Here is a 121,896-nt window from a genome sequence, read left to right on the forward strand (position 1 = left end):
AATGAAAACTGACAGGCGGCCCCTGGCCCCGGCATCATCATGTCCTGGAGAGTGACAGCTCTGCTCCCCTGCTGAGGGGGCAGCTGCACCCCAGCCCTGCTAGTGGAAAGCAGACATGCCAGAGCAACAAGATCCAAACTTCTGTTTTTCAAAAGAAACCAGAAATCTATATCTAAGTGTGAAGTTCCAATATTTCTTCATGTTGTATCCTACAAGCCAAATTTGACCATTTAGGCCCTCTTGTAAGGATCACCTGCACAGTTTTCGGGTACGCCCTCTGTGATTTCTCTTTGGAATTTCCGTAGGCATGTAAATCATTTACCGAAAGGCTACAGGTGAAGAAAAACAAATACAATAAAATAAAACAAAACCACCAGGTGAGTGGAGGTCCGGCTGGGCATGGGCGTGCAGGGGCCGCCCTCATGTGCACGTGTGTGTGCTCTCCTGGGTAAATGGGACCCTCCCTGAAGCACAGAAAGCAGCCTTCTGCAGGGAACACAAGCTAATTTCCCCATCACGCCAGGCTTTTTTCTCATTCCAGCAATGCTAAATTTCCTTAAAGCAGCTGGGGAGCGCCTGTCTGATTTATGGCTCAGCTACCATGGCTTCTGGAAACTTTGTTCTTCCTGACCCTAGTCCTGTGATTTATAAAACTCAGCTGTAACTTCTTGTTCTCTATCAGGGCAGCAAGATGCAGGGAAGAGTCTGGAAGCTGGTTTCTGCTTCCCCGGGCATCAGAAGTAGGCGCTCCTGGGTCAGAAGCTAACCTTCTGCATGCCTCCCTTCTTCTAGAAGAGACAGAATTCTCCAAAGACTGTCCTGATTTCCAACTTTTGACAGTTTGCCCCAGCCCACTCACGAAATTGGACAGAAAAAGTAAAGCCCTGAAAGGTGAAAGAGTCTCTGAATCAGTGAGATTAGAAGCTCAGGGGCTGGCTGCCAAGGCCAGAGCATGTGCATGAGCCTTTCTTGGCCCAGTGCTAAAACACCTCTGCCCTCACTAGAGTACGATCATTAGTCCTTCCTTGAAGACTAAGAAGCTGCTAATCTGGTTCTGGGTTTCTCTGGCGAGGCCTGTTTCCTCTGTGCCCCGGAAAGTCAGGGGAGAGAAGGATGAAATTAAAAATCACCCAATTCCATTTCCTATGGTATGGGCTGCTCTGCTGAGGAGTTTGGCTGGGTGGGAAATGAATAAAAGGGTTTTTTTTATGGTATGGGCTGCTCTGCTGAGGAGTTTGGCTGGGTGGGAAATGAATAAAAGGGTTTTTAAAAAATATATATGTTTAAATAAGAGTTTCCATTTTCCATAGAAAAACATGCTGGGATTGGAGTCAGAGGATCCGGGTCCCAGCCTCGGCTCTGCCCCTAATTGCACGTGTGATCTTGGGCTCATCATTTTAGCTCTTGGCATCAGTTTCCTCCTTCATAAACAGAGGCATTCACCGTCCCTTCCAGCTCCTGCCGTGTCCTTCTGTGACCCTCAGTACTGCTCTCTGCTATGCTCTGGTGCTCGTGGGAAGGGTTAGGTGAGAATACGCATTCTAGTTTGGTTGGAAACAAACTTTGTTGAAAAAATATTAGTAGCATATCCATCCTATTCTTCCAAGATGTATCCAGATTACATTTCTGTATAGTAAATCACACCTTAAGTGCAATTATTTAAAGAAATTCTGCTGTGAATCCTCTAGGCAAAGAGCCTCTGGTAAAATAGGTAGCTATCCTTACTTTCTGTGTCATATTACATTGAAATGTTTGTTTCAGGGAGCAAAGCTGCAGTATGCAGGGCCTCTGCCTTTCTTTGAGCATGAGGTGGTTCCAGCCCCACTCTCCAGTGGGCGCTCAGTGTCACTAAGGGCCCCTCTGCTGGCTGCTGACTGGTGGAGGGAAGAGCTGTGCTTTGCTGAGAGTTTCTTTCCTGCTAACCCTCTAAACAGCAGCTTCATCTGAGCCTCAGAACCGCCTTGTGTGGCAAGTGCTATTAGCTTCCTTATTTTGTAGATGACAAAGCTGTAGCTTGCGAGGTTAAATGAGGTACGGCTAATAAATGGGACTTCAGACCTAAGTTCTCTAGCTGCAAAAGCAAGAAAGCCAAGAAGCCTTGAGGCCTGACACAGGCCGTGGTGCCGCCTCTCCCTGGGCAGGCCCTTTGTGAGAAGCTGCAGTGGCTGTGGGAGAGCTGACAGGGAGTGGGGCAGGCTGGCTTGCCTCGGGACCCCTAGTCAGAGCTGGATTAGCTGCTCTTCTGTCACAGGGAAGGCAAACGGAGACCCACATGCATCAGGGGAGCCAGCCTCTTCCCCTTCACCTTAAGGTGGACAGGGAAGCTGGAACACACCCAAGTGATGTTAAAGGGTTCTCCCACCTGCAAAGTGGGGGAGGGGGGCACGGCGAGATAAGCAGGTGGCTGGGGATGGGATGGGTGCTAAGGATGAGGACCAGGGTGGTGGGAGTTTGCAAGCCACTGGAACAGGGCACAAAAATCTCTGGGCCAGGTCAGGCTCATGGGTGCTGTCCGTCAGGCTGACTGTAAGACCCTGTTTGTCCCAAGCAGGAAGACGCGAGGAAGTGTGTGAGGAAGGTTCTAGTGGGGAGCCAATCCTGAGAATGGTAAAATGTGAGGGAGGAGAACAGTGACAGTGTAGCCAAGGGCTCACAGAAAGATGCTCCCTATGCGTGTCACATATGAGACCTTCCTTGTGCTTTCAGAGCCCCTTAGGGGAAAAAAGCACAGGGCACCTGCTGCTTTTCCATCAGAGATGAACTGGCATGTAAATAAAGGGCTGCGTGCACACTGAGGAGCTGCAGCTTCATCCTCTGCTCATGCTCAGTGCCAGTAAGACCCTCACCCATTCCGTCCTGTTCCATCTCCCCCGAGGATGGTGCACCAAACATACTGTGCGACCTTGAACAGGTCACCAACCCTCTGAGCCTCAATTCTCTTACCTGCCAAATAGGAAAACAAAATGCCTAGCCTACCCACCTCATTTTTGCTGTCGTAGGATAACAATAACAGCCAACATTTACATAGTGCTTACTATTGTAAACATTGTACATACATTAACTCATTTACTCCTCACAACATCTGTATGAGATTGGTACTATTATCTCCCGTCTGACTGATGGAAAGGAAACTGAGGCGCAGAGCAGTTTTATAACTTGCCCAATGTCAGCAGCAGAGGAAGGACCTGAACACGACAATCTGGCCCCAGCATCCATGCACTTAACCTCTTTGTTACCTACATTGACATCCAAAAGCACTGCTCATGCTTGAAACTGCTTCGTTAAGTGAATGTGCTGCTCCTCTTCCTGTAGGACTGCTCCCCCGGGGGGCACGCAAAGCAGAGTCCGATTCCCGGGGCGAGGGTAAAGCCTCCAACCCTAGACCTGCAGCCCGCCGCCGGCCAGGTGCCGGGCTTCCCAGGGACGAGGGAAGGGATGGTGCATCCCCCACCCCTCCCCGCCGCAGGACTGTCTCATATTCTTTTGCAAAGCAGTGTCTCCGCTGCCAAGAGCGGGTTTGTCTGTCTCCTGGAGACAGCGGTTGTCAAGCCCTGAGAGAACAGCAAGCATGTCAAAAATAGCAGCGCCAGCAGACTGCGTGGCTGCAATTTCCTTTTGAGATGTCGGCTTTGCTCTCACCAAAGAGTCAGGGCCTGTCTGCGCTCCTCAGAGCCCACAGCAGAGGTTGCTCAAGGTTCCAGAATGTTGTCTAGGGGCAGGCGAAGCCTATATGCCAGGGCCCATGACCAACTAAGAAAAAATTCTCTTTGTAGTAACAATGGTGAGGTTGGAATTGTGTTTAAAAAAAAAAAAAAATTGTCATAAACTCCAGCAGGCCTAGGTGCCAAATAGGTCAAGTGACAGCCAAGGTTAGACCAGTGCTGGTGATCGCACTGTAGTGCAGGCCCCTTTTCCTCCTCTGTTTTGGGAACAGGGGAGCCACTATCCTGTTGAGATACCCTTCAAAAGTGGTTGCTGAGGGGTCTTCACTGCCCCTTTTGAGTTCCAAGTGAAGCAGGGGGATGAGGACCAAGAAGGGACGAAGAGGCAGGTAAGCTGCTTTCTCAAGTTCAGAGTAAAGGGGCATGAAAAGCTTGATGATCTCCAACCCCGCAGGGACCTCAAGTCCAGAACAGGAAAGTGGTTCATCGGGAGACCTGGCGACATGAGAACCCAGAATCCACCTGTCTTTATTCCCAGGGGCTTGTGTCTGGGAAGGTCTCTCTCCCACCAAACTGCCGAGCTCCAGACCTTATTCTGCCATGAGCTGTCTGTGCAACTGGAGGCAGCCTGGTATAAAGGGGGGTGGGGAGAGGAAATCCTACAGTTTAATAAATAGGTTTCTTTTCTCCCCTAAGTGACCATGACAAGCTAGAATTAGAGCACAGTTTCCTTCCCATGGCAATAACACATAGTCAAAACCAATCAGAGCCAGGCGGGCAGTGCCAGCCAGATTGTCCCAGGAGGACAATATTCTCTGGGAATCTATCTTGGCATTTATGCAGAGAGGCAGGGGGACAGAAATAGTGCCAAAAGCAAGGGCTCAGCCAGCAGAAAGAAGGAATGATAAACAGCAGGACTGGAAGGTGTCATGTGAGGAAAAGCACCAAGGCTGGAAGGCAGGGACCCAGCAAGCACGAGCAAGTAAGAGCAAGGGAGGAGCAGTCTGACCCTGATGGATAACAGGAAAGGGTGAGATACGGAGAGGCTCCCACATCTCCTGCTTACCCAAAGCACCCAGACTGCTGGGACCTCAACATAGGGCTCTTAAGGGTTAATGACTGCTGCAGGCGGAGTGTGGGGAGGGGTCGGGAGAGTAAAACCTTGGTTCCTCTGCAATTTCTTGAGGAATTATGAGTATACAGGTGCAGGGATTGGTGGAGGTTTTGGTTTGTTTGTGTGGGATTTAGGGAGATTTATTTTTTTGCCAGCAAAATGTTTGTTGGTCAAGCCTACTGCTTTGGTCCTATATAATAATGTCCAATATATTTATCATAGTTCAATAGATGCTAATTACACTCTGCACTTACCCAAATATGGCTTGAAATATCTTTAGAGCAAAAAAAAAAAAACGGCATGTTAATCGCACAATAATGTGATTGTCAACATTAAACACACACACAGCACACAAACCAATTCTTGGTTTATTGTATGCAAATAGCGAGAAGCAACTGCATGAAAGCTCTAAAGTGTCCCCATGTGGCAGAAGAAAACAACTGTCATTCCATTCCAGATAGTGAGTCTTGTCCGTCTTTAGAAACGCTAAACTTCTAGATTTATAAAGCCAAACAATTCTTCCAGCCCAGATACAAAGCCTCCAGATTATTAGATTCATGTTGATTGTTTTTTCACAATTCAGTGACTTCTTAGGCTAATTTTTAGAGCTGTACGACTATCACCACAATCCTATTTGAGAACATTTCCATCACCTCCCAAAAGTTCTGTGGGGCCAGCTTTGAGGGCACCATCTTCGACCCCGGGGGGCCGTCCTGATGCAGGTGGGACTTACTCTATGCTCTACGACCTCCAGCAAGGAGAGTACAGAAACTCTCCTACGAACTGGCTGGTGAATCTTAATCCACCTTGTCAAGGAGTGTCCCCTGCACCTTGCACCACTGGGATTTACGTCCTTTCCTTTTGTTCTGCCTGTAGTGCACAAGAGAGAGAGCCGGGTGCTAAGAAAACCTGCAAATGAATTAAGGGCAGTTATAAGGCCACCCCTGAGTGAAGGCTTTTTCCAGGCTAACTCCAATTTTATGCCTTCCTCCTAAGTCCTGTTTTCTTTGTTTATTTTACTATTTCTACTGTTCCTTTGTCTTTAACCTCTCTGCAAGCCTCTTTAAGGGTGGAGAGCCCTGAGGTGGACGTGTCCCAGTGCTATACTGCACCGTATTTATCTGAGATTTATCAGGTTCATTCTCTCTCTCTCTCTCTCTCTCTCTCTCTCTCTCTCTCTCTCTCTCTCGTGCCCCACCCCTCTTCTCTCTTTTATCCTTGCAGGTTCAGGAAATTTCTGGGAGACATTTTTCTAAGCCCTTTAGCAGTCTCATCTTGCTCTGTAAGTTCAGGACGTCTGCCACAGAGGTGGCCATGGTAGGAAAGGATGTTATACTGAGATGTCGCGAAAAAGGGAATACCTCCAGCTGGAGACTGACCTTCTTAGCAAATATTCTGGATCACAGCTTGCCCCCAAGTTCAACATGTGACCTTCACAGACACACTGTACGTGCTCCCAGCCACTAAAAAGGTGGAGGGAAGGAGAAAGATAGAAAGATACACACAGAAAGAAGAAGAGGTTAAAACAACAGAGGGGGGTAAAGAAGCAGAAGGCAGGAAACCAGAGAAGGAAAAAACGGCAGAGAAAGTGAGAAGGAAGAGAAAAAGGAAAGGGGAAAATGTGGGGGGAAAGACATGATAAGAGAGGAGAGAACATGGAGAGGACAGAACCGAGAAGAAAGGAAACCGAAGTCGACGGAGTCACAGAAAAAGTGCAAGGTGGCCATTGAGGAAGGGACCGAACCACCTTCTCCCCAGGGCACACGCTCCCACTCTCTCCCCCACCCTGAGTTCTCATTCTGCCTGAAGGACCAAGCCAGGAAGGAAATCCCCCTTCAGCAGAACCTACCTCAGATGCAAAGCCGCCAGCTGTCCCCACCTCTCCTCGGGGATGCTCAGGCAGGAGGCGTGGCCCACATCTCAGGCTGAGGCCGACAGTTCCAGGAAGTCCTTTGGGAGCGCCTGCCAGCTTGAATCAGGTGTAAGGATGGCTCGGACCCCACCTCTCCTGGCAGCTGTGAATGGCCACCCCAGCTGTCCAGGCAGCACAGAGTGCATATTCTCTTGGTGCTCAGGGCACAAAATCCAAACAGAGGCACAGGGTCAGAGAGGGATCACTTGACAAAATCCTTTGCAGAAACTAGGTCCAGCCACAGCCTCTCAGTTTTCCTTCAGCGTCTTAAGGAGAACAGCCTCTGCAATCCTCCCAAGAGCTGGACAGTTTCCTGGGAGGAAGGAGTTTCGTTTCTCTCTGTCTCTCTCAGAGCTGGGAAGAGCCTCCTCTGAGGAGATGAAAACTCTATGAGACCTAAGACCGTGATTACTCTCGGCAAGGCCCAGCCTGGCTGCCACTTGAGGAGCAAGTAATCCTTTCCAGGGGCTCCCCTTGTCATTTTGAAACACATAATGTTGCCATTGGTTTAACTGGGCAGTTGCTTAGCACTCAGATTTCTTAAGAATCAAGGTTAAGATGAGGCAGCTTCAGTGACAGGGTGGAGAAACCATGAAGAAAGGTCCAGAGAGAAAGTTCTGGGGACCTGCTTCCTCCACATTTTCCCGTCCTGTCCTGGCAGCGGCAGCCCCCAAACCAATGTGTGGAAGGGGTGCCCATCTCAGAAGCTGGGAATATGTAGTCTCTTGTTGTCTCTTGATACCCAAATCAGAAGATAGAACAGTCTGGAAGGTTGCTACGGCAACCAGAGTCCCTGGAGATCCCAGCTCACCACAAACCCTTTACTTCCAGGCGTGCTCTGATGTAAACAGGAAACGCTTCCTCGGGAAGGTGATGGGGGTGGTCACACAGTCGCAGAGAGAGAGACGTGCGTACACGTCCCCACACCTACCCTCGGCCGCCAGCATCCCTTCTGCCTCTGGAGTGGGCCCTTCTCTTTTCCCCAAATAACCAGGAGTAACTGAAAAGATTTGGAAAACTAACACTTTCTGGCCTCAGTGCAGATTTTTGAATATGAACACCTCTGTTTCCTCCTCTATTTCAGGTTTGGAGAAGCCAAGCTCCCAGTCAAGGTGACCTCTGGCCCTGGAAGAACCCCACTAAACCTATCTAAAGAGCATCCTCCTTTCTGAAGGGTAAGAAGAAAGACTAGGACCCAGTCCAAGAGGCCATGGAGGGATTTAGGAAACAAATGGCCCATAATGACCTATTACTGGGATTTGGATCTAGGGCAGGAGCTATGGGGGAAGGCCTATGCCTATGGGAGACGGGGAGACAGGAGAATGAACTAAAAATCAAATCTGTTACTAAAATTCACACATTTGCATAGCATAATCCCTAGCCTCCCAAACGAGTACACTGACATTCCCCATGAGGTAGGGAGGGGAAGACATTAATGTTCCCATTTAATGGGTGAGGAAACTGAGGCACAAAGAGGGACCGTGGTGCCAAAGTTACCCTGTAAAGCTGTGGCAAAATCCAGATTTAGATCTGGCACCCACAGGAGCCACACCGCCTCTCAAGCAAACCCTCAAAAGGCTGTCCCTCCTAAGTTGCTCTTCGAGAGGATAATTTAAAAAAAAAAAAAATCTCCTCAAAGAGTCTTAAAGCATAGATACAAAACTAAAAACATGTTAACAGTCCTTCCAGTTTCAGAACTGCACCCAGAAGAGCTCAGAACAATATATCACAGTTTATCAAAGGCAAGAAACAAACAGAAATGTTACTGGGAGACAAATGAGGGGAAGCGGGCTGGTGGGCTGGATGGCAGTAGTGTCCTAATGGAAGATGGCTTAGTCCAGGTGGGCACCCCACCACGTTACCTTACCAGTTAGAGCAGGTCGGATGCAGCTTTGAGGGGCAGAGCAGGCAAATGTTTGGCCGACTCAGCGAAAAAAAACCTCTAGAGGCTGTCAGCAAACGATAACGCTTGTTCCTTACTCTAAGCCACATATTTCATTGCCCATAAAATGGGAAGGAACCCATGCTGGCATCCAACGTGTGCTTTTACCTGTCTGCGCATTTAAGCCGGAGTTTGCTTTAGAAAGCCTTCAACTGCAATCCTAAATCAAATTCCCAGGAAGAAGAGTGGAGGGCTGGGCGGTGTAGGGGAATGAAGGAGAAAAATCTGCTGTCTGCAATAAGATCCCTCTGCCCCTCCAGGATGACAATATCTGTTTAAGTGGCACCTTGTTACAGATTTGTGATCAAGCCAGTTGCTTGATCCTATTCAGCCATTTCTCCTGGCTCTGTGATTACCTTTTTCCAATTCCTCTGCACAGGAAGGCACTTGCATAAAAAGAGTATTTGGCTCTGAGAAGGGACCCTCCTGGAAGCTAGACAGAGTCAGGGATCAGAGTGGGGAGGACTAAATGTAGACCACAGTCCAGTGTCTTCTGCTGGAACACACCTGGAAGAATCCATTGGCCCTTTTTGTCCAGGACTGACCCTTTTGTCCTCCAAATGGTCAAGTTTAATTGTATTTTCTCTAATTCCATCCAGGATTAGAAATAAACAGCATTTTGAGGCTATGCAACTAAAGGCTCCCCCAAGGGTCCTCTGCAAGATGACCAGCAGGTATTACGGGGACTGGAATAAAACAGCAAGTTGAGTGCTGTTTCTGTCCTCCAGCTTCTGCCAGTTACCAAGTATCCAGAAGCTACAGCAGGTGCATGCCCCAAAACAAAGGACACTAAGGAGAAAGATAGGACCCAGGTGTGGCTGGTTTCTATCCTGTTGACATTGCTGTGCCTAGAGATATTGCAAGTCCCAGACAAGAAAAATCAGAGTCTTAAGGGAAGATCAAACAGCAATGTATTTCTCATCCATGTGAGAGATGACGTTAATGACTGGGTGGCACCGTTGGAATTTCATAAATGTCCCTTAGATGGATAAACCTTGAATGCTGCAGGGATCAAGCAACAAGGTTGACAGTCTAGGTACTTGGTCCTGGATATCATGTAGTGGGTGTAGAGGAGGGAGTCAAGACGTCAGCTGGAGCTGGGTGAGAGGAGTAAGAAGGAGAAGGAAGCCTAAGATTGTCTGCTCAGTGCTCGCCTTCTCCTGCAGGCCCTGCCCGCATAGGTCAGACCTCGGTGAGCATCCTCTTTTCTGCATACGCCCGGTGGGGAGTGGGAAGGTAGCTGGGTCTCCGTTCCCGGGCGGCCTCGGAGAAGTCAGGCTTGCCCAGTCCATTGTCGGTTGCCTTCAGGTCTGGTGCAGGCTGCCCACAAGTAACGTGAGTATATTGGCCTTGCTCCTCCTGCTCCGTCTCCCGGTGGTAGAAGTAGTTGAAGTTGGAGACGATGACGGGCACGGGCAGGGCAATGGTGAGGACCCCAGCGATGGCACACAGCGAGCCCACGATCTTGCCCCCCACAGTCATGGGATACATGTCCCCGTAACCTACTGTGGTCATTGTAACCACTGCCCACCAGAAGGCATCCGGGATGCTGGGAAAGAGTGAATCATCATCATCAGCCTCCGCGAAGTAGACGGCGCTGGAGAAGAGGATGACTCCGATGAAGAGGAAGAAGATGAGCAGCCCCAGCTCCCGCATGGAGGCCTGCAAGGTCTTGCCCAGGATCTGCAGCCCCTTGGAGTGGCGGGAGAGCTTGAAGATGCGGAACACCCGGACCAGGCGGATCACTCTGAGGATGGCCAGGGACATGGCCTGCTGCCCGTTCTGGCCGCCCCCTCCACTTGCAGGCTGCTGCTCCTGTTGCTGCACCAGCTCGGTCCCCAGGGTGATGAAGTAGGGGAAGATGGCCACCAAGTCAATGATGTTCATGATGTTGCGGAAGAAAGCTGGCTTGCTGGGGCAGGCGGAGAAGCGCACCAGGAGCTCAAAAGTGAACCAGACGATGCACAGCGTCTCCACCAGAAAGAAGGGGTCTGTGAAGAAGGAGCCCCCAAGAGTACCGGGGGAGGCTGAGCCCCCCGCTCCCGTCCCCCCAGGGCTGAAGGCAGGATGAAAGGCGTAGGAATCGTCTCGATCCTCCTCCTGCTCCTGACCGCCCCTGGAGACCGGGGCGACCCGGCCCGCACCACCGCCGGTGCTTCCACCTCGACCGTCTGCACGGAACTGGGGCAGGGTCTCCAGGCAAAAGATGACGATGGAGACGAGGATGACCAGGACCGAGACGATGGCGATGCCCCGGGCGGGCCCCGAGCTCTCGGGGTACTCGAAGAGCAGCCACACCTGGCGCTGGAAGGGCTGGGGAGGCAGCGGCTTCTCGTCCTCACCGCCTTCGGGCAGGCAGCCCTCGTCCTCGCGGAAGGCCGCCAGGGCCTCGTCGCCCAGCTGGTAGAAGCGGATCTCGTCCAGGAACACGTCCAGGGGCACGCTGACCGGCCTGCGCAGGCGGCCCCCCGACTGGTAGTAGTAGAGGATGGCGTCGAAGCTGGGCCGGTGGCGGTCGAAGAAGTACTCGTTCCGCAGGGGGTCGAAGAAGCGGACGCGGCGGCCCGGGTCCCCCAGCAGCGTGTCGGGGAACAGCGCCAGGGTGCGCAGCTGCGTCTCGAAGCGCAGCCCGGAGATGTTGATCACCAGCCGCTCGCTGCTGCAGCAGCCCCCGCCTCCGCCGGCCTCCGGGAGGTCCCCCGCACCCTGCTGCTCCCCCTCCGGCCCACGGACGTCCCCCGCGGCCGCCAGACCAAGGGATTTCTCCGATCTCATGTCCTCTCTGCGGCGCGCTCCCCGCCACCAGGACGGCGCCCAAGGCACAGCCTCCGGAGCGCGGCCCCCGCTCCCGGCTCCCGGCTCCCGGCTCCCGGCTCCCGGCTGCGCCCTCTCTTTAGGGTGGGGCTCGCGGTCTGACCCGGCGGTCGGGTCGGTGAGCTCTGAAGCCCCGGTCCCCGCAAGGCTGCGTCTGGGGAGATGAGCGGGGCGCAGAGGGTTTGGCTGTGCGCTTGCAGCTACCCGCCCGCCCCTCGGTGCTGGAGCTTACGGGATGCCTGGAGCCGCAGACTGACGCGCGTGGGACCGGCTGTCCGAGAGGACCTGGGCTGCGCCTGCCGCCGGCCGAGGCTCGGCTCCCGGACGCAGGGGTCGCCCTCCAGACGGGCTAGCGCTTCTCCAACAGCTCAAGACCCCAGGCTGCCGCTGGCACCGGAGCGCCAGATGCGCCACCCTCCGGCTCGGCAAAGACTCCTGGCGGGGCTCGGCCTCCGCCCTACGTCCACCGCGGGGCTCTGTCTGGCCAAGGTCTCGGTTCCAGACGCCACCGCCGCCACCGCCTCCCGAGGAGCCGCGCCTCAGGCCTCGGAGAGGGCCCTGGGGCTGCCCCGGCGCCGCGGCGCGGGGACCCACCTCCCCGCGGCTCAAGCCCGGGCTGCGGCCGCCGCGGCTGCAGCGGCTCGGCTCTCGGCTCTGCCCTTCCTCCCAACGCACTCTCTCCAGTGACGTGGCAGGCCCCGCCCGCTGCCCCCTCCCACCCCCTCCCACGGCACGCCCCCCACCCAGCCAGGGGCCGCGGGCACGGGGCGCCGGGCAGACGCGCGCACTTGCCGCACCGGCGATCTTTCCCGCGCTCCCCGGGCACGCCGCTGGCTTCACACGTTCACATTCACAGCCCCCGAAGCGAGCGCCAGTCCCCTCGCGCCACCTCCTCCACCCCCGCGGTGGGCTTCCCTCCTTTCGGTTTATCCAGTTGACCTGCGCAGTGTATTTCATCAATAAGAAAACACGGCCCGCCCCCCCGCACAATGCAGAGCACCGTGATTTGATGAAGACATTAAATCATATTTTGTTCCTCTTTACTTACGGAGACCCATTTGCCAACCTCTCCAATATCTACTGGGAAAAAGAGAGAGAGAGAGAGAAAGTATTTTTCAGATGTCTTGAGAGCTGCCAATTTAAGTTTTATTCTAATGGAACTCCCTCAGAGAATCTTCCTGTGCAAACCCTGAAGGGTGAGGCTGCGACTCTCCGAGGATTGTAACGTGGCAGTAAAGAGGTGGAAGGTCTATCCGGGCCTTTACCTTCAGAAGTTTTCCAAGGGAGTCCTGGAAATGTTAGGCAGCAGCTCCAGTGAAGAAAGACCCAGAAGATGGTGGCTTTGCAGAGATATCGTAGCTCAGGGAAATTCACCCCGGGATTTCTCTGCCCTCAGCCTCCTGGGAATGCGTCTGGAATTTCTGCTTATTGGGCAGCCAAGAAAAGGGGGAGTGGAAAGAGAGTACGTAGGGGTGCTGGTAAAAAGCAAGAGCTGCATTTACTGAGCATCTAATGTGAGCCCGCCACATGTCAGGTGCTGTGCCGGAAAGATGGCCTCTACTCCTAAGCCACATTGTTACCATGAAGACCTATTTGGCAATATTGGGGTCGGGCACTGTTCGTTAGGGAGCCCTTGGCTCTTTCTCTAACTTTCCAGGAGGAAAGGGATAAGAACGGTTTTCCCCCCATTTCTGCCAGAGGTTATCAGCCTTTCTCCACCAGACCAGACAGGTTGGGATGTGGTGGGGGAGGCTTCCTCTGATCTTTTCGGACTGCCACTTCCAGGCAGGGTTGACATGTGCTTCTTTGCGCCCTCAGTTTCCCCCTATCTGGCTGGCGGTGGCCAAAACGAATTGGCTGGCCACGACAAGGTATTTTTGTCTAGCTTCTTGTGCAGTGGTTAGAGCTCACCGAGGAAGATGATGAGAGAGATAAACAAAGACACGCTCAAACCACAAGGTGCACGTAAGAATTGTTTGCATTGCACCACAGCGGCTCTCAGCAGCATTTGCTCTTAGAGGGCTGAGGGGAGGAGGGAACTCAGGCTCCCCGACGTGTGAGGAAGAAGTCAGGCGGTGCGTGGGTAAGAGACACGCTAGCACTAGAACTCGCGGCATCCTCATTCTCCAGCTGCCCTTCACCAGGTGCACCCGGCAGCACCCCTGCTTCGCTTCCGAGTTTGTGCTGTTGGTTTCCACCCCCTCCTATCACCTTGCATGTTTCAGGGAAGGGCAAGAAAGCAAGTATGCCGAGCTGCCCAGCTGATAGTTTTCCCACTTGCAGGCTATGTGATTAAGCAATTTAAACTTCACACAGAAGTTGCTCCATTCAAAAACAAAGTTAAAGTAAGTAAAAGGAAGCCAACAAACAAGTACGATAGGGAAGATACTCTTTTACCCTCCTCCAATTATCTGTAATTATTTTCTGGGTTGTAAATTGACTTACTCATCTTCGTCTTGAAAATTTGTAATGAATCTGTGTGTTTGTTATCATTGCCGTTTTTATTCATGAGGTTGTCATCTACGTCAGTAACTCTCCAAAACAAACCTTGGAGAAGCCTGGGAAGAAACCTGCATTCTGCCAGAAGGGTGCACAGCCTAACATGGTGGCGGGAGCCTTCATCTGAGTACTCCTCAGGTTAAGCCTGGCTGGCGCTGCCTAGCATATCATGGGCAGAGCGATGCTCCATGGTTACCTTCACATCAAGCATAAGTCTGTGCTCCCAGAGAGGTTTCACTGTGCACGGGGAGGTTCCCCTGGGAGGGAAAAGGCATTAGCAAATTCATGAATCAGAGTTCTGTTTTTAGTTTCCTTGTAAAATAGACTCATTTCTTAGCTTAAGAAAAATCCCATGCCTGGATCATTTCTCCCAAGCGTATATTAAGGATGCGTAATATCACACCTTCAGAAGTGCCAGTTCCAAGTGGAGGAAGACAGGGGGCACAACTCCATCCACAGACACAGCAGTGGCGCTTCCAGTGACAGGTGATCATTTCCCCAGCATTCACAAAGCACCAATATCACGTCAGCACAGATATTTTTCTTTTCTTGTTATATCTAGATTCGGATGTTGCAATGATCATAGGGTTCGTTTCATTTATTTAATAAGTATTTATTGAGCAGATACTGTGTGCCCAGCCTGATGCCATATGCTGAGGATTTCGTAGTGATCTAGACAGCATATCTACTCTTCTAAGCTTACATTTTCAGGCAATGAATACATTACATTCTAAATAGAAAATTTTAAGTATAAACAATAAAGAAGATATTTACATACTGTAGTAAGTACCTTGAAGAGAATACATAGGATGCAATGTCAGAAGTGAATGTGGGGATCCAAATTTGAAGAGAGTGCTTGGGAGAGTTCACTCTGAAGAGGTAATATTTCGACTGAGCTTTCAAAGATGAGAAAGGGCCAGCTGTGCTGAAAGTAGGAAAGAGCCTCTGGGCAGACAAGTACAGAAGCCCTGAACTCAAAAGGTTGTGAGTGTTCAAGGATCATAAGAAGGCCGTGTGTTGGGAGGAGACTGGGCAAGGGCAGGAGAAGTGTAAGATGAGGTTGAAGAAGAGGCAGTAGTAAGATCGTGCAGGGTTAGGTGTTCAGGTTTATCTTAAAGGAGATGTGAAGCCAGCGATGGTTCTCAACAGAAGAGAGAGAGGATGTGATTTACAGAGAGGAGAATGAATTGCAGAGGGGTGAAAGAAGAACTAAAGACCAGGAAGTCGCAGAGGTCTGGGGAAAAGACGGTGGTGACTTGAGCCAGGGTAAGGTAACGTGAGCAGGGAGAAAGTGGAGAGGAGGAGGGGTGCTAGGGAGGTCCCTGTAGGAGACGGACTCAGCAGGAACTGGCAATCAATAGGACACGAGAAATAAGCAATGAATGCCAAGTTTGGGGTTCAAGCAACAGGTGAGTTTGTGGTGCCATTTGTTGAAAAGAGAAGACGAGGCGTTAAATGAGTTGGGATCCATCAATACTTCATTTCTAGACACATTAAATTGGAGAGGAAAATTAGACATACAAATGAGGACATCGAGGAGGCAGTGGTTTATTCGGGTCTGGAATATGCAAGAGAAGTTTATGATTTATAAATTTAAAACATTTAGAAATGCTTAAATTCATGGCACTAAAATCTTCCAGAAAGATAGAATATGGACAATGAAGAGAAACATAACAGGAACCAAGTCCTTTGAGGCACTCTACAATTGGCCGTTCAAGTTGGGCAGGAAGAGGACCCTGCAAAAGGGATGGGGGTTGTCAGAGAGGTAGAAGGAAAGCCAGGAGAGGGGTCGTCCTGAAAACCAACAGCTGGGAGCAGACCCCAGGGGCTCCCGTCCTCCCAGCCCACAGTGGCCATCACCACACATGTCATCTATGTCAGATCACGAGCACTTGGTGGAAGAAAAGGGGTAAGCAGGGAGGAACCACGTGGAAATGGATGTGTGTGCCAAACATGATGAACACATATAAATAATGCAGCACATAATTTGATAACAAAGTTATATTCTTATCTCTGCCCCAGACCCTAAAACGTACTTATCCAAGTGTATAAATGATCATTCTAGTCTGTCTTCCAGGCTTCTTTGTATTACACTTCTTACTTTGCTCTGTGTGTGTGCGTGTGTGTGTGCATGTGTGTGCATGTGTGTGTGTGCGTGTGTGTGCATGTGTGAGTGTGCATGTGTGTGTGTGCATGTGTGTGTGCATGTGTGTGTGTGCGTGTGTGTGTGCATGTGTGTGCATGTGTGAGTGTGCATGTGTGTGTGTGCATGTGTGTGTGCGTGTGTGTGTGCATGTGTGTGTGTGCGTGTGTGTGTGCATGTGTGAGTGTGCATGTGTGTGTGTGCATGTGTGTGTGCATGCTTGTCATTACCCTCACAGTATGATCCCTGTAGATCTCCTCTGGGAGGGAGAACGGTGGTCATAGACTTAGCCTTGTTTCTCTGAGTAATCTCTGGGAACAGTTCTTTCACTGCTCTGTCACCCACAGGCCCCTGCTGTGAGGAAGGGGTGGTGAGTGAACACCTGTGCACATGCACACAGCCCCTCTCTGAGAGGATCTACCCACCCTTGAGCCGTGGAAACCAAACTCCTCAGAGACGGCTGGCGGGGAGGTGGTCATTCCGACACAGTGTCCCTCATCTCGCTGTCTCCCCTCTGGGCAAGGCTCACTGCCCTGATCCTCAGTCCTTTGAGATGTCCTTTGTGGAAGTTCTTGTGACCAAAGACAGTGTCCCACATGACCCAGCCTCCTTCTTCCCATTACCTCATTCACTTCTCTCCCAGAGCCTGAGTCCTTCTTATTTCTTCTCTTAACCTTCCCCACGTTCTCTGCTAGGGAGATGAGGGAGGGAAGCTTGGACTCCTGGGGCAGAACAATGGGTGATGGGGTGATTCTATACTTGGCAGCCAATTTTTGCTACTTTCCTTTTGTTCCCCTCCTTCTACACACAGAGGCATGCATGCACACACACATACCAAAAATTTGGTCATCCAAGAGTTGCATTTTTAGAAGTTCAGCTATCTTGAACTTCAAGAGTTAATTTCCTGCCAAGAGCACCCTCTGGTTCCACACACTAATTGAAGTTGCCTTCCCACACTTGGTAGCATAACTCTTAGACCTAAAGTACCCTCTATTAATCTGGTTTTTGGAAGCACTGTGACCATTTCCACCCTCCTGGGATTTCTCTGTGACCAAGTAGATGGGGAAGGACAAATACAAAGATATATCCTATATTTATAAACTATAATTAGCTGCTCAAAGTTTTCAATGGTGTTAATACAAAGTGGTGATGGTAATGGTGGTGCTCCGGAATCCACTAGAGAAAAACCTCATAGCTTCCACTGGAGTGTAGACTTCTGTGCCATGCAAATCCGCAGCCTTAGGAAATGACTACCCATGCCAAGAAATAAATCTAAAAGGAGCTAATTATCTTTCAAGAAGGATCCCAAGAGACCTTGTTAGTGTCACAAGTTTGCAGTCTACTTCATCTCATTCCCCAGCTGTGGTGGTCATTGGTGCTGTTTTCCAGATGTTCCCAGCTCCCTGCCTTTCAGGAACATGGGGAATTGTACTCTCTAGCTTGCTGTGGCGGGGTGGTGCCAGGCAAGTAGCTCTGGAAAACAAATTGTAAGTGCAAATGATGGTGTATGTTCTGCACCAACATATTCAATTACCAGCAGGAAGCCCCCAGCGCTCTCTTTCTCCAGCCACACTGACCAGCACTGCTCAAGATGGGACTGCTCTGTCAGAGTGAGGTGACAGGAAGCTGGCCCTCGCTGAATCACTAGCAGCATGAATAAGAAACAACCCTTTGTTGTTCTAATCCCCTGATAACCTGGGATTGATTTGTTACCACAGCACAATCGAGTCTATCGAAACTGATTCAGGCATTAGTACCCAGAAGTAAGAAGTTCTTGTAGCCCTAAATGTAATGTTTGTGACATTGGCTCAGGGGGCAAATGATGGGCCATGAAGAAGCTTTATTGGAGGCTTTTGTAGTCAATCCATGTTACCAGTGGCAAAATATGTGAAAAACTGTTGCCTGTGACAACTTAGACGGTAGATAATGTACCTAAAAACTTGCATATCTAGGAAGAGGTTTGAAAACCAGATTGTTAGTGTCATATGGTGGCTGCTATTGGCTGCATCCGACAATGTGGTTCAAGACATTGAAGACCTCAGAAAAGAAAGGTGGAGATTGTCAGGGTTGACAGAGACAACTACTTCTCCCCAAAAAGAATTAGACAAAACTTAAAAGACCTTAAATCAAGGCAGGTTGATTGGCACCCAGCTTGCTTCACAGAACAAGTGAAGTACAGGGCAGTCGGGTCTGCTGCCAACACCTCTGCATTGAATATAATGCTTTAGAGCAAAAGTTTAATTAAAGTTATGGCTTCAAAGAAGTCATTTGAATTGAACAAATTGGCTCAGGTAAAAAACACACAAAACTAAGGGAGGCAGAGAGAGACTAGAGTTGAAACCTCCCACAGAAGACTGGTAGACTCAAATTACCCATTTTTAGGTTCATCTCTAGAAAAACATTATGCATGTGGAGCCTCCTAATTCAGAGACTTAAAAATTAAAAAGACAATTTATCTGCCCCTCTTCCGCAACACAACATACAATGGTTCATATGGAATAGGATAACTGCAATAAACCATGGTGTGATTATTGGCTATTGGCACATAGATCTGCCTGGAACAGATAGGAAAAAGCCTAAGAAGATTTTAAGACAGTCATACTGCCAAAGGAAGCATGACCTAGACTAAACCACTCATGGCTGTTCAAGACTTAAAACAACCTTCAGAAAGAAACAACAATCACAACAATATGTTGAACTTTCAAAAGGAGAGAACAGAACTGTAGTTACTAGAGGTGGGAAAAGGGGAGGGAGGGGGGTTAGCAAGAAATTGGTTAAGGGTCACAAAGAACAATCATGTTTTGTAATGATGAATATACTCATTATCCCGATTTGATCATCACATATTGTACACAAGTATTGATAGTCAACTCTGTACCCCACAAATGTGTATAATCGATTATGTTTCAATTTAAAAACAAAGAAAACAAAAAACTTTTCAGCCCCTAAATGTTTATGGACAAGAAGCAGGCTGAGAAAGCTGCTCAATCTCCAAGGAGGACATCATCTCCAATGCCCATCTCAGATATGACCAAGGGGGACAACAGAAAAAAGGACCTCTAGAGGGGGAAGCCAAGGGCCAGAGGGCAGTGGGATGACAGCCCCTCACAGCAGCAAATGAGGGCCTCACTGTGTGCAGCAGGATTGCAGAACTGTTATGAACCAGTGGCTGCTGCACCTGCTCTGTCTTGCTCCTTCTGAGTGAGAATGTTTACTGCAGTCATCTTTCCAAATGAACCATTGTGTGGTGTGTTATAGGAGGGGGCAGAAAACTTGTCTTTTTGGTTCCTACGTCTCTGAATTAGGACGTACCACATCCATAACTGACATAGAGACTAGAACACGCCACTCCCTAACGTAAAGACTACCACACTCCACTAGAGATCCTAAAATTTCAGCTTGACACCAGGATTGGGCAGAACTTTGGTGTTGTCTCCCTAGAGATTAAATGTATTTTGCCTGTGGGAGATAAACATTTCATGAGAATGACAGATGAAGGTAATCATTGCTTCTACTTCCAAATATTTCCAGCTGTCCACCTCCTGGGCACATGGTAGGGCTGTGTCCTTCCTGCTCTTTATTTGGTTGGGTGGAGGTCACGTGACCAGTCCCAGCTAATAAATTGTGCAATGTGTCATATCCGGCCTGCCACACTCCTCTGCCACGATCATCCATAGTATTTGAGAAGGTGCCAGCTCCATCAGCCTATGACCCAGACTGAAAGACATAGAGCACATCCCCAAAAACATCAGTGATGAATATGTAGTCTGAGCAATAAATAGTCCTTTATTTTAACTCACTGAGATTTATTACAGCATAATCTTGTCTCTCCTGACCAATACGCCTACTTGCACTTCTGCTTGGAAGATACATACAACATATTGGTCATTAATGTTCTACTTTCTATGTCCATAAGAAGAGAATTGAACATGGAGCATGAAATTCATCACAGAAACTCAAGTTTGGCCAGTTTATTTGCTCTCATTGTTGCTTGCTTGCCCTCCTGCCATTCCATTCTGTAGAGACCTTCACACATATTTACCCTGAACTGGTCTGAGGCTTTGCTCTTCCTTGTCCATTTTCTGACCTACCCCTGTGACTGTTGTCTAAGTCTCATGTCCTATCTGACATCTCCAATGGCATCGTGGACAGTGACTGAGTCTTTATGATAAAATGTTGTAAGTTTCTTTTGTTTACTAACCTTTCAATAAATATTTACTAAAGATAGTAATAGCAAATTCCAAGCACTTTGCTAAGAGCAATGAGGTAGGAGCTTTTCTCATCCTGCTTTTAAATATGAGAAAACAAAAGTACAGAGAAGTTGAATAATTTTCCAGTTCATAGAGCTGGTGGGTACCAAGCAGGTTTCAGATGTAACCATCTTGAGTACGGAGCCCGTGTTGAAGGCACTCTTCTCTATATCTCCCAAGCTATATTCTACACTGTTTTAGTTTTGCATCATGTTAATAGATATTTACACACACTCATGCACCCACACTCCCCAAGTAAATGAGTTTTGGAATCTTACACTCAGAGAGGTTCAGAATAGACATTAGAACAGTAAAGGCTCTGACACATTTCTTAACATTATTTAACCGGATGTTCCCAATGGATTTAAACATGGAAGCCAATTTTTCACCAAACCTCACATTTTGAGAGACTTGTATACTGTAGAACATAATTCAGTGAGATCATAGAAACCAAGCACTAGGAGGAACAAAGAACATTATCTCACCCAACTGCATTATTTTGCTAATGCCTGAATAGGAGTTTAAAATGAGTAAATGACTTTTCCATGGTCTTATGACTACAAAGACTGCAATCCAGATCTCTTAATTCCCTGTTCAGTAGGATCACTCTATTTCATGGGCTGTAAATTAGCAGACCCTTCCAGGACAAAGAGAGAAGCACACATTTCTCATTGATTCCAAGCATTATGAGGACAAGGCTACTAATAGCCTGCTGTTAGGTAGACGACTTAACTGGTTAGGTATGTCATAGTTGCATTTTTCCAACATATTTATAAAATAAATATGTTTTCCAATATATTTATTGAAAAAAAAATCTGCTTATAAGTGGACCCATGCAGTTCAAATTCTTGTTCAAGGGTTTTCTGTAGTTGTAAAAGAGAAGAGTTAGAAAAGACTCTTGTTGAATAGGACAAGTCCCCCAAAAAGGGTGGGAAGGCAAGTTCTCAGTTACCTGTAAGGTACTTTTCCAGTTGGGATACAGAGGTTGGAGCAATGATGTCTGCTGTCCATTTTCAGGCTGTTTTCTAGTCTGGGCTCAAATTCCCTTCCAGTCCTGGAGAATGAAAGGGAACTGCTTTGGGAAAGGAGGAACAGGAGGTTGGGGAGGATCCTAACAGAAAGAGGAGGTTCCACTGGGGCCACTTGCTCAGCTTTCCCCTTTGATGCAAACAACCGGAAGCAGTACGGTGAGGCCAGGGCAGGCCAGTTGCCTGTTTCCATCCAAAGTATTTATGTCGCCCCTGAAAGCACACTCCAGGCAGAGAGCCACTGTTCCCTGCCCAGTGAGTCTGAGATGTATGTATCCAGGCCTCTTAAGATGCTGTTTCCTTTACTGAGGAGCAAAGGGTGTGATTTTAATGTTCTGGGTCTCCTGCTTTACTGATGTAATGAAATAGCTGGGGCTAAATAATGCAAGACTCTTGGTCTACTGATGGTAACTTCTCTCTTTTTTTAACTACACTCTCTAATTCACTCAAAAGAACAAATTATGTTTTATGGCCTCTTATAAAATATCCATTCCCTCCTCCCCCGGCACTCTCAGTGGTTCAGGAAGCCTGGAAATGGCCTGGTGGAAGGAGGATCATTTCCTTCCAGACACAATTTACAGAAGCCAACCAGGCTCCTGCCAGCAGAGAGGGGTGATGTTGCTGGGATGCTCTGGGAGCAAGGGCTCCAGCATTCTGCTCCTCACAGCCCTGGACTCTCGGGCACTTGCAGACTAGGCCAGGGAACATGTGAGGCAGAGTGAAGGGGCACCGTGCTGCACTTCTGGGAGCTTTCCATCTCATCCATTTCTCCTTACAGGTAAAAGCCCTTCCCAAGCACCTTCACAGTCCTGCTTCTCCTCTGCCTCCCCTTGTCGGATGTTTGCGTGTTGTTTCCAGACAAACCTGGGCAACAGCAAGGTGGCCAGAGTCCAGGGAAGGGGGGTCAGTGTGTGGAGGGTGGGCAGGAGGAGTTGCAGGGGGAGGAGGACGAGGTGATGGCTGTTCTAGAGAGAAGGGAGATTCTCAAATGTGCTCCCACACCCCTTTCATTTACAGTTCCCATCCAAGTGACCAAGGGACACATGAATGTAAAGACATGAATAAGGCCTTCCTCTTTAGGGTGCTTTACAATGTATAAAGGACATCTACATCTGGAGCCTCGAACGGTTGGAAGCCTGACTTCCAGGCTTGTGTCACCTCACTTCCCTGGGCCTCAGTCCCCTCTCTCACACAGTGAGGGGCTTGGACAAGAGGACTGAGGTCCAACGTGAGTTATAATCCTAGTGTTTATAAACCTCAAAGTCCGGGTGTGTGCTCCTAATCCTAGGCTTACACCATTTCAGAGGGTCTCTGGGCATCTGATCTCTGAATGGTAGAAAGAGCCACACTGTTCCTAAGAGCAAGAGCAGCGGCAACTCCCTGACGAGAGCGGTCCTCCCGCGGGTCCTGTCTGGCCTCAGACTGCAACACCAGACAGCACCTGCTGGTCCTTCCTGCCAGGTGAGGAGTGGGCTCTATGCAGCCCTCCCAGCAGAGCCCGGGGCATGATTCTCAGAGGGAGCACAGAGGAGGGCATGTGCCACCAGATGTCTCATAGACAGCACAGAGACATGGAGAGAAAGGACACTCGTCACCCTGCTGCTGTTTCCCCTCCTGTCCCTTGATGCTAAAGTATTTCTGTACAGTTCTATATTGGGAAGTGCCATTTCTGAGGATAAAATGAAGGATGGCAGATGCTAAAGGATCATATGCTAACAGCCAAAATAGGGAGAGGTGAAAATTACAGTAGAAGACATTTCCAACTGAATTGTCGCTTAAAAATCTCAGCGTGCTCTGTGTCACCCATTTATTCCCAGACCCTATTAATCAGAAAAGCCCAAACCAATTAGCACAGACATTTTATGTTATCCTAGCATAGGTAAGAATCTGTGAGCCCTGAGCTCCTCAGGCTTTATTAATGGCAAAATGCATAGAATTCTCCACCCGTTTCAGGGATGACTCAAGCAGTACTGAGGTGTGTGCGAAGAGCAAAGAACAGGAGGCCTCTGGGAGGCTGTCTGCCTTACCCGGGCTTTCTCCTGTTATCACTGCCTCCTGCCTTTTGCCTCTACATTCTGGAGACTTGAGAGCAATTCATAACTCATCATTCGACAAATATTTGCTGAGCATCTTCTGTGTGCCAGGCACTGTGTTAAGCACTGGGTGTAGAGCGGTGAACAAAATGGTCATGGTCCCTGCCCTGAAAACAGTCTATCTCATCACATATATGAGGGAGTTTCAAACAGTTCATGGGAAGATTTATATTATCTTTTAATTCTATCTTTCCAAGAACTTTTTGAAGTCCCCTTGTATATATACATACACACACACACATGCATACATATACATGCCCCCTCCGACACACACACACATAGAGAGAGTCTCCAGCCAGCACTCAGCTGTTCCAGTGTTCAGCCAGTCAAGTTACTCCAGCTGAAGCCTCACACATCAGGGAGCAGATACAGAGCATTCTTGTGTATATTCTTGAATCACAGAATTCAACTTGTCTTGAATCATCTGAATTCTTGAATCACAGAATTGGGAGATATAACAATAATAATTGTCATTTTAACCCACTAAGTGGTTGGATATCTTATTATGCAGCAATAGATAACTAGAACGCTCAGAGAGGTCAATAATTGCAGAAAGTCACTCAGCTAGTGGGTTGTGGAGTGAAGATTCTTTTTTCTTTTCTTTTCTTTTTCTTTCTTTTCTTGGTGGCTGGCCAGTGAGGGGATCCAAATCCTTGACCTTGGTGTTAGAAGGCAGCACTCTAACCAACTGAGCTAACCGGCCAGCCCTGGAGTAGAGATTCAAACCCAACTGAGCTGCTGTAATGAGCTGCCTCCTGGGTAGTGAGTAAGACTTGAGAGCTCCAAGGGGCCCAGCGTTCAGCCCATCCATCTGCTTTCCTGCATGCACGACTAACCCTCTGCAGCTTCCTTTTTTATGTAAACACGTACATGCACATGTACATACACACATATATTCACACAGACACACCTGGCCATTGCATTATGCTATCTCATCACCAGAAGGGAGTTTTTCCAGAAAAAAAGAATACACATGCAACCTCTCATGTAGGGAGAAAACATGAGCTTAGCTGATCAAAGAGTCAGCAGACCTCCGGAATGCGAAATCTGGCTGCTGTAGACCATGCTCCAGCCATGCTCTGTCGCCCAGAGAAACCAGACATAAGGTTCCAATTTGAATTCCATTTTCATGAAAAAAACTTCCAACCTAATCCTCTGGTCCTTCTCAAAGCCAGGAAGGGGCCCTGCTCTAGGTACATGCCACATATCCCCGTAAGACAAGTTCTTGCTCCTTCATCAAAAGCAGGAAGACTGAGAATGGAGAAGGGGGTGTGCATGTGGAGGGCTCACTCAAGGCTGTCCAGAAATCCTACAGTTGGCATCCCTGATCCTGTCAGTTCAGGAATTGTCAGACGAGGGAGCAAAGCCACATGTAGGGCACAGGAAAAGGAAGCTGCAATTTTTTGACCCCTTGTATGTGTCCAGATTCCATTTCCCCCAGCTGCTTAGAGAAGTGTCAAACCATGTGAGTATCCTGGGTTCTCGTAAAACCATGGATAGATTGGGAGTGAGCAAAGGGGACCTGTGCCCCAATTTGTAAAGGGGAACACAGAGAGGAGTACTGAGTAATTTACAAGATCAGAGACAATGTCTCGTGAGTTACTACAGCTCATTACCTAACTGGGATGCCTGGTAAATAATACACTCTCACTGTCTGTTGAATGAATGCACAAATGACCTCCATAAAACTGGGTCAAGTTCCTAAAAGATTTCGGAAAGTGGCCGGATTGCTCCCTATCCAGAAACATGCTGTATTAGTTCGTTTTGAGTTGCTGTAACAGAATACCTCAAACTGGGTAATTTATAAGGAAAAGAGGTTTGTTTGGCTCACGATTCTGGGACAGCTGCGTGTGGTGCGGGCCTGAGGCTTTTTCTACTCGTGACAGAAAACGACAGGCCAGCCAGTGGGTACAAGCAGATCACATCACAAGAGGAAGCAAGGGGAGGGGGGTGACAAGCTCCTTTTAAACAACCAGCTCTCTTGGGAACTACAGAGTGAGAACTCACTCATGACCCACCCCCCACCACCAGGGCAGGCATTAATCCATTCATGAGGGATCTGCCCCCATTACCCAAACCACTCCCAACATTGCCACATTGGAATCAGATTTCCACATGAGTTTTCGGGGAACAACACATCCAAACCCTATCATTCTGCCCCTGGCCTCCCAAAACTCATGTCACTCTCACATACAAAATACAATCATTCCATCCCAACAGTCCTGAAAGTCTCAGCTTGTTCTAGCACCAACTTAAATATCCAAAGTCCAAAGTCTCATATGAGACCAAAGGCAAAACTCCTTCCAGCTGTGAACCTGTCAAAATAAAAAACAAATTTATCTACTGCCAAGATACGATGGTGGAACAGACATCGAGTACACATTCCCATTCCAAAAGGGAAGAATAGGCCAGAAAAAAAAGGAGAAATATTTCCCAAACAAGTCCAAAATCCAGCAGGGCAGACATTGAATCTTAAAGCTCCAAAATAATCTTCTTTGACCCCAAGTCCTGCATCCTGGGTACAATGGAGTATCTGGGCCCCCAAAGCCTCGGACAGTCCTGCCCCCACAGCTCTGCTAGGTGCAGCCCACTGGGCTGTGTTGGTGCCTGCAGCTTTTCCAGGCCAGCGTTGAACATTGCCAGTGGCCCTACAGTTCTGGGGTCCTGGCAGCAGCACCACTGCCTTGGCTCTACTAGACATTTCCCTGATGAGGGCTCCCTGTGGTGGCTCTGACCCCATATTTCTGCTTGGCATTGCTCTAGTAGATGGCCTCTCTGTGGCATCTGCACCCCAACGTCAGGTCTCTGCCTGGGCCCCCAGGCCTTTCCATACATCCTCTGAAATCTGGACTCCTACCATGCCTCTGCTGCTTTCATGTTCTGCAGGCCTACAAATTTCCCACCATGTGGACACCACCAAGGTTTCCAGTTTGTGCTCTCCAGACTTACAGCTACTCGAAGCAGGGCTGCTCCAGCCAGAATGGCTGGAATTTAGGGAGCAGATTCCAGAGGGCAGCCACACCCCAGGTCTGTCCTCCAGAACAACTCTGTCCTCCTAGGTCTCTGGCCTGATGAGAGGGGTGCCATTCCAGATTTCTGAAGTGCCTTCAAGGACTTTCTCCCATTGTCTTGGCTATTAGCATTTGGCTGCCTCTTGAGCAACCAGCCCCTCTGCTGTACCACTGGATTTCTCCCTTAAAAATACCCTCTGTTTCTCTACCATATGGCCAAGCTGCAAATTTTCCAAATCTTTACTCTCTGCTTCTCTTTTAAATTCTGGCTTTACATCAAAATTTTCCACCATAACTCAGCATAGGCTGTTGCAAGTAGCCATGCAGCTTCCTTAATGCTTTGCTGTTTGGAAATTTCTTCTCCCAAACATTCTATTTCACCGTTCTTAAGTCCCACCTTCCACAAAGTTCTAGGGCAGGAACAGAATGCAGCCAAGTTCCTTGCCAGTTCATAGCAAGGGTGATCTTTGCCCTCGTTTCAAAAAACTCCTTCTTATTTCTACCTAAGACCTGCTTAGAATGGTCTTTACAGTCTACATTTCCATAAGCATTCTGGTTACCACCATTTAACCAGTCTCTAAAACATTCCAAACTTTCCCTGGTTTTCTTGCCTTCTAAGCTTTCACCAGCATCTGGCTTTTTCCTAGCCTGTACTTCCAAATTCTTCCAGCCTCTCCTCAACGCCCAGTTCCAAAGCCACTTGCACATTTTCAAGTATTTGCTATAAGCAGCACCCACCTTCTCTGGTACCAATTTTCCAAATTAGTCCATTTCTGCTGCTTATAACAAAATATCTAAAACTGAATGATTTACAAAAAAAATAAAATTTTTGCTTACAGTTTCAAAGGCTGGGAAGTCCACAGTTCAGGGAACATAACTGGTGAGGGTCTTGGTAGTGGCTACAGTGAGAACAGAGTATCACATTGCAAAACTGGTGGAGCAGAGAGAGACTAACCTCCTCATTCACACTCTTTTTAAAGCTCTCAGAACCGCACCCCTGACCATCATTTTTAATCCATTCATTACTGCACAGTCCTACAATCCAAACATCTCTTCAAGACTTCACCTTTCAATTACCATGATAGGATTTCCCACCCTCTTAACAGTCACAGTGGGGACTAAATTTCTAATACATAAAACTTGGGGGACACAATTCAAGTTTCTGTGAGTTGGGGGGGACATAATTCAATCCACTACACATACCCATGATCTTCTGAGGAAGGATGGACTCACTCAAAGGGTGGGGCTCCCTTGCCCACTGGCAGAGCTCAAGCTGCTGGGAGGTTATGTGGAAAGAGCATAGGCCATTGCTCCAGAAGCCCTCACCAGCTGTGTGACCCTGGGCATGTTTCTTAACCTCTCTGAGCCTCAGTGCTGTCATCCTTAAAATGAAGCTAAAATTTTTCTTCTTCCTAAATTAACATGAAGATACTTGGGAGAGTTTACATAAAGTAGGCGCTAAGAAACTGTTCATTCCTTTCTCTTCACTTTTGGTTGCCACAATTGCAGGTATAAAATTTTGCTGTAAAAATCTATTACCCTACATCTCTCTTTTCCTTCTCTTGCTTTCCACCTCCTTGCCCTTGAATGCTGGCATACCTGACAGCCCTGGCTTGGAGATACACTTTGGGATGTGAGGTTATGTTGGAGTGCATTTGAGGTACTGATGAGAAATATCAATTGCAAAGGGGTTTTAAGGAAAGCAATCAAAGATTTTGAGATAGGGCAACTTGGTTTTCAATCCCCTCTCCTCCACTTGAGGCAGATTACTTGACTAATATGGACTTCCAGTTTCCCATCTATAAAAAGTGAGTCACCATCACTTCTTCATCAGCATTTTTACGGGGCCACCATGTTGTACATTGGCAGGCTGTGCCCTGCACAGGGCGGGGGGCAATAGAGCCTGCACCACACACCCTGTCCCATGTGCCCTGGCACAAGCTGTGTGCTCCCAGAGGAAGGGGGGCCTTTTGCTAATTTGCACAAAGGTACTCCATGGGCTAAAGATGGCCCTGCACTGGTGTAAGGATTAAATGAGATACAATGAGAACATCACTTATCCTTGTTCATAATAGGGGGAAGCTTTAAAAATATACCCCAAATCTGATTACCTTTTTCACCACTTTACTACTGTTCTAGAAGACTCTCTATTAGTCTCTTGCCAGTGCTGTGCTGGAGCTGACTCACAGTGGCTCACAAGAGCTGACTGCTTAAATTTTCAGGAATTTGAAAAGCTACATGTCAGAACTGGTAGTTCAAAATTGGCCATGGTGGGAGCATTTACACCACCGACATTAGCAAACATTCCAAAGCCTTTCCTCCCAGAGAGCTGGCGTACCAGCATGCCACTCATTCCAACCTTCCTGCGGACTATTCTCCACCCTCAACCAGAGTGGTGTTTTAAAAATGTGAACCCACAGGTGTCATTTGCCTACTTCAGAGACTGCAGTAGCTTCTCATCACACTAAGTAGAAGATCTAAACTCCCAACGTTGGTCCATATCATCCTACGTGATCTGGTTAGTGCCTACCTCCGAGACCTCACCTGGTAACGTTCTCCCTCTGCCCTGCTCAGCTTTGCCACACTAGCCTTCTAGCAGTTCCTGGATGCTGAACGCCCTCTGTGGGCATCGCTGCTTCTTCAGCCTGGACCATTCTTCTCCTAACTTATCTGCTCCACTTACCTCATCACTCCTTTCTTGCCTCCACTCTAACGTCATCTCTTTGGAGAGGGCCTCCCGGACCCTCTACCTGCACAGCACACCCCACCTATCCTTTGCTGCTGCTTTTCTCTTCTTCATAGCACTTATTCCCAGCTGACATAATATATACCTTTTTTAAAACAGCTTTATTGAGATGTAACTCACATACCATGCGATTCATCTATTTAAACATGCATAATTCAATGGTTTTTAATATATGTGCAGAGTTGTACAACCATTAGCATAGTTTTAGAACATTTTTATTATCTCTAAAAGAAACTCCATTAGCTATTACCCCCAGCATTCCCCCAAAGCCCCCTATCTCCTGCCATCCCTAAGCAACTTTCTGTCTCTATATAGTTGCCTATTCTGGATGTGTCATATACATGGAATCATACAATATGTGGTCTTTTGTGACTGGCTTTTTTTTTTTGCTTATAATGTTTTCAAGTATTATCCATATTATAGAGTGCATCAATATTTTATTCCTTTTTATCTTAAATTACATTCCATTTTGTTCATCCATCCATCAGTTGATGAAAAATTAGGTTGTTTCTACCTTTTGGCTGTTATGAATAATGCTGCTATGAGCACTGATGTGCAAGTTTTTGTATGAACATGTTCTCATTTCTCTTGGGCATATACCTACAAGTGAAATGGCTGTGTCTTATGGTAACCCTGTGTTTAACTTTTTGAGGAACTGCCAGACCATCTCCCAAAGAGGCTGCACATTTCACATTCTCACCAGGAGTATATGAGGGCTCTAATTTCTCTGCATGCCATCAACACTTGTTATTTTCTTTGTTTTTTTTTTTTCAATTATAACTACCTAGCAAGTATAAAGTGGTATATCATTGTGCTTTTGATTTGCATTTCCCTAATGGTTAATGATGTTGAACATCTTTTTATATGCTTGTTGGCCATTTGTATATCTTCTTTTCAGAAATGTTTATTTAGATCTTTTGCCCATTTTTAGAGTTATTTATATATTCTGGATACAAGTCCCTAATTAGATGTATGATTTGCATATTATCTCTCATTTTACTGGTCGTCTTTTTTTCTTAATTGACTTGATTTTTTTAGAGCAGTTTAGGTTCATAGAAAAATTGTGAGTTGTCTTTTTACTTTCTTGATAACATCATTTGAAGAAAAAAAGTTTTTAATTTGATGAGGTCAAATTTATCTATTTTTTCTTTTTTTGTTTGTCCTTATGGTGTTATAGCTAAAAATCATTTCCAAGTCCAGGTTCCCAAAGATTATTAGCCTTTTGTCTTCTTCTAAGAGTTTCATAATTTTGGCTTTTACACTTAGGTCTTTGATCCATCTTGAATTAGTTTTTGTGTATGGTGTGAGGTAAGGATCCAACTGTGGGTATTCTGTTGTCCCTGCATACACATTTATTTTTAAAATGCATCTGTTTTCCTTCTTAGGCCACAAGCTCCAAAAGGACAGGGATTCTTTCCTGTTTTGTTCACTGATGTATTATCTCCAGCACCTAAAACATTGCCTGGCACATAGTGGACACACAATATTTGTTGAATAAATGAATAATAATTAACCCAATAATGTTATTTATTATAATTATCATTATCTTACTCTTTCAATTCCTGTGGTCTTCAACCCCTGTAGCTCAAAAATCCTAAGACTAAGCAATCTCTCACATGCTCCTACCTTCACTCTTGTTCCTAGAATTTGGTTCTTCCTGGTTAGAACTCTGATTCTTCCACCAACCTAAGGGTAATCTCAGTCTCTCCACCTGCTGTCTGAGGGCTTCCAAGCACTTGCTCTCTCACCCTCTGCCCTCTCCCCACTTCCTCTTCTCTTCCTGGAGCTTCCTACCCCTGAGCCATTCCAGCCTCTGACCTCTAGGGCTCACCATCCTGCTCAATGAACAGTCACCAGCCTTAGTGACCCCTTAATGTTTGCCAAGATTCTTACTCTCCACAAGGTACACTCAAATTTGCCTTAGAGACCCCCAAGAGATTCCTTTGCAGCAGATCAAGCACCTCCTATTATTCCTAGTTTTAAAACAGGGATCTAAGTCCTGAAAGACTTACTCAAGCTGGCTGCAGGTTACACAACTTGTCAGTGGTGGCACTATGACTAGGATTCGTGTTCTGACTCCGAATAGGAGCAGCTCTCATGCACAAAGGCCTTCCTATTTTTGTTTGCAGGGTAATACTATATACTCTCTGGGATGCCTTCCCAAATTTCCAGCCATCTCCTTGGTCAAACTAAGCATTTTCTTTACAATATCAATTAACTTTTAACAAATCACTGCTATGTACCAGACACTGTGCTGTTTTACATACATTATCTTCTAATCCTCACTGACCTCTGAGGCTCAGAGAAGTTAATGAACTTTCCAAGGTCACCCAGCTAGCAAATGATAGAGTTGGAATTCAAGCCCAGGTTTTTAACAACCACACATAGCAACTCCTTCCCATAGAGAAATCCACCTTATAAGTTCCTTTACGCACAAGGAAAAGCAAAACTAGTCAAAGGGAAAAACATCCTTAGCCTTCTTCTTTACCCCAAGGATGAAGAAGGCTTATCCCTCTCCTTTCTAAAACAGGGACCCTGAGCAGCTCTAGTACTGGAACCCTGAGTCCTGGGTTTTCTGCACTCACTTGCCTGGCTCCTTCTCCAACTTATTCCTCCTCAGGCTTTCCTCCAGCTCCAGAGCCAAGCCCCATCCTCCCCTTTCCCTCCCACCCACCCCAAGCCCAGGCCCCTTTTCATTTTCATGTTCTCACTCTGAGCCAGAGGAAGCCTGAAGCCCTCCCCTCCCCCAAGTAGAGCAGAAACAGCTTGTGACTGGATAACAGCTCCGAGTCCTGAACCAGTCATTATTCCACCTTAACTTGCCATGTTCCTTCTTCCAAATGACCCCTATTTACCACTCTCTGCAGTCTGACCCTCAGCTTTCGCACATGTGGCAGCAGCTCTCCCTTAATGACCCATTCTTGGATGTCTTCAGGGAAAGACTTGCATCCTAGGCCACCATTAGAGCCCCCACCCTGCAAGCCCCCAGCTTTCTCATAGCAGAGTTCATTACTAAGCCTATTGCAGCTTTCAACAGCTAGATGCTTAATGGAGATGTGTCTGTCTCCCGGGATGTCTCTAAAAGCAGCACACATCAGTTAATAGTTTCTTCCTGCTGTTTTTTCCAAGGTAGGGATTGAACTGGTGAAAGAGGGAAAAGATAATCTCTTTACTATGTCTTTAAAAAAAAAATGCTTGTTCTAATAAAATCATCATCCTTGAAGAAACATGCAGGAAGGGAGGTGAAATTTCTTCCATTCCTGTTTGTGATCTCATCACTTGGGGTAGGGGCGGGGGGGACTCAAAGTGGATTGGGAAGCATACGGGCCCTAACATTTGGGGTGGGCAAAGTCTAACTTGATTACAGAACATCAACATTAGTTTCTCTCTACTCTGTTCAGTTGATTTGTATAGTCAGTTGTGCAAGTGTGTGAATTAGTCTGCACCTTTCTCTTGGGCCAAATTCCACTTAATTCTCCTTTTGATGACCTGTTGTATTAGTCTGTTTTGTGTTGCTATAACAGAAATACCTGAGACTGGGTAATTTATAAGGAAAACAGGTTTATTTGGCTTACGATTTTGGAACAGCTGCGTCTGGCATGGGCCTCGGGCTGCTTCTACTCATGGCAGAAAGTGGCAGGCAGCTGGGTAAAAGCAGATCACATGGCGAGAGGAAGCAAGAGAGAGAAAGCAGAGGTGCCAGGGTCCTTTAAACAATGAGGTCTCGCGGGAACTAATCGAGCGAGAACTCACTCACTACCCCTACTCCCCCCAAGGGAGAGCATTAATCTATTCATAAGGGATCCGCCCCCATGACTCAGTTTCCAACACTGCCACATTGGAGATCAAATTTCCACATGAGTTTTGGAGGGGACAACACATCCAAACTCTATCACCTGTGTTGCCCTATTTATTCTTCTAAATTATCTTGTCTGATTTAACCCTGCTTATGACTCTTGATTCAGTCCATTTTAATTCTCAATGAGAGGAATTAGTGCGTGTGAGTTGGAGATGGTGGTGGAGGGGAGAGGGAGGGAAGTAATTAGTTGGAAAAGAAGCATCAAAGGAAAATAAGGAAGGCTGAAGACTGTGCCAGCAGAGCTCAGAGGCAGCGCCTGTCTCAGACAAAGAGCTCTTTCCTGAGGTGCCAAGGGCTAATGGACTATATTTTCTTTTGAGGTATTTTTTGCTGATACTAATGGACTATTTCTCACTGAGTATTTTTTCCTTATACACTATAAAGGAAAGCATTAAGGCAGACTCTTCTCACAAACCACAATTTCCATTTCCTCCTCAAAGCATTTGTTGTTCTCTGAGGAATCTTTGCAATGCAAAGAAAAGAAAAGAAAAAAGCCACAATGATCACTAGCCATGTACTAGGCATTGCTCTAAGCACTAGCACTCACTTATCTAATTTAATTCTAGAAACAATTTAATTCTTATGGTTGGATGGACTGGCCAGTTGTTCTGCAAACCACTGCCTCTTCCTCCAGGGCACACAGCTGGACTACTTTTCCCAGCTGTCTTTGCAGTTAATTAGGTCACATGACTGAGTTCTGCCCAGTGGATTGTGGGCAACAGGGAGGTGGGTCATTTCTTGGCTTGGTTCATAACACTATACAAACCTTAACATTCTCTCTTTTCCCCATCTTGCCAAATGGTGAGAAATCTGGGGACTGAGTGGTGGGAGGGGAGTTGAAAGAGCCACAAGATAGAGGGGTCCCTGAGTCACAGTTGGAGGAGAGCTACACAGAAGAGCCACCTGACCAAGAACAGCCGCATTGGACTGTTTTATGAGCAAGACATAAACTTTTATTGTGTTAAACTCCTAAAATTTTGGTTATAGCAGTTAACCTACCTTGACTAATACAGCCCCCATTCTATAGATTATGAAATTGAGACTGAAAGAATTTATGTGACTTCCCCAATGCCAAATGGCTATTAAATGGCAGGGCTGGGATTCACAGCCAGATCTTCTACCTAAAACCATTAAGCTTTTGCCACCATACTACAGCTGTTTTATAATTGCTTCTACTACGGCTTTCAAGAAAGCAAAAAATTTGCTGAGACAAGCAATCATTTTATACAAATGCATTTACAGTTCACTGATGCTGTTCTAATTAGAACCTTAATGAAGATGGCTCTGGGGAAAAAGAGACCTAAAGCAGGGAAGTAATTAGGGCCAGATCCTGAGCATAATATGGGAAGAGATGCTGCAAAGTCACCTTTCAGGACCTCGAAGAAGCCTTAACCAACAGGGGCAATGTAAGCCTAGGGAGGTTGGCAACAGGGGTAGAAAAAAGCCACTGTGCTCACATTAGAAAAAGGTAGATGGGGTGTATCCCCTGGAAGGAAGCGAGCCATGAACATGCAAGGAAGAGTCCTTGGAAAGTCAGTATGCACAGCCAGCTTACCGGCCCAGTATCGCTCCTGTGCTGAAATTCTTCCGTCACTTCTGAGTGGCTGTAACATAAAATCCAGTTTCTTAATGTGCATGCAAAGTCCACCACGATGCCCCACTCTTACCTATTGGGTCTCAACTCCCTTCCTTAAGGAGGACACAGGAAGAATGTGGGGAGAGCACATCATTGATTCAGCAATTTGGACTATCTCAACTCCCAGAGCACATCATGCTGCCCAGGTCTTTGCAAATGTTGTTCCCTCTGCATAGGCCCCATCCTTAATCCCAGCCCCCAGAACATTCAGGTCAGGTGCCGTGGATGCTGGGGGAGAGGGTCTGAAAGGCTGATAGCTGGTCTCAACCCACCCCATCCTCTTACCAGGTTCTTGACTCCACCACAGGAAAGAATTCAAGAGCAGAGACACAGTAGAAAGTTAAAACAGGTTTAATGTAATGAATAAGAGATACAGATTTCACAAAGAGAAAATGGCCTGGCTCCAGAGACCCAGCAGGGCCCGCACTAAGTTTAACACAAAAGTAAGAAATACAGACTTAAAGTCTAGTACAGAGTGTAGGCTGGCTCAAGAAAGTGAGAAGCAGCTTGCTGAAAGTAAGTTTGATTAAAAAAAAAAAGAAAGCATAGACACCTCAGCCAGTGAATTGTGGGTTGGCCCCATGAAAATAAGCTACAACCCCACCTTCTGCTGGGATTCAACTTTTATAGTTTCCCCGTCTAATACATATCTATGCTATCTCATTAATATAAATTCCACTTTACTGAGCATGCTTCACTATTAGAGCTGTGCTAGGACCTGCAGGGATGCAGACCTGAATTGGAGCAGATCCTGACCTTGAGCTCTATCCTTCCAGAGAATTTGGGGGTGGGGAGGAGTGGGGCAGGGGAAGACCTGCCACTAAAAGATATTAGAAAGCATGGGAAAGGGGAGGCACTAAAAGAAGAAAGAAATTAGAATGTGAACTTGTAGCTGATCAGGTTTCTTTGGCCCAACACGAGCATGGACAACACTTGCCACTGGACAGTAGAAGAGGCCTTTGAAGGCAGACATTCAATGTGGGCTCTGAAACAGGCTGTCCCAGTGTGATATTGGGAAATACATATTTGGTCTTTGTCCCACCTCCTGGCATACATCTCCTAAAATCTTCGGAAGCTCCAAAGTGTGTCTTTTTGTATGCTAATGTTGACTGCTGGCTGGCTACCCCTAGGTAGCTTCAGGATGGGGGCTGGTCACAGGAAAGACCAAGGCAGGATTGGAGGGTTGAGACTTTTAGCCCCATCCCCAACCTCCAGGAAGGGGAGAGTGCTGAAGGTTAAGTTGATCACAAATGGACAATGATTTAACCAATCATGCCTATGCAATGAAGCTTGCACAAACACCCAAAAGAACTGGATTCAGAGAGGTTCCAGAGAGCTGAACACCTGGAGGTTCCTGGACAGTGGCATGCCCAGGGAGGACATGGAAGCTCTGTGCCCCCTCCTCCGTACAGCTCTTCTCCTGTATCCTTTGTAGTATCCTTTACAATAAACTGGTAAACAGAAGTAAGTATTTCCCTAAGTTCCGCGAGCTGCTCTAGCAAATTAGTTGAACCCAAAGAGGGAGTCATGGGAACCCCAACATGAAGCTGGTCGACCAGAAGTTCCAAGGCCTGAGCTTCAGACTGGTGTCTGAAGTGTGAGCAGTCTTGTGGGGCTGAGCATTCAAACTATGGGATCTGATGCTGTCTCCAGGTAGGTGGAGTCCGAATTGAATTGGAGGGCACCTAGCTCATGTCCTAGCTCATGTAGAATTGATTTCTTGTTTGGTGTGTGCAGAAAAAAACCCCACACATTTGGTCACAGAAGTCTTCTGTGTTGATTGTTGCTGAGAATATAAGAAAAACACTTTGCTTTGTTTATTCGTACTGTGTCACTCAGCAACCCAGTGCTCTCTGCGTATGGAAAAGAGCTGTCCTGCCAGTGACACATGCACAGAAGATAAGGGAAGGAGAGTTACAGAATGCTGAAGCCAGAAGTCATTCTCGTCCAGTCCCTCGTTCTACACATGAAGTGATCAAGACTCAAGAGAGGAATCCCACCTTCCTTTCAAAGCCTTCTTTCCTCCTGCCAGGCAGATTTAATCTTCACACAGCCATTCTCCTAAGCCCCGATTCAACCTCTATGGTAGTGATCACTCCAGGGGTCATAGTCAGTGTGGACGTGGCTGCCTGATCTCAGCACACTGTCTATTTCTTATCCATTTTTTATTTCCCTTAACAATGACTAATACACGGTAATTGAAAAATAAATATTTGTTGACTGAATTAATGTAAGATCCTGATGGGGAAAATTAGATAAGCAGAGACTTTCCAAATCATGGTACTAGAGAAAAGAGAGAGAATAGTAGCAATTTTACTTCAATAAATATTTATTACTTTGTCATCTAAAAGAAAGTGATGTTTTAACAAAAGTGATTCAAACATATTTTTTGTTTGTTTATATCAAAGTCTGTATTTTTCTGTGCTGCTGCATTCTTGGAAACCCAGGTCATAGTCTTCATTTAGCCGCCAGCTGCATAACCTTGGACTGCTAATCACTGAGAGCTTTAGTTTCCTCACGTGGAAAGTGTGGATAGTAACACCTATTTCGTCAAATTGTTTGGAGAATGGCAAATAGTATTTGCACATTCCACCAGTGCCCAGTGCACTGCAGATGCTCGATAAATGACAACTCTTAGGAACACCCTCCTGCGTCAGGGCACTTGCCTCTGTGTTCAGCTGTGAAGCACGGACCGCTGTGCCTCAGAGCAGCTGCAGCCTTCCAGCGTCCCTCCCACCACACCCTAGGACAACAGGACTTTCTAATGTGCCCACATCTACCTTCTTTCTTCTCAGAGCAGCCGACCCCTCTGCTGTGCTGATCAGCTGATGAAGGCCCCAGCTCCGTACAAAACCTGTGCCTGAGAAGGTTCACCCACTTCGTGGTTCTACAGTTATCTGCTGAAGTCTGTGCAGTCCTAGAAACCTCTGTCTCTCGGCAGGTGCCTTCTCTATATACATAAGTAACGGACGAGTGAATAATGCTGTATGTCTGCATAAAAGATTAAATTAAAATCAAGCTGCAACAGTATATAAAGTATAGTCCTAATTTTATAAAATATATAAGTATATTCCAACACATAGATTCAAAGAAAAAATGTGAGCAGGAAATGAAGAGAAATTTATAATTATTACCTCAAAGTGGTAAGATTGCACATTTTTGTATTTACTTTTTTTTGCATTTCTGTGTTTTGGAAATTTCGGCAATGTGCATGTGTTAATTTACAATGAAAAATAAAACGTAAGTGTTACTTATTCATTTGTTTCTCTATGTAATCCTGAGGGAGCCGGCAGTAAGGAAAACACTGCAGTAAGCCGCTGTGTCTACTTTCAGACCCAGCGCGGTCCCTCTCCCGGGCTCGCCCTCAGCTCTTCGTGCCCTGTCATTCCTTCTGGGCAAGTGCACTTTTGGCTCTGTCTGCTCCCAGTTCCACAACTCTGTTCGCTCATTACCACATCCTTGATTCCCAGGGGTCCTGCTTCCCTTTCTGCATCGTTCAACCTCATTCTGCCAAGTGTGAGATAACAAAACAATGGATATTAGGATCGTAGGTGGGAAGGGTGGAAAGGAAGAAACCCATAGAACTCAAAAGAAGCAAAACTAAATTTGCACAACTTTGGTGCATCTAGACCAGGCGTCCACCAGCTACAAAGACTCAAAAGACAACAGAAAAGGACTCAAATAGTCCTTTTCCTCTTTTCATTGACCCCTATAATGGGAGGCAGGAGACTGTGTGTCTGAAAGAGAGTGAACGGGGTGTCCTTTCTGTGAGGACACATGCTCTGCGGAGAAAAACACCGTGTTACAAGGTCTCCTCCAGACAGGAGAGAGAACGCCCAGCCGCAAGGCAAAAAATTCCCCTTTCCTGTCCCCAGAGCCACACCTGTGGGTAGCATATTTATTTTGGCCTTTCGTATTCTCTGACTCACAGATTTAATTAAACTTTCTATGCACCTATGTGCCTTTTAATACACTTTTTAAAAAAAAAATCCTAGGTATGGCTTTGGAAAACTGACTTGCACATGTAGTCTAGAGGCCCATTTGTGATTGCAAATATCAGGAGCAGGATCACAGAGTTGAGGTATTACTTATTAAAATACCACTGTAAGAGAATCCCTGATTTCTATAAAGTCTTCTTCTTTAAAACTTGGGGTATTTCTCTCTTTTCTCACTTCTATTTCAGGGGAAAGAACTGCCAAATGGAGTTTTTCCATATTTGACTTAAAAGGGGGTGGGGGTAGAAGTTGATCCTTGGTATAACATTGGTGCCAACAGTTGGGCTGGAATAAGTGTTCACAGCCAGATTTTCAAATTCCAGTAACCAGGAGCCCATAATGAAAAGGCTCCTATAAATATCTCTCTCTGAGGCCTCGGGCCAAGGAGAGTGGGAACCTTTCATTTTGTCTGGAGCCAGAAGGATCTAAGGATGGAGTGGGGACAGACAAGGGTGCTGGCCAAGAGCTCAGCTCGGTGTGCTTTTCCGAAGCACATCTAGGTGAAGTCTCTCCACTACTGGATTTGCCAGGCTGCTCCACTCCAGGGCCAGGGCAAGCTGGATTTCAGAATGGGTTGCCTGTTTATCGTACCATATTGCGTTCAGGGAGTTCAGGCCAACTGGTCTATTTGCCCAGAAAGGCCCAACCCAGCCACAGCCACCCTCCCCCAAGCACTTTGGCTGCTCTGTTAAAAGCTCCCTTCTTTGCCTTTTGGATGGAAGTGGTCTTGGACTGCTTCAATTTTTCCAAACTCCTGTGTGCATAAACAGGATGTTTGAAAAAGCTCAGGATGGCCAGGGGTCTGCTGTGTTGGACCTTGACTCTCACTTGGAGAGCCGTGTTGAATGTCGTCAGTGGAACTGCTTCTGCCCGAGCTCTGGACATAGCCTGAACGGCCGAATCCTGCCCCCACCCCTGCCACTCTTCTTTTAAGAGAGCTTGGCTGCAGAGAGTGCAGACGGGTAGGCAGGAGGTAAACAAGACTGATGCCTTCACTTTTTAAGGGTGTTTCTCATCAGGGACTTACAAACATCCTCCTGTTCCCAAAGGGTTCAAGGGAGAAAGGTGAGTCCGAGTGGGGATCTCACTGCTTTTAAAGAGCCCTCCTCAAGAGCTTAAGGACTGGAGTAGGACTCCGAAGAAGAATCCCCCATAAAAAACAGCCTGTGCATTATTCAAGGTCCATCGGGAAAAGAGCTCTGAGTAAAGAGCCCTGTTGCTCCCTCCTGACTAGACAGAAAGATGCCCGAGAGCCATCTGCCCACTGATCGCTGAGCAGCCAGTGCCTGCTCTGCCGCAGCTGAGTTATTCTAGATGCAAAGGCCCTGCCATCCGAGGGCAGGCAGAGGCCAGGAGAACGTCAGGCACAGTGAGCACGCCACCAGAGCCCCTGCAGGGAGGGAGGGACAAGAATGGCCCCAGACAGAGGCTCTGCCCTCGGCTGCTTCATGGCCATCCTGCCCAGCCAGCCAGGTGAGCGGTAGACACTCTCACACTGATCCATGTCCTGACTCATTGCCAGAGCTCCCTGAGTGCTATCCGGGGCCACTGGGCCCTGCTGCATAGCTACTGGAGGCAAGTGTTCTCCCTTGCCCTTCCTGCCCCTTCCATCACCCCTCAGGACCCTGCTGCCCTGCTGGCCCCGTCCTAGGGTGTACACGTACCTCTGCTGGCACAGCTGGACCCCACACAGATCTCCAGCCACACCACCCTTCAGCATCCTAGAGCCCCAAACCGGCACCCTGAGGCCCCCAAGCCAATGCTTTACTGTCCCCTCAGTCTGTCTCCTCATTCTCCAAGCCATGCTGGAGATCACAGAAGTGAGGCATTCCAGCCCAGGAGAGCAAGCAAGGCCTGGCAGGTAGCCAGTCTCCAGAGCAGCAGTCCCACTCAGGACCAGAGTGCCCACTCTCTCTTCTGGGTGTAACCCTGCGTCTGGCTCCAACTGGGCAAGAGAAGCCCACATGAGAGTGACAGAGCCCTGGGTTTAGAAAGCAGAGCATCTATGTCCAGAGCATCAGCCCCACAGAGTCTGTGGCACCTACCCTGCACCCGGCACCAACCTAGGGTACCCACCCTGAACCTGGACCAGCCTGGAGGGAAAGAGTTCCGGCAGGCAGGGAAGGACTCCATGATAAGGGCTGGGGTGGGGGCTTGGGAAGAAAGGGGTTCCACAGGTCATGATGCTAGTGTCTGAGCTACTCTTGGTTCCTTTTGTTGCCATTGTTACCACAACCTGTATTCCCAGATTTTCCCCTTTTCCCATGGATCAGAGGAAGCGGGGGAAGAATGCATTCCTCCACTCCATTGAGTGAACTCCATCTCAACAGAACCGTTCTGCCCTGGAGAAAAGCTCTTGAAGTTTAAAAAGTCACTGGGAACTAATTGTTAGAGATTGTTACCATCACGAGCACCGCTGTGACCCAGTAGGGGCCAACAGACACTGTGCCTGGGCCACTGTCCACCCAGCCTTGCCTCTCAGGGCCAATCATAGCACATTCACACAAGACTGGAGAAGACCACTGAAGACTGCTGAGAAAGTAGTTTTTTTCAAAAGCATTTAAAAATACTTGGTCTAAATAAAAAACGGGAGAAGCACAAAATGTTTATAAAGAGTACCTGAAAGATCCCTGTTTGATTGATTGTGTAATGGAGAACTCAGAGCAATAAATTGAGGAAGACCACCCAGTAGGTTTAAGCTACGTTAGGATAGTGTTCCCAACATATTCCCAATAGATATTATCTTTGAGACTCAGGAATAAAAAATCAGAACTTAAAGGAATTTCTCCAATCATAAGTTATTCGTTAAGTATTTAAAATTAATTATACTCTTTGCTCATTATTATGGATATCTAAAATGTTTTATAAATAAGAAACAGTAAGTTTAGCAATATTTAAAAACCATGGTCTATAGCAAATATCCAAACCCTGGAAAATGCCAGGAAACATTACTGTGTATAATGTAACATTCGGATATCCTGGTAAGGTTAGCAGCACTACTCAGGAAGAATCACAGGTTGGAATTGCCTATTTAAGGACGTATTTTACTTCTAAACCTTGTTATTTCTTGCGACACCATTCATAAGATTTGTATGAGGTATACTATCCATAAAACTTACTAATATGAATTGTATTTGCAATAATTGCTTACCATTAGAGGCAGACAGATTACAAATACACATTTATAACGTGGCTAGTTCTTTATATAAGGACAGCCAACTGATTAGATCATGACTGCTTTTTTAGTTCATACTCCTGTCCTGGTTTCCAAAAATATCATCCTTCATCTTGGAACCTTCATCGTGCCAGGGTTTCCTGCTCTTGCGTCCCATCTAACATCAGTGGATTCCTTCACACCAGTAACACTGCTGTGTCACTGACAATGCTTTAGTTCTCACAGGTGGGTTATGGAGCTTTTTCCTATTTTTCCAATTTTTCAATCATTTTTTCTTAAAATTGGGAATTTGGAAAAACAGAAATTTCCCAAGCAACAGTTGGGAATTCTCATATGGAAAAACCAGTCAAGATGTGCTATAGGCTTGTGGGGAAGGCCCACCAGCAGGCTCCTTGGAAGGGAAGAAAGGAGCTTGGTGAGAGGGGACAGCCAAGACAAAGCCCCTGGGGAAACAGGAAGGCACAACACCATCTTCTTCCATTTCACTTTGGCTAGAAAATGTCCTGGAAACAGAAGCACCAGCCTCATTTAGTAGTTAATGAAGACAAGGTACTTTGAAAGAAAAAGTCCTGACCCAGCCATTATGACTTGTTAGAGAGAGAAGGAAAATATTAGGGAATATTGATATACTGTTTCTGTAAAGTTAAAACTATACTTAAAACTTATCGTATCATAAAGTTGAGTTTCTGCCTAGGTTTTTACGCTAAGGAGGCCAAACAGCTTTCTGGTCATATTGAGAGATCTGGTTTGTACAGTTCCAAGGCTGGTAGACTTGTAATCTTGGATCTTGGGACAAGTTTGCTCCTTGAAACTATATTTGTTAAAATGTTTGGGGGAGAAACATGTTTTTGTTAAAATTATAACTTAAGAACTTCAAATCATGAGAAGTTGATTTTACCCACCAAATCCTAGTGATAATTAACTTGCTGTGACATTTGACATTACAGACCTAACTCTTTCATTTGATCTCTGTAAAAAGACTTAAGTAATTTCCTTAAATTTAGGAAATTAGCTAATAGCACACTTCTTATTGTAAAGATGTACTACAAGTAAAATAAAGGCAGTCTGTAAGAGATTAACATTTAAACTGCTAAAATCTCAATTAGTTATGGTGCGGCCCTCAGCCCTTTATCCCTTGGGACTACACAGATGACGACGTTTTTCGCCCTGAAGAGGGAGTTGGATGCACAAGCCTGGTGTGGATGATGTTGAGGACATGGAGAAGAGGGGACACTGGGCACATGCTGGCAGTGATCCACGTGTCTCAAGGCCTGAGTCTGTTAGGAAATCATTAGAATCCTGGGGAAACAGCGGCCATAATAAAGAGAGGGACAGATCCCGGCTGCATCGCTGGGGTTTCTGTTTGAAGTTGAGGTCTAACAGTGGTGACCAAGCAGCGCTGTTCTGTAACTTTAGTTTTGGGCGGGTCGAACAAAAAGAAGAATCAAGCCTGCTACTTTAGGGCCAACAAGACAGGAGCATTTTGTCACAGTGAAGTGTGCTCCCTTGAGACTGCTATGGGCATGGCTTCTCCCCACGGCACCATGAGGGCTAAAACAGGGACAGCCATCAGGAAACCCAGAGGTAATGTAAGATGGGAAGAAAAATGGACATGTCAAGACACCCAGAGATCGTCACTGTCTGAGCAGGACCACAGTTCCAGAAATCTAACTCCTGGGAGCAAACACAGAATTACTTCTCTGTTGGAGTTTTGGTGACCCTTTGTACTCCAAGGTCATCAACTAGTTAATACCTGTCATATTCACTGCTGTTTCAAGGTAACTTTAACTTACAGTAGAGTTCCAACATTCCCCAAAATCAGAAAGGAGCCAGTGAATAATTAACTTGCTTGCCAAGGGAACAGTTTCCTGACTGAACTAAAGTCAGTCGCAGAGACAACCTTCATGTGTCCTGACCAAGGAAGGCAGAAGTAGACAGTGACCAGAGAAGCAGCATTCCAAGTAGAACTTTCGACAAGTAACGGGTAAGTTTTGGCGCCAAGGAAACAGATCAGCACTGTCTTTGCCATAACTACCAGACTGCCTGCAGATCAGAGCTGCGGGAGGAGCTTTACAAGCTCCGGGAAACAGGGGCGGCCTAAGGAGCCTCCTGTCATCCTGACGTAAGCGTGAGAGAACCACGGCTTCCTCCTAAAGAATAAAGAACACCGTTAGATTAAGCTGCTGTTGCTTAGAGTTGCAGTTTAGCAGGAAGAGATATTTAATGTCTACCTAGATAGGAACTTTTTGTTTTTTTCTTTTTTCTCTTCTTTTCTTTTTTTTTTGGTGGTTGGCCAAACCCTTGACCTTGGTATTATTAGCAACATCCTCTAACCAAGTGAGCTAACCGGCCAGCCCAGTTTGAATTTCTTTTAAATCTTTTTTATTTTGAAACAATTTCAAACTTTAAAAAGAAAGTGGCAAACATAGCACAAAGCATTCTCGTACTCTCTTCACCGTGCATCCACATTCACTTCAGCGCACTTGTTCGTCATTCCTTGCTCTGTCTCTCTCGTGTATCTATGCAAAATCTCAGAGATAATGCTCCTTCCCCAATCCGTTCAGTGACTATTCATAAAATCAAGGACATTCTCTTACATAGCCAGAGTACAATGATCAAAATCAGGAAAATAACATTCATAGAGGACTATTAACTAATCAGCAAACCTTATTTAAATTTCACCAATGATCTACTGCAGTCCTTTAAAACCAAAGAGGAAAAAAAAAAAAAAACCCTGAGGTCCAGAACCCAGTCCAGGATCACACGTTACGCTGAGTTGTCATGTCTTTTCAGTCTCCTTCAGTCCAGGACAGTTCCTCAATCTTTCTTTGTCTTTCGTGTCTTTGACATTTTTGAAGCACACGGACCATCTCTATGGAAGAATGACCCTCAGTAATTGATGTTTCCTCAAGATTACAGCTTCAGGTTGTGCATTTTGGGCAGGAATACCATAGAAACGATGTGTTCTCCTCGGTGCGTCATGTGAGGAGGCACACGACAGCCATTTCTCCAGCAACTGGGGGTATGAATGCTGATCACTTGGTCAAGATGGTGTCTACCAGGTTTCTCCACCACGAAATCACTATTTTAACCTTTTTAGGTAGTAAATATCTTCTGGGGAATTACTTTGATGTATCCTGTTTCTCACCACCCAATAGTTTTAGCATCCATTGATCATTCTTGCCCAATACAACTGCAACTCTGGTGATTGCCAAATGGTGATTTTCTAATTCCATTATCATCCCTTCTACATTTATTAGTTGGCATTCTACTGTAAGGACGATCTTTTGCTTCTCATTCCTTTATTCATTTATTCATTCATTCATTTGAAAGAACTCATGGATTTTTACTGTGTTCTGTGGTTTATAATCTATTGTAGTCATTGATTTTAATGCAAAAATTGTCCCAGATTTGGCCAGTGGAAGCCCCTTCAACATGGCTGCTGTGGTTTGTGACATGCCTCCTTTACTCTTGGAGCAATTCCTTACTTTCTAACACAGGAATATGTCCCAGGCCCACCCCTAAAATTAGCTACTCCTCCAAGTAGCCTTAATTCCTTTTGCTGGAAGATATTTAGAAACCCAAGATGTAGCTGCCGGATGCTAGGTATGCAGAGTGCGTATGTGTGTTCATTTAAAATACAGAAATGCAGTTAGGTTCACTTGTTTCTGTTTATATTTCGTTTTGGGTTTCTCTCTATCTTTGATTTTATGTGCTTCTATTTTGAACATATGAAATATAACATGGTTCTAAAAGTCAAAACTAGCAAAAAAAAAATTATATTTAGAGAATTGTCACTCTCCCCCCCTTCCCTTCTATCCTACTTCTATCCCCAATTTTTGTACCATCTTGCCTACTACCACTACCCATCCTAACTAATCTCATTAGCTTCTGGTTTATCTTTATGTTTCATTTTGCAGAAATGAACAGACACAGGTATATCTTCCCCTTACTTTTTACCTAAAAGACACATAATATAGGTGCTATTTTCCTTTTTTCACTTAACAAAATTTACTGGAAATCACTCCGTATCAGTTCTATGAGATGTTCCTCATTTTTTTTATATAGCTGTATGATACTCCATTGTGTGAATGTATTTAACCTCTCTCTGATGTTTGGGCATAGAGTTTGTTTCAAACATTATTCCAGCTACAATCAATACTGCATAGAATTACTTTATGCATAAGTATTTTCTTGGTTTGGGAGATAAATCACTAGAGGTGGAATTACTGGCATAGATAGAAAATGTACGTACAGTATTTTTAGACATTGCCAAGTATCCTTCCAAGAGGATTGTACCAGTTTGTGTCCCTACATCAATGTGTGACACTGCCTGTTTCCCACAGCCCTGCCGACAGAACATGCTGTCATACTTTTTAATTTCCACCAATTTAAGTGAAAAGTTGTCTGAGTACAGTTTTCATTTGTATTTCTCTAACCGTGAGTGAGGTAAACATCTTTTGATATGTTTAAGGATACTGTATCTTTGGCCCCCTTTTCTATGGGTACATGCCTTTTTAAAACTTTGCTATGAATGGCATTTCCCTTCAGTGTGCTGGGCAGAAGCTAGAAGTCACACATTTGCTTAATATTTATCCCATTCATCATATTTTTCATAATAAAATCTCATCTGTGGTAAGGTCTTACTTCTTGATATGGATGCGTTCACTGTGAAATTTTTATCGGGCTGTACACTTATGACTTGTACACTTTTAAAAACTCATTTTAAAAAGTCTTAGTTGCTTTAGTTCTGTGCTGAATTATGTGTCTTCCCTGCCTGATACCTGGAGAGAAACTAATGATTCCAGAATCATTCCCAGGTGGTGCTGACCTGGGACTGAGAGGAGGAAGTGAGCCTCTGAAGGAGGGGCCCTGGGAAAAGCGCGTACCTGAAGGGGAGCCCGCCCAGCACCCACAGGGCCGTCCCACCCCTCTCCACCCATGGCTCCCACTCCCACCAGACTCCAAGACCTTGCCAAAATTGCTGCCTGAGACATATCTTCCCAACTCACCGACTAGAGGAATGGATTTGCCCAGTGGACAGACATAAAGAGCCTGGTTTTAAGTTTTTCCTGCAATCCCTTCGTTGAGCCCCAGCAAGTGATTCCCCTGTTTCAAGCCTCATTTTCTCCAGCATTTGCAAGGGTGATAGGAGGAAATAGGTCAACAAGTCACTATGTGTGATGACCCACTTAGAGAAGGACTCAGCTGGACCTCGTTTTTCTACTGTTCTCTATGCACAGTCCCTTGAAGCGCTGTGGTGAGATGAGGTGCCCTCTCTCCTCCCGTCAGTCTCTGGGACGCTTTGATGTGGGAGAGATTAGTAATCCAAATAAAACTGCTGGGTGGGGGAGGTGGATGGGGGGATTTTTTTAAGGTTCCCTGTCTATTTGCTGCATGTTTCAGGATGGCCCAGAAAGGAGGGAGGATTGGTGCCACCTGAATAGCTGTCTCGCTGCCAGACTGAGGATGACCCAGCCTCTCGCGTGGAGCAGCCCCAGGCAGTCTGGGGAGTCTCTGAGCAGACGAGCTGGGGGAGGAGGTGTGGGGCAGATGGTGACAGCAGCTGTCGGGAAGATGGCTAAACAGCGTGGGCAGAAGTCAAAGAGGAACTTCCATCCTCCTCGTTCTCTCCCCAGACAACAGGCAGATGATGCTGGTTATTTCAAGGAGCTTCCAAGAATGGCATTTGATATATATCATGACCTTCCAAGAGAGCTGGAGATGAGCATTCGCGTCTCCTCTCCTTCCCCAGTAGGTGCCCTGTCGCACGTGCAGGCCTCACCCCCACATGCCAGGTATCGCAGGCCGAAGTCACAGTAAACACACACGTTCTTTCTCTCACTCTGTCCCACTTTGAGCAGCGCTGGGAGTAGAAGCCATTCTGGTTGTAGGAACTGGTGTCCCAGATCCAGGCTCTCTGAGGATCACTGCGTATTAGTACGACCCCCAGTTTCCGACGGTGTACTGTATTTCCCACACCTGTGTGGTGCAGGTCTGGAGCACAAGCACGAAAGCACCTGAGGTGTTCTTGATCTCCAGACACCGTCTGGTGCTCCTGTTTACGACAGCTCCTCCCTGCGTAGGAGGAGACACAGAGTCACAGTGTTGCCATGCCCTGGGAGTGCATCCTCTCCCCAGCCCCTGCTCTCCCTCTGCGGTCAGGCATGTGCTTGAGGGGCCCCTCTGTCCTCCACAAGTTGTCCAGAGGAGAAAAGGAAGCAAAGTTGAGAATTAGATCACCCAGTGCTTTCTCCACTAGCCCCATGGCAAACTGGCCAACTACGTGATGCTGCGTTGGCTCCATGAGACACACTGGCCTCTCCTGAGATTCAGACATCAGGTTGGCACTGACTGGTGTGGCCTGATGGCATCTTGCAGAGCCCTGGCCCCTTCTCTACTTGTCCTTCCTTTCCATGTCTTCACCCCTGAGCCCATGCAACCCAGCAGTGTCACTCTCACCTTGTGTCCCCCTCCCTCCTCAGTGAGACTCTGTTGTGGGCCTGGAGCAGAAGCCACATTCAGGAATCTCAGCCCACTTCCTCCATCACTCAGGTGCAGCTTCCTGTCCTGTCCCTCCTGCGGAGGGGTCTTCACCAAGCTTTACTACAAGGCACACCGTGGGCTGGAGTGCTAAAGAGTCAGTGTTGAATCCTTGCTCCACCACATACAAACTGTGTGGACTTGAGCAAATTACCCAACTTCTCCAAGTCTCAATTTCCTCTATAAAATGGGTTTAGCGTTCACCTTAAGGTTAAAACTAGGGTGAATATTTATCGAGCATCTGGTGACTGACACATGAAAGACGTGCAGTAAATCTTAGCTCATCTCTGCCGCTACCCATTCTAATGGGGAAGAGGGAGGGTCACCTTTCTCTGTTCCCACGTGCTCCCTCCAACCCCCCGAGCTCTTTCCTCCTCATCTCCACATCTTGACAACTAAGGATCCTGCCACTGTCCGCACTGCCACCTCTCTCGGCCTGCCCTCTGCTCCCAGCCCTCTCACTCCCATACCCCTCTCCCCACTTTGCAGGAATCATTCACACAATCTATGTTAGTCCTGGGTCAGGGTGTCTTCCCTTTATCCAGCCCGCCCTCTGCTATCACCCTCAGAGTCCACAGCATCCATTTCGATGTCCATTGAGAAATCCTGACCTCACTGGTCCCCTTCAGGTAAACTACCACCAAGTTTTCAACACCAAGCGGGACTGCAGCTCTCAGATCTCCAAATCTCTGCTGGCTCTCTAACCATCACCTCCCTGCTGCTTGTCTTTTCCCATGACAAACTGCTCTAACTCCCCCTGCACCCCCAAATCACCTGCCCCGAACTCCCTCTGCCCCCCCCACCCTGCTTTCCCTGCCTCCTCAGGGCACCCATCCAGCATCGGTCATTCGGGGTGACTCCCCAGGTTCTGCAGCTTCTCCTCCAGCACCCCCACTGCCCCTCTCTCTGGGCGCCTGCTTCCAGACCACAGAGCGCTGCTCGGCAGGGTCCAGCAACTGAGCGGCCAGGCTCCCATGAGTGTGCCTTACTTCTCAGGGTTACTCTTCCAGGCCTCATCACCTGAAAGCCATTGGCGATCCTCAGGACACTGCCTCACGGCGATCCCAGAGGAGCTGCCCTGCCTCTGTCTCAATGGCCAGCAGTCCCCTGCGCTCTGAGCCTAGCCATCCTTGATGCTGGAGAAACACCTCCTGTCTAACATCTTTCTTTTATTTCTCTCTCTTTGCACATTCCTTTTTATTGCCTTTAGATATATCCAAATGTCACAATGTTTCAGGGGGAAAAAAAACCCAGAACCTTAACTCTATCATTCTTTTCAACCAACATTCAGTGTTTTTCTCCCTTTCAGAATCAAATTTATAAGCAACGAGGAAATAAGATACAATGGTTAAGATTCTGTGCTTGAATCCTGAACATTTACCACACTGTGTGACCCGGGGCAAGGTATTTGACTTCTCAGTGCTTTAGTTACTTCGCAGGAGAAATAAAGCTAATGATAATGCTTCTCTTATAAGTTTTATAAGGACTAAATTAGATTATGCTTAAGCCAGTGCCTAGTACATAATATGTACTCAATAATTCTTGGTTATCATCGTCCATGTGACCGGGGTTTTGACAGTATTCCTTAATCCTCTGGTTTCTTTTACTTTGTGTTCATCTGGCTCTTGTACATTTTTGGTTTTGTTTTTATTGGGGATGTTACCTGTCAGTTTTTAAATGAGTTTTGTTTTTGTTTCATTTTTACTTTTACAAAAGGAATATACGCTTATTTTTTTTTATTTGGAAAGTATATTTCTAAAAATTAGAAGCACACATAATCGGATAACATTATATATATGGTTTTTATATTCTGCTTTTTAAATTTAACATTATATTATGTGTACGATGGCACTTTAATAAGTTTTTGGAAAGATTTGTATTATCTTTTAATTCTATTTTTCCATGAACTTTTTGAAGTACCCTTGTATTTTCCCATTTCGTTAATTTTTTAAAATACATTTTTTCAGGATATCATTTGAATGATATCTTGATATAATAATAAGTTCAAGGGATTAAAAAAAAATCTTCCCAACTGTTGGAAATTTAATTGTTTCTAATGTTTTGATATGATAAATATTAAGGTATTTTTTTCATTAAGCTTGGCCTACATTCTATACTGTTCCTTAAGTTAAGATATGGTCCTAAAAGAGAATTAGGGCCTTAAAGTAACTCGAGGGTTCTGATTAGTGTCAGGGTTTTTCCTATATATGGGCAAATTGCCTCTGGTACCATGCCAGCCTCCACGCCCACACATGCGAGCACCCCTCAGCATGCTCCTCCTCTGCACTTCCCGAACCCCAACTGAATGTCCTCCTCCCCGTCACTACGTCTTTCTGAAACCTTTTGCACCATGAGCTGTCACTCCATGACCACCCTTATCTCAGCTGCATCATGACTCTCAATGCTGGGCTTTTCATCTCAAAGTCCACGTTTCGCAAAATGCCTTATCTCTTTGAGCTGGGTCCCCTTCAGTCACTGGCACTGGCTCTCTTGTGGTCCCCAGAGGTCATAATCTCCTCTGGTTGACTCAAAACACAGAATCATAAAATTGGAAGAAAACAAAGGGATCGTCTAGTCTCATCTCCCTCTCAATTCCAGAAAATACCTTTGGTAACTTTTTAGTACAATGAATGTGTAAGCTGTGTCTACAAAGTAAACAGAGCACAAAAGAAGCCCAGCAGTCCATCACATATCACCTTCATATCTGAAAGAATTTCAGTCCTAAGAGACAGGAAAAGATTGGACAGAATGAACTGACCCAACACTAACTTACAATTAGGTAATATGTGATGAAATACATTTTCTCCTCCCTCTTTAACGTTTGGAGTTCTTGACATAGTGGCCATAAGAAACCTGGACATCAGCATGGGAGGCAGAATTTCCCTGAATGCCGCGCACTCCAGATCTCACACCCAGCCTAAATCTCTACTTACTCAGCAGCCTCGGTTAGCTGAGAGGGCGATCTTGCAAAATTCTCTTGGGATGGCAACCTTCAACATTTTGGGGGTACATAATTATTTCTTTAGGATAAGTAGTATCTTTAATTCCCAAGAGATTTAGGATAAAGTATAGACGTTAAGGGAGTCACATACTACTTGCTAAAAATTCTGTGTATATTTACTATTTTTAAGTACTTGCTATGTTTAAGAAAAATCAGCATCTTACAGATTAACCTTGAGATATCAATTTTAAAATGTCTAATTAAATAATTAAATTTGTGATTTCATGTTAAAATTTTATTGACTTTGTAAACTCATTGAAATATTTAAGATAACTGAAGAATCACTAAATTTAAGTCAGATAATTGAATTTCTTAAGAAATTTGGTTTTATGTGGAAATTTTAATGACTTTGTAAACACTTTGAAACAGTTAAGAGAATTTAAGAATTATTAAATTCAAAGTCAGATCATTGAAAGCTGTAATATTTAAGGAGATTTAATTTACTAAGTTATAAAAATCCTCTATAAAAATGATTGTTAAAACTTGTTAGGCTTATAGATAAAATAATAAGATTTGCAAGCTGAACTTAAAGTCTTAAAGAAAAGCCAGGGTTCTTTTAACTTTAATAAAGTTAATATTCATTTTTTTTAGATAATGTAAAACTGTAATAGTATTTTTTGTGCACAAAAAAATACCAATAAGGACATCAAAAGCTCACAGTTAGCACACTAGGCCTGCCAGATGCTCAGACGTGCTCTACTTGGTGACTACGGTTGGCAGAGAACTCACCATCATTTTGTAGGACAACTTATAAACTCTTATGCTGTGAGAAAGTCCCCCCCCACCCCCCGCTCCTTAGATGAACTCAAAAATCTGCCTCCCTAATCTGTAGCCACAGGTCTCACTTCTGCCCTTCTGTGACGATGACAGCATCGTCCTTCCTTCAGGTTCATCTCTCCAAACTAATACCTCCAGGTCTGCCAATCTTTCATTGGTTCCACAACCATTTATTGAATGCACGCAGTGTTTCAGGTGTTGTGCTGGGTGCTAGAGATAAAACAGCAGACAAAGCCCAGGCCCTGCCCTCCAGCATACAGCCTAGTGATGGAAAGAAGCAAGATACACGCCCAATCTTGTATGCTCTCAGATGCTCTCAGAAAGAAGCAAGAGAGCAGGCAGCTACAAGAGATGGTGAGACCAGGCTATGAGAGGGGCCCGAGAGCGACTCTTCTCCTTCCATCCTCCTCCTGCAGGGTCAAGGAGGCTTCCCGAAGGAGACAATGTCAAAGACCAGAGGAACACTTTATGGTTGGCCTGGTGGAGAGGTGGGAGGAGAGGGAATAACACCAGCAAAGGAGCCTGAGGTAATGGAGAGCATGGCCTCTCGCTGAATTACATGTAGTTCTAAATAATGGGAGCTTAGAGCCAGACACAGGGACTGGGAAGACAACATGCTTCTTTGTCTTCTAATTGATATTTTCTAGTTCAGGGAGACTTAATCTAGGATGCAAACACCCTCTGATATTACAAGTGAAATTTTTCACATAGGTGCATACGTACGAGGGATCTTCAAAAAGTTCATGGACAATGTGTATTATGAAAAAACCATGCATGGATTGCAAAAATTTTTTGCACCGAAATAAACTTCTACTAACTTGCTATAACACACCTAAACATGATCTAGTTTGATTCACTAAGAAGGATAAGACAGCCTTGTGAAAAGAACCTCTGTCAGAGCAACACTAATTCTGCTAAAACTGGAGCAAGAACAAACATCAAATGTGTGGTGAAGCCTGGGTGGAAGCGTGGTGAAATCACTGAAGCTTTTGAAACGTTTATGGGAACAATGCCCCAAGGAAATCAGCAGTTAACAAATAGATAACTCATTTTAAGAAGGGGTGAGACAATGTTGAAGATGAAGCCCACAGCAGCAGCAGACCATCCACATCAATTTAGGAGGAAAAAATTAATCTTGCTTGTGCCCTAATTGAAAAGGACCAGCAATTAACAGTAAAAAACAACAGCCAACACCACAGACATCTCAGTTGATTCAGCTTACACAAGATTGACTGAAAAATTACAGTTGAGCAAACTTATTGCTTGATGGATGCCAAAACTGTTGTGCCCAGGTCAGCTGCAGACAAGAGCAGAACTTACAATGAGCATTTCAAGCAAGTGGAATCAAGATCCTGAAGCATTTCTTTGCAGAAGTGTAACAGGAAACAAAACATGGCTTTCCTGGTACCATCCTGAAGACACAGCACAATCAAAGCAAAGGCTACTAAGAGGTGGAAGTGGCCCAGTTAAAGCAAAAATGTGCAGGTTAAACACAAAGGTTATGGCAACTGTTTTGGAGGATGCTCAAGGAATTTTGCTTGTTGACTTTCTGAGGAGCCAAAGAATAACATCTGCTTATTATGAAATTGTTTGGAGAAAGTTAGCTAAAGCTTTAGCAGAAAAACTCCCAAGAGCTTTGCCAGAGAGTCTTTCTCCACCTTGACAATGTTCCTGCTCATTCCTTTCATCAAAAAAGGGCAAGTTAGCCAGAGTTTTCATGAGAAATGATTAGGCACCCAATATCTAGTCCTGATTTCGCTCCTTCTGACTTCTTTTTGTTTCCTAAACTTAATCTTCAAAGGGTACCTACTTTTCTTCAGTTAATAATGTAAAAAAAAGACTGCATTGACATGGTTAAATTCCCAGGATCCTCAGTTCTTTAGGGATTGACTAAATGGCTGGTATTATCACTTACAAAAGTGTCTTGAACTCGATAGAGCTTATGTTGAGAAATAAAGTTTATATTTTTATTTCTATCTTTTAATTTCATTTTTCCATGAAGATTTTGAAGTCCCCTCATATGTTTTCCTGGAGAGAGCGTCTACAGCTAGCAGCAAATTCTCAAAGCCATTATTAACTTTAAAAAGTTAAAAGTTGCTGAGCTAGATTGTTCACATTTCTTAACATGTGGCACCTGAACCCAACACAGTACCAACATGTTCAGAGATATGGTCACAAACAGGCATTGCCTGCTTCCATCAGGACATCACATTCTCACCAAAGTGGCCTAAGAATGCATAAGCTTCTGGAGCAGCCCCAACACACAGTAAACTCACACATGGACTGTGGCCAGCCAAGTCCCTCATGTCATTGTCACATGGATTCTGCCAGATTCTCTCCACCCCATTCTTGGTCATTTGATGTTGAAGTTAAAGGCAGGGCTTTTACATCAATCCCTGTCAAATTTCAGCATGGTGCTCCATACTCCATAATGATCATTAATAATAAAACTAATTGCAATGGCTAATATTTATTGAACACTCTTACATACCAGGCCCCATGCTAAATACTTTACATAAAATATCTCATTTAATCTTCCCACAGTCCCATAAAGTAGATATTATTATCTCCTTTTTATAGATGAGAAAACTGAGCTTTGGAGAGGGTAAGGAACTTGCTAAAGGTGACTGAGCTGGGATTTGAGCCCAAACTCCTAATTATTAAGCTATAACAGACTCCAGTCTCTCTTCTCCTTAACCACCCCTGCCTTAGTTGAGAGACTCAATGTTTCATACCCAGTTCCCTGTTTCCAGTCTTTTCTGTACATGTTGCCACAAAAATTAATTTTCCTAGAAGACTATCAAATCAAATCTGAACCTCTCATACTATATTTGAATATATCTATCCTTTAAAAAAAATAAAGTGCAACCCACCTGTTTAAAATCCCAATATATGTGCAGTCCGTTTTTAGCTGCCATGGAACATGGCTCTAAAGTGGGCTTCTCCCCAGAGCCAGGGTCCGTCAGGCAGTGATCATCAGTATTTGCCTCTGCAATCAGTTGTCCTATATAGAACTCCCCAGTTAGATGGTAGTAGACATTCTAAAAGAGAGCAAAAGGACCTGTGTGGGTGCAGTGAGCAGGAGGCCTCAGCCTTGCAGAGACTGCACTGGAGTTTCCCAGACACTCAGATGCATGAGAAGCTCTGAGCTTTCTCAGGCAGCAGGGAGTCACCTCTGCTTCTTTCTCCCCAACTCCTAGATGATTCCTGGGAGACGGCCAGGCATGGGGCGGGGGAACTTAGCCCACTTCCTTCCCTACAAGGGCTCCAACAGAATCATGGCTTGTGTGAAGGAGGGAGTCTGTCTTTGAGGAAAACGCACAGCTGAACTTCAGAAGCTGTCACTGTAAGCCCCAGCCATAAGCCTGTCATCAGGAAAACTTTCAAATTTCCAATCTGACCCTACCTTGCTCAGTAAAAATGTCCCCTGGCTGCACCCTTCACTTGGTATCAGATGGTTTCCATCCCCTGGAGGGACTTCCGTTCAGCCTCTGTCTTCACAGGCCCTCTGTTTGCTTCCCTACAGCAGAAGCACAGGTGGCTTCAGCTGTCCACTCTCCAGGGCATACAAGGAGCAGTGGGAGGAGAGGCAAGGAAGGGAACGAGGTGACTGTCAATGAAAATATCACCATGGAGGATGGATGCAGCAGAGGCTCGCCTTTCTACCTTTCCTCCCTGTGCCTAAAATGGAACGATCTTGCCATGACTGAATGAACGAGGCAGTGCTGAGTCACAAGTGCAGGTTTGGGAGTCACCCATACCCATTACCCAGGACACTCAGCTTCTGCCGCCCCCTCACCTAACACCAAGTCTAAATCTGGTGAGGTTTGCAAGGGCTGAGCCTCACACACTCACCCTGTGGGGCAGGGAAGATTGTGGAAGATACCTGAGGATTGAATTTGTGGCAGGGATGCATGATGGGGGTGCTGCCTGGAACAGGTCCTCGATCCAGGCAGACATTTTTATCCAGTGTGTTTTTCATCTGAAGAGGCAAAGAGCACGGCAGACACACTGTTGTAAAGAAGCAGAGAAAAAGGGCCCCGAGCTTCCCGGGGCCCTGCATTTCCCGCAGTACACCAAGGGCGCCAGGAGCCACCAGCCGAAGGTGGAGAGGGATGGGATCCTGGCAGCCACTTGCAGAACTCCAGGAAACAGACACCGCTGTGGCACATGCCGCCTAGGAACAGCCACCCACCTCAGCCGTCACAGCACATGGAGAGACGAGCCCCTGCAGGAGTCTGGGTGGGAGAGGCTGAGAAACAGAGGGTCAGGGCTGCAGGCATAGAAGGAAAAGATCTGGGGTTTGGGGAGCAGAGAAGAAAGAAAGCTGAGAGGGTCCAAGGGCAAAGAGCCAAGGAAGGAGTTGTGGGGAGGAGGAGACTCTTGGGCAGGATGGATTTTGGAAACCCTTGGCTGGTAAGTCATGGGATTCAGGTTTCATTGTCTTTTATAGTCAAATATTTAAAATCTAAAGTGCTATTTCATAATACGTACTCTTCCATAGCCCACGATGCTGTGGATTGGCTTCAGAATTGGATACACATTTTTCAGGTACCAGTCAAAAGTTTTACACTTCAGTTTCTCCCGGAGCGCCACTCTGGAAGAAATGTCTCCATAGTCGATTCCAGAGTTCTGTCAATAAAACACCAAGCGTTTCTGTGCCTCCCCGACTCCCCCGTGGGTATGGGCCGCACATGAGGAACTGATTATTTTCCAGATAGCCTGTAAGGTCACCTTGATAATTTGTATTTCCAGGGAAAGTGGAAAAACCTTGACCCCTAGAAGCCTCTGCTGGTTTCAAAGACAGTTGCAAGGCCTGTGTAGCGGGGCCTCTCAGGTTTACTTCTTGTCCTAGCAAGCTGGCACAGACCACTCCTGTTTGAAGTGAGATTTCCATCAATAAGGCACAAAAGATGCCTCATGGTAGCCAGAAAAGGCTTTCAAAAGGAGTATTCTGGCACCAAGATTTGGAGGTGAAAGGATACTTTTGGAAGTGATATTTGCGGGAAGTCAAAGTGAAAGACTACCAGAGAGGCAAAATTGAGAAGGAAATGCAGAAACCACTTGTGTATCTGGCCCCTTTCGAGAATTTTCCACTGTGTTTGTTTCGGATCATCCCCTGGAGAAGTTCAATGCCCTTCATAGCTTGGGACTGTCACAATGTGACTCTGTAGAGATGAAAAAGCTGAGGATGACCTGGAGGGACATGTTTTCCAATCATACCTTTGGTAGACTGGGATGCTACAGTACGTTCTTACCCCTCTCTTCAAACCATGAGCTGACTGTGAGAGATAACTGGCACTTTGGGTTACCAAAGGAAGGATTTTGATTACTTTAAAGAAGGCTCAGGCATTAATGCACATTTATACATTCTCCAGAACTAGCGCTCCCAGTGTTTACCTGGCTCCTGACCTTATCTCGTTTCTGGACTTTCCCTTCTAGATTCATTCCATGGTCTCCCTCTATCCCGACTCCTTGGCTTTCTGGGGCTACTTAAGGATCCAGCACCATGAAGGGTAAGAGATTGTCCATGAGATGACTGCTCCCTGTGCATGCCTGAGCCCAGAGCCAGAGACCAGGAACAGGAGACAGCACATCACACCAGCCTCAGGCAGCCAGGGCAGAAGATGTGGGCTGAGCCAAGGTCATCCTCATTCTTGTGCATCCAATAAGATTACAGTGCCTCCTCCCACCACCCCATGTCCTGCCTATGATATTCATGTCCTCTTGAGACAGTGAATTCCTGATGCCAACCCCACCCTTCAAGGAATGTCCCACTCTAGAAGAAGGAGGAAGAACATGGAATTTAGAAGCCAGACTTCCTTAGTTTGAATCTTTGCTACTTACTACCTGTACTTCCTTAAACAAGTTCCCTCTAACTCTCTACGCATCAGTTTCCTCATCCGTAAAGCTTAGAAAAATAAGAATAAAACCTACCGCACAGGTATGGTGTGATGGTTAATGAGTTAATATATAAAACAGTGCCCAGAACATAGAATTGTTACATAAACGTTCAGTGTCGCCAATACACCATCGGGAGCTCACCCTAATTCCTTAGAGCTGGGAGGACACTTGCTCCATCCCTTCCCTTCCCCACCATTACCTCTTCCTTTCATTCTTTCCTGCTTCTCTCAATTCCATGACAAACCTGGAGAGGTATGTTCCAGGCCAAGTAGACCATGTGTTTGTGCTCATCCATCCAGATTTCAGCCACTCGCAGTGCATTGCGCTTCATGAAAGGGCTCAGATCCAAGGCATACGGCTTGTGGTATCTCTCTAGGTGAGCAACCCGGGAGCAGGGTAAGACCTCAATCTTCCCTCCACACTGCCACACCTGCGAAAGAAGAGAAAAAAATCACTTGGGCAGACCGGGCCCCATGGTCAATGAATTGCATAGCTATTGCCTCAGGAGACCATGCTTTAAAACAATTTTTTATTTTTATTTTATTTTTTTTATTTTTTTATTTTTTTTTTTTAATTTTATTTTGTCGATATACATTGTAGCTGATTAATGCTCCCCATCACCAAAACCTCCCTCCCTTCTCCCTCCCCCCCTCCCCCCCAACAATGTCCTTTCTGTTTGCTTGTTGTATCAACTTCAAGTAATTGTGGTTGTTATATCTTCTTCCCTCCCCCCCCCGATTTGTGTGTGTGTGTGTGTATGTGTGTGTGTGAATTTATATATTAATGTTTAGCTCCCTCCAATAAGTGAGAACATGTGGTATTTCTCTTTCTGTGCCTGACTTGTTTCACTTAATATAATTCTCTCAAGGTCCATCCATGTTGTTGCAAATGGCAGTATTTCATTCGTTTTTATAGCTGAGTAGTATTCCATTGTGTAGATGTACCACATTTTCCGTATCCACTCATCTGATGATGGGCATTTGGGCTGGTTCCAACTCTTGGCTATTGTAAAGAGTGCTGCGATGAACATTGGGGAACAGGTATACCTTCGACTTGATGATTTCCATTCCTCTGGGTATATTCCCAACAGTGGGATGGCTGGGTCGTATGGTAGATCTATTTGCAATTGTTTAAGGAACCTCCATACCATTTTCCATAGAGGCTGCACCATTTTGCAGTCCCACCAACAATGTATGAGAGTTCCTTTTTCTCCGCAGCCTCGCCAGCATTTATCGTTCATAGTCTTTTGGATTTTAGCCATCCTAACTGGGGTTAGATGGTATCTCAATGTGGTTTTGATTTGCATTTCCCGGATGCTGAGTGATGTTGAGCATTTTTTCATATGTCTGTTGGCCATTTGGATATCTTCCTTAGAGAAATGCCTACTTAGCTCTTTTGCCCATTTTTTAATTGGGTTGCTTGTTTTCTTCTTGTAAAGTTGTTTGAGTTCCTTATATATTCTGGATATTAATCCTTTGTCAGATGTATATTTTGCAAATATTTTCTCCCACTCTGTTGGTTGTCTTTTAACTCTTTTAATTGTTTCTTTTGCTGTGCAGAAGCTTTTTAGTTTGATATAATCCCATTTGTTTATTTTTCCTTTGGTTGCCCGTGCTTTTGGGGTCGTATTCATGAAGTCTGTGCCCAGTCCTATTTCCTGAAGTGTTTCCCCTATGTTTTCTTTAAGAAGTTTTATTGTCTCAGGGTGTATATTTAAATCCTTAATCCATTTTGAGTTGATTTTAGTATACGGTGAGAGGTATGGATCTAGTTTCATTCTCCTGCATATCGATATCCAGTTATCCCAACACCACTTGCTGAAGAGGCAGTCCCTTCCCCAGTGAATAGGCTTGGTGCCTTTGTCAAAGATCAGATGGCAGTAAGTGTGTGGGTTGATTTCTGGATTCTCTATTCTATTCCATTGGTCAGTGTGTCTGTTTTTATGCCAGTACCATACTGTTTTGGTTATTATAGCTTTGTAGTATAGCTTAAAGTCAGGTAGTGTTATGCCTCCAGCTTTATTTTTTTTGCTGAGCATTGCTTTGGCTATTCGTGGTCTTTTATTGTTCCATATAAATGTCTGAATAGTTTTTTCCATTTCTGAGAAAAATGTCTTTGGAATTTTGATGGGGATTGCATTGAATTTGTATATCACTTTGGGTAGTATGGACATTTTCACTATGTTGATTCTTCCAATCCAAGAGCATGGAATATCTTTCCATCTTCTTGTATCCTCTCTAATTTCTCTCAGCAGTGGTTTGTAGTTCTCATTATAGAGATTTTTCACCTCCTTGGTTAACTCAATTCCTAAGTATTTTATTTTTTTGGTGGCTATTGTAAATGGGCAGGCTTTCTTGATTTCTCCTTCTGCATGTTCACTATTGGAGAAAAGAAATGCTACTGATTTTTGTGTGTTGATTTTGTATCCTGCTACTGTGCTGAAATCATTTATCAATTCCAACAGTTTTTTTGTAGAGGTTTTAGGCTGTTCGATATATAGGATCATGTCATCTGCAAACAGGGACAGTTTGACTTCATCTTTTCCAATCTGGATGCCCTTTATTTCCTTCTCTTCTCTGATTGCTCTGGCTAGTACTTCCAACACTATGTTGAATAGGAGTGGTGAGAGTGGGCATCCTTGTCTAGTGCCTGTTCTTAAAGGAAAAGCTTTCAGCTTTTCCCCATTCAGGATGATATTGGCAGTGGGTTTGTCATATATGGCTTTAATTAAATAAAATTGACAAACCATTAGCATGGCTAACAAAAAAAGAAGAGAGAAGACTCAAATAACAAAAATTAGAAATGAAAAAGGCGATATTACAACTGATTCATCTGAAATACAAGGAATCATTCGAGACTACTATAAACAACTATACGCCAACAAATTTGAAAATCTGGAGGAAATGGATAAATTTCTGGACACACACAAGCTCCCAAAACTGAACCGTGAAGACGTAGAAAATTTGAACAGACCAATAACAATAAAGGAGATTGAAGCTGTTATCAGAAGGCTCCCAACAAAGAAAAGCCCAGGACCAGATGGATTCACAGCAGAATTTTACCAAACATTCAAAGAGGAATTGACACCGATTCTTTACAAACTATTCCAAAAGATTGAAACGGATGCAAATCTCCCAAACTCATTCTATGAAGCAAACATCATCCTGATACCAAAACCAGGTAAAGATATAACCAAAAAAGAAAACTACAGGCCGATATCCTTGATGAATATAGATGCAAAAATCCTCACTAAAATACTAGCAAACAGAATACAGCAACACATACGAAAAATTATTCATCATGATCAAGTGGGATTCATCCCAGGGATGCAAGGTTGGTTCAACATACGCAAATCAATAAATGTGATACACCATATTAATAAACTCAAACACCAGGACCATATGATCATCTCTATAGATGCTGAAAAAGCATTTGATAAAGTTCAGCACTCATTCATGACAAAGACCCTCTATAAGTTAGGTATAGAGGGAAAGTATCAAAACAATTTTTTAAAGAAAGTAAGTTCAGTCCTCCCACTCCAGCCTCTATACTGTTTCCCAACCTACTTATCTAAATCATTCTTCCTTAAAAGTCTACCAAACTGCTTCTGTCCTGTCATTCAAATAGTTCCTAAAATCCTACCTCCTCCGGGAAGTCCTCCTAAAGAAACCAAAGAAGGGGCTGCCTCTGGCTCTCTTACCCCCAAAGAAAGTGCCCAGGTCCTGAGAGGCACCATACACAGAGCCACTCTCACTGGACCTGGCTTCCTACGACCCCTCTCTGTCCTGCATGTCAGATGTAAGACAATGTGGGAGACAGACTGTAAGGTGGCCCCATGACTCCTCCTCCTGGTGTCCATACCCTTGCCTAATCCTCTCCCTTTCACTGCAGGCCTGTGACCTCCTTCTAAGAAACAGACTATGGCAAAGGTGACAGGATGTACTTGATTACATGTATGTGATTACATTATGTAAGATTACAGTGTCCATCTTGCAAGCAGACGAGCTCTCTTGTTCACTTTGAAGAAGCACGCTGCCATGTTGTGAGCTGTCATAGGGCCACATGACAAGAAACTAAGAGCGGCTTCCAACTGAAGTTCCTTGGAAGGAACTTGTTTAAGGTAATACAGGTAGTAAGCAGCAAAACACTGAATACTTCCTCAGTATGGAAGACTTCAAGGAAATGACTGCTGTCAATAGCCAAATAAGCTTAGAAGCAGATCCTTCCCCAGTCAAGCCCAGGTGAGAACCCAACCCTGGCCTACACTTTGATTGTGGCTAAGTCATGCACAGACCCCGACCCACAGAAACTGTTAGATAATGAATGCATCTTGCTTTAAGATATTAAGTTTGTGAATAATATTATTACATAGCAATAGATAACTAATTCAAGTAATTCTTGACCAAAAGATACCATGATTTATGATCCAATTATAAATATTTTTCCTGACCATCTTGGTGGGTACAAACATACTTGTCAGAACATGCATTCTAATACATGACTTGGAAAACATGGTCTTCATCCCAATAGATAATAGAACTGTCTAATGATATTGGATTGATATCGTGTCTCCTGTGTCTTCTCTTCATGACTGCCTAAGTGAGTGGCAGTTTCTGGGAGGTAATTAGCCCATCTAGCAATGGTTAGCAACCCACCCTACTCACGCTGGCAGGAATCCCTAAGATGAGGGTGAGTAGCTTGGGTTCTGCTAGTTCAGTTAACATATCCAAAGAGCGTCCGCCTTGGGAGTCAGTCCCATTAGCTAACTTTCTAAATTTTTTACCCTTTCCTTCACTTCCTAACCCACAGATTTCCCTCTCTCAGCACTCCACAAACCAAAATAGTGGGTTGAAAAAAAAGCCAGGTTTGGGGGTTAAACCAACCTGTATTCAAATACTAACTTCATAATTGCACATCTGGCAGGTAGGGGCAAAACACTGACCCTCGCTGAGCCTAAACTTACTCATCTGCAAAACGGGCATACTCTGTTTTGGTTGTCAGGAGAATTAGATGACATAACACGTAATGAGTTACAGCAGCCTCTAAGTTTAACGTGAAGCACATCCTTTCTTCCATTATCCTCCGTTTCTTCTCATTAGTCCCCAGAATCATATGGAGGCTACACCCAATTTGTTTGAGGATTTTATTATTTTCTCCAGTCACCCATTTAAGCTGAAGACCTTCAGATCACTCCAGAGCACCAATCAGGTTCACAGAATGCTAACTGAGGTGCCAACAAGCCCACCCAAGGTTATCCACCCTAGCCAAAGAGCAAAAGGGCAACCAGGCATGTCTCCCAAGAACTCGAGAGCTGGTCCACATCCTCAATCACCCAATGCAGTGTCACTAACCTCAGCAAAGAATCACTAAGTGCCCTACTGCCTAGGCCATGGAGATAATCACACACAACTCTGACATTAAATACAGCCAAGATACCCACACAGAGACTACACTACTGCACCAACCCGGATCCAATACTAAAACACCCTACTCAATGGTCAATATAAAACACATCTATGGGAGGAAGTCTCTCTCATCAAAGCCCACTCAAGAGTAATAAAGGAAGTAATAAAGTAATAAAAAAGTAACAAAAGTAATAAAAGAAGTAATAAAATACTCTACCAGATGACCAGACATCAATATAGAGAAACTAGAAATATGAAAAGCCAAGAAAATGACACCACCAAAAGGAATATAGTAATTCTCAAGTACCAGACCCTATAGTGCAGAAAACCCTTGAAGCATCTGAAAAGGAATTCCAAGCAACAATCTTAAGGAAACTCAACAAGATATGAGAAAACTCAGTTACACAAGGTAATGAAATGAGAAAAAATATCCAGGATGTGAAGGACATTTGCAAAGAGATTAGTACCTTAAAAAAGAATGTAGCAGAACTCCTGGAACTGAAGAACTCATTCAATGAAATAAAAAACACAACTGAGAGCTTAAGCAGCAGGTTAGAGCAAGCAGAAGAAAGAATTTCTGATCTCAAAGAGAGTCTTTTCTAAATAACCCAGGAAGATTAAAAAAAATAAAAAGGAAAAAAACTTTTTAAAAATGAAGAAAATCTAAGAGGACTAGCAGAAACTTTAAGCACAAGAACATCCAAATCATGGGAGTTCCAGATGAGAAGAGAAAGAAAAAGACATTGAAATCTATTAAATGAAGTAATAATGGCAAACTTCCCAGGTATAGAGAGAGACATGGACTTTCAGATCCAGGAGGCTCAAAGATCCTGAAACAGATTCAATTCAAAAAATAGTCTCTGTGAGACACATTATAGTCAAACTAGCAAAGTTCAAAGACAGAGAATCCTAAAAGCAATAAGAGAAAAGCATCAAGTCACCTATAATGGAGCCCCTTTCAAACTAACAGCAGACTTCTCAACAGAAACTCCATAGGACAGAAGAAAAGGGGATGATATATTCAAAATACTGAAAGAAAAAAACTGACAGCCAAGAATACTATACCCAGAAAAGTTATTCAGAAATGAGGGAGAAATAGTGTATTTCTTAGACAAAAATAAATAAAAATAAAAACAACAACTGTGGGAGTTTACCACCACACAACCAGTCCTGCAAGAAATTTTCAAGGGAGTAATGTGTCTGAAATTCAAAAAACAGTAATCACTACCACACGTACACAAGAAAGAACAAAACACACTGGTAGAACAAAAAGTGCAAATTAAAAAGAAAAAATTTAATATTACTACCTCAAAAAACCAACAAACACCAAAGACAAACAATAAAAGGTGAAGAAAGAAAGAAAAGATATTTTAATAATCTAAAAAGGGGGAAAATGCCAGGAATAAGACAATACCTCTCAATAACAACCCTAAATGTAAGTGTATTAAACTCCCCACTCAAAAGACACAGACTGATGGACTGGGTTAAAAAGCTAGACCCAACTATATGCTGTCTTCAAGTGACTCACCTCACCCGTAAAGATGCACACAGACTGGTAGTGAAGGGATGGAAAAAGATGTACCACACAAATGGAAACCAAAAATGAGCAGGAGTAGCTATACTTATATTGGATAAAATAGACTTTGAATCAAAAACCACAAAAAGAGACAAAGAAGGCCACTATACAATGACAAAGGGATCTATCCAGCAAGAAGACATAACAATCATAAATATATATGCACCCAACACTGGAACACCCAGATGTATAAAGCAAACACTATCAGACCTAAAGAAAGAGATAGACCCCAATACAGCAATAGTTCAGCACCTGAATACGCCTCTCTCAGCACTGGAAAAGTCATTTAGGCAAAAAAATCAATGGAGAAACACAGTGTTTAAACTATACCTTAGACCAATTGGATGTGGCAGATACCTAGAGAACATTTCATCCAACAAGAACAGAATATTCTTTCTTCTCAGCAGCACTTGGGACATTCTCCAGGATAGACTACATGTTTGGTTCACAAATCAAGTCTCAACAAATTTTTTAAAATTAATGTTCTGTAAATGTTAGGATTTTTTTTTCTATTTCTGTGAAGAATGTCATTGGTATTTTGACAGAGATTGCATTGAATCTGTAGATTGTTTGGGTAGTATGGACATTTCACAATGTTTATTCTTCCAATCCAACAGCATAGAATGTCTTTCCATCTTTTTGTGTCCTCTTTTGTTTCTTTCAGCAGTGATTTTTCATTCTCATTGTAGAGATCTTTCACCTCCTTGGTTAAATTGATTCCTAGGTATTTTATTTCTTTGGTAACTATTGTAAATGGGCTTGCTTTCTTGATTTCTTTTTCTGAAAGTTCATTGTTGGAATATAAAAAAGCTATTGACTTTTGCATGTTGGTTTTGTTTCCTGCAACTTTACTGAAATTGCTTATTAGCTCTATGAATTTTTTGGTAGAGTCTTTAGGTTTTTCTATGTATAGGATCACGTTATCTGCAAACAGAGGCAGTTTGACTTCGTCTTTTCCAGTCTGGATACCCTTTATTTCTTTCTCTTGCTTGATTGTTCTGGCTAGTACTTCCAATGCTATGTTAAACAGGAGTGGTGAGAGTGGGTATCCTTGTCTTGTTCCTGTTCTTATTCATTCAGGTGGGCTTGTCATATACGGCTTTTATTGTTTTGAGATACTTTCCTTATATACCTAATTTGCTGAGAATCTTTATCATAAAGGAATGTTGAATTCTGTCAGGTGTTCTTCCTGCCTCTATTGAAATAATCATGTTTTTGCCCTTGATTTGGTTGAGGTGGTGTATCACATTTACTGACTTGTGTATGTCGAACCAACCGTGCACCCCTGAGGGAATCCCACTTGATCATGGTGTATAATTTTTTGATGCGTTGCTGTATTCTGATTGCTAATATTTTGTTGAGAATTTTTGAATCTAAGTTCATCAGAGATATTGGCCTGTAGTTTTCTTTTTTTGTTGTATCTTTTTCTGGTTTTGGTATCAGGGTGATGCTGGCCTCATGGAATGAGTTTAAGAGAATGGCCTCTGTTTCAAATTTCTGGAATAGTTTGAAGAGAATTGGTATTAAGTCCTCTTTAAAGGTTTGGTAGAATTCAGTGGTAAAGCCACCCTACTAGAACTGCCATATCAATCCTGAACTGCTTATGTTCAAACTTCTATGGGAAAGAGAAATTAATTTCTACCTTGTTTGAGCCTCTGTTATGTTAGCCTGTGTTCCAGAAGCTGAATGAGCATTCTGATTAATATCTTTGTCAAATCATTTCAAATTCATCATTACATTTTAACTGTATCACCATCCTTATAAGCTATATTAAACAAGAATGCTTCTCTTCACTCCACAAATGGGGAGCTGATCAAGACCACCAGGCCAAAAAAAAGTTAGTTTCCTTTGCCAAAGATTGGTTATGGCTTAAGGTACAGCCCAGACAAGATTGCAAGTTCATTTGTTCACATAAATGTGGGCTACTGAGTGAGTCCTAATTGGGCATATGGCTGTAGGGTCATTAGTTTCAATTAGAAAAAAAGTAAGAAGAATGAAACTGAATAAACTCTAGACAGAAAATTATCTTGTTTTTCCAGACACTACAATAGACCAGAGATCACTTCCTCTCAAACACAGAATTTCAGAGCTGGGAGGGGGAAAAGCCATTTTGTAGAAGCTCAGTGTATCATGAGTGAGCAGAGCTAGGATTAGAACCTAGGTCCAGCGTTTTTTACAATGCCACCCTGACATTCTTAATGTGATGCATTGAATTTATTGGTCTCAATTCTTTTTATTTTTTCTTTTTATTTATTTTTAATAGAAACATAATTTATTGGGCAGATCTGTGGGTTACAGTGTTGAATATCAATTCCTATGTGCAGTATGTGATGCTCAAATCAGGTTAATTAGTATATTCCACATTATACAATGTCTTGTGGCCCTTTACCAATTTCTTGCTAACCTCTCCTGCCTCTCCCCCTTTCCCATCTCTGGTAACCTCAGTCCTGTTCTCTCCTTTTAAAAGTTCAATGTATTTTGTGATTATTCTTTCTTTCTTTCTTTCTTTCTTTCTTTCTTTCTTTCTTTCTTTCTTTCTTTCTTTCTTTCTTTCTTTCTTTCTTTCTTTCTTCCTTCTTTCCTTCCTTTCTTTCTTTCTTTCTTTTCTTTCTTTCTTCTTTTATTTATTTTTAGCTCTCAATTATGGGTGAGGACATGCCGTATTTTTCTTTCTCCACCTGGTTTATTTCTCTTATAATTTTCTCTAAGTTCATCCACGCTGCTGCAAATGGTAGAATTTCATTCCTTTTTATGGCAGAGTAGTATTCTATTGTGTATATATACCACATTTTCCTTATTCAGTCATCTGTTGATGGACATTTAGGTTGGTTCCAACTCTTGGCTACTCTAGTTAGAGCTGTGATAAACATGTATTGGCCTCAATTTTTCACACCACTTTGGGCTTGGCCATGTGACTTACTCTGAAATAGTGTACTAACTTCCAAACCAAGCTTTAAGAGAACTCACGTGGTTCCACTTGCCCTCTAGTGAACCCTAAGAAGAGCTTTCCTTCCCTAGCTGCTGTCCCACAAACCTGAGCCTGAGAACAAACACGTGTGAAACACAGCCACCCCGTCCAAGCCCAGCCAGGCCTGCAAACCTGTGAAAACCAATTGTTTTAAGCCACTGAGTCTGGGATGGTTTATTATACAGCATGTTTTCACAATAGTTAACTGATGAACCTACACTTGGAATTTCTCTAGTTTTCTTAGTTTGTACTCTGAGTTCTCTTATAGGGCACAAAAATTCAGGTTGTTCATTTGACCTAAACAAGCATGGGAAGCTGTTAGGGGCAGACCAGAGGCATCCCTGATGAAGTGTATAGCCAGTATTGTTCCAGACACACAGAAGTCGGTCAGAACTAGAACTGGTTTGAGGACTTTGCTGCTGTATTATCCATCCCTGATATGTGTCTTGGGTTAGACTCTATCTCAGCACAGACTCATGCCATCATGTCAGCTGCTCCAGCTGTTCATATAGAAGCAGGCTGAGTGCCCACACATCTGCATTTCCAGATGCCTCTGCTTACACCGGTTTCCTCTGTCTTTGATTGTTATAAAGAGCTGTCTGCCCCAAAGTTGGTTTATCCCAGGAGATGCTTGGAAAATGCCTGGAGTCCTTGGGCAAAACAGGGACATCTGCTTAGCCTCAACTTGACCCCTTCCCACCCAAACCTCCGAGATTATATAAACCTATACCAGAAAGCTCCACTCCAGAATTCCTATTGCCTACCCCATGTTGGCCAAGTGACCTGTAAACATGAGAATTTGTCCACCTCTTGAGTCAATTACATTCAGTCTGTTCTAGGAATCCAGAGATCTTACTACCTTCCTGTTATTTCCCCTTCTATTTTGTCCTACAAAGAGAAGAAAAATGTACCCACTCTCAGGCTAAGTTCTACATTCTCTCCTCCATAGGTCAACATCCCACCATCCAGAGACCCGATCTCTCCCAAGAAGATCCTGTTGGCAGCCAGGATGCCCATGATGGAAGGACTCCTGTAGAGAACACAACAAGAGAGTTACTAATCCCTCAGTAAGGAAAAGGTTAGAGTGAAGGTGAGGGGTCGGAAGCCCACTGATGCTGTGGCCTAAGTCTCTGCTTATCCTAAAGGCCTTCCTTATACCCTTAGGCTGGGCTAAGTGTGTGTAGCTTTCCCTTGCCTACTGTGCTGTCATAACCCTTCTCAAACTATATTGTAATTACATCTTTTTAATCTTGGTGTCCCTACTTCACAGCCTGATAATGCTTGAAATGGCCCAAATGTTTTTTTAAAGCATTAAATATTTTGCCTGATTTTTGCTTGAAAGCCCCTAAAAAGCCCAAAGTGTCTGTGATTTACCAGGAAACAACTCACTGGGTTTTTTCCTTCTATTCCTTATTTTTCGCCCCATCGCCTCCACTCCTCCCACCTCACCGCTATTACCACCACCAAAGATAAACAAAACCCACCCAGCTCTTTCCTGCCTTCCCATGTGCTAATCAAGTTCCCTGAGCCCACTCAGACTTACTTCACTGGAGCAGTGACATCACGCAGATCAACCCAGGCTTTTGGCAATGAATCGTAGCGACACCATAGTTCCCAGTTAAATCCATCAACTGCCAGTTCATACTTATTTAGTTTGAAGGTGTCAAAACTAATTTTGTCAAACACAGGCGACACAATCACGGTGCGATCTTCCTGAATCCGAGCCAAGATGGGCTCTGCCCTAGAAGAAAGTGTGTAGCAAGCCCAGCTTGGATACAAGGGCAGGCAGCAGGAGTGAGCAGATGAAGCTGCTCCAAGCATTTTGCCCTGACACTGAGTACCTTCTCCATTTATGCTGTGCTGGGTGGTGACTAGGACTCTCCAGCATCCAGAGAATCTCTATAGCTGGGGCTGCTAACAGCCGACCTATGTCAGGAGTGGATTTGAAATTAGTGCCCAAGTTCCACCCCCAGGCCATTGTGGACCAGGACCACCAGTATTCTGCCTGAACTTACAGTATCTCTTGAGTCTCCCTGTTTCCAAAACGATCCCTCTGTCCTGTGTGATTCTCCCCCATTGTCTAAAGGACACGATTCTCTTTATAGCATGTGATCTCATGGCTGTGAAAGATCTTAGGAATTTCCAGTGGGTAACTTCTTCATTTTACGGATAAGGACACAAATGTCTAGTTAAGTGAAATGACTTCTTCAAAGTCACAAAGTATTTGTTTTGGCAGAGTCAGGGTCAGGGTCCAGCTGCCAATGCTCCCAGCCCATTGTTTTCTTCTCTAACACTACACTACTTCTCTTAGCCAACCAAAATCCCTGAGTAAAAGCATCCTGTCTTTGGAGTTTTCCATTGCATAAGGTCTGGTGTTGACTTTCTCTATTTCCACAAAACCCTCTTTTGTATTCAGTCTATGCACAATGTCTCTGTTCTGCCCTTTCCCAGAAGAAGACACTTCCTGCAGCCTTACCACCCAACGTTCACTTCAATGTGAGCATCCAAGATGGCGACCACATCTGCCCTGGCAGCTTCCCAGCCGGTGTTGCGTGCCTGAGCAAGACCTTTCCTCTCAGAGTGCCGTACTATTGTCAGTAGTCCTGGATACTTCTGGTTGTAAAGCTTAATCTTCCCATCCAAGTGTACCTTTAGTTCTCCTGCCAAACAAATGCACACATATTGAAATTCTGAGTACAATAGTCAATGTGATGCAGAAATTTCATATTGTTATATAACACTGGTTGGACTACCTCCAGGGTAGAATGAGCAGTTCTACAGCCTCAGCTGAGAAAAGAGGTGATATTTCCCCTGCCCCTACCTTTCCTGTCCCTTCTACTCTGATGTTGAATGTTTGTAATTTTCTTTGCCTCGTGGTTAAATTATCTTAGAACAATAATGCTGCTTACCACGTGCCAGGCACTGCTATAAGTGCCTTTATATGTTGAGAAATTCTTAAAAGAATGAGCGGGACAGACCTGGCCTGAGGTGGAGATGCTGAGGGACTACACTGCAGGGACCACCTGGAACATCGTCTCCACTGCTAAACTCTCAAGACTTTCTGAAGAATTTATAAACAACTGAAATTGTTTTGTTTTAGATATTCCTAGTTGGCTTACTCAAGTACCAACTGAGACACAATGCACAGACTAATCTCTTTGCCAGCTTCTACTTAATGAGTTTACCCTTAAAATTATGCAAACAAGATTTACTATTCCCAGATTGATAATGGGTTTTTTCTTCCCTCTCTCCCTTCTCTTTTTAAAAAGCCTGTCTATGCCTTTGTTCTTTGTCTCAGCCAACCAGTCAACTTGCTCACACGTATGAAGATAATTTGCATGCAAATCACTGAGCAGTGTGCAAAATACCTAACCAGATAACTCTGAGTTATTCACTAATAATATTAATTTACTTAATTCTCAGAGAATCCTATGATGTAGGCACTACAGTATCCCCACTTTACAGATGAGGAAACTGAGGCACAAGAAAGTAAGACATTTTTCCAAGTCACACAGCTAGTAAGTGGCATGCCCTGGATGTAAGCCCATGCTGTCTTTAACCACCACATCACATTGCCTCAAGAACTATGTGCATACCTGGTTGGATTTTTCAGGCCTTCTCTTTATTGCCTTTCTCCCCATAGCCAAGGGATGAGACTCTTACAGGTTTCTCTCTCAAAAGAAGAGTATATTTGTGAGACCTGGAGTGGTCAGGACCTGGAGCCAATATCTACATGATCATGACACTAAAATTTGCCCCATTTTAGAACTTTCCCAGCTGCACTTAAGAGTGATTGACTTAATTCTTGAAGGTATTAAAAAGAGCCAATGGGGCTAAGGCTGTTTGCTCCTACTGGGAGTGAGGTGGGGGAAACCAAGGTTGCCAGTCCTTACACTCACCGACACACCACTTTTAGGACGTAATCAGCAGGAGTTGCCATAGAACTGGACATCTAGACTCTAATTCGTTCACTACCTAATTCTGTGTCACTTCCCATGGGGAGTATCTGTTTCCTCAACTTAGAGAGAAGTACCAGGTAATCTGCCGGGATCCTTCCAACTCCATAATTCTATGAGCTGTAGATTCTGAGTCATGCCCTCAAAAATAATGCCTTTAGTCCAGCACAAGAAATCAAGACATGTCGATGGGTCTTCTAAAGTAAACCTATGCTGGCTTTCCAGCATGCTCTCCTGCTGGCCCCCTCCCCATGCCCTTTACTCCAGGCTGGTCAGCTTGGGGTGCTTCTGGCCTCTGCATCTTCTCTCATACCATTCTCTGTCCACTCCCTATCCACACCACACACACACACACACACACACACACACACACCACACACACACACACACACACACACACACACACACACCAACCCCAGGTCTTCCCTTGTTATCTCTGCCTTTTCAAATCCTATCAAGACTTCAGTCCCAACTGAAGCCCCTCTCCTCCAGGAAGCCTCTCTAGTTCATCGCAGCCTCCTCTCTTCTGCACTCACTGCCAGCTCACTCAACTCGACGCACCATTCTGCAACATCGAGGTATCCTCCCACAGGTACCTTCCCTCTTCAGTTAAGATGGGAACTTCTTAAAATCTCTGACATCCTCTTCCCTGCACATGGTAAGAAGTCAACAAACAGTTGTTCATTGTGGAATTTGCCTAAAATTGGGGAGAAAATACAGGATCCTACCTACATTGACATAATTTCTAAAAAGCTTAGATTAGCTCTGTTGATGCTTAAAACATCTGACTAATACAAAAAAGGCTTCACACCCAGAGAAAGAAAGAAGGGGCAAACCTCTAACACCAGGTTGTGGCATTTCAGCAGTACTGCAAATGATACCAAGGCAAGCAAGGAGTCATAAAACACTAGCTAGCATTTAATGAGAGCACACCCTGTCCTGAGGACCGTACGTACATGGCTTAATCCCCAGAATGGTCCTGTCAGGTGGGCACCATCTTTTGCCCCATGTTATAGATGTGGAAACTGAGGTGTGAGGCAGCTCCATGACTTGCCATCAAACTCACATGGATAGTAAGTTCCCCTTACAACATGCGTGGTGGAGACTTCCAATTATTTTCATCAGTTTAACAAGAAGTGGATTTTGGAGTTATGCTCGGCGTAGGCCCAATCTAGCGTGTGATTCCATGGTTAATGAGAGAGAAGATAACTCCTGCCCCTGTGCCACCACAGAACGGCTGTCAGTTCTCTCTTCTGTGCCCATCCAAACAAATCATCTCCAAAGAAAACAAAAGTGGGCTCCAGACCCAAGCGAGAGAAACGCATAATGACAAGAGTGCAGTTCAGGACAACAGAGAGCTTTGTCTGGCCTTTCTTCGTGTGTCTACCTATGTTTGTGATCTTGCATCTTTCTGTTTTATTGATCCACAGGAAAAAGTCTCATGGAACATGGAATTATTGAATCACAGATTTTTTTTTTTTCTGCAGGAAAAAATATCTTTAGGGATCTTTCACATCGACCCTTGCGTTTGCCCCATGAAGAAGCTGAGCCCCAAGAGGTGAGAGGACGTGACTGATGTTGTCTCAGAGAGCCAGGGAGGACAGCCAGGGTGTCCTCAGACATCCACAGCAGAGGTCTTTCTAGTCTAGCTCCTGTTGTTTGCTTGCAAAACAGGTAGAACTCTGTATCATTCTCCATGCCCAGAAACAAACGGAGATAGTCATTCCCTTTTCCTTGGTTTTCAGTGGTCTTTTGCTCTGGGAATTATACCTTCTTATTTTTTGTTTGGTTACTTTGGAAGGACAAAAGAGGACAGTATGTAAAGGATGAAAAAGAAGTATCTTTTAGTGTCTGGAAATCCCCCCAAAAGGCTTAAGCATTCATTTTTTTTCTTGTCTCTCTCTCTCCTCAGAGAGAACTTGAAGCTACAATAACCTACCTGGTGCTTGAAGATCCCCAGAGAAGGAACAAATTCTGCCACCAATGGGCCACCACTTCATAGCCCTTACAATGAGAAAATTCTGCCTTAATGCTAGCACAGATCTCTGGTTTTGTAGTTTAATTCTGGTTTCTTTTATTTGGTGCCCCAAATTAATAAAACTAAGAGCTAATACTCACTGATAGTTTACCTTGTGCTAAATGCTACACATAGTGCATGTATTATATCAGTGAACGTAGTGGTTAGAACCACGGCTGCAAATTCCATCCCAATTCTGTCACTCACCTGCTGGTGATTTTTTTTATTATTATTATTTGTACGTATTTATGGGGTACAGAGCTGACTATCAGTATTTGTGTACAGTATGGGATGATCAAATCAACGTTATTAGCATGTTCATCATCACAAGTCATAATTACCTTTGTGTCCCTTACCCAACTTCTCCCTATTCCCCTTCCCCCTCTCCCTTCCCACCTCTCGTAACTATAGGTCTGTTCTCTCCTTCTGAAAGTTCAACATTTTATTATGGTCTTTCTTTCCAGCTGTGTGATGTTACGCAAGCTTCTTGGCCAGTCTATGTCTTAGTGTTTTGCATCTGTGCAATGGGCAAAAAAGTGGTTTCTTCCTCATAGGATTGTTGTAATGATTAAAATAGTTAACACATGGAAGTTGCTTAGAACAGAATGTTCGTTGCTATTATTATCTAATTCTCACTGTAGTTCATGAGACAGTTATTATTATCAACATCCATGTTCTGCATATCAGGAAACCATAGAGTGGAGAAGTTAAGTTTCCTAAGGACAGCACTTACAAGGAAGGCGCTGGGATGATGACTCAGGAAGTGAGGACTCATGTCCACTGTCTCTCACTTCCTTGTGTCCTCCTGGGGCGGGGGGAACGGGGTAGACCCAGGGCAGAGGGAATCCTGTATGCAAGACATGCTGCCACCTTGAAGAGTCTCCAGGCCCAAAGCTTTCTTCTCAGGCTTATTTACCCAGGAAGATTGGTCTTTTCCTCATAAGGAGCAACTCCGGATCCCTTCTTAGTGTCTGAGGTTGTCCTTGGGCCCTGCCTCATCCGCTCAGGTCTCCTTCGTGGCACATGAAAGGGCACACGTGGTTTATGGAGTCACGAGGCGCTGACCTGACGCTCAGCCTCACACTGGCTTGCCATGCAATGAGGGCACACAATGTGACCTTTCTGCATCTTAGTTTCCTCATCTGTATAATCGAGGTAATGATCCTTTGCCTTGACTTTGTGAAGATTAAATGAGGTCCACACAAACAGGCTGTCAATGAATGACCTTTGTCTTTTTCCTACATGAGGAGTCTAAGGTGTCCTAAACCTAAGCTAAAACAACACACACGGTAAGTGATGAGTTTTACAATTATTCTTTGATCAAATTGCTCACCATTTGAGCTAAAGTCATCCACCAAGATGATCTCCTTCAGCAACTGAGAGGGGGTGCGGTGGATGACACTGGTGACAGCCCGCTCAATAATGGACAGAGCTTCGTTCATGAATATGAGAACGACACTGAGGGATGGGAGTTGTGGAGAATATGTCTTCTGGAGACACCTAGAAAAGACCATTTTTATAAACATTATTTTTTAACTACTTAAACAGTGCTATCCAATCTTCCCCTTCACCATGTGTGATGTGTCAATCAGATCACTAACACCCCAAACCCATGAGGAAGGGAAACTCTCCACTACTTAACACAGTAGCAAAAAGAGCTTATATTTGTTTATCCAAAATTCTTCTGCTAAGGCAATAAAACCATTTCTTTTTTATTATTCTTCAGTAGACTTCACTTGAACACTCGACATACCCTTAAAAAGAGTTTCCGTTCCTCCTCCGTCCCCAAATTAATTTCCTGGCTAACAGCATTTTTTCTGTCATTGCCACCATCCTGTTCAATGTTCTCAGACCACTAGTCACCTTTGACACAGCCTCTGCTTCACTATGGAGAGGTGGCAAACGTCCCAGAGAATTGTGCTTGACACATTGTTTTAAGTTATAGCCTACATTTATGAAATGCTTACCATGTGCCAGGCACTGGTTTTCCCTTTGGTTGACAGGTTTTGGGTTGTTGTTGTTTTTAATAATACATATTTTTTAAATTTTTTATTGGTTATACATATTCATGAGGTATAGAGCTGACCATCAGCACCGGTGCCCAAGATGTGATGATCAGATCAATACTATCAGCACGCCCACTACCACAAAGTGCAATTATTCCCAAAGTCCCCCACCCAACCTTTCCACAACGCTCCTGCTTCTCTCCCCACCCCTGAGGCAACCCTAGGTATGGTCTCTCCTTCTGCAAGTCCAGTGCTTCACTGTGGTCTTTCTTTCTTTTCTTTCATTCTTTCTCTCTTAGCTCCCACTTATGAGTGAAGACATGTGGTATTTTTCCCTCCGTGCCTGGCTTATTTCACTTAACACAATTTTCTACAAGCTCATCCATGTTACTGCAAATGGCAGAATTTCATTGTTTTTATGGCTGAGTAATATTCCATTGTGTATGTATACCACAGTTTCCTTATCCAGTCATCCATCAATGGACATTTATGTTGGTTCCACTTCTTAGCTATTGTAGGTGTCCCTTCAACATGAAGATTTCCATTTCTTTGGGTAGATACCCAGATGTGGGATTGCTGGGTCATATGGTAGATCTATGTGCAGTTGTTTGAGAAACTCCATACCGTTTTCCATAGTGGCTGTACTAATTTACTGTCCCACCAACAGTGTAGCAGGGTTTGCCTTTCTCCACATTCTCTCCAGCATTTGTTATTCTCAGTCTTTTTGATTATAGCCAGTCTAACTGGGGTTAGATGCTATCTCAGTGCAGGTTTCAGTTGCATTCCCCTGATGATTAGTGATGTTGAGCATTTTTTCAAGTACCTGTTGGCCATTTCTATGTCTTCCTTCAAAAAATGTCTATTCAGCTCTTTTCTGCATTTTTTAATTGGGCTTTTTTTTTACTGTGTAGTTGTTTGAGTTCCTTGTGTGTTCTGAATATTAACCCCTTATCAGATGTATAGTTTGCAAATATTTCCTCCCATTCTGCAGGTTGTCTTATTGCTCTGTCAACTGTTTCATTTGCATGCAGAAACTTTTTAGTTTGATATAATCTCATTTGTTTTTTTTTTTTTTTTCTTTTGTTGCCTGGCTTTTGGGGTCTTATTCGTAAAATCTTTGCCCAGTCCTACTTATTGAAATGCTTCCCCTGTGTTTTCTTTTAGTAGTTTTATAGTTTCAGGTCTTATGTATAAATCTTTAATTCACTTTGAGTGGATTTTTTTATACAGCAAGAGGTACAGGTCAACTTTCATTCTTCCACATATGGATGTCCACTTTTCCCATCACCATTCACTGAAGAGGCAGTCCTTTCCACAACTCATGTTCCTGCTGCCCTTGTCAAATATCAGTTGGCTCTAAGGATGGGGGTTGATTTCCAGGTTCTCTATTCTGTTCCATTGGTCCTAGAATCTGTTTTTATGCCAATACCATGCTGTTTTAGTTGCTATAGCTTTGTAGTATAATTTGAAGTCAGGTAGTATTATGCCTCTGGCTTTTTTTTTTTTTTTTTCTTACACAAGATTGCCTTGGCAATGCAGGGTCTTTTGTTGTTCCATATGAATGTTAGGATTGTTTTTTCTATTTCTTCAAAGAATGTCATTGGTATTTTGATGGTGCATTGAATCTGTAGATAGCTTTGGGTAGCAAAGACGTTTTCACAGTGTTGATTTTTCCAATCCATGAGCATGGAATGTCTTTTCACCTTTTGTGCCTCCTTTAATTTCTTTCAGTAGTGGTTTGTAGTTCTCATTGTAATGATCTTTCACCTCTTCAGTTAAATTGATTCCTAGGTTTTTTTGTTTTTTGGTTTCTGGGGTTTTGGGTTTTTTGTTTTTTGGGTTTTTTGGCGACTACTGTAAGTGGGTTTACTTTCTTGGTTTCTCTTTCTGCTAACCAATTATTGGAGAATAAAAATGCTACTGATTTGGGGGTGTTGATTTTGTATCCTGCAACATTACTGAAATTGCTAATCAGCTCTAAGAGTTTTTTGGTACAGTCCTTAGGTTTTTCTATCTATAAGATCATGTCATCTGCAAACAAGGACAGTTTGACTTCATCTTTTCCAATCTGGATGCCCTTTATTTGCCTCTCTTGCTTGATTGCTCCTGCTCGTACTTCTAATACTATATTAAATAGGAATGGTGACAGTGGGTATCCATGTGTCATTCTTGTTCTTAAGGGAAAAGTTTTCATCTATTCATTCAGGAAGATATTGGTGGTGGGTTTGTCATAATGGCTTTTATTGTGTTGAGGTACTTTTCTTCTATATTCAATTTGCTGAGAGCCTTTATCATGAAGGGATGTTAAACTTTGTCAAATGCTTATTCTGCATCTATTGAGATAATCATATGGTTTTTGTCTTTGATTTCATTGATGTGGTGATCACATTCACTGGCTTGCATATGTTGAACCATCCTTGCATCCCAGGGATGAATCCCACTTGATATGGTGTATGATTTTTTTAATGTGTTGCTGTATTCTGATTGCTAATATTTTGTTTAGGATTTTTGCTTCTATGTTCATCAGAGATATTGGCCTGTAGTTTTCTTTTTTTGTTGTACCTCTGTCTGGTTTTGGTATCAAGGTGATGCTGCCTTCATAGAATGAGTTTGGGAAAATTGAGTTTTTTTCAATTCTTTGGAATAGTTTGAAGAGAATTGGTATCAATTCCTCTTTAAAGGTTTGGTAGAATTCAGCAGTAAATCCATCCTGTCCTAGGTTTTTCTTTGATCGGAGGTTAGTGATTACTGCTTCAATCTTGTTGCTTGTTATGGGTCTGTTCAGTTTTTCTGTGTTCTTGGTTCAGTCATGGTAGTTTGTATGTGTCCAGAAATTTATCTGTTTTCTCCAGATTTTCAAATTTGTTGGAGTATAGTTGTTTGTAATATTCTCTAATGATTCTTTGTATGTCTGTGGTATCAGCCGTAATGTCTCCTTTTTTCATTACTGATTTTTGTTATTTGGGTCTTCTCTCTTTTTCTTCTTTTTTTTTTCTTTTGGTTAATCTAGCTAATGTTTGTCTGTTTTGTTTATCTTCCCAAAAAACCAACTTTTTGTTTCATTGATCTTTTGTATCTTTTTTGAGTTTTTATATCATTTAGATTTGATCTTAATTACTTCTTTCCATCTACTAACTTTGGGATTGAATTGTTCATGTTTTTGTTGTTCTTTGAGGTGTAACATGAGGTTGTTTATTTAAAATCTTTCTATTTTTTTGATGTAAGCATTTATTGCAATAAACTTCCCTCTTAATACTGCTTTTGCAGTATCCCACAGGTTTTGATATGATATGTCTTTATTTTCATCAGTTTCAGAAATTTTTTTATTTCCTGTTTAATTTCTTCATGGACCCATAGGTCATTCAGAAGAATGTTGTTTAATTTCCATATATTTCTATAGTGCCATAAGTTTTGCTTATTATTAATTTCTAGTCTTAATCTGTTGTAGTTTGAAAAGATACTTGAGATTATTTCAACTATTTTAATTTGTTGAGAATTCATTTGTGATGTAACAGGTGGTCTATCCTGGAGAATGTTGCATGTGCTGATGAGAAGAATTTATATTTTGTAGTTGTTGGATGAAATGTTCTTTAGGTATCTACCAGGTCCAATTGGTCTAAAATGCAGTTAAAATACTGTGTTTCTCTGGTGATTTTTTCCTGGATGATCTTTCCAGTGCTGAGAGAGGGGTATTTAGGTCCTCTGCTATTACCATATTGGGGTCTGTATCTTTCTTTAATCCTAGTAGTGTTTGCTTTATATATCTGGGTGCTCTTGTGTTGGGTGCATATATATTTATGATTGTTATGTCTTCTTGCTGGATGGATCCCTTTATCATATGTAGTGGCCTTCTTTGCCTGTTTTTATGGTTTTTGGCTGAAAGTCTATTTTATCTGATGTAAGAGTAGCTATGCCTGCTCATTTTTGGTTTCCATTTACATGGTATATCTTTTCCTGTCCCTTCACTGTTAGTCTGTGTGTGTGTTTGCAGGTGAGGTGAGTCTCTCAAAGACAGCATATAATTGGGTCTAGATCTTTAATCCAATCCATTAGCCTGTGTCTTTTGAGTGGTGAGTTTAATCTGTTTACATTTAGGGTTGTTATTGAGAGGTATCATTTTGCTCCTTGCATTTTATCACTTTTTGTTCAGAGGTTTTAATTATCTTTATTCCCTTTCTTCCCCTTTTATTATTCCTCTTCAATGCTTGTTGGTTTTTTGAGGTGGAAATATTTAGTTTCTTTTTTCTTTCTCATTTGCATTTGTGTTTTACCAATGTGTTTTGTTCTTTCTTATATATTCGTGGTAGTGGTTATTGTTTTTCAGATTCCAGATGCAAGACTCCTTTGCAAATTTCTTACAGGGCTGGTCATGTGGTGGTTAAGTCCTACAGTTTTTGTTTTTCTAGGAAATACACTATTTCCCCCTTATTTCTGAACTATAGTCTTGCTGGTTATAGTATTCTTGGCTGGCAAGTTTTTTTCTTTTTCTATTTTGAATATGTCATCCCATTATCTTCTCACTGGTAGAGCTTCAGTTGAGAAATCTACTGTTAGTCTGATGGGGGCTCCCTTATAAGTGACTTGACACATTTTCTTCTACTTTTAGGATTCTCTCTCTGTCTTTGAGCTTTGCCAGTTTGACTATAAAGTGTCTCAGAGAGGATCTTTTTGGATTGAATCTGTTTGGGGATCTTTGAGCTTCCTGGATCTGTAGGTCTGTGACTCTCTCTATACCTGGGAAGTTTTATATTATTATTTCACTGAATAGATTTTCAATGGTTTTACCTTTCACCTCTCCTTCTGGAACACTCATTATTTGGATGTTCGTGCACTTAAGGTTGTCTGCTAGCTTTCTTGGATTTTCTTCATTTTTTAAGGTTCTTTTTTCTTTCTTTCTTTTTGGTCTGCCTGGGTTATTTCATAAAGACTGTCTTTAAGATCAAAAATTCTTTCTTCTGCTTGCTCTAGTCTGCTGTTTAAGCTCACAGTTGTGTGTTGTTGTTGTTGTTGTTGTTGTTTTATTTCATTGAATGAGTCCTTCAGTTGCAGGAGTTCTGCTACATTCTTTTTTAAGGTATTAATATCTTTGTAAATTTCATCCTTCATATCCTGGATATTTTTTCTCATTTCATTGTGTAGTCTAATTGAGACTTCTCTTACTCTGTTGTCTTAAGTTTCCTTAAGATTGTTTTTCAGAATTCCTTTTCAGTCATTTCGAGGGTTTCCTGGTCTGTAGGGTCTGGTACTTGAAAATTACTATATTCCTTTGGTGGTGTCACTATTTACTTGTTTTTTTGTTTGTTTGTTTGTTTGTTTGTTTTGTATTTCTAGTATCTCCAGGTTGATTTCTGGTCATCTGGCAGATAAGTTGCTTCTTCTGCTACTCTGGTATGACTTTGAGGAGAAAGATTTTTTTGAGGTATAATTGATACACAAAAGCTGCACATATTTAATGTATACAACTTAATTGAGTTTGAACGCATACATAAACCCATGATATTACTGTGATATCAATATAATAAACATATCCATCAACACCAAAAGTTTCCGTGTATCTCTTTTAGTGTGTACAGTAAGAGCACTTAACATGAGAGATCTACCCTTTTAACAAATATTTAAGTTTGCCACACTGTATTGTTAACTATAGGTACTACATTGTACAGGAGATATCTAGAATTTATTCACGTCATATAACTGTAACTTTATACTCATTAAACAACTCCCCACTTTTAACACATCTTTATTGAGGTGTAATTCACATACAAGGAAATTCACACATTTCAAAGTGTACAATTTAAATTTTTTTAATAATATTTACAGAGTTGGGTAAATATTACCACTATCTAATTTTTAAACGCTTTCATCACATATAAAGAAACTCCATACACATTGCCAGTCACTCTCCATTTCTCCCCAAACCATTCCACCCATGCCTCCTCAGCCACAGAAACTTTCTGTTTCTATAGAATTACCTATTCTCTACCTTTTATATAAATGGAAACATATGACACATGGTCTCTTGTGACTGGCATCTCTCCCTTAGGATAATTTTTTCAAGGTTCACCGAAGTTTTAGCATGCATCAGTACTTCATTCCATTTCACTGTCAGACAATATTCTATTCTATTGATATACCACATATTGTTTATCCATTCATAAGTTTTTGGACATTTAGACTACTTCTACTTTTTGACTATTATAAATAACACTGCTATGAACATTCTTGAACAAGTTTTTGTATTGGCATATGTTTTTATTTCTCTTATATACGCACCTAAGTGTTCAATTACTGAGTCACATGATAACTCTACGTTTAACAATTTGATAAACTGCCATACTATTTTCCAAAATGGCTGCACCATTTCCCTTTATTACCAGTAATAAGCAAGGGTTCTAATTTCTTTACATCCTTAGCAACACTTGTTATTATTTTCATTTTGATGGTAGCCATCCTAGTGGGAGTGAAATGCTATCTCATTGTGGTTTTGATTTCCATTTCCTTAATACTTAATAACGTTGAGCATCTTTTCACATCCTGGTTGGTCCTCTGCATATCTTCTTTGAAGAAATGTCTAAGTCCTTTGCCCATTTTTAATTTGGTTATTAGTCTTTTTATTATTGAATTGTAAAAATTCTTTATATATTCTAGATACAAGAACATTATCAGATATATGTTCTCCCACTCTGAGTGTAGTTTTTTCACTTTTTTGATGGTATTATTTGCAGTAAAAGAAAACCAGTTCTAATGGAGTCCAACTTTTTAGTAATCTTTTATTACTATGCCTTTGGTGTCATATCTAAGAAGCCATTGCTAACCCATTATCTCCAAGATTTACTTTGTTTTCTTCTAAGAGTTTCATAGTTTTATCTCTTATATTTACATCTCTGACCATTTTGAGTTAGTATTTATGTATGGTGTGATAAGGGATCCAACTTCATTCTTTTGCATCTAGATATATAGTTGTTCCAGCACCATTTGTTGAATAAAATATTCTCTCCCACATTGAATTGTCTTGTCACCCTTGTCAAGAATCAGCTGACCATAAATATAGTGTTTACCTCTTTTCCCCCATGTGAAATGTCAGAGTGAGCTGAAGTTAGGTATTTCCCTTCTCCCACATGAAAGCTAGAGCAGATTGGAGTTAGATATTTTCCTTCTCCCAGGTAGGTTAAAGTCTTAGTCCATTATGTGCTGCTATAACAGGATACCTGGGATTGGGTAATTTATAATGAACAGAAATGTATTGGCTCACAATTCTGGAGTCTGGGAAGTCCAATATCAAGGTGTTGGCATCCTGCAAGGGCCTTCTTGCCGCATCATAACATGGTAGAAGAAATCACACAGTAGAAGGGGCAAAGACAGGGTGAGTCAGAGAAAGAGAGCAAAAGGAGGTAGACCCACCCCTGCGATAACAAGCTTATCCCCAGAATAATGGTGCAATCATAGCATTAGTCAGTTCATTAGGGCAGAGCCCTCATGACCTAAACATCCCACATCCCAGCATCATCACAATGGCAATTAAATTTTCACCTGAGTTTTGGAGAGGACAGACATTCAAACAATAGCAGTTAGGCTATGATAACACTCCAGCAGGTAAGGCTCTGGTAAAATAGTTTATCTTGGAGGCAGGCCCTGTTAAGAAAAATAGAATGGCCTACAATAACACAAGATAGTTCCTTTTCCCCTCTTCCTGCCAGAAGCAGGAGGAGATTTTTCTCTCATATTCACTGTGAAGATCTGGTAGAGGTCCTGGAGGTAAAACTTACAAAAGTGTGGGAGCCCCTCACAACTGGGTCTCACCACAGTTTTTTTAATTCTCAGAGTTGTCCATGCTGAGCCTCCACAATTCATCAATTTATGTTTAGGTTTCCCTATTCCATCACTGTTTGGTAAGTTGTGATTCTCTGTATGCACCTATCTGTCTCACAATTTGGGGGGCAGCAGCTTGCCCTGCAACCCTCCTTCTCTGATGGAGCTAGGAAAAGCTGCTGCTTTTCAGTTTGTTCCATTTTTTACTTGTTAGGATGGAGTGGCAACTCCTGAGATCCTTAAATTCCAAACCAGAAGAGAAGTCAAATCTTTATTTTTATTATTATATTTTTCAATTTCAGAACTATCATCTGGTTCCTTTTTATAATTTATATGTCTTTATTGATACTTTGTATTGTTGAGTCATTATCTGCTAAGTCCAGTGTCTGGACCCTTCTACAGCAGTTTCTGTTGCTTTATTTTCTCTTGTGCATGATTCACACTTTCCACTCAGGAAAGTCTCATAATTTCTCTTATAAAGTCTCAAAAGTCTCTCTTTGCATGTCTCGTAATTTCTTTTTGAAAACTTGTCATTTTAGACAATGTAGTCTAGCAACTATGTATATCAACCCAGTGGCTGATGTCACTGTCATCTGCTTGATTGCTTATTTGTTTGATTAGTGACTTGACTGAACTAATTTTCAAAGTCTGCAGAGTCTATTTCTCCTCCAGCGTTCAGCCTTCAATACCCTTGATATATATTTTTTGCTTGTTTTTCTCTTTTATGCTGGATTCCTAGGGCCTGCCCTGGGTCATCATAATCCACTAATTTGTCAGAGATTGTATTTAAGATCCCTTGGCCTATTAGATTTTTGGATACGTGTGGCATGGAGCCTGCCATCACAGTTCAAGGAGTTTACATTTGGACCCACAAATAGTTGTTTGGATTTCCCCTCTCTGATCACTCCTGAGAGAGCACAGCTTTGGGTATATACATAGTCTTCCAGACTACCAGGGGTGTGCATGATTTTAATTTTAAGCCTGGCGTCCTAGGAGTTGCCCCTGGGATGGAATAGTTTATTGTTCAAGCAGTGTTCAGAGGTTGGGCTTAAGGCCCTAGAGTCGGTGAGGCTTCAGCTGTCTGTTGATGGATCTGTGTGCAGGTTAGGGAATGATTTTAAGTCTTCCTCTCATCCTACTCTGATTGTTCCTGAGTAGGTTTAGCCCAGTACCTGAACACAACATTCTAGACCACCCAGGGATAGGGGTGATTCAGGGAATGCTCTTCTTGACTGTCTCTTTCCCTGGTTCTCTCTGTTAAATTTCTGCTTGCTTTGCCATTTTGCTTGTTGCTACTAGTATCATGGAGCTATGATCTGGTCTTATGACTTCTGCTGGTCTTACCGAACATTTAAGTGTTCCTCTTAAATGTCCTCCGCCAAGAACTCCATTGTTTCAGACAACACAATTAGGCATGGAAGTCTTCATGCTCTGTTCCAAATAAAGTCAGTCCCTTAAACAGAGCTGAGGAGGTTTTCATGCTGCCTTTCCTCCTAGATAGAAGTTCTATTCACTGCACAGGATTGGGGGGTGGGGATACCAGCCCGCTTCTCCTGGAGTGACACCCTACTCTACAGGCAGACACTGGGGCACACGTAGGTGGGGGAAGCAGGTTGTAGCTGCTGGTCTTGTTAGCTTGTGCCTTCTCATATGGAATTTTCACTCTTCCATATGGGGAAGAGGCAATTAGAACCTAGTATTCTTGACCTGATGCACCTGGAGTTGAAATTCCACCTAGGAGTAGAGGCTAGGTGGAGGATAGGAGTTGTTGGTCACCTTCCTTAGGGCTTGAGCATTTGCACCACAGGGATGGGGAAGACGTGAAATGTGGGTGGCCTGCCCCTACCGGAGTGAAGCCACAGGCCTGCACTGAGAGATGCAGAGATGGGGAGCCCCCTTCCTCTTGACCACACCCACCCAAGTAGATAACCAGAGTTTCCATGAGACATCTGGGGGTGTGATGGAGGGAGCTTATTGTGGCTCAGATGCCACAGACTCCCAGTGGTCTTACTGAAATTTAGCAGATATTCATGAAAGAGTGTTTCTCCATTTTCTGTATGCCCTCAAGACAGTTTCTAAAAATTTTAAATGATTCTTTTTCATAGTTTTCTCTAGTCAAATAGTTATTTTGTTAGTGAGAAAAAGTGCTGCACTCAACACTCTGCCATTCTGGAAGGGAGCCTCAATCCACACATTTTTAAAAAATTTAAAGTAGTTGCCAACATTTTTTTTTTCTCTAGCAAAGCAAACATTTGTCTCACTGCAAGCACCTTCCCAGCTGAGAGCACCTCCTCTTTCCTGAGTCGGGGTAGCTGCAATCACCCACAGCACTCACTCCCTGCACTCCACAGCCCCCACCCAAACCTCTCTGCACATCATGGATGTCTGCAGGCATTTCATTGGCAGCCCCTGAGATTTCAGAAGCATTTTAAGCAAAGGCCACAACACAAGTGAAAGATTGCACAGGAACACAAAAGAGCACGCTGTTTAAAGAACTGTGCTGCTCAGTAGTAGTGGCAAAAGATAAGGCTGGACAGAACACCAGGGACTGGGCAATGAAGGCTAATGAGATAGGACTTTACCCTAGAAGTATGGAAGGATTTTAAGCAAAAAATTGGTGTGATCAAATTAACCTTTAAAAAGATCATTCTGGCTGCCATGAGGAGAACACATGGAAGGCAATCAGCCACGTGTGGCCACCATAACACAGGTGGGAAGGTGTAAAGACCTCACCTACAGCCGGCCTTGGAGAAAGAAAGGAGTGAAAGGAAGAGAGTTTCAATCTGATTTCCTCATCACTTGAATGCCGTGGGCAGGTGGGGGGTGGAGAGAGAATACCAGATCACAATGCTTCTCAAACTCTAACGTGCACACAGGTCACCTGGGGATCTTGTTAAAATACAGATCCTGGTTCAGTAGGTCTGGCTGGGCTCCAAGATCATGAATTTCTCCCAGGCTCCCAGGTGTTGCTGATGCTGTAAGAGTGTGGTAGAATAAATAATAGGAAATAAGAGCAAAGTCTTTGGATAGACCTGTGTTCATTTGAGTTACTTTCTACCCATGTGATCTTTTTGTGCTTACCTTTCCTTATCTATAAGAAGATACAGTAGTAATAGCCACATCATAGTGTTATTATGAGGTTCAAATGTGATGATGTGTCTAAAGTACTCAGAATAAAAGATGCTCAATAAATGTTAGCTGCCATTTTTATTACTTAGGTGGATATGGTTGTTCTTCCTGTCATACTTATTATTTGGACAATGGCAGCATTCACTGAGCTAGGAGCAATGAGAGAAGTAAAAGAAACTGACTCATTTGGACTTGGGCATGTTGAGTCTGAGGTGTTTCTGAGTCACACCATGGAACCCCTTAGCAGGTCCTTGTATACATGGTCCTGCCTCAGTGTGCAATCTGGATTAGGGACCTGTAGATTTGGGAGTCATCACCATGTCAGGGGTGGTTGAATTCATAAGTGGATAAAATCACCCAGGCTACAAGCAGGAGCCTGAGCTAAAGCAGAGGCAGAGGAGCCTGACAGAGATAAGACTCTTTAAAGTTCACCGGCGGCTCTTAATGTCTGGTACAGAATGGTTAAATAATAAATGTGTGTTTAATTGAGAGTAAGAATAGATAACTGCGTTAAGACAGTAAAACTCTGCTCCACTTCTCTTCCCTCTAATCCACATCATTGGATCAGAGTCCTTCAGAGTTTCTTTTCTTCACCCTGTCTCCCATGCATCCTTTTGAATATTTTCCTGTCTATATTCTAGATACTTTCATGACACTTCTCTTATCCACACCCTACATTCTCTTCCCCACCTTGTATCAGGAGAGTCAGGAAATGTAGCTTCTATGGTTCCAAAAAGAATGATCTCTCCCTCTTCCTTGCTTCCCTGGCACCTGATCTGGAATGTGTAGACCAGCACTGTCCAGTAAAATTTTCTGCAATGACAGAAATGTTTCTGTGCTGTTCATTACGATAGCCACTAGCCACATGTGGCTATCAAGCACTTATAATGTGACTGATGTAATAAAAAAAAAACTAAATTTTTAATTCAATTTAAATTTAAATAGCCATATGTGACTACTGACTATCATATTAGACAGTTCAGTAGAAGATACTGAAAAAATATTTGTTGGTTGGAGTTCTAGGTGTTAGAGCTGGAAAGATAAACTTTATGCATGTCGCAATTTTGCCTGAAACTATTGTTGTATAGAACAAATAAACTGATGTATACACATGCAAACAGACTTTAAACAGACATACATTCTTATACTAGGATTTCCTAAGGCAAATTATGCTAGCAGCAGGGCCAGCTTCACGGGCGTGCAGTTTACGCCGTCACACAGAACCCCACACATGGAAGGTCTCCTCACTTGGTATAATGCTTTGCTATCACCATTTTGAAATTCTTAGTAATTCTGAGCAAAGGGCTCCACATTTTCATTTTGCACAGCATTTTATAGCTGGTCCTGTCCACAGCATTTTGGTGAGCTCTCTATTAGGGATTAATTATTGAAGTTTTGCTTTTTCATGTGTTTGTTTTTATTTAATATCTACCTAAACTCAACTGATTCTCTGACTGATTCTCCAGTTCCACACAACACTCTCCTGAGCAGCCTACCTCTGGTCTCTGAAAGATAAAGAAAGGACATGACAATGTGAGAACTGCCAAGGCTGTAACCTTTCTGGTATTAGACAGCTATCCAGGATGCTGAGGAAACCTAATGACTATAATCACTTTGGCATCTCACTTAGCAGGAAGCTGTACTAAATGGTGTATAATGTCTATGTTAAATTCAAGAATCTATGTGATAGCTGTCATTCACCAAGTGATTTCTTTCTCAAAGAAATTCAATGTATTACCTGTATTTCTCAAGCCATAAAAGTTTCCATAACACTTTAGCTCTAAAAACCATATGTGTCTGAGCCAGATGAATTTTTTATAGGTGCTGGGAAGAAGAGTCCTCACTTGCTATATAAGTATCACTCATGACTCAGATGTTACTCAAGTATGTATAAATACTTGACATACATTTTTTAACCCATGGTCATACTTTCTGACAAGCAATTTCATCGGATAATTTCTACGGAATTAAACCTGAATGCTCCAAGATTAGATAAGGACAAGGCAGCTTCAATTACCAATTAATCCTACATATTAGCCTTACACCTAAAGGCCTAAATTGTGCAATAAAACTGGGAGAAAGTTTATTAGGTCTTACTTGCCTCTGGGATCACAAGTAGCAAATACCGACACACATGCCACCATCTCCCACTTCCTTATCCATGGAAGGCATTGCTAACAGATCATGGCACTTGTGCTTTTGACTACATAGACTCAAAAGTTCCCAGCACAATACTCCAGGTAGTCAATAACAATCAATTGGAGTTGGCATGAAAGATAAAAAAAAAATTACCATCTTTGCACAGTCTCATTAGGCAAAACATCTATCTAAATACCTTAGGGCAAATCATCTCAGTTAAGGTGATCTACATGTTACAATGAGTAGGCCTAGTGCAGAACTCATTTCCTACCTTGCCATCTAAGGCTCACCTGCCACCTTCTGACTCAGAGAATCAGGGATGCTAGGGACTCATCTTTTTAGGGTGACGTGACAGAGAGTAGCAATTAATCAGTTAAGCCATGCACTACATGGTGTTGGGTCAGATTTTGAATGAGAATTCTTTGGTTCTGGCAGTTAAAAGCATAAAGAGAAGACAATTTATAGATTGCTTGGTCACAACTCTTTGTCAATTTGAGGTCTGCTCAATTCAGCTATAAGATTTTAGCACTCAAAGTTTGCAATTTATGATATATTTTAAGACCCCCTAGAGAAATACTTATACTCAAAAACTTCAGAGGCATGCCCAAAAAGCTCAGTAAACTCCAAGTAGGATAAATGCAAAGATACACACCCAGATACATCATAGTTCAAATGCTAAGAGCTAACGATAAAAAGAAAATCTTTAAAAAAGCAAAAGAAAAATGACACCACATACAAGGGAACCACAATAAGATTAACAGTTGACATCTTATCAGAAACAAGAGCAGCCAGAAGGTGGTGGGAGGTCATATTGAAAATGCCTTTTGGGGTCGTATTCATGAATACGACCCCCAAAGCACGGGCAACCAAAGGAAAAATAAACAAATGGGATTATATCAAACTAAAAAGCTTCTGCACAGCAAAAGAAACAATTAACAGAGTTAAAAGACAACCAACAGAGTGGGAGAAAATATTTGCAAAATATACATCTGACAAAGGATTAATATCCAGAATATATAAGGAACTCAAACAACTTTACAAGAAGAAAACAAGCAGCCCAATTAAAAAATGGGCAAAAGAGCTAAGTAGGCATTTCTCTAAGGAAGATATACAAATGGCCAACAGACATATGAAAAAATGCTCAACATCACTCAGCATCCGGGAAATGCAAATCAAAACCACACTGAGATACCATCTCACCCCAGTTAGGATGGCTAATATCCAAAAGACTGTGAACGATAAATGCTGGCGAGGTTGTGGAGAAAAAGGAACTCTCATACATTGTTGGTGGGACTGCAAAGTGGTGCAGCCTCTATGGAAAATGGTATGGAGGTTCCTCAAACAATTGCAGATAGATCTACCATACGACCAAGCTATCCCACTGTTGGGAATATACCCAGAGGAATGGAAATCATCAAGTCGAAGGTATACCTGTTCCCCAATGTTCATCGCAGCACTCTTTACAATAGCCAAGAGTTGGAACCAGCCCAAATGTCCATCATCAGATGAGTGGATACGGAAAATGTGGTACATCTACACAATGGAATACTACTCAGCTATAAAAACGAATGAAATACTGCCATTTGCAACAACATGGATGGACCTCAAGAGAATTATATTAAGTGAAACAAGTCAGGCACAGAAAGAGAAATACCACATGTTCTCACTTATTGGTGGGAGCTAAAAATTAATATATAAATTCACACACACACACACACACACACACACACACAAAACCGGGGGGGGGAGAAGATATAACAACCACAATTATTTGAAGTTGATACGACAAGCAAACAGAAAGGACATTGTTGGGGGGGAGGTGGGGAGGGAGAAGGGAGGGAGGTTTTGGTGATGGGGAGCAATAATCAGCCAAAATGTATATCGACAAAATAAAATTTAAAAAAAAAAAAAAAAAGAAAGAAAATGCCAAAAGAGGAAAAAAAAGTGTCAAGCAAGCATCTTTTATCCTATATATTTTTTAAATATGAAGTAATAATAAATAATAAAATAAATAAATAAACTTTCAAATAAACTCTTAGAGAATTTGTTGCTTACAGACCCACCTTACAAGAAATGCTAAGTTCTTTAGGCTGAAAGCAAGTGACCCCAGACACTAACTTAAATACACACACACACACACACACACACACGCACCAGCAAGAGGGATTATGTAATTATAAAAGGCAGTATATATGCATATTTTTCTCCTTTCTTCTATTAACTAATTTAAAAAGGACTTGTACAAAACAACATGTATATAATTGTACTGTTGGTTATATAACATATAATAATGTCCTATACATACATAACAGCACAAAGGAAGTGGATGGGAGCAAAGCTGTAGCGAAGTAAGGAAATGACAGCAGGTAGTAAACTGAACTCACAGGAATAAATGCAGAGAATCGGAAATGATAAATAAGAAGGTAAGTATAACAAACTCTAATTTATACTTTCTCCCTTTTTTATCACCTTCTTTAACAGACATAAAATTATATAATCACAACAATGTATTTTGTGGTTCGTACCATACGTATATGCAATATGGATAAAAATAATAGTAAAAAAGGAAAAAGAGAGAATAGAGCTATACATGAGTAATATTCCTGTATCTCATTGAAGTTAACTTAGTATAAGTCTAAGTAGATTTTCATAAATTGGAATGTATATGATTAGCCCTAAAGCAACTAAGAAAATGGCTCAAAAATATAGTGGAAAATCATTAAAAGAATTATACTGATGCATTAGAAAACATTCACTTAATAAAAAAATAAACAAGCAATAAAAAAGAAGAAGAGAAAAAAGGCATGAGACATTAGAAAACAAAAATAGATTGGCAGACACAAATTCAACTGTATCAATAAAAATATTAAATGTAAACAACTTAAAAAATCAAATCAAGAAAAAGAAAAGGTAGGTATTGTTTTGTCAGACTGTATGAAAGCATTTCAAAAAGTTCATAGAGAATACAATGAAAAGATACTACTAACTTTTCCATGTTTTTTTAAAGACCCCCACATATATGTACATAAAAAATCTAACTATGTGCATCTACAGGAAACATACTTTACATTGAAAGATACAAATATGTGAAAAATAAAAGGATAAAAAATGATATATTATGTAAACAGCAATTATAAGAAAACTGGAGTAGCTATACTAATATCAGATAGAATAGATATTAAAACATCTATTCTAGTGATGAACAGGAAGGTTATATAGTGAAAAAGGGATTAATCTATCAAGAAGATGTAACAGTTATAAATAATACACCTAACAGCAGAGTCCCAAACTGACAAAATTAAAGGAAGAAATAGACAATTCAACAATAACTGGAAGCTTTAATATGCACTTTCAATAATGGATAGGATAGATAAAAAGGAAATAGAAGACAGACAATACTGTAAACCAAATAGACCTAATTGATTTATAGAGCACTCCACCCAACAAAAGCAGAATACACATTTCTCTCAACTGCACATATGACTTCTCCAGGACAGACCATATGCTAGGTCATAAAAAAAAAAAAAAAAGCCTCAGTAAAAATGGAAAAACTGAATTAATGCAAAGTGTGATTCCCTGATCACAACAAAGTTAAAAGTTTCAAAAATTCACAAGTGTGTGAAAATTCAACAACACATTCTTAAATAATCAGTTGGCCAGAGAAAAAATTCACAAGAGAAATTAGAGAAGACCTTAAAGATAACTGAAAACAAAAACACAACGTATCAAAAATTATGGGATACTGCTAAAGGAGTACTGCTTGGAAGGAGATTTCCAGCTGTAAACAGCTATGTTAAGAAAGAAGAAAGATGTCAAATCAATACTCTAATAGTCCAATTTAAGAAACTGTAAAAGAAAAAGCAAACTGAATCCAAAGCAACCAGAAGGAAGAAAATGATAAAGATGAGAGTGGAAATACATAAAATAGCAAATAGATAAAACAATAGAGAAAGGTGAAAATATGTTGGTTTTTTGAAATGATCAACAAAATTTACTCACTTTTAGCTAGACTGATTGAGAAAAAATAAAGAATACTTAAATTACTAAAATAAAAATAAAGGTGGGACATCACTATTGACCTTACAGAAATAAAAACTTATAAGGCATATTTTAAACAATTGTTTACCAACAAATTAGATAACTTAGCTGAAGTAAACAATTTCCTAAAAAGATACAAATTAGCAAAACTGACTCAAGGAAAAATAGAAATCGACGCAGACCTACATCAAGCCAAGAGGTTGAACTAGTAATCAAAAAATTACCCACTATAAAGGACCAGGACCAGGACCAGGTGGTTTCACTGGAAAATTATACCAAGCATTTAAAGAAGAACAAACTCTTTCAAAATATAGAGGAGGAGGAAACACTTCCTAGCTCATTCTCTAAGGCCAGTATCATTTGGATACTGAACCAGACAAAAACATCACCAAAAAAACAGAAAACTATAAAACAATATCTCTTATAAGTAGAGACACAAAAATCCTCAACACCAAACTAGCAAACCAAATCCAGCTACATATAGAAAGAGCTATAAACCATGATCAAATGGGATTTATGCCAAGAATTTGAGGTCGGTTTGGCATCCTAAAAGCAATTCATGTAAAAGACCATATCAATAGATAATGAACAAATACCACATAATCATCTCAATAGCCAAAGAAAACACATCTGACGAAACGTAACACCACTTTATGAAGCAGAGAGAGAGAGAGAGAAAGAACACTCAACAGACTAGTAATAGGATGGAATTTCTTACAGAAGGCATTTACAAAAGCCCACAGCTAACACCATACTTAATGATGAAATATTAAAGCTTTCCTCCTATAACGAGAAGCAAGACATGGATGTTGTCTCTCGCTGCTTCTCCTCAACATTGTACTGGAGGTTCTAGCCAGTAAATCGGGCAAGAAAATGAAATAAAAGACATCATGTTGGAAAGGAATAAATACAACTATCTCAATTTTCAGATGACATAATCTCATACGAGAAAATCCTTTAAAATTTACTAAAATGCTATTGCAACTAAAAAGCAAATACAGCAAGGTTATATGAGATCAATATAAAAGAAATTAGTTGTGCTTCTATAGACTTGCAATGAACAATTTGAAAATGAAATTAAGAAAACAGTTCCAGACAAAGACAAGACGGCAGAATAGGACCCTTCAGTGATCATCCCCCCATCCCCACAGAAACATCAATTTGAACAACTATCCATGCACAGAAATACTTTCACAAGAGTTAAGAAAATCAGGTGAGAGATCACAGTACTTGGTTGTAGCACGATAATAGGAAAAGATGCACCAAAGAGGGTAGAAAGGGCAGTTTTGTATTACCTGTGTCCCCGCCTCCCCAGCCGCAGGCAGCACAAGGCAGAGGGAGATAGCCTCCACTCGGGGAAGGAGAGGAAAGTGAGCACTGGACTTTGTCTCGGACCCTAACACTAGGCCTGCTCCAGTAAAACTCAGCACTGGGCAGGTCCCAGAGGCTCCAACTCCATGACAGTACCCGCAGACTGAGCTTCTAGGCCCACCCCAGTGCCAGGCTGAATCCCATCAGCCCCAGGCTTGGATCTTTGGTCTGCCCCACCACCAAGCCAACCTCGGCAGCCCCAGGGTCCAGAACACCCATAGCACCATGGATGGCCCTCATGACCACAGGGTTCAGGGCTGCTCCAGCACCCGGCCAGCCCATGCAGCCCAAGTCATCACACCAGCACCCGTGGACCCAGACTCCAGGCTGGCCCCTGTGGGTAGGACGCTCAAATTCATAGGAATAGGACTGTTAGGAGGAGAGCTTTGGCAGTAAAGTTTAATGTGAAGATTTCTGGTATGGAGATGTCGTGAAGTGCTCGTAGGAAGACAATGGTGGTAAGGGCATTTATCGCAATGATAAATGTATTCGGCTATGAACAATAGGGTGAAAGGGCCTGCAGCATATTCAACGTTGAATCCTGATACAAGTTCTGATTCGCCTTATGTTAGGTTGAATGGGGCTCGATTGGCTTCTGCTAGTGTTGAAATGAATCATATCACGGCCAGTGGCCATGACGGGAGGATTAATTATGTAAATTCTTGGGTGGTGATGAGGGTTGATAGGGGTAGGACCCATTTATGAGTAGGACTGACACAAGGATGATGGCTAGGGTGACCTCATATGAAATTGTCTGGGCTACTGCTCGGAGGGTGCTGATTAGAGCATGTTCTGAGTTTGATCAGAGGATTCAGCTCAGCCTGATGAGAGGATTGAGTGGACAGCTCGGCTTGAGGTGTCCAGGATGAATAGTAGCACTCCTGTGTTTAGATTGGCTAGGGGGTGGGGTACTGGAGGTGCTACTTACATGGTGAGTGCTCGAGCGAGGGCTAGTGCGGGTGCAATGATGTATAACCTCTCTGGTGGCTGATGTTAGCGGTCGGAGTTGAGGAGTAGTTAGCGGTTCTTTGAAGAATAGTTTTACTGCATCGGCAAAAGGTTGAAGGAGGCTGTAGGGGCCAACAATGTTGAGTCCTTTGTGAAGTTGTATACAGCCAAGCATTTTCCGTTCTACATAAGTGAGGAACACTATCGTGAGTATGATGTGGGTGATGAGTAGAAGCATGTTAATGACGTACATGTTGTTAGGAAGGAGTTGAACCTCTGATCGTGAAGTCTTAAGTTTTATGCAGTTGCCGGTCTCTGCCATCCTAAGGAGCCCTGCTTTTGGGCAGGGCATGTGGGGACGGGTTGGGTTAAGATTATATCACTTATTAGGGTTGAAGGCGCTTTTGGAAAGTGGGCCTTATCTCTCTTGTCCTTTCCTACTGGGAGAAATGCAGTAATAGAAACCGACCTGGATTGCTCCAGTCTGAACTCAGATCATGTAGGACTTTAATCATTGAACAAACGAACCTTTAATAGCAGCTGCACCATTGCAATGTCCTGATCCAACATTGAGGTCATAAACTCCATTGTCGATAGGAACTCTGAAATAGAGTTGCGCTGTTATCCCTAGAGTGACTTGTTCCATTGATCAAATTGTTTTGGGTCAATTGATGATTGTGTCATTTTGACTGGTTGGTCTAGGTCATAGTCATTCAGAGGTTTTATTTTGCTCCGAGGTCACCCCAACCGAAATTTCTAGCTCAGGAGGCTTTATTGTTGTTGTTGCCTGGGTTAGGTTTATATTGTTTTGCTTGAGCTAGTTAATTAAAGCTCCATAGGGTCTTCTCATCTTATTTTTGTATCCCCGTCTCTTCACAGGGAGGTCAATTTCACTGATTGGAAGTGGGAGACAGTAAAACCTTTGTGTGACCTTTCATACAAGTTCCTAATTAAGGAACAAATGATTATGCTACCTTTGCATGGTCAGGATATAGCAGCCGTTGAACTGTGTCATTGAGCAGGCAGTGCCTCTAATACTTATAATGCTAGAGGTGATGTTTTTGGTAAACAGGTGGGGTTTATATTTGCCGAGTTCCTTCTATTTCTTTTAATCTTTCCTTTGTGCATGCCTGTGTTGGGTTAACAATTGAAGGTATAGGTTGGTTTTGGTTGGGCAATTTTTATTGTATTGTTAATTATCAGTGGGCATCTGATCTGATATAGACTTATAGAAGGAGAACGGAGTTCTTGTTACTCATATTAACAGTATCTCTTTTATATACATATAGATTGATCCACTTGGGTATTAGGAGTTTGGTGTGAACAGTGGGGATTAAGTTTTTGTGGTTGTTGAGCCTGAACACTTTCTTAATTGGTGGCTGCTTTTAGGCCAACAATGGATGGTTGGTGGCTTACTCTCTATAGGGAGTTGTGTCCTGTGTCTAAAGAGCTGTACCCCTTTAGACTAGCATTTAAATTTACATTTAGAGTAGTGTGTTCTTTAGGTAAATTTAAAGCTGAACTGAAATTCTGTGCTGGATAACCAGCTATCACCAGGCTTGCTTGGCTTTTTACCTCTACTTGTAGGTCTTCTCACTACGTTGCCACATAGATGAGTTCATCCTTATGACTGCCCAAGAGTAGCTCATCTGGTTTCAGGGTTTTGGGCTAAAGTTGTCCTTGTCAAAGTTGTTCTAGTTAATCCATTATGCAAAAGGTACAAGGGAGAGCAGATTTAGGGGAATTTACCCTGGCCAGGATTTGTTGTACTGAGGTATTACGTGTTGAGTAGAATTGGGGTGTTTTGTGGAGTTCTGGTCATTAAGTTTCGGTTTTGGTGAAATTTTGGTGCGAGGCATTGTTGTGGGTGTCTCCAGTAGATAGGCAGGGTGTATCTCCTGTTTGGGGGGCTTGGCAGGAGGTGATGTACACTCATGTCTTATTGAGATTGGGGAAGGGGGGTTGGGGGTTGCAGATTGAATCAGGGTTTGTACCCGTACATACATTGTATGTGTTAGTGTTACGTCCTACAAGCATGAATAAATTAGCACCTTATGGTTAATATGTGAATAAAGAATATTGACTTAAAATCCAGCTATAGCAGATATGACTGTGTCAAGGCCTTCCTAGGACAATGCTGAGTCATGGCACTTTCCCCCCAAAAAAGTTAAAAAAATACAGGGGCCTACCTCTAGGCGCATCCAGTACCAAGCCAGCCCCTGATATCCCAGGCTTCAGGCCTGCCCCAGGTTTCAGATCAGCCCAGGGCCAGGTTGGGTTACACAGCCCCAGGATTCAGGCCCACCCCAAAGCCAGGTCAGCATGCCTTGTCCCAGGCACTAGGCTGGCACCCACAGACATAGGTGCCAGGCCGGGTCAGCATCAAGCCAGTCCCTGTGGCCCTCAGGCCCCAGGACTCAGGCTAGCCCTTGCAAACCTAGCCTCCATGGCAGCACACACACACCCAAACTTCAGAGAGGCCCCCAGGGACCCAGCCTCCAGGCTGTGGCTTCAGGAACAGACCAGTACTGGTAATCCCAGGTTCCAGGTCAGCCCCTGCAGACCCTGAGTCCTTGCCTGCCTTAGCACCAGGTCAGCCTGTTCCAGTGACCCCAGGCTTCAGTGGACTCAGGGCCTGCTCCAGCAGCTCCAGGGTTTATAGCTATCCCAGTAGACCCCAGTGCCAGGCCAGCTCCTCAGACCAAGCCTCTAGGAACACCACTGCAGATCTAGGCTCCAAGTATGCACTGTTGGACCTAGGACCACACTTGCCTCCATGGATTTAGACTCCAGGCCTTTCCCAGAGGACACAAGCTCCAGTCTCATCCCCAGTGCCTGGCCAACCCTTGCACACCCCAGGGCCTGACCAGTCCCTGTGGACTCAGGCTTCAGGCTGGCCCCCAGGGTTATAAGCTCCAGGTTCACCCCAGCAGACTCCATCAACAGGTCCATCCCAGTGAATCCAGTCTCCAAGCCCACCCATCTGCTGACCCAAGCCCCAGGCAAGCCCACCCATGAACACATCAGGCAGCTTGCCAAGAATCTCTGGACAGACTGACTGGTGAAGGGCTTATTCAGACAAAGCTAGTCTGTGAAGATTGGAATAAGTACCTGCTTTTTCGAATGAGCAGACACATATGCAAAGCCACAAGAATCAAGAACAATCAGGGAAATATGACATCATCAAATGAACAAAATAAAGCTTCAGTGACCAACACAAAATAATGGAGATGTATGAACTGCCTGACAAAAAAATTCAAAATAACTGTTTCAAGGAAGATCAAAGAACTTCAAGGAAGTACAGAGAAACAATTCAATAAGATGAGGAAAACAATAAATGAGAAAAACTAGAATTTAAGAGATTGAAATTTTTTAATCAGACAAAAATTCTACAGCTGAAAAATATAATGAAGAAAATTAAAAAATGCAGTAGAGAGCATCAACAGCAGAATTGATCAAGCAGAAGAAAAAAATCTGTGAACTCTTAGCCAGATTATTTGAAAATATATAATCAGAGGAGAGAAATAAAAAAGAATGAAGAAAGCATTGAGATATATTGGGCAGCATCAAAAGAGCACATTTTTAAATTATAGGAGTTAAAGAAGAGAAAGGCAAGGGGGTAGAAAGCTTACTTAAAGAACTGATAGCAGAAAACTTCCCAAACCTGGAGAAAGATATAAATATCCAGGTACAGGGAGGTCAAAGGTCTCCAATCAGATTCAATGCAAATAAGACTACGCCAAGATATAGAATCAAACTATCAAAAATCAAGATGAAAAGAGAACCCTGAAATCAGGAGGGGGGGGAAGGGAGGGGAGGGGGAGGGGGGAGGAGAGGAGGAGGAGGGGAGGGGGGAGGAGGAAGAGGAGGAGGAGGAGGAGGAGGAGGAGGAGGAGGAGGAGGAGGAGGAGGAGGAGGAGGAGGAGGAGGAGGAGGAGGAAGAAGAAGAAGAAGAAGAAGAAGAAGAAGAAGAAGAAGAAGAAGAAGAAGAAGAAGAAGAAGAAGAAGAAGAAGAAGAAGAAGAAGAAGAAGAAGAAGAAGAAAATAATAACATATAAGGAAGTCCAATAAGGCTTCCAACAGATTTATCATCAGAAACCTTACAGGCCAGAAGAGAGTAAGATGATATATTCAAAGAGCTGAGGGAAAATCTGCCAGCTAAGAATATTGTACTTAGCAAAGCTGTCCTACAGCAATAACAGATATATAAAGACAAACAAAGGCTGAGAAGGTTCATAGTCACCAGGCCTGTCTTACAAGAAATATTAGAGGGAATTCTTCAAGCTGAAAGAAAAGAATCTTAAATTAGTAATACAAAAACATACAAAAGTATAAAACTCACTGGTAAAAGTAAGAGCACAGTCAAATTTAGAATAATACTGTAATGTTGGTATGTACATCATTTATCTATTTACTATGAAGGTTAAAAGACAAAACTATTAAAAACAATAGCTACAAAAATTTGTTAAGGGATATTCAATATAAAAAGATGTAAATTGTTACATTAAAAATCTAAAATGGGGGTGGGGAGAATGAAGTATAAGTGTAGACTTTTTTTGTTTTATTGTAATCAAAGTTGTCATCAGGTTTAAATAACCTGTTGTCACTATGATAGAAATTGGATGTTATTGTCCCCCTGAAACTCATGTGAAAATCTGATCACTAATGTGGCAGTGTTGGGAGCTGTTTGAGTCATGGGGATCCCTCATGAAAGGATTAATGCTCTCCCTGGGGGGTGGGGTTGTGAGTGAGATCTCGTTCTATTGGTTCCCATGGGAGCTGGTTGTTTAAAAGACCCTGGCACCTCCCCCCCCTCTCTCTCTCTCTCTCTTGCTTCCTCTCATCATGTGATCTGCTTGTACCTACTGGCTGCCTGACACTTTCCACCTTGAGTAGAAGCAGCCTGAGGCCCATGCCAGATGCAGCTGTCCCAGAATCATGAACCAAATAAACCTCTTTTCTTTACAAATTACCCAGTCTCAGGTGTTCTGTTATAGCAACATAAAAACAGACTAATACACACTGTAAGATTTTCTTTATAAGCCTCATGGTAACAACAAAGCAAAAACTTACAGTTGATACCCCAAGAGTAAAAAGCAGGTTATCAAAGCATATAACTATAGAAAATCACTCAATCGCAAAGGAAAGAAGAGACTAAGGAAGGAACAAAGGATCCACAAAACAAAAACAAAAACAAAAAACAATTAATAAAATGGAAGTAGTAAGATCTTACCTATCGATAATCACCTTGAATGTAAATGGATTAAATTTTCCAATCAAAAAATATAGAGTGGCTGGATGAATTTAAAACGAAAATAAAAAAAACAAGACTCGATTATGTGCTGCCTACAAGATACTCACTTCACCTATGAGGACACACATAGACTGAAGGTGGAGGGATGGAAAAAGACATTCCATGCAAATGGAAACCAAAAGAGAGGAGTAGCAGCTATACTCATATAAAATACAATAAACCTTGGGCCGACCCTGTGGCGCACTCGGGAGAGTGCAGCACTGGGAGCGCAACGACGCTCCCGCCGTGGGTTCAGATCCTATATAGGAATGGCCGGTGCACTCACTGGCTGAGTGCCGGTCACGGAAAAGACAAAAAAAAAATAAATACAATAAACCTTCAGTCAAAAAACTATGAAATGAGAAAAATGAGGTCATTATATAATGATAAAGGAATCAATTCAGCATGAGGACACATCAGTTGTAAAAATATTTGCCCCCAGTGTTGGAGCACCTAAATATATAAAGCAAATATTAATAGATCTGAAGTGAGAGAAAGACTATAATACAATAATAGAAGGGAACATCATACCCTACTTTCAGCAATAAACAGATCATTCAGGCAGAAAATAAATGAGGAAATATCAAAAATATCATACTTAAGCTACACTCTAAGCTAAATAGACCTAACAGAAATATACAGAACATTCCACAATGAAAGAAATAAAAGAGAATACAAAAAAACAAGATATTCCATGTTCATAGATTGGAAGAATTCACACTGTCAAAATGACCATACGCCCAAAACAAAGTACAGATTCAACACAGTCTCTATCAAAATACCAATGCCATTCTTCACAGAAATAGAAAAAACAATCCTAAAATTTACATGGAACCACAAAAGACCCCAAATAGCAATCTTGAGCAAAAAGTACAAAGCAATCTTGAGCAAAAAGTACAAAGCTAGAGGCATTACACTACCTGACTTAGAAATATATGAGAAAGCTACAGTAATCAAAAGAGCATGGTTCTGTCATAAAAACAAACACATGGACCAATGGCACAGAATAGAGAATTGAGAAATAAACCCACAAATCCACAGTCAAATGATCTTTGACAAAGATGCCAAGAACATACGTTGAGGAAAGAACAGCCTCTTCAATAAATGATGCTGGGAAAACTGGATATCCATATGCAGAAGAAAGAAACTAGACCCCTATTTCTCAGCACATACCAAAATCAACTGAAAGTGGATTAAAGACTTGAATGTAAGAACCAAGACTATAAAACTACCAGAAGAAAACATAGAGAAACACTCCACAACATTGGTTTAGGCAAAAATTATGGATACTTCTAAAGCACAGACAACAAAAGCAAAAATATACAAATGGGATTAAATCAAACTAAAAAGATTCTGCACAGTAAAAGAAACAATCAACAGAACAAAGAGGTAACCAGCCAAATGTGAGAAAATATTTGCAAACTACTCATCTGACAAGGGATTAATATCCAGAATATACAAGGAACTTAAAAGCAAAAAAAAAAAAAAAAAAAGAATAATCCAATTTTTAAATGGGCAAATGACCTGAAAAGACATTTCTCAAATAAAGACATACAAATGGACAACAGGTATATGAAAAAATGCTCAACATCACTAATAGGTTAATGCAGATCAAAACCACAATGAGTTATCAACTCACCACTGTTAGAATGGCTATTACCAAAAAGACAAAAAGTAACAAATGCTAGCAAGATTGTGGAGAAAGAGGAACTCTTATACACTGTAGGTGGGAATGTAAATTAGTACAGCCATTATGGAAAAAAGTGTAAAATTTCTTCTAAAAACTAAAAATAGAACTACCGTATGATCCAGTAATCCCATTCCTGGGTATTTATCCAAAGGAAAGGAAATTCACATACTGAAGAAATATTTGCACTCCCATGTTTATTACAGCACCTTTCAAAAGAGCCAAGATATGGAATCAACCTAGGTATCCCTCAGCAGATGAATGGTGTGTTAGTCCATTTCTGTTGCTTATAACGAAATGCTTGGAACTGGGTGATTTATAAGAAAGCAAAGTTTATTGCTTATGGTTTCTGAGGCTGGGAAGTCCAAAGTCCAAGGAACACATCTGGTGGTGGTGAAATTGAGCGAGGGTCTCACACTGCAAGATGGTGGAAGCAGACAGAGAGAATGTTCCTCATGCACTCTCCTTTTAAGGCCCTCAGAACCATGCCCTTGACCACCATTATTAATCCATTCACTATGGCATGGTCCTATAATCTAATCACCTCTTCAAGGCCCCACCTTTCAATTACCATGTAGGATTTTCCACCCCCAACAGTTACAGTGGGAATTAAGTTTTGGGGGGATATTCAACCCAAGGCAAATGGATAAAGAAAATGTGGCATATATGCATGATGGAATACTATTCAACCATGAAAAAGAATAAAATCCTGCCACTTATACCAATGTGGTTGAGCCTGGAAGACACTATGTTAAACAAAATAAGTCAGGCACAGAAAGATAAATAACACACGCTCTTTATATGTGACAGCTAAAAAATAATAATATTATTATTAAGTTGAACTTCTAGAAATAGAGAGTAGCATTGTGGTTATTACAGGGGAAGGGGACAGGAGTATAGGAGGTAGGGAAAGAGGTGGATTCATCGGTACAAAGCTACTGGTAGATGGAAGAATAAATTCTGGTGTTATAGACTGACTAGAGCTAATAATATACTGTATATTTATAAATAGCTAGAAAAGAGGATGTTAGATTTAATAACCACAAAGAAAAGATGAATGTTTAGGGGATGGATATATTATCTGCCTCAAGTGAATCACTGTACAATATATGCATGTATTGAAACAACACATTGTACTACAGAAATATGTACAATTAAATTTAAAAATAAAAAATAATGCTTACAAATAAATTTAACCAAGGAGGTGAAAGATTTCTATAATGAAAACTATAAAACATTAAAGGAATAAATTAAAGAAGATACAAATAAATGGAAAGATATCTCATTGGATTGGATGAATTAATATTGTCAAAATGTCCATATTACCCAAAGTGATCCACAGAGTCAATGCAATCTCTATCAAAATTCCAATGATATTTTTTCACAGAAATAGAAAATCAATCCTAAAGTTCATACGAAACCACAAAAGACCCCAAATAGTCAAAGCAATCTAAAGCAAAAAGAACAAAGCTGGAGGCATTACACTACCCAACTACAAAATCCAATATAAAGCTATAGTAATCAATAATAGCATTGTGCTGGAATGAAAACAAACATATAAACCACTGGAACAGAATAGAGAGCTCAGAAATAAATCTGTGCATTCATAGCCAACTGATTTTCAACAAAGCTGTCAAGAACACAAATTGGGAAAAGGACAGTCTCTTCAATAAATGGTGCTGGGAAAACTGTATATCCACAAGCAGAAAAATGAAATTAGAACCTTATATTGTATCATATATAAAAATCACTCAAAATGGATTAAAGACTTAAGCATAAAACCCCAAACTATATAAAACTACTAGAAGAAAACATAGGAGGAAAGCTCGATGACACTGATCTGGGCAATGATTTTGGGGGGTATAACATAAAAATCATAGGCAATAAAATTTTAGAAGTAGACAAAATGGATTACATCAAACTAAAAACCTCTGTACAGCAAAAGAAACAATCAACAGAGTGAAAAGACAACCTACAAAGTGGGAGAAAATATTTGCAAACTGCAATATGATAAAAGGTTAATATCCAAAATATATAAGGAACTCAATTAACTCAATAACAAGAAAAGAAATAAAAAATGGGCAAGAGACCTGAACAGACATTTCTCAAAAGAAGATATATAAGTGGCCAATAAATATATTAAAAAATGCTCAATATCACTAATCATCAGGGAAATGTAAATTAAAACCACAGTGAGATATTACCTCACACCTTTTAGAATAGCTAATATCAAAAAGACAAAAGATGACAAGAGTTGGCAAGGATGTGTAAAAACCCTTGCACACTGTTGTTGGTAATGTAAATTAGTACAGCCATTATGGAAAACAGTATGGAGTTACTCAAAAAATTAAAAATAGAACTACTATATGATGAAGAAGTCAGTATGTTGAAGAAATATCTGCACTCCCATGTTAATTGCAGCATTATTCACAGTAGCCAGTATATAAAATCAACCTAATTATCCATCACCTGATGAATGGATTAAAAATATATTTATACAGAATGAAATACTATTTAGCCATAAAAAAGGAAATCCCATCATTTGTGACAACATGGATGAACCTGGAGGATATTACGTTAAGTGAAATAAGCTAGGCATAGAAAGACAAATAACAAATGATCTCATTGAAATATGGAATCTTGTTGCTTTGCCCCCCTCGGATTTGTCACCCCATTTCCCCTGGGTGACGAAGATGCAAAGGATTACTCAAAGCCCATCTCTTCCGAGCAGTGAGAGACCCCAAAGTGGTTAATCTCCCACCAGAACCCTCAAGTGAGAGGCATCCCTTCCTTGGGAAATTAACCCCGAATTGGGGTTCTCTTCCTGCATTTATTTTCCAGACCAGGAAGTTACAGGAAGAGAACATAGGTGGGGTTATAGTTTAACAATATAGGCTGGTAACTTTCAGTGAAACAAGTCAGATGACATTCCATTAGACAATTAAGTGATCTTACAGCAATTTCTCAGTATCTTTACATAACAATCAGTAACTAGTCTGTCCTTGAGACAGCAACCTTGCTGTGCCACAAATCTTTATCTTACACCAGAAAATTTATAGGCTGAGGAAAATTTCCAGTCCTCCACAAGGTCAATATTTGAAACTGCAAGGCTTTGGAAAATCAGGCCCTGTGAAGTACATATGCTTTATAGTATATTCCACAGAATCTAAAAAAGTAGAACTCACAAAAGTAGAGAGTAGAATGGAGGTTACCAGGAGCTGGGGTAGTAGGGGTGGGTTTTAGGGGCAGGTTGGGAAATGGTGGTTAAAGGATACAAATTTTCAGTTATATAAGAGGAATAAGTTTAAGGGATCTATTGTAAAACATGGTGACTACAGTTAACAATATATGGTTGGTTGGGTTTTGTTTTTTTCTTTTTTCCAGCAAGATGGCTGACTAAAGATGACCAACAAATAGATAGTCACTTATACAGTAGAGCATCCAGGAGAAAATGATGGAAACCAGAAAAACAGTGAGAAAACCTCCAGTAAGATCTGAACGCTTCAGACAGGAACACAGAAAGACAGGAGAAGCACCCAACCAGTAACAGAGTGAAGACTGGAGAGACCCTGCATTCTTGGGACAAAATAGGCAGGGGAGTTGGTGGCTGGTGATCCCAACACTGACACATGCAAATCAGGCTGCAAAGTAACCACATGGCCCTCACAGAGAGTAAGCCCAGCATGTGAAGAGGGTAAGAGCCCACATGACTGTACTTTTCCAGAGTGGAAGTACACACTGAGTCCCTTCCACCCCCTTGGTCCTGGATTGCTGCTGGACATCACCATTTTGGGATAGAAGCCAGGGGAACTCAGGGTCCTGCTGACCAGTGGCCCCACCCACCCCGGAGGAGAGCATGGGGGGAGTACAGTGGCTGTCTGGATCCATGCTCTTCTTCCCCCAGGAGCTCAGAGTACCACCTGACTCAATAGTCCTGACCCACACACCAGTAGACAGTCAGCAGGTACTATAGCAGTCACCTGGATCCATGCCCACCTACCCTAGGAGCTCAGAGTGCTGCCTGACATACTGTGCCTGCCTATGGAGAGTAGGGGTAGTGTGCTAGCAACCTGGATCAACACCCTCCTTCCTCCAGGAGCTCAGAGCCCTGCCCAACACAGCACTCCCACCCCTACCCCAGTGGACAAGCAGTGACTGTGCCAGTCCCCTTTGCCAGGCTTTCCCCAGGAGCTCAGAGGCCTGCTTGACACTGCAAGCCCACCCACACAAGCAGAGAGTGTGTGGGGGTGTGTAAGCTGCCTAGATCCACACCCATCATCCCTGGGAGCTCAGAGGCCTGCCTGACAAAACAAGCCCACTGGAACCAGCAGAGAGCATGTGGGGAGAAAGCCAGCACTTACCGCTGCACTCACCCAGAACCAAACCTACAACACCCAACCTGACTATCAGTATAGAACACTTCCACAGTTAAAAGTCATTCCCTCAAAAACCACTATGAAAAATTTTAAAAAACAACTAAACCCCCAGATGACCAGGCATCAGTGTAGAGATATGAAAAGCATGAAAAAACAGGAAAACATGACATCCCAAAAAGAAGACAATAATTCTCCAATACCACACCCAAAACAACAGGAAACAGGTGAAATGCTTGAAGAGGAATCTCAAATGGCAATTTTAAGGAAACTCAACATGATGCAAGAAAAAATAGCTAGAAATCACAACAAAGTTAATAAACAATCGAGGACATGTATGATAAACTCAACAAAGAGATATGAACAAAAAAGGAACCAGCAGAAATCCTAGAACCGAGGAATTCATTCAGTAAAATAAAAAATACAATGAAGAGCTTAAGCAATAATCTAGAAAAAATAGAAGAAAGAATTTCTGAACTAGAATATGGGCTTTTTTAATTAACCCAGTTGTACCAAAAAAAGGAAAAGAGAATTTTAAAAAATAAAGAAAGTCTACGAGATTTTTCAGACAACCTTAAGCATACATACATCCATATTATGGTTGTACCAAAAGGTGAAGAGAAAGGAAAAGGCATTGAAAGCCTATTTAATAAAATAATAGCCCAAAACATCCCAAGTATTGAGAGAGCTATGGTCTCCCAGATCCAATAACGTCAATGATCCCCAAACAGATTCAACCGCAAAAGGACCTCCCCAAGACACATTATAGTCAAATTGTCAAAAGCCAAAGACAAAGAAAGAATTCTAAAAACAGCAAGAGAAAAGCGTCAAATCACCTTTGAGGAAATCTCTATCAGACTAACATAAGACTTTTCAACAGAAACCCTACAGGCCAAGAGAAAGTGGAAATATATATTCAAAGTTCAAAAAGAAAAAAAAAATGCCAATCAGGAATACTATACCCAGCAAAGTGATCCTTAAGAAACAAAGGAGAAAAATAGCATGTTTCCCAGACAAACAAAAACTGCAAGAATTCACCACAACACCAGCCCTATGAGAAATCCTCAAGGGAAACCTACAACTGAAATCAAAAGAGTGATAACTATCATGGTGAATACATGAGAAAGAATTAAATCCAGTAGTAGAACTGAGACACAAATGAGAAAGAGAAAGAAAATGTATTTTATCACTACAAAAAGAGACAAAAAGAGATAAAAAGGAAGAAAAAAATATAAAACTACCACAAAAAAACTTAAATGGTAGGAATAAGGCAATACCTTTCAGTAACAACGCTGAATGTAAATGGATTAAATTCCCCACTTAAAATATAGACTGGCTGAATGGATTAAAAAACTAGACCCAACTATATGCTGCCTGCAAAAAACTGAATAAATAAAGACACACATAGACTAATAGCAAAGGGATGGAAAAAGATATTCATTATATCTTTTTTAAGGATTTGCCATACTTATATCAGGTAAAATAGACTTTAAACCAAAAACTATTAAAGGAGATAAAGAAGGACATTACATAATGATAAAAAAAAAAAAAATCAATGCAGCGAGAAGACATAACAACTCTAAAGACATAGGCACCCAACATCAGAGCACCCAAATATATAAAGTGATTGTTATTGGATATAAAGGAAGAGATAGACCCCAACACAATAATAGTTAGGGACTTTAATATCTCTCTCTCAGCATTGGACAGATCATGGAGACAAAAAATTAGCAGAGACACACTGGATTTAAATGACACTTTAGACCAAATGGAGTTGACAGATACTTACAGAACATTTTATCCAACTACAGCAGAATGTACATTCTTTGCATCAGCTCACAAAAATCAGCTCCAGGATAGACCATAGGTTAGGCCACAAATCAAGTCTCAAAAAATGTAAAAAGATTGAAATCATATCAACTACATTTCCAGACCACAATGGAGTAAAACTAGAAATTAACAACAAACAATACTTTGAATACTATACAAATACATGGAAATTAAGCGACATACTCCTGAAGGACCAATAGATCAAAGAAGAAATAAAGCAGGAAAATTTTTTTAAATGCCTTGAAACAAATGAAAATCCAAGCACAACTTACAAAACCTATGGGATACTGCAAAAGCAATACTAAGAGGGAAGATTATTACAATAAGTGCTTAAATCAAAAAAGTTCAAAGATTGCAAATAAATAACGTAGTGTTACACTTCAAGGAACTAGAAAAGAAAGAACAATTCAACCCTGAAATTATTAAATGGAAAGAAATAACAAAGATTGGAGCAGAACTAAATGAAATAGAGATCAAAAAGATGATACAAAAGATAGATGAAACAAAAAGTTGGGGTTTTTTTGAAAAGATAAACAAAATTGACAAACCATTAGCTAGACTATCCAAAAAAGGAGAAGACCCAAACACCAAAAATCAGAAATGAAAAAGGAGATATTACAACTAATTCCACAGAAATACAAAGAATCATTATAGACTACTATGAACAACTATACACCAATAAATTTGAAAGTCTAGAGGAAATTGATATATTTCTGGACACATATACCCTACCAAGACTGAACCAAGAAGAAATAGAAAACCTAAACATACCAATAAAGAATAATGAGATTGAATCGGTAATCAACAGTCTCCCAGCAAAGAAAAGCCCAGGACTGGATGGCTTCACTGCTGAATTCTACCAAACTTTTAGGAAAGATTTTACAACAATTCTTCTCACACTATTCCAAAAACCTGAAGCACAGGAATTCTCCCAATCTCATTATATGAGGCCAGCATCACCCTGATATTAAAACCAAAGATAAAACAACACAAAAAAGAAAACTACCCAGGCCAATATCCTTGGTGAACTTAGATGCAAAAATTCTCAACAAAATATTAGCAAACAGAATCCAACAGCACATTAAAAAGATTATACACCCTTATCAAGTGGGATTCATCCCGGGGATGCAAAGATGGTTCAACATATGCAAAACTATAAATGTGATACACTACACCAACAAAATGAAAGATGATCATCTCAATAGATGCCAGCATGCAACCCAGCAGGTAGACCTTGCTGCCGCCAGACTCTATCCCCACCTGGCTGAGTGCACGCCAACCAGAGAGGTGCCTCCTCAGAGATGCCCAAAACCCAAGGCGACCATGCACCCGAGGTGCCAGTGGTTGACCAAGCAGATGCTGAGGCAGCCGTGCCAAATTGGCAGCCCCAGCAGTATCCTAGCCAGACAATAGTGTTGAACCAGTGAACCGTGAAATCCCTTGCCACAATGACTAAACATCAAAGGAAAGATACCAGAAATATGAAAAATCAAGAAAGTAAGCCAACACCAAAGGATAATAATAACTCTCAAGCTCTAGATCCTACAGAATAGGAAGTCCTTGAAATGACTGACAAGGAATTTTGAGCAACAATTCTAAGGAAACTAAATGAGATACAAGAAGACTCAGTTAGACAACACAACAAAAATAAGTATACAGGATCTGAAGGAAGAAATGTACAAAGAAATCAATGCCCTGAAAAAGAATGTAGCAGAGCTTGTGGAGCTGAAGGATTCATTCAGTGAAATCAAAAACACAACAGAGAGCTTAACCAGCAGACTAGAACAAGCAGAAGAGAGAATTTCTGACCCTTAATGGCTTGTTCAAAATAACACAGGCAGACAAAATAAAGAAAAAAGAATTTAAAAACTTGAAGAAAATCTAAGAGCGATAACAGACAACCTTAAGTGCTCAAATATCTGAATCATGGGTATTCCAGAAGGGGAGGAAAAAGGAAATGGCATTAAAAACATATTCAATGGAATAATAGCAGAAAACTTCCCAGGTACACGTAGTGATAAAGAGTTTCAGATTCAGGAGGCTCAAAGATCCCCAAACATATTCAACCCAAAAAGATCCTCTTCAAGACATGTTATAGTCAAATTGGCAAAATTCAAAGACAAAGAAAGAATCTTAAAAGCTGCAAGAGAGAAGCATCAAGTCACCTAAAAGGGAGCCCCTATCAGAGTAAATCAGACCTTTCATTAGAAACCCTGAAAGTCAGAAGAGAATGGGATGATATATTCAAAATACTAAAAGACAAAAATTGCCAGCCAAGAATATTTTACCCATCAAGGCTATCCTTCTGAAGTAAAGGTCAAATTGTATATTTCCCACACAAACAAAAACTGTGGGAGTTCACTACCACATGACCAGACTTACAAAAAATTCTCAAGGGAGTACTGGGTCTGGTACCTAAAAACCAACTATTACTACCTTGAATATTCAAGAGAGAACAAAACCCACCAGTAAAATTAAAATGCTAACAATAAAGAGAAAATAAAATGTTTATCTACCATCCCCAAAAAACAGCAAACACGGAAGATAAACAGTAAATCAGAAAGAAAGGAGCAAAAGTTACTTAAAACATCCGAACAAAAATCAATAAAATGCCAGGAGTAAATCAACACCTTTCAATGATAACTATTAACTCTCTCCATCTGCCTTCTTTCTCTCCTAGCTCCCACTTATAAGGGAGTGCATGTGGTATTTTTCCCTCTGTGCTTTGCTTATTTCACTCAACATAAGTTTCTAAAAGCTTTCTTCACATAATTTTCTCAAAGCTCATTCATGTTGCTGCGAATGGCAGAATTTCATTCTTTTTTATGGCTGAGTAGTATTCCATTATGTATATGTACCACATTTTCTTCATCCAATCATCTGTCAATGGATATTTAAATTGGTTCCATATTTGTCTATTGGAAACAGAGCTGTGATGAGTATGGGGGTACAGATATCCCTTTGACGTGCTGCTTTCCATTCTTTTGGGTATATACTCAGTAACAGGATTGCTGAGTCATATGGCAGTTCTATCTGTAGTTGTTTGAGAAACCTCCATACTGTTTTTCATAACAGCTGTACTAATTTATAATCCCACCAACAATGAATAAAGTGTACCCTTTCTCCACATCCTTGCCAGTGTTGCTTATTTCTGTCTTTTTAATAGTAGCCAGTCAAACTGGGGGGAGATTGGTGTTAGAGGCAGGGTTCGGGGGCCAAATAGTCGGCCTCAACCACCCAGTCCTCTTACCAGCCTCTTGACTCTGCCGCAGGAAAGAATTCAAGGGCAGAGTCATGGTAGAAAGTGAGAATAAGTTTAATATAACAGGTAAGAAATACAGGTTCCACAGAGAGAGTGCAGCATAGCTCCAGAGACTGAGAAGAGCCCCCACCAAATTTAACACAGAAGTAAGTTCAGTACAGACAGCAAGTTTAACACAAAAGAAAGAAAAACACAAAGTTCAGTACAAAGTGCAGGCTGGCTCAAGAGAAGAGCAGCTGCTTGCTAAAAGTAAGTTTGATACAAAATAAAGTATATACACCTCAGCCAGCAAAGTTCAGGTTGCCTCCAGGAGAGTGAGAAACAACCCTCCCTTCAGCGGGGATTCAGCTTTTATAGTTTCTCTATCTAATAAATATTCAGTTAAGGGGGTGGCTCCCAGTTATGTAACATTTAGTCTTGCACATGCTCAGTCAGTCCCTTCCTGGAGCATGTTCATTGGTCAGACCCTATCACATGCACCAGGCATAGTCAAGAATGCTCTCTATTGAGCATGCCCAGCCACTGGATTTGCATAAGCCAGCCCCTTGAGGTCTCACTTTCCCTGTGTTAGTGCTAAAAATAGGTCTAACTGGAAGAGTAACTTTCCTCTAGGAGAGATCTCAGAGGAGCGGGCCTGAGACCTCAGGAGTGGCTAGAAACCCAGAGATGTGTCCTAAAACCTGAACCCAGGGAAACTGAGCACCACCTGTATCAAGATGGTATCTTTTATCATTATTTAGTGGCCTTCTTTATCTCTTTCTATGGTTTTTGGTTTAAAGTCTATTTTATCTGATATAAGAATAGCTACTCCAGCTCGTTTTTCATTTCTATTTGCATGGTATATCTTTTTCCATCCTTTCACTCTTAGTCTATGTGAGTCTTTACAGGTGAGGTGAGTCTCTTGAAGGCAGCATATTGTTGGGTGCATCTTTTTAATCCAGTCAGTCAGTCTGCATCTTTTAAAAAAGTGAAATACTACCATTCGGAGCAACATGAACGGACTTAGAGAAAGCTGTATTAAGTGAAATAAGTCAGGCACAGAAAGAGAATTACTGCATGTTCTCACTTATTTGTGGGAGCTAAAATAAATAAATATACAAACAAATAAATGGCAGAGAGAGAAGACACAACAATCACAGATATGATGATGATGGAGGGGGGAAGGGGGGGAGGGAGGGAGGAAAAGGAAGAATTGGTAAAGTGACACAAAATCAACTACATTGTACATTGATAAATTAAAATAAAAAATAAATAAATAAAATTACATTAAATATATGTAATTTAAAAAATAAATAAATAAACAAATGGAATTACATCAAACTGAAAAGCTTGGGTACAGCAAAGGAGATAATCCACAGAATGAAAAGGCAACCTGCAAAATAGGAGAAAATACTTGCAAACTATGTACCAATATGAGGCTAATTGTCAGAATATACAAGAAACTCAAACAACTCAATAGTAAAAAAAATAAATAATCCAACTAAAAAATGGGCAAGGGAGTTCAAAAGACATTTCTCAAAAGAAGACATACAAATGTCCAATAGGTCCATGAAAAAATGTTCAACATCACTAATCATCAGGAAATATAAATGAAGTGTTCTGTAGGTATCTGCCAAGTCCAATTGGTCTAAAGTGCTGTTTAGATCTTCTGTTTCTCCATTGATTTTTGTGTAGATGATCTGTCCAATAATGAGAGTGGGGTGTTCAGGTCCCCTGCTATTTTGGTATTAGTGTCTATCTCATTCTTTAGGTCTAATAGTGTTTGCTTTATAAATCTGGCTGCTCTGATGTTGGCTGCATATATATTTATGATTGTTATGTCTTCTAATCATCAGGGAAATGCAAATCAATCCCACATTAAGACAGCTAGAATAGAGGAGATCAAATGTGCACATTGCAAAGAAGTGGTTAAATTTTGCAATGATGAATAGGCTAATTACCCTGAATAGATCAACACATTGTGTATACATATTGAAATTCAAACATTGAACCCCATAAATATGTATAATCAATATGTTTCAATAAAAAGAATTTTTTTAAATGTATAGTATTCTTGAAAAATGCTAAGAGATTAATTTTACATGTTCTCACCACAAAAATGATGTGAGGTAATGCATGTGTTCATGAGCTAAATTTAGCCATTCCAAAACGTACATATATTTCAAAACATCATGTTGTACATGATAGATACATACAATTTCATTTGTCAATTTAAAAAAAAAATTCACTTCCAATAATGTCAAAAAGACAATACTAAGGAATAAATTTAAGTAGAGTGAAAAACTTGTACTCTGAAAACTCAAAACATTGTTGAAAGAAAAGAAGACCTAAATAAATAGAAAGATCTCCCAGGTTTGTGGACTGGAAGACTTAATTGTTAAACTGCAATACTTCACAAATTGATCTACAGACTCAATGAAATCTTCATCAAAATCCTGCTGGTTTCTTTGAAGAAATTGACAAACTAATCCTAAAACTAACGTGGAAATTCAAGGTCCAATCTTGAAAATGAAGAAGAACGTTGGAAGACTTGCATGTCTCACATTTGAAACTTACTACAAAAATACAGATATCAAAACAATGTGTTACTGGAATAAGAATAGACCTGTAGATCAATGGAATAGGATGGATATCCAGAAATAAATCTTTACATTTATTACCAGTTGATTTCAACAAAATTGCCAAGACAATTCAAAGTGGAAAGAGTAGACTCTTCAATGAAAGGTGCTAGGACAACTGGATAGCCACATGCAAAAGAATAAAGTTGGATCCCTACATCACACCATGTACAAAAAAATTTTAAATCCACCAAAGATCTAAATTTAAGATTAAAACCGTAAAACTCTTAGAAGAAAACATAGGCATAAATTTTCATGACTCTGCATTAAGAAATGGTCTCTTAGATATGACACCAAAAGCACAAGCAATCAAAGATAAAACAGATAAATTGGACACCATCAAAATTTAAAACTCTTGTGTTTCAAAGAAGACCATCAAGAAAGTGAATAGACAACCTACACAATGGGATAAAACATTTGAAAATCACATCTCTGAGAGGAATCTATGTCTAGAATATATAAAGAACTCTTGCAATTCAATAATGTCAAGACAAACCAATTTTAAAAAGCAGAAGATCTCTAAGTAGACATTTCTCCCAAGAAGATATACGAATGGGCAAAGAGTGCATGAAAAGCCATTCAACATCATTAGTCCTCAGGGAAATTTTAAATCAAAATCATGAGATACCACTTCATACCTATTAGGATGGCTATAATCAAAAAGACAAATAATAAACTTTAGTGAGTATGTGGAAAACTCAGGACTCTCATACACTGCTGGAAGGAATAGAAAATGATGCAGTCACTTTGGAAAACAGTCTGGTACTTTTTTAAAAGGCTAAATCTATAGTTATCAAGTAGGCCTAGCAATTCTACTCCTAGGGTACACCCACAAAAAAACAAACACATTTGTCCACACACAAGCCTCTACATTAATGGTCATAGAAGCATTATTTATAGTAGTCAAAAAGTGAAAACAATCCAAATGTCCATCACCTAATGGATAAACAAGATGTGGTATATCCATTCAATGGAATGTTATTTGGAAATAAAAAGGAATGAAGAATTAATACATGGATGGCACTTGGAAACATTACAATAAGGAAAAAAAAAAAGCCAGCCACTGAAGACCCCATGTTATATTATTCCATTTATAGGAAAGGTCCAGAAAGGACAAATTAATAGGGACAGAGAGTAGATTAGTGGCTGCCTGGGGAGGAGGAAGTTGTGGGGAAGTGGGGAGTGGCTGCTGCTTGGTACGAGGCTTCTTTCTGAAGTGATGAAAATATTTTAAAATAAAGTGTGGGGATGGCGCATGACTGTGAATATGCTATAAACCATTAAACTGTACACTTTAAATGCATGAATTATACACTATGTGAATTATATCTCAACAAAGCTGTTTCCCAAAAAAATGTATGAAGGAGGATGGGAGAGGTAGAAAGAGAAAAATAATGGGAGAAGGAAAAGAAGGGACAACAGAGGGAAAGCTCCTCAAATTAGATTTAAAGACAAAGAGGAATCCAAGCAGAGAATGTGAGGAAAATGCTAGGGGGGGAGGCAGAGCTGCTGACTTTGGTGTGACCTGCACAAGGCCTTCCTTAGCTTCAGTTTCTCCATCTGTCACACTGTTAGTTAGACCCATCCTATCAGAATTCTCAAGGATATCTGTTTCTCTGACATCTCTGGTCATCTTCAAGGGGCTGTAAATATTTGGATTGGCTGGCTATCTTCTTTGAGCTGCCATTATAAAAATAAAATAAAAACAAGAACCATGCTCAGTCAGCCTGAACCCCTTCCCTACCAATTCCCCACTCCCCTAACTCTCATTCCATCCCTTGACTTTCATGGCTCCCAAAGCTCATCCTCAAATCAAATTGAGGTGCCTGAAAGCCCCCCACCTGGAATGTCGCGTGTCAGGGATGGTGCGATTGAGTGGCAGCTGGTTACTGAGGTACGCGTTGTAACCAAACTTCTGGAAGAGATCCTGGGCCACTTTCTGCTGGGCCTCAGAAAGATCCTCACCCCACTGCTTGAAAAGCTGCGAGTTTGGGAAGAGTTTCTTTGGGGATTTGTGCTTCTCCGTGTCACTTGTCTTGGCTTTCGCCACCTTTTGGACAGGATGTACTTCATCTTTCACTTTCTGTAGTGTGTTGTTCACATTTTCTTGTTGTTTCATAGCCAATTTCATACTTTCTTCTGCAAATGAAGAGGACAGGGGTGAGGGAGAAAATATTTCAGCCAATCCTTAGTTTCCTGGGCATTGCCTTCCATCTTAATTTCCCTGAAATGGTTTACGCTCCACATTTAGAAATTTACCAGCTCTCGTCCCAGAGGAAGTGGAGGGTCCAGGGAACTTGTCAGAGCCATGTGAGGCTGTCCTGGCAAGGCAGGCATTAGACACAGCTCTCCCTTCAGCTTTATCGAAACTTATCCATGCCACACCTTCAAGGCTTCTCAAGGAACTGACTCACTATGATCCAAGAAATAGATGGACAATAAGCTCATTTTTTTCAGAATGAGTCCCAAGAACCACTTACATCAGAATCATCTGTTGTAATTATTAAGAAATGCCGATATTCAGGCTCGTCCCCAGATCTACTAAATCAGAATCTCAGGGCTAGTTGGAAATATAGAGAGGGAAAGTTACCAGAATCTGCATTTAACAAAATCAAGGAGTAATTGTTTTGTGTAATAAAATTTGAGAAACATTGCACTGCACTGTTAAGCGGCTGACAGAGATGGGCCTATTTAAACCCCCACCAGCATTCACCCATCCCTTCACCAGAAAGTTTTAAAATGGAGATGTCCTAATCCTACATTTTTCAACTTGCTTGGTCATAAGAATGTCTTTAAAAGCTTGCTAAAAGTAGGGAATCCCATACAAAAAGAGGACGGTCAAACAAACTCAGGAAGAAAAATCAACGGTCAGTCTTTGAAAGAATACTCGTGTGAACACCATGCCTATTTGCTCAGGTGGAAAGCAAAAGTGAGAGCGGAACTTTACAGCGTTCAAAACTGAATAGTATGGTTATTCATACTTTTCTGTACTGAACTGCCGTGAGCCTGAGTGATACCCCTTGTTCTGCAGGCTACAAGGGGGTCCCACGTGTGTGGTGCAGCTCCATGGAAGTTCTTGTTTGTTCACCTTTGGTTGCTTGACAAGGCTTCCCAGAATTAAACAGCCTAACCTTTTGGCTTAGTATGGCTTTGGGAAATTCCCTGGAGTTTCTCAAAGGACATGTTAAAATACGTCAAAATTAACTGGTTTATTTAAAGGGCATTGTCAGTACTAAAGGTGTTTTTGATGAATGTTCCCGATATGGGTTGGCTTTATTTAGTGATTTTTTTCTTGGTGATTTGTGCATTTACCCATTGTGGCTGTGGTCATGTGCTCTTGTACCTGTGGAATGAAGCTATTGTGTTAGGTTTCTATTTACATTCCCCCAGGGAGATGGTGGGTCTGGGTGCAGTAATGTTTATAACTAATTGATCACCAACCAGTTACAGATTTCTCTGGTTTTCCCCACTCCCACAGTTTTCCTTGATTTACCAAGTACATGTTGTTTCCCTAGTAATAATAAGAATGATATATTGCGTTTTTGTTAGTTTGAGTAGGATCATTTAATTTTTCACTTTGTTCCTTGTACTGTTCCCAGAGTCAATCGGTAAAACAATTAAAAGGTTTTACTATAAAGATAAATAGGTAAAATAGTCAAAATATATAACAAGGTTTTTGATATTAATAGATTTTGTTTAGATTAGTTTATAGTATAATTGTTTTTAATAGTAGTATAAAATATAATAAAACGTTATAATCAAGTTTTATTATATAAAATCATTTTGTATATATTGTGATTTTGGTCATAAATTAAAATAATAAATATAAACATAAGACATTAAATTGTTAAATATAAGTAAGATTTTATAAGAATTTAGAATATAAGTTTATATGTAAGTTTAAAAGGTCAAGACTTGTGATTCAGACCAAAAGTCTGATGCTCTTTAAAGCCAAGCATGCTGCTATTGTATAGTTTCCTGGCCACGAGCCACAGGCTTTGGGGTGAACTATTGATGCCTGAGTAAATGTTCTTGTCACAACATGAGTGCCTTGGAACATTTTGAACTTTCTTTTTCAACAGAAACAAAATAAAAAATGTTTTGATTAAAAGATAAATCAATATGTAAAAGATTAGGTAAAAACATATAAATAAAGCAAGATTCTTGTGGTTGTTGTCCACACTTGCACTAGACATCTGTGGTCCGTCTCTTTCTTTCCTCGCCGACGCCACACCACCTATTCACGTCCAACTAACCCTGCGGAGCTGGTCTCCGGCACTGAACTTATAGGGGTCACAAGATGGTCCTGGGTTCGCTGCACCTCTAAACTCCTCTTATGTCCCTCTTTGGGGGATATCTCACTCACTGCCATCAGTGAGTAGGCCCCAAAGGGGACACTCTCAATGGCATCACTCTGGTGGGGTTTTAAAGAACCAAGCAAACTGGTTTAGAGTCACAGATCCCACCCTCAATAGGGATATAACTCTAATGTGTTTGCTTTTGCTCTTAATAGTCTGCATTATTTGCCCATGTATCCTTATTGACAGGATTTTCTTCAATCTTCCTGGAACCATGGAGGCAATGAGCAAACAGGATGACACATAACTTAACAGGCCTCCAGTAACCCTTGCGTGAAAGAAGAGCCTTTGTGATCTGGGAAACAGGGCCCAGAAGACATTTTCAGGTTCATCCCAGGTGACAGCCCATCTCTGCACCACACCATTTTAGAGTGAATAAAATGTGGGAGCATCAAGAATAAAAAGAAAAGAAGGAACTGGTCACTGTCAAAGGAAAGGAAAGGAAACTTGGTGGCTCTGAATGGCTCCTAGCAGCATGCTGCGCCCAGCTGAAGGAAAGAACAGCTGGGCTGTGGGCAGAACTCCTGCCATTTTAAATCTCGAGGAGGCTAAGCCAGTGTGGTGAGCCCTGGGGTTGGGCAAGAGAGTCCTGGTGGTTTGGATGCTCTGCCAAGGAGTGGCAGTGGTGCTGGGGTCACCAGCCTAAGAACACAGGTATCCTCCCAAGGAAAGTGCCCTGAACATACGTGCATGGACCACGTGCAGGAGCCAGGGCTCCAGGAGCTGCAGACCTTCTCCAGATCCATTCACCCCTTTGCCCTGGGTCACTCTTCCCTTCATCCCTGTCTGCCTGTCCTTTCCTCTCTCCTTCCCATTCTCACTCACCCACTTACTCATCTCTGTAATGTCTGTGTGTGAACAGAAATGAGTAGAGAGTAAGACATTCATGGAACCAACCCTCATGAAACTCGCACCACAATAGACTCTGATGGGTCTTAAGAAGGGGTGAACAAGTTGCTGTGGGCGCTTTACGTCTCCTCCGCTCGCCCCTTATGCCCCCACCTCATTTGTCCTTTTTTCCTCTTGTCCTCTAGTGAACTCTTTTGTTTTCCTGCCCTGGACTCTCTCACTTCTTTGCTCCTTCTTCTCTGTCCCCATCTCTTTTCTCCTCCCTTGTCCCCCTTCTCTCTCACTCCCTTTCCATGATTTCTCCTCCTTTTTCTCTTCCTGTCTTTCCTTCCATCCATCCCCCTGCCTGACCCCGAACCCTGGTCATGCTCAGTTCTCACTCTCAAGGACCCTTTCCCCAACCGCAGCCCACGTGCACGTCTTCCAGCAGCCACAGCCCTGCTCCCACACTTAGCCCTTCAGAGTTCAAGCATTTGGTCCCCTGACTTTGCTGCTTCCCTCACTGAAGTCACATGCTCAGGCACACACAATTCAGAGGAATCACAAAGAACCCCCAGAACCTGTTGAAATCTTACCCTGAGCTTTAAATAAAGCAGTTCAAATTTGGCACGTGTCAGTTTACAGGTCGCTGTGTACATTTCACAATGCTACCTGTCATTATCACTGTGTCACCCATTATCTCCATTTACAGATCAGGAACCTGAGGCTGAGAGAGATCAGCACTTGCGCAGAGTTACACAACCAGAATGGCCATATCGGCATTCAATCTCAGGTCCTCTAACAAAACCTCCATTAGTTTATGATAGGAGCTCACAGCAAAATGGAAGCGGGGCCTCTGCCCCAGCGTTGCCCCGTCTCTTTAACACCCCATGCTGCACACAGGCCGATGAGCAGGACTGTGCCCAGACATTCCTGAGCCTGTTGGTGATTCTCATTCTGAGCTTCCGTCTCCCTGCCTGCATGTGTGCAGATGTGGTCGTGTGTGTGCACAAGCACACACACACACCCCACTTTCACACATAGCCGTTCCCCTCCCCAAACTGCTTGCTCTGATTCACCCTTCTACCCACCCAATTCTCAATGCCTGCCTGCCATCTGGAGAAGCAGAATTCAATGTCAGATGCTTAAATGGGCAACTGAGAGATGAGAATGTGACCTCTCACTCATTTTCCCTCCATGCCCCTTTTTCTAATTGTCCCTAAGCACACACACACACACACGCACGCGCGCGCACACACACACCATCGTCCCCTCCAAGTTAGTGTTTTGAACTTACCCAGATGCTGCAAATTCACCTCCAGCTGAGAGAGTCTCTTTATCACAGCCCTGTCCCACTCAGACAGAGGCAAATGAAGCTCCCTCTGGAGACCACCCAGAACCAAGTTTTGTAAAGTCCCCTTGGTATAAAATACCAGAAGGAGATTGATGACAATGACCAGAGCCAGACCAATGCAGAGGACTTGGGGGAACTTTCTCCTGAACATCGTCTTCTGCCTGCAGCTTCTCCACTCCCTGTGGGGCTGAGTGTGTCACTATCCAGGCAGGCTGAGGATCAGTACCAACTGTGCTTTGTCTGGCCGTCTGCATGGAGGATGTCCTTCCTGCTGAGCCAGATGTTCTCCGGGTGGGAAAGCTGTCACAAGCTGTCTGCTTCTCCCTGAGCAGTGTCAGGTGTGAGATGTATACCATGGCAGCCGCCCAGAGACTGTTAAGTCTTCTGGACACGCCTTGTACTATCTCAGAAGTCGGGAGAATGCTTGCTCCTGGAGAAAGCTCAGCCTGCCTGGGTGAGAGGCTTTCTTCTCTTGTCTGTCTGTGTGTGTTTGGTTTTTAATGTTCTCTCTACCTGAAAAAATCACCTGGGAGACTCTCTAATAGAACATGTGAGGTCTGGTCCTGTGGGTGTGGAAGGAGATGAAGAGGATAAGAAAGGAATTCACAAAGTCGGGAGGGATTGTACTGCATGCTTTTTGAAGTAAGGATCTTAGATATCTTTTTACCTAACTCTACGGGGTCTTGAACAAAGTAGATGTGCAAAAAAAACGCTTGTTCAACAAACTCAAGGAGAGACTTTCCTGCTGAGTCCTGGGGCTTCACTGCCCAGCTGCAGGTGAAGATGAGCTGAGGCAGCCCGGGGGTGAGCCCAGGGGACAGTCCTGC

The 121,896-nt window shown here is 42.6% G+C and overlaps 2 protein-coding genes across 2 annotated transcripts; both read right to left on the reverse strand.

The window, feature by feature from the left end:
* Positions 1-9,812: 9,812 nt before the first annotated feature.
* On the reverse strand, positions 9,813-11,405 carry KCNA6 (potassium voltage-gated channel subfamily A member 6). The gene has a single exon (XM_063114616.1). The coding sequence runs from the start codon at positions 11,403-11,405 to the stop codon at positions 9,813-9,815; it is 1,593 nt and encodes a 530-aa protein (XP_062970686.1).
* A 36,411-nt stretch (positions 11,406-47,816) lies between these two features.
* Positions 47,817-121,220, reverse strand: GALNT8 (polypeptide N-acetylgalactosaminyltransferase 8). Its single transcript, XM_063114838.1, has 11 exons — positions 121,013-121,220; positions 116,371-116,668; positions 75,360-75,526; positions 70,530-70,713; positions 69,597-69,794; positions 68,969-69,083; positions 58,349-58,534; positions 56,695-56,832; positions 56,087-56,182; positions 55,074-55,241; positions 47,817-47,957 (listed from the first exon to the last, which is right to left on the reverse strand). Exons 1-11 carry the CDS (start codon positions 121,218-121,220, stop codon positions 47,817-47,819), a joined length of 1,899 nt encoding a protein of 632 aa, XP_062970908.1.
* Between the last annotated feature and the right edge of the window lie 676 nt (positions 121,221-121,896).

Source organism: Cynocephalus volans, chromosome 1 (assembly GCF_027409185.1).
Source record: "Cynocephalus volans isolate mCynVol1 chromosome 1, mCynVol1.pri, whole genome shotgun sequence".
In the NCBI taxonomy this organism is placed as follows: Eukaryota; Metazoa; Chordata; class Mammalia; order Dermoptera; family Cynocephalidae; genus Cynocephalus; species Cynocephalus volans.

What these genes read in the sequence shown, in the direction of transcription:
- KCNA6 (XM_063114616.1), bottom strand. Translation starts at nt 11,405, where the DNA reads ATGAGATCGGAGAAATCCCTTGGTCTGGCGGCCGCGGGGGACGTCCGT.
- GALNT8 (XM_063114838.1), bottom strand. Translation starts at nt 121,220, where the DNA reads ATGTTCAGGAGAAAGTTCCCCCAAGTCCTCTGCATTGGTCTGGCTCTG. An exon ending in GATGTCACTGCTCCAGTGAA is followed by an intron (nt 69,084 to 69,596) that starts GTAAGTCTGAGT and finishes TGTTCTCTACAG; the next exon opens with GAGTCCTTCCATCATGGGCA. An exon ending in ATGTAGAACTTAGCCTGAGA is followed by an intron (nt 58,535 to 68,968) that starts GTGGGTACATTT and finishes CTTCTTTCGCAG; the next exon opens with GTGTGGCAGTGTGGAGGGAA.